Source organism: Rhineura floridana, chromosome 3, assembly GCF_030035675.1.
Source record: "Rhineura floridana isolate rRhiFlo1 chromosome 3, rRhiFlo1.hap2, whole genome shotgun sequence".
NCBI lineage: Eukaryota > Metazoa > Chordata > Lepidosauria > Squamata > Rhineuridae > Rhineura > Rhineura floridana.
Window position 1 is genome coordinate 223,281,641 of NC_084482.1, and position 144,179 is coordinate 223,425,819.

General features: G+C 45.5%; 4 protein-coding genes and 1 pseudogene across 4 annotated transcripts in view; 2 read left to right on the plus strand and 3 right to left on the minus strand.

Annotated features, from left to right (window-relative positions):
• Nucleotides 1-16,802: 16,802 nt before the first annotated feature.
• On the minus strand, nt 16,803-20,065 carry LOC133379051 (vomeronasal type-2 receptor 26-like). The gene is made up of 3 exons (XM_061613660.1): nt 19,880-20,065; nt 19,261-19,387; nt 16,803-17,746 (listed from the first exon to the last, which is right to left on the minus strand). The coding sequence occupies exons 1-3, from the start codon at nt 20,063-20,065 to the stop codon at nt 16,803-16,805; spliced, it is 1,257 nt and encodes a 418-aa protein (XP_061469644.1).
• A 2,710-nt stretch (nt 20,066-22,775) lies between these two features.
• On the minus strand, nt 22,776-52,367 carry LOC133379052 (vomeronasal type-2 receptor 26-like). The gene is made up of 8 exons (XM_061613661.1): nt 52,182-52,367; nt 49,556-49,682; nt 47,150-48,042; nt 30,127-30,209; nt 28,665-28,716; nt 28,164-28,360; nt 23,693-24,068; nt 22,776-22,811 (listed from the first exon to the last, which is right to left on the minus strand). The coding sequence occupies exons 1-8, from the start codon at nt 52,365-52,367 to the stop codon at nt 22,776-22,778; spliced, it is 1,950 nt and encodes a 649-aa protein (XP_061469645.1).
• A 2,710-nt stretch (nt 52,368-55,077) lies between these two features.
• On the minus strand, nt 55,078-82,621 carry LOC133379053 (vomeronasal type-2 receptor 26-like). Its single transcript, XM_061613662.1, has 5 exons — nt 82,436-82,621; nt 81,817-81,943; nt 79,384-80,302; nt 55,945-56,320; nt 55,078-55,113 (listed from the first exon to the last, which is right to left on the minus strand). The coding sequence occupies exons 1-5, from the start codon at nt 82,619-82,621 to the stop codon at nt 55,078-55,080; spliced, it is 1,644 nt and encodes a 547-aa protein (XP_061469646.1).
• A 27,312-nt stretch (nt 82,622-109,933) lies between these two features.
• Nucleotides 109,934-123,087, plus strand: LOC133381747 (zinc finger protein 883-like; annotated as a pseudogene).
• A 10,416-nt stretch (nt 123,088-133,503) lies between these two features.
• Nucleotides 133,504-144,179, plus strand: part of LOC133379054 (zinc finger protein 664-like) — a 12,529-nt gene continuing 1,853 nt past the window's right edge. The window contains exons 1-5 of the mRNA XM_061613663.1: nt 133,504-133,598; nt 134,401-134,461; nt 135,909-136,053; nt 140,429-140,506; nt 143,408-144,179. The exon at nt 143,408-144,179 is cut by the window's right edge and continues 1,853 nt beyond it. Of these exons, the coding sequence (XP_061469647.1) occupies nt 133,504-133,598; nt 134,401-134,461; nt 135,909-136,053; nt 140,429-140,506; nt 143,408-144,179 (1,151 nt within the window). The remainder of the gene's footprint in view (nt 133,599-134,400; nt 134,462-135,908; nt 136,054-140,428; nt 140,507-143,407) is intronic.

Consider the following 144,179-nt stretch of genomic DNA (forward strand, 5'->3'; position numbering starts at 1 on the left):
CATGCATCATTGGATAGATTAGATTCAACGCTGACTCTTTTGACAAGCTTTAAGAGACAATATAAAGCTCTGGATTTAATTTCTAGAACTTTCCTTATGCTAACACTGATCCAGAGGCAAAGCTACAACCTCAACAGCCAATCCTCACTGCATGATATCTGGATGGGGGAGGGATAGCTTTGTTCGTGAATCAATAGCCATTATCCTTTTGAAAACAAAACCAAGGCAGATGATCCTTCTAGTGATGGAAATAGGCATTCACAGCCCTACAAAAAATAATCACAGATACAAGCTTCAAACGGTTTGTTAAATGATGGGGAACATTTTCTGTTATCTATGTGATTTAGGTAGAAGGTGGGGTGAATGGGATGTGCTTCAAAATGGAAAACTCAGCCTCTAAATTAGGGAGTTAAGCGAAGTAATCAGCCTCTCTCTCTTTCTGTTATGTGAATGAGACAGAGGGGAGAGTTGGACTGCCTTCATTTCAGTTGCAGTGTCTTGCGCTCTTGACATGCTCTGGATATCTTTTGAGACAGGTTCTCTTCGCTTGATTTGAAATCGGTGGTGACATCAGTGTCAAGGCTAGATATGCCAAGACAGGTTGCTGGAGTTTTGTGGCCTTTTTTTATATTTACATTTTTGGGGGGTTTATTTACACATATATGCAGGCTGAGCCTTCGTGGAAGGTTCACAGCACAAAGAGATCCTACATTTTCAGAAGGGGGACAACCAGGTCCTTTGGCACTCCCCAGAAATACTACAGCTCTCTTTCCCCAAATTATCTCCAAAATTAAAGCTTCCTCTTCAAAACCCTGATAGCCCTGGGGGGTGGAGAAGGGAAGAGGAAGGTTCTTGCTCTCCCTCCACAAGAGTTCATCTGTGGAGAGACCTTACTTTAGCAAACGCAGGGTAGCTGAGCCAGTCTGCTGTCAGAGTCGTCAAAGTGGTATTTCTCTAGGTGTCTCATTGTAATGGTTTTATCATTCTATTTTGTAGTGGGTCATAGGATTGGGGGGTTGGTTGGTTTGGCAACATCTTTGGGTCTCCTCTGAGTCTATGGTTTTATATCTGTAAGGTGTGGAGTCTGTGGCAGAAAAAACTGCTGAAGTGCTTAAAGTAGTCTCTTTAAGTTCATGGCCCTAGCCTGGTCTGGCCCGTTAAGCATCCTTGTGACATGCCTAAAGAGCTGTTCAGGTTCAGATGTGATGCTGCAGAGACAGCTAAAGGGGTAGGTCTTTTCGCCCTTGCATGGCTTGAGGCCACATCATCCTATTGTAGGAGGGAAAAGGGCCAAGGACCAGTCTGTGCTAGTCTCATCTGATTGATTGGATTTATTTATGTGCCACCTTTCCACAGTGACCTGTGCCCACTGGAGGTGGCAAGACACATAGGCTCCCTGGAATCCCAGTTGCGCAGCAAAATCTCTTGGGGTATCAATCGTGTGAGGCCCTCCATGATAGGCTCAGCCTGTGTATATCACAAAGACACCACAGTCTCCAGTGACCTTCATTCCAAGGAAATTGAACCAAATGTGAGCACTGGCACCCCGAATTCTATCACCACTCAGAAATTAGGGTGCGCATAATAGTATTGCAATTGTTTTTTACTTATTTATTGTAAGCTGCTGGGAGAACTTCATATTAATGGCATAACATGCAAATGTTATAATTAAAACAATATCTGGATGTTTCATTAACCCTCTCCTGACCAAATCCTAGTCTTACAACAACCAAGGCTCAGGACTGTAAGAGAGCCCTCAGGTGACATCCAGACTCACCCCAACCTTACAACAATAAATAGCCACTGCTGTTATTATGCTCCTGTTATTCCCATTTAATTGTGTCATCAAGGGTAAAATAAATGTGTGACTGATGAAGTCACAGTTGAGTTTAAAAGGGAATCTAAGATGGGATTAAAAGAGCCCGATAAGATCACAACAAGGCCGACCGCCTACATATTTTTGGCAATGTTCAAAAAGACAAAAACATTGGGACAATATACTAAAACACCCTATGTAATAACTGGATATAGATTACCACATGTTGTTCTGCTAAATTATCTTGAAAGATGTAGTTATAGATACAGACTTGGAAATGGTAGCAACTTTATTAATATTAGCAAAAAAATGAAATTGCAAAACATTTGGAAGCAATCTAGAGCACCATCAGTTCTTGACTGTTTCAACAGTATCTGGTGTCAAGAATGCTGGGGTCACCTCCCTGGGCAATTGAACCTGGCCTGGCACAACCTGTACCTCCCTTACCAGGGCTGAGTTAAACCAAACACCATCCTGTAAGGTAGGCAGAGTGCCACCATCCCTTAACTTGATCTCCCACTCTGAGTCAAGGGGAAAGCAGAGCACCAATGGACTGGCCAAGATTCCCAAGAGCAAAAGCCAAACTATCCACTCCCTACTCTGGAACCTCAACCCAGCCCAGTTCAGTCGTCAGTTTTGTACAGTCAACATCTGTACAAAAATACAGTAAGAAAGTTCCACACAGACAACAGCAAAGCTTACATTGTTATTGTTGTTGTGTGCCTTCAAGTCAATTATGACTTATAATGAATCAGTGACCTCCAAGAGCATCTGTCATGAACCATTCTGTTCAGATCTTGTAAGTTCAGATTTGTGGCTTCCTATATGGAATCAATCCATCTCTTGTTTGGCCTTCCTCTTTTTCTACTCCCTGCTGTTTTTCCCAGCATGATTGTCTTTTCTAGTGAATCATATCTTCTCATTATGTGTCCAAAATATAATAACCTCAGTGTCATCATTTTAGTTTCTAGTGACGGTTCTGGTTTAATTTGTTCTAACACCCAATTATTTGTCTTTTTCTCAGTCCATGGTATGCGCAAAACTCTCCTCCAACACCACATTTCAAATGAGTTGATTTTTCTCTTATCTGCTTTTTTCACTGTCCAACTTTCACATCCATACATAGAGATCGGGAATACCATGGTCTGGATGATCCTGACTTTAGTGTTCAGTGATACATCTTGACATTTAAGGACCTTTTCTAGTTCTCTCATAGCTGCCTCCCCAGTCCTAGCCTTCTTCTGATTTCTTGTCTATTGTCTCCATTTTGGTTAATGACTGTGCCGAGGTATTGATAATCCTTGACAAGTTCAATGCCTAAGCTAAATGCTTACAGACAGGAAAGCATAAGAGCCGGTCCCCTTGGCCCCTTATACCAATACACATCACACAAGTAAAACAAGGTGGAACCAGGCCACTATCTAAAAGTTAGCCCTTCTTTTATGGGAATTTGCCCGGCAACAGCAAGAGGGCCAGAGAGTTAATCATGAGACCTCTTGATGAAGGAATAGTCCAGAAGTTCATTGCAAGCGCAGGCCTCCTAATTTGTGGCTGCTCAGGCCTCCTGACCTTGAGTGCCAGGCAGTACAGATAAGATACAGCTGCCTCCCTTCTAGCCTAACAAGCCACAGCTGTATGTGATGCCCTAATTTTTCTCAGCTTGGAACATCCTAGAAACCCATGCAAGATCTTCCCCACAATCTCTCAGGGCTAAGCCATTTTACCTTGGCCAACTTGCTGTTCTTGTCATTTGGGACGCCACCAATTTGATTAAAGTAACATTTTTTAAGAGGGGGGAAATGCACAAATAAATAAATATACAGAAAACTGGGCAATTTCTGTGTTGTTGTTTTTTGAGCCAAATGTGTCAAGAGAATATGTACCTATACAAATAATTCTCTCTGCTTGGACTTGTGGAAGAAAAATGAATTCACCAATGAAATTTGGGAGAAGCAGTCGACTGGACAAGTTTATTGCAATAAAGAAATCGCTGATGTACATCAGGAGAGAGAGTCAGAGAGTTTCCCTCACGAACCATGGACACAAAGGGTTATTATATATTTGTACATGTGCCACACAGAACATTCCAGATCTTATTCCACATATTGCAAGTGACCCAATACATCAGGTGGAGTTTCCTATCCACATAATGTATGCTTTTCAGCTGACATGTATCATCCCTGACCAGTCATACCTGACACTGGTCTTATCCCTCAAAAGTACCAAGAAAGATTTGAAATCTTGCTTCAGCCCGCAACTTCTCTGTTGCAAGAGTTGGCTGCCACAGCTTGCCACTTCCTCATTTCCTCTGTAGCTTAACAAATGTACCTTCAATATGTGAGCTTAAGAAAACCTCTTAGCTGTATATTTATTTAAAATATTTCTATCCTGCCCTTCTACCTAGGGCACTCAGGGCAGCTTACAAAAATAAAATCAAACACGTACATAATAAAATCATAAACAGTAAAATCACAAAAACATTAAAATAAATTAAAATAAATACAATATATATATATATATATATATATATATATATATATATATAGGGATTGGTACTAAAGGGACTACAAAGGTAAAATTTAACGTAGAAGGTATAAAATCAGTGTCAGGCTGATGTAAGCATATTGATTATTGAAAAAACACTTTATTGGCAAATGTGAGAGTCTCCCTCAGACTCATCCAATATATGTCACTATGTGCTTTTGGCAATATGCTTCTTTTTATCATTAGTATTATTTCTTCTATATATACAAGATGAACAAGTTGTACCTGTAAAAGATTTTTGTTCTTTTTTTATTCTTTCTCTCTGCTTTTTTTCTTGGGTAATTTTCCTTTTCCTTAATAAAGATTTTTTTAAAAAAATCCAGTCAAGCAGTAGAACAACTCGACAGCGTTTTCTCTGCTGCAAATCCAAGGTCCACAAATTCTCCTCCAGCCTGCCTTTCACAGTTCCATCATCCCTATTCACCTCTCTTCTGAGTCCTCAGCTTTCCTGTCAGTCTTCCATGCTGGGTTCTCCTGCCCCTCAGAGCCCTTCTACCCCACGATGATCAGGGTGTGTGTGTGGGGTCATCCAGTCTCTTGGCTGGGAAGCTGTTTGGGACCCACAATTCCCCCAAATCTCTTTAAAGGCAAGTAGAATCGAATGTCTCCCTCACCCCTAGTTATCCCAGACTGCAAATCGAGCGATGCCATAGCAGCGAGACTCACCTGCAGCCGCACTTCACCTGCAAACACACGCAGAGGCTACATTCGCACACACTCCCAACCCTGCTCCATGAAAATGCATGTAAGCCCGGGCCCTCCTCAAGGTCTCCCACTAAGGGCTCATCCAGACAACTGCAAAATGTGTGACACGCACGCAATGTGTGTTTATTATTTTTTGGTTGTCCAAATGACGTTGCGCGCTGTTACGCATTTTTGCGGGTTAAATCTGCTCCTTCCAATACAGGCAAAAATGCGATTTGCTATTTGAAATCAGGAATCTTCGCTGTGCCACAAAAATACCTGTGGATTATCCCGCTCCGTTTGGATAAGCTCTAAGGCTCATTGCTTCTGGTGTTGCTACGCCGCTGCCCCCCGCTGCTGATCACGGCTCTTTTCATTCATTTCCCTCCAGCTGCACAGTTAAAGTGGACTTGGAGCTCTTGCACAACAAACCCACTTTTTAAAAAAGAACTAAAAAGTGATGCACTGGAAAGTGATGCCTGACGCAAACAAATCAGGATGAATGCTCAATAGACAGCAAGTGGCATATAACCAGAGCTTGGGAAAGTTACTTTTTTGAACTACAACTCCCATCAGCCCAAGCCAGTTATGCTGGCTGGGGCTGATGGGAGTTGTAGTTCCAAAAAGTAACTTTCCCAAGCTCTGCATATAACGTCCCTGCAAAGTTTGTGCAAACAAGTCAGGATGAATGGAAGGTCATCTGGGAATGGCTTATAACCGTTTCATCTTTGAAAACTTACAAACAGTGGAGAGGATGCTGAATTTCAACAGACAGCAAGTGCAGACAGCAAGTGCAGTAACTTCCCTGCAAACTTCATGCAAACTAATCAGGATGAATGCTCAATAAAGAGGTCATCTGGAAATGACTTCTGTTTCCTTCTTTGCAAACTTGCAAACAGCTGAGAGGATGCTGAATTTCAGAGTGGATTTGGCCCCAATTTACTACTTGCCTTTTGAACTTGAAAACCAAAGAAGAACCACTTTAGCTGCCGACCTGCTGCCTATTCACAGGGCTTAATAGAAAAGCGGATGTTTTTTATGTAGATTAAAGTTATGTAAAAAAAAACAGAAGGGAGTAGAAAAAGAGGAAGGCCAAACAAGAGATGGATTGATTCCCTAAAGGAAGCCACAGACCTGAACTTACAAGATCTGCACAGGGTGGTTCATGACAGATGCTCTTGGAGGTCGCTGATTCATAGGGTTGCCATAAGTCATAACACACACACACATATAAACAATAGTCCTATGCTAGTATCTTTTGCAGTTGAAAAGGGAGCTCAGCAGAAGCAGGGGGAACATTCAGTAGTGCCTTAGCACTGATACACCCCCCACACACAAAAAGGAAAAACAGGGTTTTAGTAGGAGCAGGAACAGCCCTGATAACTAAGGATGATTGGAGGTCTTGAAATCAATCGTGAGTAGGACAGCAATCACTCCATCCCCAGAAAATGACTTACACGGAAAAGCTGGGAAAGGGGGACTCGTTGAAGTCATATGGATGAAATAAGGCTTGTGTGGGAGAGATGACCCCGCCAATGAGGTGATCTCCTGGCCTGTAATAATTGAGTGCATCCATCCCATCCCTCTGCAAAGTCAAGGGGCATTTTGCCTTCAGCATCCCACAGTCAGCACAAGGCAGAAGCAGGAGCAGAAGCAGAAGAAGGATCATCCTGCGCCTGCCTGCCTGGAACAGCCTCCTCCCTTGTGACTCTTCCCCTGAACAAATTAGGAGAACCATTAGATGAAGGCAAATCCTTCTGGTAAGGCTCTCCTAATGCTGATGGGACCCAGTCAAGGCTTCACATCTGAAAGGGGAAGGAAGTCAACCTCACACCCACACAGGCCTCCTCACTTCCCCTAAATCTCACCACCCATTTATTCGACTGTCTTTTCTGGTTCGGATGCAAGATGCCACCTCATGTTGCTCTTGATTCTGGTGTTTATTTTAGTGGACTCAAAGGCGATCATTGGGACAAATCCCTAGAGCTTTGGGCAGAAGAAGATGGAATATATCACTATGATTTTGATAATAATAAGGGGAAGAAGGATTGTCTCTTCATAATCCTGACCTCTTTATGCAGCTCCAGGCGCAGTTGCAGAGCTGGTGATAAACATGTTTGTGAAACCTCCCAGATGTGGCTCCAAACTCTCTGATGGATGGCAGAGGGGGCAGCTGAACATGTCTAAACTTAGTGAATGAACACACTCTACAAGAGTCAGGATCAAGACTTCCTTTTAGAACAGTGGTGGGGAACCTCTGGCCAAATTAGGCCTGCCAGACCTCCCCGTTTGACCCCTGAGGTTGTTTTGGCCAAACCATGTCCACCTGGAGGGGGATGAAGCTCCCTTGAAGCAGGGCAGAAAACAAAGGTTCTTCCTATTCAGCATGTCTTCTTAGTGGAGCTATCTAGGCTGACATAACTTTGTTCTTAAACTCTCACTGAGACACAGCAGCTCTCCTCCATGGAGACCCCTGTCAAGAAGCAGCTCCTCAGGCTTGCGTATTTTCAGCTTGGGCCCAACAGTGCCAATGTCTCCTCTCTACCTGACAGGCACAAAAATTGGCAAGACTACCTGTTTCCAAAGTGTGCAACAAAGATGGCAGATTAGTGTTGGCAGCTCCATTTTGCTGGGAGGGAGAGAGAGGGAGAGGTTAGGAAGACTTATACTGCATTCAGAGGGCTCTGTAGAGCCCTTTGGACTTCTGCCCCACAGTCCAGCCCTGAAGGCATCACTGCCTTAGGTCCTGGGTTCAAGCCATATAGGGCCTTAAAGGTCAGAACCAGAAAGTTGAATTGGTCTGGGAAACCAGCTGGTGGCAAACAGGGAAGTTCTCTCAGTTTTGGTGAGTGATGTTCCCATTGAGTTGCCCCAGTTAGAAGTCTTGCAACTGCATTCTGTACTAGCCTAGCTGTAGCTTCCATCCCTTCATCAAGGGTGGCTCCATGTACAACACGCATACTCCCCCAGCCTTGTCCCCTCCAGATATTTGGGAGAGAGAGAGCCAATGGGATGGGACAGTGTGAGGAGAGAGCCAGTCAGGAAGGAGGATGGTTAACACCCATCCTGTGCAGAGCTTGGAAAAGTTAATTTTTTGAACTACAATTCCCATCAGCCCAATACAGTGGCCATGCTGGCTGGGGCTGATGGGAGTTGTAGTTTAAAAAAGTAACTTTTCAAAGCTCTGATCCTGTGGTACTAGTCGTTCCTCTCCCCCCACCCAAAATGTCATGGGGAAGTAGTCCCTGTGAGAGCCTTCCTGCTGTGAACCTCTCCTTTATGCTCAACTTCTATGTCTGTAAATCAATGCAAATATTGTGAAATGGGAAAAGTCTCCTGTGACCTCAATAAAAGGAAACTGAACCCTGGATGAGTGAGCGGAGCACCTTTGAAACTTCTCACCTCTAAGAACTGGAGTGCACATGCATAACCATAGTTTTGACATTCCCCACAAGCCGTTTGCACACTGGCCACTTCTCCAATGGCCTAGCTGCATGTAGGGATGGGATCCGCTTGTTGGTGCCTGTTCGATTGCATTTCGTTGAACTGGCGGATGGTTCCATTTCAGGTTAGCTATTTTTCCGCTATCCTTTGCTTTTACCAGTCCAATTTTCCCCTCCCAGAAAATAACAGTTTTGTTAACAGTGTCTTCCTTTCAAAAAGGAAAGCAAAGCGGCTTTCCCTTTGCCCAGTTCTCTGTCCATCCCTCGCTACATATCAGTGTCTGTCCATATAATCGTGGTGCTGACTCTGCTCTTCTTCATGTTGTTCCTGGCTACTTGGAAGAGCAACATTCCCTCCGATGATGCTGGCATTAAGATATTTTGTATTGTGGGTCCCACCTCTTTTGCTCATTATAAACTGTCCTGTTCCATTCTCAGTGGTTTTATTTTACGTACATAATATATTTATCACACATCTCAGGTAACTTTGAAGTTAGCTGCACTGGAGAGAGGTTCTTAGAAGATAATCGCTTTCTCATATTCCAATTTTTACTGTATGTGTGATTTCTTCTTATGCCTTAAGTGAATGCAAATGGTACGAATTTTGTAATTCTGTCCTCCATGAATTTGTCTAATCTTCTTTTAAAGCCATCCAAGCTGGTGGCCATTACTGCATCTTGTGGAAGCAAATTCCATAGTTTAACTATGCGCTGAGTAAAGAAGTACTTCCTTTTGTCTGTCCTGAATCTTCCAACATTCAGCTTCTTTGAATGTCCACGAGTTCTTGTATTATGAGAGAGGGAGAAGAACTTTTCTCTATCCACTTTCTCAATGCCATGCATAATTTTATACACTTCTATCATGTCTCCTCTGACCCACCTTTTCTCTAAACTAAAAAAGCCCAAATGCTGTAACCTTTCCTCGTAAAGGAGTCGCTCCATCCCCTTGATCATTCTGGTTGCCCTCTTCTGAACCTTTTCCAACTCTATAATATCCTTTTTCAGATGAGGCGACCAGAACTGTACACAGTATTCCAAATGCGGCCGCACCATAGATTTATACAATGGCATTATGATATCGGCTGTTTTATTTTCAATACCTTTCCTAATTATCGCTAGCATGGAATTTGCCTTTTTCACAGCTGCCGCACACTGGGTCGACATTTTCATCGTGCTGTCCACTACAACCCGAGGTCTCTCTCCTGGTCGGTCACTGCCAGTTCAGACCCCATGAGCGTATATGTGAAATTCAGATTTTTTGCTCCAATATGCATAATTTTACACTTGTTTATATTGAATTGCATTTGCCATTTTCCCACCCATTCACTCAGTTTGGAGAGGTCTTTTTGGAGCTCTTCGCAATCCCTTTTTGTTTTAACAACCCTGAACAATTTAGTGTCGTCAGCAAACTTGGCCACTTCACTGCTCACTCCTAATTCTAGGTCATTAATGAACAAGTTGAAAAGTACAGGTCCCAATACCGATCCTTGAGGGACTCCACTTTCTACAGCCCTCCACTGGGAGAACTGTCCGTTTATTCCTACTCTCTGCTTTCTGCTTCTTAACCAATTTCTTATCCACAAGAGGACCTCTCCTCTTATTCCATGACTGCTAAGCTTCCTCAGAAGCCTTTGGTGAGGTACCTTGTCAAACGCTTTTTGAAAGTCTAAGTACACTATGTCCACTGGATCACCTCTATCTATATGCTTGTTGACACTCTCAAAGAATTCTAATAGGTTACTGAGACAGGACTTTCCCTTGCAGAAGCCATGCTGGCTCTGCTTCAGCAAGGCTTGTTCTTCTATGTGCTTAGTTAATCTAGCTTTAATTATACTTTCTACCAGTTTTCCAGGGACAGAAGTTAAGCTAACTGGCCTGTAATTTCCGGGATCCCCTCTGGATCCCTTTTTGAAGATTGGCATTACATTTGCCACTTTCCAGTCCTCAGGCACAGAGGAGGACCCAAGGGACAAGTTACATATTTTAGTTAGCAGATCAGCAATTTCACCTTTGAGTTCTTTGAGAACTCTCGGGTGGATGCCATCCGGGCCAGGTGATTTGTCAGTTTTTATATTGTCCATTAAGCCTAGAACTTCCTCTCTCGTTACCACTATTTGTCTCAGTTCCTCAGAATCCCTTCCTGCAAATGTTAGTTCAGGTTCAGGGATCTGCCCTATACCTTCCACTGTGAAGACAGATGCAAAGAATTCATTTAGCTTCTCTGCAATCTCCTTATCGTTCTTTAGTACACCTTTGACTCCCTTATCATCCAAGGGTCCAATCGTCTCCCTAGATGGTCTCCTGCTTTGAATGTATTTATAGAATTTTTTGTTGTTGGTTTTTATGTTCTTAGCAACGTGCTCCTCAAATTCTTTTTTAGCATCCCTTATTGTCTTCTTGCATTTCTTTTGCCAGAGTTTATGTTCTTTTTTATTTTCTTCATTCGGACAAGACTTCCATTTTCTGAAGGAAGACTTTTTGCCTCTAAGAGCTTCCTTGACTTTGCTCGTTAACCATGCTGGCATCTTCTTGGCCCTGGCGGTACCTTTTCTGATCTGCGGTATGCACTCCAGTTGAGCTTCTAATACAGTGTTTTTAAACAACTTCCAAGCATTTTCGAGTGATGTGACCCTCTGGACTTTGTTTTTCAGCTTTCTTTTTCTTTTTACCAATCCCCTCATTTTTGTGAAGTTTCCTCTTTTGAAGTCAAATGTGACCGTGTTGGATTTTCTTGGCAATTGGCCAGTTACATGTATGTTTAATTTAATAGCACTGTGGTCACTGCTCCCAATCAGTTCAACAACACTTACATCTCGCACCAGGTCCCGGTCCCCACTGAGGATTAAGTCCAGGGTTGCCGTCCCTCAGCTGAAGCACCTGCACCCAGACGCTCTGAACACACCAACAAAGGTGTACCACCAGAGAGACTCACTTACCTCATGAGAGATGAACTTCCAGAGCCAGAGACCTGGAAAGAGATTGAAGCCTTACCCAAAGCTGAAGCTGAGAGGTGGAGGCAGACACCCAAGGAAGAGCTGGAAGCTCTACACAAGAATAAAACTTGGACACTGACCAAGCTTTCTTAAGGAAGAAAAGCTGTAGGCTGCAAGTGGCATTCAAGGAAAAGCTAGATGCTGAAGGAAATGTTGAGAGATACAAGGCAAGACTAGTACCCATAGGATGCTCTCAAAAGTATGGACAAGACTCCTTTGGTCCAAGACTCCTTTGGTCCACATTTGCTCCTGTGGTCAAACACACAACCATCAGAACTCTGCTAAGTGTTTCTGCTAACAAGAAAATGCAGATGGAGCATATGGATATAAAAACAGCGTTCTTGCATGGAGAAATAGAAGAGGAGATCTACAAGCAACCACCACCATGGTTTGAAGTTCCAGGAAAAGAAAGCCTAGCATGTAAACTTCAAAAATCCATCCATGGGCTTAAACAGGCTGCCAGAGCCTGGTATGTGAAACTGAGCAAAATGCTCTTTAAAGAAGGCTTTGTACAAGGCAGAGTAGAGCCATGCCTGTACAGCAGATTCAGGAGCAACAAATGGACTTTCTTACTGATGTACGTGGATGATCTACTGTTGGCTTATCAAGACCCACTGGACGAGCAACAGCTACTGAATCATCTCAAGAAGGAGGTTGAAATGAAGTGCCCAGGTGATGTCACTCAGTACCTTGGAATACAAATTGAAAGAGAAGATGATGGATCCTTCTTGCTGAGTCCAAGACAAAAGGTCCAAGACTTTCTCGAGACTGAAGGATGCACATCCAGCACCTACTCCAATGGAAGTAGGATGCCTGAAACCAGACCGCAACAAACAACCATGGGAAGACCATGAGAGTTACAAACAAGCCATCAGGAAACTTCTGTATATCAGCACTGTTACCAGGCCAGATGTGGCAGCAGCTGTGGGATACCTGTGTACAAAAAACAGCTCACCAACCATGGACCCGGAAGCAATCAAGAGAATGGCGAAGTATCTGAAGGGCACTGCAACCATGAAACTGAAGTTAGTGGCTACCTGAGAGATCCTAAACTAGTGGGATATACAGAAGCTGATTGGGCTGAAGACACTACAGATCCAAAATCCACCCGTGAAAACATCTTCTACTATGGAGATTCAGTCATCAGCTGGGCAAGTAAGAAACCAGAGACTAGCACTCTCTTCCACAGAAGCAGAGTATGTGTCAGTTTCTGAAGCTAGAAGACTGTTGACATGGCTACTTGAACTGTTCAAAGAATTAGGCATCTCTATACCTGGGCCTGATGTGATGCATGACACAACCAAGGATGCATCATGGAGTCAGAAGGGGTGAGTTCACGAACCAAGCACATAGATGTGAAGCACCATTTTGTTAGAGGTACATGAACCTCATGGGTTGAACTAAACACTCGTTGAGAAGCGGTGTTGGAAGTGGGGCAAGAACAACTCCTGTTTGGATTTTGTTGGTATTCCAGAAGGAAGATAGAGTGAGGGTCCTCCAGCTGGCTAGGCTTTACCTGTGCTGTTCTCTGGCTAACTTCCTTCCATTGTAGACTGATATATTCAGGGAAGCTCATCTGAACTAGGTAGGCCTTTCTATCTACTATGTATTTCTATAAATAAAGTAGCTTTTTCTTATTTTACTAAGTCTTAAGTCTCAGTGATCTAAATGCAGAGTAAAAGCCTGCTACTTGGCTAAATACACACACTGGCACACACAGCTCAGACCGCTGAGTTACTGTGCATATTTTCATAACAATTTTCATACCATATTTTGTACCATGCTTTTTAAATACACATTTACAATTTCCCGCCATTTGCCAGTTGTTATTAAATTCTTGAATCCACTTTCTTTCTTTTTGGTGTAGTTCTTGCTCATTGATCATGGGAGGAACACTTTAAAAAAGGAGAAGAAATGCATTGTGGGCAGTACATGCTCAGCCCTCTCCCTCCTCCCCACTTCGTAACCCAGAGATTGCTTCCTCAATACCATTAATTTCAACTCACTTCCTGGAATTAATAAAGGCAATGAAAGGTGCAGAAGCCATGAAAGGATTCACATCTTTAGAATCTTCACAGAAAGTGTCTCTGAGTGAATATTTGCCCTATTTCTAGTCTCCCAGGATTTCCTATTCCCTTGGAGTCACCCACCTTCCTGAGTGGAGATGGTCCCTTCCGCACACGGATCACAAGCGTAGCAGCAAACTGGCTCTCCTTCTTGAACCATCTTGGCATATCCAGGGTGACAGCTTTTGGTACACCTGGAGTGAGGCACGGTCTAACCATAAAGTGAAGGAGCATCAAAGGAAAAGGGTTAGAAGTGTTTGTGTCTATGAAGGTCATTCAGAGAGTATGGAAAGGACTCAACAGGACCTGTAGTTCCACCGACCCATGCCCTGATTTTCAGCGAAGCCCTTTTGATGGAGAATGGCATGGCTGGGAAACCTCTTTGGTGTAATTGCTTGTTTCTTTCAATCTGTATATCCTACGACCTTTTTATCCATAAGTACGCTGAAGGCAGAGGAGAAAGGATACAAAAACAAACCCAAAAACATCCCAGAAGAAGAGTGAAACACATTGATGAAGAGCAACAATGAAACATCCTGCCACCTGAAGGCTCTAATGTTTGAAATATGGATTCTTCTCTTTGCTGTCTGTTCTTCTATACAGTCCCATTCCATTAGGTGTGACGGTCCTGAGTATAATTCTCTTTCTTTCAGATGGTCCCTTCAGCACATGGCGCACAAGCAGAGCAACAAATGAGCTTATCGGAAGCATCAGAATGGTGAAAAATCCATGCTGGCTGTACTACACAGCCGCTGTTGTGGCTGTATAATAAATAAATCAACCTTTTGGCTGCTGCAGGTGGCCCCTATGGGTAGAAAGCAGGAGCATCCCTCACCTAGAGCATTGGCTGACCTGCTCTTTTGGAAAACATAAATATCCAACCAGTCGAAGAAAGCTGGCAGTGATTCAGACAGTTTTAAGAACTAGCTTTAAACGATCTTTCTCTATTTTGAAATAAAACAGTTCAGTTTATTTTCTTGTTAATCTTTTTATTTATTTATTTATTATTTGATTTATATCCTGCCCTTCCTCCCAGCAAGAGCCCAAGGCAGCAAACAAAAGCACTAAAAACACTTTAAAACATCATAAAAACAGACTTTAAAATACATTAAAACAAAACAACTAAAAATTTTTTTTAAAGTTTTGAAGACAAAAAAATGTTTAAAAATATTTGTTTTTTTAAAAAGTTTAAAAACATATTAAAAAGCAATTCCAACTCAGAAGCAGACCTGGGACAAAGTCTCAACTTAAAAGGCATACAATTAAGATAAAATTAAATTATAAAAACATACAATTAAGATAAAATTAAATTATACACAAACTTAAAACCATGAAACAGGCACTTAAAATACTGAAACACAATTTAAAATGATACAAATAACAGCCTAAAACAATGAAACAAACCTTGTAGAGCCCAATCCTAAACACCTTCTATCCCAAAAGCCTGTTGGAATAAAAAGGTCGGAATAAATGGCGGGTGGATACAGACATAGATATCTCCAATTCTTCTAAGCTACAGTGATGCTCTACCCCCTGTACCAGCCACCTTCCTCTATGCATTCCTGCAATATCAGTATCCTTGGCACATGTTCAGTCTGCTACAGCAGTTCAATTCACTATTGTCTATGTGACTCCCCTGCCTAGAAGGAATGGCAGCCAGAATCCTCCTCATGCCAAAAAGAGAACAGAGATGGTGCCTGTCTAATGGTTCAAGGGAGGGGATGCCACAGGATAGGTGCCACCACACTAAAGGCCCGCTTCCTATGTTGTGCAGAATGGACCTCCTGATAAGATGGTATCTGCAGGAGACCCTCACCGGCAGGGCACAGTGAAGGACTGAGAATATAAGGGGTAAGACGGTCTTTCAGGTATCCTGGTCACAACCTGTATAGGGCTTTGTACACCAAAACTAGAACCTTGAACTTGGCCCAGTAGCAAATGGGCAGCCAGTGCAATTCTTTCAGCAGCGGGGTGACATGTTGGCCAGACCGTGCCCAGTGAGCAGTCTTACCACCGCAGTTTGCACCAGCTGCAGCTTCTGGACCAACCTCAAGGGCAGCCCCACATAGACTGCATTACAGTAATCTAGCCCAGAGGTTACCAGTGCATGGACAACAGTGGTTAGGCTATTCCTGTCCAGAAACGGCCACAGCTCTCTTACCAGGAGTGGTTAGTGGCACTCCTAACCACTGAGGTCACCTAGGCCTCTAGTGACAAAGATGGATCCAGGAGCACCCCAGACTACAGACCTGCTCTTTCAGAGGGAGTACGACCCCATCCAAAGCAGGCAACTGACCAATTATCTGAACTCCTGAACCACCAACCCATAGCACCTCCATCTTGCTAGGATTCAGACTCAGTTTATTGGCCCTCATCCAGCCCACCACCAAGTCCAGGCAGCGGTCCAGGGCTTGCACTACCTCTCCCGATTCAGATGTTACAGAGAAATAGAGCTGGGCATCCTCCGTTTTTAGGAACTGTACCCATTTCTGTTAAACCTTCCCAGATGGCTCCTCTAAATCGCATAATTTGGAATCCAGTAATCCTATAATCTTGCAACTATTTTGTTCCCAAGAGGCTTCTATCTGCTGTACGTTCTGCTTTTTCGGACACTCTAGAATGGTCACTTTGATTCCCAAAATAGCTGGTTTTGGCTGACGCAAATCAGATTCAACACCTCCAGGAAACTAAATGTGTCTCCAGATTTGGTGGGAGGGGGCTTGCAAACTACAAGTAGAACTGCAGTTCACCTCCCTACTTTGAGGGGCGACATGCAACTTTTTCTATGCCTCCAGCTATGTTCCATCTATACACATTTGAGCAGAGAAGGGTAAGGTACAGTTGAAAGGAGCAGCAATCATTAAAAGTTGATTCTCCCCCCCCACACACACACTTAGGCTTTCTAATTGATCAGCTTGATTTCTTACCCACACATCACTAGCAGATCCCAGGGTGGATGACAACAGTGTAACAATCAGTTGTTCAAAACTATTAAAACAGATTGCAGTCACAGGAATAGGGCAAATTTATGCCACAAACCACTTAGAGGTTTTCTACAATCAAGAGATATATAAATATTGTTAATTAGATTAACAAATAAATACAATTGAGAGATTGCCCAATTTATGTGATGATTAAAATAAAGGTTCTGTGCAGATTTTAACCACTCAGTGCAAGGAATCAGGAAAGTAGCCAGATATACAGTTTCTCATGTGGAATCATCCCACAAAACTGGAAATGCTGAGAAAGATAATGTGTCACATTGCTCTTGATAAATGACACCTCTGAAAAGCTGTTTCATGAGAAACTTTTGTTGTTAAATGTGTCTTTGTATTCAGATCAGGCCTCAGGAAAATAATGTAGCACTTGGAAATGAAGATGCAGCCCAGAAGCCCAGCACTGGAGGCCAAGATGGAGAAGACCTGCACGGCTACCATGTATTTCCCCTTCGTGCTCAGGTAGGTGGGCACAAAGGAGACCCAAACACTGCAGAAGACCAGCATGCTGAAAGTGATCAGCTTGCCTTCATTGAAGGCCCCAGGCAGCTTCCTGGCCAGGAAAGCCACCATGAAGCAGATGGCAGCCAGGAAGCCCATGTAGCCAAGAGCAACATAAAACATGGTGACAGACCCTTCATTGCATTGCAGGATGATCTCTCCAGGCTGGGAGTGCATGTCAGACTCTGGAAATGGGGGAGAGATACTCAACCAGATGGTGCATATGATAACTTGGGCACTGGAACAGGAAATAACAATGGAGTTGGCCAGACACTTCCCCAGCCATCTCCTCGCTCTGTTCCCTGGCTTTGTGGCTAGGAAGGCCAGTACTACAGTGATGGTTTTTGCCAACACAGAAGAGACAGCAACTGAGAAGATGATGCTGAAGGCTGTTTGTCGGAGAAAACAGGTCACTTTTCTTGGCTGGCCGATGAAGAGGAAGGAGGACAGAAAGGAAAGCAGGAGGGAGACGAGGAGGATGTAGGAGAGGTCCCGGTTGTTGGCTTTGACTATCGGAGTTTCTTGGAATGCAATGAAAGTACCTAAAACAAAGCCTGTGGTCAAGGACAAAAACAGGATGAGACAAGCCAGGAGGATCCCCAAAGAATCTTCATAGGCCAGGAAGGTGATAGTCTTGGGGATACACTGATCTTTGTCCTTGTTTGGATGCTGATCTACTGGACATTTGGTGCACCACTCTGCATCTGCAAAAAGAGGAGTAATATCTGATGTGTATCTATCTGACCAGCTTCCCATTTACAGAAAGAAATGTCAAACCAGTGCTCAGAGGCACATCTTACCCAATTCTTCCAAGCTACACAGGAAGTGGATTGGACTGTGAAAGACCAATCCAAATTGTGTTTGCATTTCGACAAATTTGTAAGGCAGTACAATATCTCATAGAGGAGGTCAGGCCTCCTGCTCCTCTGGTGCATTCGCTATAACTGCCCAATTTCCCTGCTTTTTAAAGTTTGATAGAAATAGCTGTGGGCTATAGGTACGTTCTTAAACCTCAAGGTTTTTAGCCTATTAGTGAATATATATATATCTGTACATAATATTTTTGTAAGCACACTACAAAAGGGAGGGAGACCCATGAAGATAAGGAGTGCTGGTGATTCATGAGGGGAGGATGGAGGGGAGCACTGGTGACCCATGGGAGGAGGGAAGGGGAGTTCTGGTGACCCATAGGGGTAAAGGAGGGGGAGTGCTGGCAACAGAAGGGGAGGAGGGAGGGGGAGCACTGGTGATCTGTGGGGAGGTGCACTGGCACATGTAGGTGGGGTTGGTGAGTGAAGCGAGCAGGGGCAGAGCCCCTAGTATATCAAATAAAAATCAATAAAATCAATAAAATTTTCACATATGACCAAGGTGATCAGGAATTGGTATTAATAATATTATAAGATAGAAAAATCCTGGGGGAACAGGTATGTCTTCAGCTGGTGGTAAAAGCACCCCGTAGTTGGTGTTCACATGATCTTAACAGGAAAAGTATTCCTTATGGTTGGCACCAAAGTGTAGGTTCCCCTACTTTGCACAACTTCATGCAACTGGAAGCAAGGCTTCCTCACCTTTTAAAAATGTATGTGTGTTTTAGTTTTTTAGCAAGAGATGTGTAGATGTAACCAATATATGAGGTATGGCTTAATTTCTAAATAAATGGTATGGAGCCAATTTTGTCTAAAAATCATACTTGGGCCCTTTCACATGGAAGCTCTTCCCCTGCCCATAGATGTGCAGATAGTTGTTGATTATTATTTTTAGTGAGGAGACAATGCCATTCTGCACATGTGTAATCACACACCTTACTAAATAAATGTTGCACAAGTCTAATTGGGATGAAAACAGAAAGTTTTAAAATTGCAAAACTACAATCAATTTGTGCTTGAAAACATAATCACATGTTGGAGATCATGAAGCCTCTTGCATGAAGTTCAGCTAACCCTTTTATGCATTGGTGCTATCAGATGCCCAGTTTGGAGGTTTTTCTCCCACTCTGAGAAGGCTTCCAACTGTCATGGAGAGTGACCAAGCAAGATAGTGTATATGCACACAGAAGGAAAATGCAAAGGGGTGTTGAAGTGAGATGCACTTTGCATGTGAGTTAAAATCACACACCACTGGGCAGTTCTAAATTTTCATTTTAAAAAGCCCTGGATATCTGTGAGAATCTTTGCCCTCTTCCCCAAGGGTGCCCCTTTCCGCTGGAGTCACCCACCTTCCTGAGTGGAGATGGTCCCTTCCCCACAGGGAACGCAGTCATAGCAGCAAAGTGGATTTCCTTCCTGAACCACCTTGACAAATCCAGGGCGGCAGCTTTCCACACACCTGGAAGAAGGCAGGGTCTAAGTATAAAGACAAGGAGCATCAAGGAGAATGTGTTAGTGGTAAATTATCCAGGGAAATGAGACACAGCGCTGGGAAGGACCCAAGGGAACCTCTAGGTTCTGGTTCATCTTGAAGCTTGGAACTAAGTTTAAGCCTCTCATGCTGAAATAACTGTGTTGTCTCTTGAGGTGCATGAAGGATAGCACATTATATGGTAATGGGGGACTGGGCCTTCTCTGTTCTGGCACCCCAGGTATAGGATTTCATTTGTCTGTCTTCCTCAAAGCCCACCATGGAATTCTAAGGAATACAGACACTGTGGCAGGAGTCCACTGCTATGTAATGCCTTTGATGCACAACTGGGTAGCAGAGCTAAGACCTCTGTCTGAGGTCTGGAAGAATTGCTGAGTTGGCAGGCATTCAAACACAGCCACACAGAAAGCGTGGTATCTTTATCAGAGCTTAAGGGATGGGAAATAGAATGAAATGAGAGTGATTATTTCTCCCACCTGGTTGAGCCATTTAGGCCACACAATGGCATCCTGGTTGATGGTGCAGTGTAGGTCTGGGGATCCCTCTCTGTACAGATTCCCAAACTTCACCTTAAGGACAGAGTTATTGGGAAACACCACCCAGTTCACAATGTCCAAGTCGGCTGCCAGTTCTCCACTGTCATCCAAATACACTCTGTCCATGGAGGAATTGTAAAACTGGGGGCTTCTCAAGAAAGGGTGGAGCTAGGATGGCAGAGAAAAGAGCAGCATTTAGAACACGTGAAACCACATTGGATAACCACTTCTGCCCATTTTATGTTTGGACCTCCTCTGACTCAGGGCTGGTTGCAGACTCAAGTACTCTGTGTCTTTTTAAAATGATTGGAAGGGACCCGGTTCCATTCCTGAATGCCCTCTGTTTGTTTAAGTGGTTTGGAAAGATGTATAAATACCTTCAGAAGAATTTGCAAGCTGGGCTTGGTGTTTCAGGCAGAAAACCAGGACAACAGAGCTTGGAAAAGTTACTTTTTTGAACTACAACTCCCATCAGCCCCAGCCAGCATGGCCACTGGATTGGGCTGATGGGCGTTGTAGTTCAAAAAAGTAACTTTTCCAAGCTCTGGGACATTCTCTTCACATAGTGTGTTTTGGGCACCTTTAAAGAGTAGCAAATTTGAAGCCATGAGCAGTGTAATCCTAAACATGCCTACTCAGAAGTAAGCTCCATTAAGTCTGGAAGAGGAAGGGACATCCATAGTGCAGACAGGGAGGTGCCAAAGTCACACCTCGATCAGGAGTACGGTTTGGCTCCACTTTCTGCTTCCAGTCCACAAGCATTTCATCACATTGGAATGCATTTCCAAACCATCTTTGGGATTTTCCCCTGAACTTCCAGTTTCACCTGCGTTGGATAGCAAGTGGAGCCCAACCCAAGTAGTAACAAGGTGGAAAAGGCACGTAGAGACTAACAGGGAAGCCTAGAGAGGTTTGCATTAATGTGGGCACAACAAGCTTCTCTATAATAATAATAATAATAATTTTAATGTATAAGTCGCCTATCTTTCCAATGGCCACTCTAGGCGACGTACAACTCAGTTAAAAATACATCATAATAAATACAGTACAAGAATAAAACAGTAAAACAGTGACAGTTCAGAGTAGCAGGCAATTGGTCAAAAAGATTAACCCTCCCCGGAAGTCCCGAAGGCCTGTCAGAAAAGCCAGGTCTTCAAGGCCTGGCGGAATACATTCAGGGAAGGGGCATGCCGAAGATCATATGGGAGGGAGTTCCAGAGAGTGGGGGCCGCCACTGAAAAGGCCCTCTCTCTAGTCCCCACCGGCCTAGCTGTTTTAGTTGGTGGGACTGAGAGAAGGCCCTGTGTGGCTGATCTTGTCGGGCGGCATAATTGGTGGCGTTGGAGGCGCTCCATCAGATAAACTGGGCCGAGACCGTGTAGGGCTTTAAAGGTTAATACCAACACCTTGAATTGGGCCCGGAAAACAACTGGGAGCCAGTGCAGATCGAACAGCACTGGGGTGATGTGCTCCCGGCGACGACAATTTGTAAGTAGTCGAGCCGCCGCATTTTGTATAAGTTGTAGTTTCCGGACCGTTTTCAAGGGTAGCCCCACGTAGAGCGCATTACAGTAGTCTAAACGAGAGGTGACCAGGGCATGTACCACCTCTAGGCTTCCCTTTCACTTTCTAGTATTAACCCCCAAATACTGTGCACCCCCTTTGCCATTAAAAGCAGGAAAGGCAGGAGGAACTGGCAGGGTGGGATGTCCCACCCCCCACTGAAGGAAAGAGAGTCAGCCCTGGCTCCTCTGAGCTGGGCTAGATCCCAGGCACCCCTCAGTGAAGTAGGAGTGGGCCCAAGGAAGGGAAGGAAGGGCAAGCGTGCCTGACCGTGCAGGCAGGGGCAGCAAATCCGGTGTAGAGTTCATGGCAATCATGTTTGCTCCACACCCAGTGCAAGCATGCAAAGTTGTTGAAATTCCAATTTTAAAACCAACGTGGGTGGAATTCATGCCCATCCCTAGTCAGGAGCCACAAAAGCTTAGAGAAAGTCTGTGCCACAGAATCACCCCTGCTCAAAGGAATTCTGATAAAGAGGGCTTACTTCAAATGGGCCACTGCAGGCAAAGGGAGGGGTTGAGCCACTGATGGGGGTTGTTACTAGACAGGCCGTGGCCTCCAAGACCAGTATAAAAGGGCACAAAGAAGGAACAGCAAACAGATTCACAACTGGGTTTGCAAAATTACACCTCCCCACTACATTCTAGATTCTAAAGCCAAGACAATGATTCTGGAATTGTACGATCAATGGTCATGTTCAGCAGAGATGCCTTTGATGGGAAAGGAAATACCTCCCATGGCTTTAGCCTTTGAACTTCCAGTCTGTCCTTCACCTTCCATTTAGATCTAGATGAATAAATGACATCTAAGGCCCGTGCCACAGCTTGGACAGTGTTGTAAATCCAGTAGCTGTCTAGAGAGAGGACTCTTTCCAGATCATCTTGGGACAACATCTCCAGGTCCTCTCTCTCTCTGCATCTTGTCCAACCTTTCACCGACAATGCATGCTTTGAATAGGAACAATTAAAAGCTCTCTCCTGAAGCCCCATGATCATGAAGAAAAAGGGTACAAAATCATCATAGTTTATCTTTTTATTTGTCTCAATAAAGAAGGAAAAAATACCATGGATGTGTTGGAAAGATAAGCCACTGTACATTAAGTTCAAAGAGATGTCCCACATAGCTGTTGTGATCCAGACTTGCCCTTCAATGGGCTTTATAAATGTGTTGAATAAATTTTGTACAGTGAATATTCCTGTTGAGATATAAATAGGGTCAGCATAGTAAACAAATACATGGACTTGTCTCCATTTGAGAAATGGAAATGGATTGATCAGAACGTCATCTGTATTCGGTCGTGGGAAGGTTTCTGAGATGGCAACACAAATGCCATTCCCGTTGAGCAGAGGCCTCAAGGTCTTCATGAACCTCTCTCCATTGTCAGTGTCTGGAGCGATGAGACCAGTGAATGTCCATCTGAAGTGCAGGAGCAGCTTGACAATCCCTGGGTACTGGAATTCTTCTTTGGGGACCATCCGGTAGAAAAAAGGGAACTGGGTCTTATCACTCAGAGCAGGAGAGACAGAAGCATAACTGACCTGGAAAGGAGAGAGCTTTTGGTTTGTGGTGATTTCTTTAGGATCAAGGCCCAAATATTTTTACCCCAATATGGTCGATAAGGGCTGGATGGAGGAGGGAGGTCCCACGAGGGATGGGGGGAGAAATTTACATTTTAATGAACCACCACCAAATCCACACTTTTCAAACCAAGTAGCCTTCAAAATCTTCAGTTCACCACAGTTTTGAGATGCAGTTCTCCAACAACGTGTATGAAAAAGGATATATTAGCAGGAAGTGCACATAAAATGCATACATTAGTGAAAGTGCAATAATGCTTTTTATTGTGGGAAATTGCTTGCAAACATGCGTATAAGTAGATATTTGCATTAAAATGCTGATGAATAACTATGAGCATTTTTTAAAAAACAACCTACAAATTGCTGTAGGAATGTGGACAACTGAACATAGGATTGGAAAACTGAGAAAGTGAGAGAAACCAGTGTTGACAGAGTCCTCCATCCTTTGCATCCATCCCGCGTTCCGCGCCCGGGACTTACCGGGAGAAGAGACGTGTTTTGCGGCCGTAGCCGAGCCGCCATCTTGGTGAGGGGTCATGCACTCAGCACGCTGGTGCACTGACGTAGCACGCAGCTAGGGGGCAGGGCGGCAGACGGCCATTTAAGGCCGTACCGCCAGCCGCCCACCCTCACTGCAAATTTTTGGCGGCAATTTTAAACGGTCGGGAGGCCCTCCTGCATCGGCAGCGCGACGCGGCTCAGATCGCCCGCCGACGCACGCGGCTTCTCCAGGCCTACAGGCCAGGCCTTGGTGCGGGGCCGGTGGCGAGGAGCGGTCGGCGCGGCTCGATCGCAGAGCGGTGCGGCTGGGGAGCGGCGAAGAGCCCCTGGCTCCGGGCTGGGGCAGTAGTGAGCCTAGGCCTCCAGAGGCCCTCCAGCTACGGAGGATCGGTCTGCAGGAGCAGACCCAGAGGGGCAGCGGGGACAGCTCTAGGCCACCCAGCGGCTGAGGTGTGGCGGCAGCGGCCATCCAGCTGCGGAGGCGCGGCCTGCAGGAGACATCGGCAGGCCCGGTGGGGCAGCGGAGGGAGCCCTAGGCCATCCAGCGGCGGAGGTGTGGTGGCAGCGGCCATCCAGAGGCGGAGAGAGCCCTAGGCCTCGGGAGGCCCTCCAGCACAGCGAAGCTGCACGGCGACGGCAGCACGGCCTAGCGGCAGCGGCGAAATTCAGGCGAGGCGGCCTTGTGGCCGCGTTCTTTTCTCTTTAAATTACTCTTTAAATTACTCTTTAAATTACTATCCAGGGGACCCCTGTGGGAAGGATCTCAGCCCATAGCAAGGGAGTGGTTCCCAGACCCATCTTGCACACCACCCCATTGGTCGCTTAGCAGCCCAGGGGCCAGGATTGTGGGGGTGAGATAAAGGGGCCCAGGAGCAGGGGACTGGTTTGAGTAGGGGACACGGTCCAGCTGGATGGTGAGGGTGCGGGGTCCCCCCTTAGGTATCCCCAGGCTGACCACCTCTCATTACTGCAGAAGACATCATCCCCCTACATGCTAGCTCAGGATGCCACCCAAAAAAGGTCAAGGTGGGCCAAAAGAGAAGGGAAGGGCCCCCAGGGCAGAGGGTAGACGCCCACCCCCTGCTGCGGAGGATGGGGGACAGGTGGCAGGCATACCATGGACCACTATACTGGCTAGGTTAGAAGCCCTGGAGAGGGGCCCTGCCCAGCCGGCAACGGGTAGAACAAGGGAACCACCCCCCAAGCAGCCCCGGGAGAAAGTGCAGCATCCAGTTGGCAGGGCTAACGCTGCGGCTATTACTTCTATCTTAGCGCGACTGGACGCGCTGCAGGCAGGGCCTAGTGGGGCCGCAGCAAGAGCGCCCGGAGCAGAAGCTGGAACAGCGTTGTCTTCACATGCAGTGGACAACATAGGGGGTGAGTCTCCCTGGGCAGCACAACAACAGGGGCAGTCCCAGTGGGGCTGGCCCCCGTGGGGGTTCCCATACTGGCCCTTTTCCCCACCAGCTAAAACCGAGCGGTATGGGCAAGCGGGGATCACCATGGGGGTGGGGCATGGCACACCACAACAGCTGCCTCCCCTAGGGGTGGCCTGTGAGCAGGTCTGGCAGGCCGCTGCCGGAACAGGGATGGGAGTGGGGGCTCAGCGCTCCTGGTCGGTACCCCCCCAGCAGAGGACACTGACCCTCTGGGCTCAGTGAGGGAAGGGGCTATACCTTTCAGGGAGACATCAGCCCCACGGGGCTTTCACCTGCTGCCCGCTACAAAACAAAAAATTTGGAAAGGGGAGTACGTCGACTTATTCTCACTTCTGTACAGGGAACCAGTGAGGAGGGAGAAGGATAAGGGTGAAGAGGCAGAACCTGACAAGCCCAAGAGGCGGCGCATTGAACTCACTTGGGCTAATTGGTTGCCTGCATTTCTGACATACATGGGGGTGGTGATGCAGAAACAGCCACAGAGGGGCCCTATTCTGATTAAATACCTCGATATCGTATATCGGGGCTACTCCGAGTTCCAGGGGGCAGCATGGCTCGCCTATGACGAAGCGTTCCGTATGAGGGCGGCCTTTGATACCTCCCTCCCCTGGGACAAAAAGGAAGCGGACCTGTGGCTACAGTTTATGTCACACTCCAAGCCCATAGCCGGGGATAGAACGGACAGCGGCCACCTCCTGGCCCGCCAGGCAGCAGCAGCTCCTTCCCACGGGCCTGCGGGGCAGGGGGTTCAACCCCGCCTGCTCTGCTGGGAGTTCAGCTCCCGAGGCCGCTGTGGTCGTAACCCCTGCAGGTTCCGACACGAGTGCGCAATATGCGGGGTCCACATTCCTGAGCTGCCTGCCCCAGGGGCCGCCCCTTCAGAGGTGGGACCAGGGACTCACCTGGCGCAAGGAGACCGGGAGCTGCTAGCGCAGCTCAAGGAAAGGGGCCCCAGTCCAGTTAAACTCTCCGAACTCCAGCGCTTGGTCTGCTGTTACCCCCGAGTCCAAGACGCCCACTTTTTGCTACAGGGCTTTACAGAGGGTTTCCGGATTCCCTATTTGGGTCCCAGGCACCTCTTCATGTTCCGCAACCTAAAATCAGTGGCGGGCATGGAATTGGTCGTGGGGGGGAAATTAGGAAGGAGGTCATGGCAGGCCGCGTGCTGAGCCCCTTTGCGGCACCACCCATCCCTTCACTCAGAGTTTCCCCACTGGGCCTTGTTCCGAAGAAGGCACCAGGCAAATTTTGCCTTATACACCACCTGTCCTTTCCCCAGGGTGGGTCAGTAAATGACTTCATCCCATCAGACCTCTGCTCTGTCCGCTACACGTCATTCGACTGTGCGGTTCGTATGGTTAGGGACTGCGGGATGGTCGCCCTCATGGGAAAGTGTGACATCAAATCTGCCTTCCGTCTCCTCCCTGTGCACCCACGGGACTTTGAGCTGTTAGGCTTTGCCTTCATGGGCAAATATTATGTGGATAGGGCATTGCCTATGGGCTGCTCCATCTCATGCTCGGTTTTTGAGCGCTTCAGTTCTCTCTTGGAGTGGGCAGTCAGGAGACGGGCTGGCCGGCAATCAGTGGTGCATTATTTGGACGACTTCTTGTTTGCGGGCCCTGCAGACTCGGGCACCTGTCAGGCATTTATGGAGCAGTTCGCGGGGATGGCAGGGGAACTGGGTGTTCCCCTCGCAGCTGAGAAAACTGAGGGCCCGTCCACTACCCTCACTTTCCTGGGCATAGAGATCGATACAGTGGCCCAATGCTGCAGGCTCCCACAGGATAAGCTGGTGGCCCTTAAGGGGAAGATCTCGGAGGTGGTTGGGGCGAAGAAGGTGACATTGGCCACACTTCAACAGCTGGCAGGACATATGACCTTTGCATGCAGGGTGGTAGCACCTGGGCACGCATTCTTGCGGCGCGTGTATGAGGCCATGGCGGGCCTATCACGCCCCCACCACCACACACGTGTTACAGCCGCTCTCCGGGAGGACCTGGCAGTTTGGTCCACCTTCCTACGGGAATTCAATGGGGTCTCCTTATGGAGAAAGGATCGCCTGTTGGAAGCGGAGCTACAGGTGAGCTCCGACGCCTCAGGTTCCTGCGGTTTTGGGGTCATTTTCCATGACTCATGGTGTCATGGCAGCTGGCCACAGAACTGGGCGCAGGCTGGCCTAACCAGAGACCTGACCCTTCTGGAGTTCTTCCCCATTGTCGTGGCCGTACACCTTTGGCCTGACAAACTGGGCAATTCCTCAGTCCACTTTTGGTGCGACAACCTCCCCACGGTGCATGTCATCAACACCCTGTCCTCTAGAAACCCCAATGTTATGAGTCTGGTTCGAGTGTTTGTGCTCCAATGTCTTCGCTATAATATACAGTTCCTTGCACGCCATGTCCCGGGTATTGATAATAGCATTGCTGATGCTCTATCACGGAACCAGATGGAGAGATTTCACCAGCTGGCGCCGTAGGCAAGGGCTCAGCCGGACGTGGTACCCCCAGCGCTATGGGAGATTGGAGGACCGAATCAGAATGGGCCATAAGCCTTTCTGTGGCACCCAGCATGTTGGCCAGCTACCAGGGGGCAGGTAGGGACCTGGCAACCTTCAGGGAGTCCACAGGCTACACCCAGGAGTGGCCCATCCCCGTGGAGCATCTTATGGAGTTCTGTGTGGAAGGGAAGCGGAGGGGGCTTTCAGTCAGGACCATCAGAGGTAAGCTCTCAGGTCTATCCTTCCTAGGGAAAGCACGGGGCTTTCAGGACTACTCCGGTGACTTTAGGGTCCGCCGGATGCTGGAAGGGTGGTCCCGTGAGCGCCCGCACACACCTGATGCACGCTCCCCCTTTTCCCCAGAGCTACTGTTGGGTCTGCGGGGACAGTGGAGGGTGCTGTGTTCTTCCCATTTTGAGGCACTGCTATACCACGCTGCGGCCCTCACCTTGTTCTTCGGGGCCTTCCGAATAGGGGAGGTGGTGGCAGGTTCTAAGACAGATAGCTCCCTTCGGGCCCTCCTGGTTTCTGATCTCAGCTGGGAGGCAGAGGGTGTTCGCCTGCGACTCAGGCAGTCAAAGACGGACCAACACCAGAAGGGTTGTCTGATTGGGTTATCCCCATGCCAACAGGAGGAGCTCTACCCGGTCAGGGCCCTCTGCGTTTTTCTGGCAGCCCGCAGGCTGCAGCCAGGGTACCTGTTCAGGCACAGGGACCTCCAGCCCCTTAACAAGTACCAATTTTGGTGGGTGGCAAAGACAGCACTCCAGCGGCTAGGTGTGGACGCCGCAAGTTCGGGACACACTCCTTCCGAATAGGGGCAGCCTCCACCGCTGCTCACCTGGGTTTTTCCAAAGGGCAGCTGCAGGCAGTGGGCAGGTGGTCCTCGGATGCATATAAGACGTATGTTAGTCCATTAACGGAGATGCATGAGGCCAGCGGCTAATGGCAATGTTGTCGTTTTTGGCAGGCCGCTGGGAAAGATCGGAACAAGTGAGCATCCTCCTCTGCGGCCACGGCATGATTTTCTGGGCAGGCCACAGGGTGGCGAAGTCCCGCATTGGAACGCAGCTGGGGCTCAGTCAGTGGGCCTCAGTGCGGTGGCTGGGACGACGGGGGATGCATTGGGACGGCCTCCTGCCCACCTTGTTCCGGTCGGTTGTGGACTGGGCAGTGCCCCGGGTGCTGGTCATCCACCTGGGAGGTAACGATTTGGGTCTGTTGAGGGGCAAGGCCCTAATCGAACAGGCATGCAGTGACCTCCAGGCCATTGCGCTGCTCTGGCTGGGGGTGCACTTGGTATGGTCTGACATCCTGCCGCGCAGGACGTGGAATTGGGCTGATGACCCACGGGGAATGGACAGGATGCGGAAGAAGGTTAATAGACAGATTCAGAGGGCCATCAAGGGCCTAGGGGGTTCTGTCATACACCACCCAGAGATCAAGCAAGATAGGCTGGAGTTGTTTAGGCCAGATGGCGTGCACTTGACGGACGTGGGCAATGACATCTTCCTAATGGAACTGCACGGGGGTGTGCACCGGATTCTTATCGGTTGTGGGGCAAGGGGAGACTAAGCAGAGGCTTGTCCCCCTTTTGTGGCAAGGAAGCGCGGGGGAAAGGTTAAAAGGGAAAGGGCAGCTAGGTGACACCTTTAGGCACCTTTGGGGGTGATTGGCGGTCCGGGGGCCTGCAGCTCTGGGCTATACGTCCCGGGGGAGCAGAACACGGGCCGCTTTTGGGGCCAACGTGACTCATCCGCTCGGAGTTTCACGGCTCCGGGGGGGTGGTAATGCGGGTTGGACCCCCTACACATCTTCAGGGTGTGGCCGGAGCTGGGGCCTGGCACAGGGCAGCTCCAGGCTCTGGCAGGGTTTGGTTGCCCTATAGCTGCAAGCAGGCTTTGCCTGGATCAGCCGAATTCCCCCGCACTGGATTGTCCCTCTGCAGGTTCATTGGTTATAATTGACTCTGTTTTTTTTAATAAAGTGGCCCATGATTTAACCCAAAGAATGGTGTCTGTGTTTATTTCGGCAATAGGCCGCAACCATCTATTGCAGGTGTGGGAACCTCTTGGATTCCAGGTGTTGCTGGACCACAGTTCCCATCAACCCTGCCCATCTTTACTAGGGCTGATTGGAGTTGTAGTTCAGCAATGTCTGGAGAGCCAAAGGTTCCCCAGCCCCGATCAATTGCAAGGTCCTTTGGTGGGGACACTGCTTCCCTTTGTAGGATTCTGGGCAATCTTTTTTTTTTTAAGGGACCCCTAGCAAGATGCTCTGGAAGGAAGAAGCATGCAGGGACTTCCTAATGCCTTGCCCTCATATACTTGTGTGATTCCTCAGGCCTACTGAATATTCCCAGTCTTGCTTTTGACATCCATCCCACCCACTTTTCAAGTTCTCTGGAATTGGGCTCAGCCAGCACATGCCCCACCCCTCTCCATTCCTACCTGTGGGACTTTATAGATGCCCAACAAGCTTGACATCTGGATGGAGTTTTGAGAGTCAGCCCCTTCAAGAACAGCCAGTAAATTATTCCATCTTCCACAGTTGTAGTTTGGAACATTCGCCTCCCCAGTAGACAACAGGTCTAACAAAACCTCATACGTCAACCTTTCTTGAAAAAAGTTCTCATGGATGCTGTAGCCCAGGGTGATGTTGGGTAAGAGCCTGGGATTCTGGTTGATATCCTGAATGGCAAACAAGAAGGAGAGGATTTGCCAGTACTTTGTGGTTCCTCTCCTACATAATATTAATATCACATCATTATCATGCATCATTGGATAGATTAGATTCAACGCTGACTCTTTTGACAAGCTTTAAGAGACAATATAAAGCTCTGGATTTAATTTCTAGAACTTTCCTTATGCTAACACTGATCCAGAGGCAAAGCTACAACCTCAACAGCCAATCCTCACTGCATGATATCTGGATGGGGGAGGGATAGCTTTGTTCGTGAATCAATAGCCATTATCCTTTTGAAAACAAAACCAAGGCAGATGATCCTTCTAGTGATGGAAATAGGCATTCACAGCCCTACAAAAAATAATCACAGATACAAGCTTCAAACGGTTTGTTAAATGATGGGGAACATTTTCTGTTTTCTATGTGATTTAGGTAGAAGGTGGGGTGAATGGAATGTGCTTCAAAATGGAAAACTCAGCCTCTAAATTAGGGAGTTAAGCGAAGTAATCAGCCTCTCTCTCTTTCTGTTATGTGAATGAGACAGAGGGGAGAGTTGGACTGCCTTCATTTCAGTTGCAGTGTCTTGCGCTCTTGACATGCTCTGGATATCTTTTGAGACAGGTTCTCTTCGCTTGATTTGAAATCGGTGGTGACATCAGTGTCAAGGCTAGATATGCCAAGACAGGTTGCTGGAGTTTTGTGGCCTTTTTTATATTTACATTTTTGGGGGGTTTATTTACACATATATGCAGGCTGAGCCTTCGTGGAAGGTTCACAGCACAAAGAGATCCTACATTTTCAGAAGGGGGACAACCAGGTCCTTTGGCACTCCCCAGAAATACTACAGCTCTCTTTCCCCAAATTATCTCCAAAATTAAAGCTTCCTCTTCAAAACCCTGATAGCCCTGGGGGGTGGAGAGGGGAAGAGGTAGGTCCTTGCTCTCCCTCCACAAGAGTTCATCTGTGGAGAGACCTTACTTTAGCAAACGCAGGGTAGCTGAGCCAGTCTGCTGTCAGAGTCGTCAAAGTGGTATTTCTCTAGGTGTCTCATTGTAATGGTTTTATCATTCTATTTTGTAGTGGGTCATAGGATTGGGGGGTTGGTTGGTTTGGCAACATCTTTGGGTCTCCTCTGAGTCTATGGTTTTATATCTGTAAGGTGTGGAGTCTGTGGCAGAAAAAACTGCTGAAGTGCTCAAAGTAGTCTCTTTAAGTTCATGGCCCTAGCCTGGTCTGGCCTGTTAAGCATCCTCGTGACATGCCTAAAGAGCTGTTCAGGTTCAGATGTGATGCTGCAGAAACAGCTAAAGGGGTAGGTCTTTTCGCCCTTGCATGGCTTGAGGCCACATCATCCTATTGTAGGAGGGAAAAGGGCCAAAGACCAGTCTGTGCTAGTCTCATCTGATTGATTGGGTTTATTTATATGCCACCTTTCCACAGTGACCTGTGCCCACTGGAGGTGGCAAGACACATAGGCTCCCTGGAATCCCAGTTGCGCAGCAAAATCTCTTGGGGTATCAATCGTGTGAGGCCCTCCATGATAGGCTCAGCCTGTGTATATCACAAAGACACCACAGTCTCCAGTGACCTTCATTCCAAGGAAATTGAACCAAATGTAAGCACTGGCACCCCGAATTCTATCACCACTCAGAAATTAGGGTGCTCATTGCAGTATTGCAATTGTTTTTTACTTATTTATTGTAAGCTGCTGGGAGAACTTCATATTAATGGCATAACATGCAAATGTTATAATTAAAACAATATCTGGATGTTTCATTAACCCTCTCCTGACCAAATCCTAGTCTTACAACAACCAAGGCTCAGGACTGTAAGAGAGCCCTCAGGTGACATCCAGACTCACCCCAACCTTACAACAATAAATAGCCACTGCTGTTATTATGCTCCTGTTATTCCCATTTAATTGTGTCATCAAGGGTAAAATAAATGTGTGACTGATGAAGTCACAGTTGAGTTTAAAAGGGAATCTAAGATGGGATTAAAAGAGCCCGATAAGATCACAACAAGGCCGACCGCCTACATATTTTTGGCAATGTTCAAAAAGACAAAAACATTGGGACAATATACTAAAACATCCTATGTAATAACTGGATATAGATTACCACATGTTGTTCTGCTAAATTATCTTGAAAGATGTAGTTATAGATACAGACTTGGAAATGGTAGCAACTTTATTAATATTAGCAAAAAAATGAAATTGCAAAACATTTGGAAGCAATCTAGAGCACCATCAGTTCTTGACTGTTTCAACAGTATCTGGTGTCAAAAATGCTGGTGTCGCCTCCCTGGGCAATTGAACCTGGCCTGGCACAACCTGTACCTCCCTTACCAGGGCTGAGTTAAACCAAACACCATCCTGTAAGGTAGGCAGAGTGCCACCATCCCTTAACTTGATCTCCCACTCTGAGTCAAGGGGAAAGCAGAGCACCAATGGACTGGCCAAGATTCCCAAGAGCAAAAGCCAAACTATCCACTCCCTACTCTGGAACCTCAACCCAGCCCAGTTCAGTCGTCAGTTTTGTACATTCAACATCTGTACAAAAATACAGTAAGAAAGTTCCACACAGACAACAGCAAAGCTTACATTGTTATTGTTGTTGTGTGCCTTCAAGTCAATTATGACTTATAATGAATCAGTGACCTCCAAGAGCATCTGTCATGAACCATTCTGTTCAGATCTTGTAAGTTCAGATTTGTGGCTTCCTATATGGAATCAATCCATCTCTTGTTTGGCCTTCCTCTTTCTCTACTCCCTGCTGTTTTTCCCAGCATGATTGTCTTTTCTAGTGAATCATATCTTCTCATTATGTGTCCAAAATATAATAACCTCAGTGTCATCATTTTAGTTTCTAGTGACGGTTCTGGTTTAATTTGTTCTAACACCCAATTATTTGTCTTTTTCTCAGTCCATGGTATGCGCAAAACTCTCCTCCAACACCACATTTCAAATGAGTTGATTTTTCTCTTATCTGCTTTTTTCACTGTCCAACTTTCACATCCATACATAGAGATCGGGAATACCATGTTCTGGATGATCCTGACTTTAGTGTTCAGTGATACATCTTGACATTTAAGGACCTTTTCTAGTTCTCTCATAGCTGCCTCCCCAGTCCTAGCCTTCTTCTGATTTCTTGTCTATTGTCTCCATTTTGGTTAATGACTGTGCCGAGGTATTGATAATCCTTGACAAGTTCAATGCCTAAGCTAAATGCTTACAGACAGGAAAGCATAAGAGCCGGTCCCCTTGGCCCCTTATACCAATACACATCACACAAGTAAAACAAGGTGGAACCAGGCCACTATCTAAAAGTTAGCCCTTCTTTTATGGGAATTTGCCCGGCAACAGCGAGAGGGCCAGAGAGTTAATCATGAGACCTCTTGATGAAGGAATAGTCCAGAAGTTCATTGCAAGCGCAGGCCTCCTAATTTGTGGCTTCTCAGGCCTCCTGACCTTGAGTGCCAGGCAGTACAGATAAGATACAGCTGCCTCCCTTCTAGCCTAACAAGCCACAGCTGTATGTGATGCCCTAATTTTTCTCAGCTTGGAACATCCTAGAAACCCATGCAAGATCTTCCCCACAATCTCTCAGGGCTAAGCCATTTTACCTTGGCCAACTTGCTGTTCTTGTCATTTGGGACGCCACCAATTTGATTAAAGTAACATTTTTTAAGAGGGGGGAAATGCACAAATAAATAAATATACAGAAAACTGGGCAATTTCTGTGTTGTTGTTTTTTGAGCCAAATGTGTCAAGAGAATATGTACCTATACAAATAATTTTCTCTGCTTGCACTTGTGGAAGAAAAATGAATTCACCAATGAAATTTGGGAGAAGCAGTCGACTGGACAAGTTTATTGCAATAAAGAAATCGCTGATGTACATCAGGAGAGAGAGTCAGAGAGTTTCCCTCACGAACCATGGACACAAAGGGTTATTATATATTTGTACATGTGCCACACAGAACATTCCAGATCTTATTCCACATATTGCAAGTGACCCAATACATCAGGTGGAGTTTCCTATCCACATAATGTATGCTTTTCAGCTGACATGTATCATCCCTGACCAGTCATACCTGACACTGGTCTTATCCCTCAAAAGTACCAAGAAAGATTTGAAATCTTGCTTCAGCCCGCAACTTCTCTGTTGCAAGAGTTGGCTGCCACAGCTTGCCACTTCCTCATTTCCTCTGTAGCTTAACAAATGTACCTTCAATATGTGAGCTTAAGAAAACCTCTTAGCTGTATATTTATTTAAAATATTTCTATCCTGCCCTTCTACCTAGGGCACTCAGGGCAGCTTACAAAAATAAAATCAAACACGTACATAATAAAATCATAAACAGTAAAATCACAAAAACATTAAAATAAATTAAAATAAATACAATATATATATATACATACATATATATATATATATATATATATATATATATATATAGGGATTGGTACTAAAGGGACTACAAAGGTAAAATTTAATGTAGAAGGCATAAAATCAGTGTCAGGCTGATATAAGCATATCGATTATTGAAAAAACCCTTTATTGGCAAATGTGAGAGTCTCCCTCAGACTCATCCAATATATGTCGCTATGTGCTTTTGGCAATATGCTTCTTTTTATCATTAGTATTATTTCTTCTATATATACAAGATGAACAAGTTGTACCTGTAAAAGATTTTTGTTCTTTTTTTATTCTTTCTCTCTGCTTTTTTTCTTGGGTAATTTTCCTTTTCCTTAATAAAGATTTTTTTTAAAAAATCCAGTCAAGCAGTAGAACAACTCGACAGCGTTTTCTCTGCTGCAAATCCAAGGTCCACAAATTCTCCTCCAGCCTGCCTTTCACAGTTCCATCATCCCTATTCACCTCTCTTCTGAGTCCTCAGCTTTCCTGTCAGTCTTCCATGCTGGGTTCTCCTGCCCCTCAGAGCCCTTCTACCCCACGATGATCAGGGTGTGTGTGTGGGGTCATCCAGTAACTTGGCTGGGAAGCTGTTTGGGACCCACAATTCCCCCAAATCTCTTTAAAGGCAAGTAGAATCGAATGTCTCCCTCACCCCTAGTTATCCCAGACTGCAAATCGAGCGATGCCATAGCAGCGAGACTCACCTGCAGCCGCACTTCACCTGCAAACACACGCAGAGGCTACATTCGCACACACTCCCAACCCTACTCCATGAAAATGCATGTAAGCCCGGGCCCTCCTCAAGGTCTCCCACTAAGGGCTCATCCAGACAACTGCAAAATGTGTGACACGCACGCAATGTGTGTTTATTATTTTTTGGTTGTCCAAATGACGTTGCGCGCTGTTACGCATTTTTGTGGGTTAAATCTGCTCCTTCCAATACAGGCAAAAATGCGATTTGCTATTTGAAATCAGGAATCTTCGCTGTGCCACAAAAATACCTGTGGATTATCCCGCTCCGTTTGGATAAGCTCTAAGGCTCATTGCTTCTGGTGTTGCTACGCCCCCCCCCCCGCTGCTGATCACGGCTCTTTTCATTCATTTCCCTCCAGCTGCACAGTTAAAGTGGACTTGGAGCTCTTGCACAACAAACCCACTTTTTAAAAAAGAACTAAAAAGTGATGCACTGGAAAGTGATGCCTGACGCAAACAAATCAGGATGAATGCTCAATAGACAGCAAGTGGCATATAACCAGAGCTTGGGAAAGTTACTTTTTTGAACTACAACTCCCATCAGCCCAAGCCAGTTATGCTGGCTGGGGCTGATGGGAGTTGTAGTTCCAAAAAGTAACTTTCCCAAGCTCTGCATATAACGTCCCTGCAAAGTTTGTGCAAACAAGTCAGGATGAATGGAAGGTCATCTGGGAATGGCTTATAACCGTTTCATCTTTGAAAACTTACAAACAGTGGAGAGGATGCTGAATTTCAACAGACAGCAAGTGCAGACAGCAAGTGCAGTAACTTCCCTGCAAACTTCATGCAAACTAATCAGGATGAATGCTCAATAAAGAGGTCATCTGGAAATGACTTCTGTTTCCTTCTTTGCAAACTTGCAAACAGCTGAGAGGATGCTGAATTTCAGAGTGGATTTGGCCCCAATTTACTACTTGCTTTTTGAACTTGAAAACCAAAGAAGAACCACTTTAGCTGCCGACCTGCTGCCTATTCACAGGGCTTAATAGAAAAGCGGATGTTTTTTATGTAGATTAAAGTTATGTAAAAAAAAACAGAAGGGAGTAGAAAAAGAGGAAGGCCAAACAAGAGATGGATTGATTCCCTAAAGGAAGCCACAGACCTGAACTTACAAGATCTGCACAGGGTGGTTCATGACAGATGCTCTTGGAGGTCGCTGATTCATAGGGTTGCCATAAGTCATAACACACACACACATATAAACAATTGTCCTATGCTAGTATCTTTTGCAGTTGAAAAGGGAGCTCAGCAGAAGCAGGGGGAACATTCAGTAGTGCCTTAGCACTGATACACCCCCCACACACAAAAAGGAAAAACAGGGTTTTAGTAGGAGCAGGAACAGCCCTGATAACTAAGGATGATTGGAGGTCTTGAAATCAATCGTGAGTAGGACAGCAATCACTCCATCCCCAGAAAATGACTTACACGGAAAAGCTGGGAAAGGGGGACTCGTTGAAGTCATATGGATGAAATAAGGCTTGTGTGGGAGAGATGACCCCACCAATGAGGTGATCTCCTGGCCTGTAATAATTGAGTGCATCCATCCCATCCCTCTGCAAAGTCAAGGGGCATTTTGCCTTCAGCATCCCACAGTCAGCACAAGGCAGAAGCAGGAGCAGAAGCAGAAGAAGGATCATCCTGCGCCTGCCTGCCTGGAACAGCCTCCTCCCTTGTGACTCTTCCCCTGAACAAATTAGGAGAACCATTAGATGAAGGCAAATCCTTCTGGTAAGGCTCTCCTAATGCTGATGGGACCCAGTCAAGGCTTCACATCTGAAAGGGGAAGGAAGTCAACCTCACACCCACACAGGCCTCCTCACTTCCCCTAAATCTCACCACCCATTTATTCGACTGTCTTTTCTGGTTCGGATGCAAGATGCCACCTCATGTTGCTCTTGATTCTGGTGTTTATTTTAGTGGACTCAAAGGCGATCATTGGGACAAATCCCTAGAGCTTTGGGCAGAAGAAGATGGAATATATCACTATGATTTTGATAATAATAAGGGGAAGAAGGATTGTCTCTTCATAATCCTGACCTCTTTATGCAGCTCCAGGCGCAGTTGCAGAGCTGGTGATAAACATGTTTGTGAAACCTCCCAGATGTGGCTCCAAACTCTCTGATGGATGGCAGAGGGGGCAGCTGAACATGTCTAAACTTAGTGAATGAACACACTCTACAAGAGTCAGGATCAAGACTTCCTTTTAGAACAGTGGTGGGGAACCTCTGGCCAAATTAGGCCTGCCAGACCTCCCCGTTTGACCCCTGAGGTTGTTTTGGCCAAACCATGTCCACCTGGAGGGGGATGAAGCTCCCTTGAAGCAGGGCAGAAAACAAAGGTTCTTCCTATTCAGCATGTCTTCTTAGTGGAGCTATCTAGGCTGACATAACTTTGTTCTTAAACTCTCACTGAGACACAGCAGCTCTCCTCCATGGAGACCCCTGTCAAGAAGCAGCTCCTCAGGCTTGCGTATTTTCAGCTTGGGCCCAACAGTGCCAATGTCTCCTCTCTACCTGACAGGCACAAAAATTGGCAAGACTATCTGTTTCCAAAGTGTGCAACAAAGATGGCAGATTAGTGTTGGCAGCTCCATTTTGCTGGGAGGGAGAGAGAGGGAGAGGTTAGGAAGACTTATACTGCATTCAGAGGGCTCTGTAGAGCCCTTTGGACTTCTGCCCCACAGTCCAGCCCTGAAGGCATCACTGCCTTAGGTCCTGGGTTCAAGCCATATAGGGCCTTAAAGGTCAGAACCAGAAAGTTGAATTGGTCTGGGAAACCAGCTGGTGGCAAACAGGGAAGTTCTCTCAGTTTTGGTGAGTGATGTTCCCATTGAGTTGCCCCAGTTAGAAGTCTTGCAACTGCATTCTGTACTAGCCTAGCTGTAGCTTCCATCCCTTCATCAAGGGTGGCTCCATGTACAACACGCATACTCCCCCAGCCTTGTCCCCTCCAGATATTTGGGAGAGAGAGAGCCAATGGGATGGGACAGTGTGAGGAGAGAGCCAGTCAGGAAGGAGGATGGTTAACACCCATCCTGTGCAGAGCTTGGAAAAGTTAATTTTTTGAACTACAATTCCCATCAGCCCAATACAGTGGCCATGCTGGCTGGGGCTGATGGGAGTTGTAGTTTAAAAAAGTAACTTTTCAAAGCTCTGATCCTGTGGTACTAGTCGTTCCTCTCCCCCCACCCAAAATGTCATGGGGAAGTAGTCCCTGTGAGAGCCTTCCTGCTGTGAACCTCTCCTTTATGCTCAACTTCTATGTCTGTAAATCAATGCAAATATTGTGAAATGGGAAAAGTCTCCTGTGACCTCAATAAAAGGAAACTGAACCCTGGATGAGTGAGCGGAGCACCTTTGAAACTTCTCACCTCTAAGAACTGGAGTGCACATGCATAACCATAGTTTTGACATTCCCCACAAGCCGTTTGCACACTGGCCACTTCTCCAATGGCCTAGCTGCATGTAGGGATGGGATCCGCTTGTTGGTGCCTGTTCGATTGCATTTCGTTGAACTGGCGGATGGTTCCATTTCAGGTTAGCTATTTTTCCGCTATCCTTTGCTTTTACCAGTCCAATTTTCCCCTCCCAGAAAATAACAGTTTTGTTAACAGTGTCTTCCTTTCAAAAAGGAAAGCAAAGCGGCTTTCCCTTTGCCCAGTTCTCTGTCCATCCCTCGCTACATATCAGTGTCTGTCCATATAATCGTGGTGCTGACTCTGCTCTTCTTCATGTTGTTCCTGGCTACTTGGAAGAGCAACATTCCCTCCGATGATGCTGGCATTAAGATATTTTGTATTGTGGGTCCCACCTCATTTGCTCATTATAAACTGTCCTGTTCCATTCTCAGTGGTTTTATTTTACGTACATAATATATTTATCACACATCTCAGGTAACTTTGAAGTTAGCTGCACTGGAGAGAGGTTCTTAGAAGATAATCGCTTTCTCATATTCCACTTTTTACTGTATGTGTGATTTCTTCTTATGCCTTAAGTGAATGCAAATGGTACGAATTTTGTAATTCTGTCCTCCATGAATTTGTCTAATCTTCTTTTAAAGCCATCCAAGCTGGTGGCCATTACTGCATCTTGTGGGAGCAAATTCCATAGTTTAACTATGCGCTGAGTAAAGAAGTACTTCCTTTTGTCTGTCCTGAATCTTCCAACATTCAGCTTCTTTGAATGTCCACGAGTTCTTGTATTATGAGAGAGGGAGAAGAACTTTTCTCTATCCACTTTCTCAATGCCATGCATAATTTTATACACTTCTATCATGTCTCCTCTGACCCACCTTTTCTCTAAACTAAAAAAGCCCAAATGCTGCAACCTTTCCTCGTAAGGGAGTCGCTCCATCCCCTTGATCATTCTGGTTGCCCTCTTCTGAACCTTTTCCAACTCTATAATATCCTTTTTCAGATGAGGCGACCAGAACTGTACACAGTATTCCAAATGCGGCCGCACCATAGATTTATACAATGGCATTATGATATCGGCTGTTTTGTTTTCAATACCTTTCCTAATTATCGCTAGCATGGAATTTGCCTTTTTCACAGCTGCCGCACACTGGGTCGACATTTTCATCGTGCTGTCCACTACAACCCGAGGTCTCTCTCCTGGTCGGTCACTGCCAGTTCAGACCCCATGAGCGTATATGTGAAATTCAGATTTTTTGCTCCAATATGCATAATTTTACACTTGTTTATATTGAATTGCATTTGCCATTTTCCCACCCATTCACTCAGTTTGGAGAGGTCTTTTTGGAGCTCTTCGCAATCCCTTTTTGTTTTAACAACCCTGAACAATTTAGTGTCGTCAGCAAACTTGGCCACTTCACTGCTCACTCCTAATTCTAGGTCATTAATGAACAAGTTGAAAAGTACAGGTCCCAATACCGATCCTTGAGGGACTCCACTTTCTACAGCCCTCCACTGGGAGAACTGTCCGTTTATTCCTACTCTCTGCTTTCTGTTTCTTAACCAATTTCTTATCCACAAGAGGACCTCTCCTCTTATTCCATGACTGCTAAGCTTCCTCAGAAGCCTTTGGTGAGGTACCTTGTCAAATGCTTTTTGAAAGTCTAAGTACACTATGTCCACTGTATCACCTCTATCTATATGCTTGTTGACACTCTCAAAGAATTCTAATAGGTTACTGAGACAGGACTTTCCCTTGCAGAAGCCATGCTGGCTCTGCTTCAGCAAGGCTTGTTCTTCTATGTGCTTAGTTAATCTAGCTTTAATTATACTTTCTACCAGTTTTCCAGGGACAGAAGTTAAGCTAACTGGCCTGTAATTTCCGGGATCCCCTCTGGATCCCTTTTTGAAGATTGGCATTACATTTGCCACTTTCCAGTCCTCAGGCACAGAGGAGGACCCAAGGGACAAGTTACATATTTTAGTTAGCAGATCAGCAATTTCACCTTTGAGTTCTTTGAGAACTCTCGGGTGGATGCCATCCGGGCCCGGTGATTTGTCAGTTTTTATATTGTCCATTAAGCCTAGAACTTCCTCTCTCGTTACCACTGTTTGTCTCAGTTCCTCAGAATCCCTTCCTGCAAATGTTAGTTCAGGTTCAGGGATCTGCCCTATACCTTCCACTGTGAAGACAGATGCAAAGAATTCATTTAGCTTCTCTGCAATCTCCTTATCGTTCTTTAGTACACCTTTGACTCCCTTATCATCCAAGGGTCCAATCGTCTCCCTAGATGTTCTCCTGCTTTGAATGTATTTATAGAATTTTTTGTTGTTGGTTTTTATGTTCTTAGCAATGTGCTCCTCAAATTCTTTTTTAGCATCCCTTATTGTCTTCTTGCATTTCTTTTGCCAGAGTTTATGTTCTTTTTTATTTTCTTCATTCGGACAAGACTTCCATTTTCTGAAGGAAGACTTTTTGCCTCTAAGAGCTTCCTTGACTTTGCTCGTTAACCATGCTGGCATCTTCTTGGCCCTGGCGGTACCTTTTCTGATCTGCGGTATGCACTCCAGTTGAGCTTCTAATACAGTGTTTTTAAACAACTTCCAAGCATTTTCGAGTGATGTGACCCTCTGGACTTTGTTTTTCAGCTTTCTTTTTCTTTTTACCAATCCCCTCATTTTTGTGAAGTTTCCTCTTTTGAAGTCAAATGTGACCGTGTTGGATTTTCTTGGCAATTGGCCAGTTACATGTATGTTTAATTTAATAGCACTGTGGTCACTGCTCCCAATCAGTTCAACAACACTTACATCTCGCACCAGGTCCCGGTCCCCACTGAGGATTAAGTCCAGGGTTGCCGTCCCTCAGCTGAAGCACCTGCACCCAGACGCTCTGAACACACCAACAAAGGTGTACCACCAGAGAGACTCACTTACCTCATGAGAGATGAACTTCCAGAGCCAGAGACCTGGAAAGAGATTGAAGCCTTACCCAAAGCTGAAGCTGAGAGGTGGAGGCAGACACCCAAGGAAGAGCTGGAAGCTCTACACAAGAATAAAACTTGGACACTGACCAAGCTTTCTTAAGGAAGAAAAGCTGTAGGCTGCAAGTGGCATTCAAGGAAAAGCTAGATGCTGAAGGAAATGTTGAGAGATACAAGGCAAGACTAGTACCCATAGGATGCTCTCAAAAGTATGGACAAGACTCCTTTGGTCCAAGACTCCTTTGGGCCACATTTGCTCCTGTGGTCAAACACACAACCATCAGAACTCTGCTAAGTGTTTCTGCTAACAAGAAAATGCAGATGGAGCATATGGATATAAAAACAGCGTTCTTGCATGGAGAAATAGAAGAGGAGATCTACAAGCAACCACCACCATGGTTTGAAGTTCCAGGAAAAGAAAGCCTAGCGTGTAAACTTCAAAAATCCATCCATGGGCTTAAACAGGCTGCCAGAGCCTGGTATGTGAAACTGAGCAAAATGCTCTTTAAAGAAGGCTTTGTACAAGGCAGAGTAGAGCCATGCCTGTACAGCAGATTCAGGAGCAACAAATGGACTTTCTTACTGATGTACGTGGATGATCTACTGTTGGTTTATCAAGACCCACTGGACGAGCAACAGCTACTGAATCATCTCAAGAAGGAGGTTGAAATGAAGTGCCCAGGTGATGTCACTCAGTACCTTGGAATACAAATTGAAAGAGAAGATGATGGATCCTTCTTGCTGAGTCCAAGACAAAAGGTCCAAGACTTTCTCGAGACTGAAGGATGCACATCCAGCACCTACTCCAATGGAAGTAGGATGCCTGAAACCAGACCGCAACAAACAACCATGGGAAGACCATGAGAGTTACAAACAAGCCATCAGGAAACTTCTGTATATCAGCACTGTTACCAGGCCAGATGTGGCAGCAGCTGTGGGATACCTGTGTACAAAAAACAGCTCACCAACCATGGACCCGGAAGCAATCAAGAGAATGGCGAAGTATCTGAAGGGCACTGCAACCATGAAACTGAAGTTAGTGGCTACCTGAGAGATCCTAAACTAGTGGGATATACAGAAGCTGATTGGGCTGAAGACACTACAGATCCAAAATCCACCCGTGAAAACATCTTCTACTATGGAGATTCAGTCATCAGCTGGGCAAGTAAGAAACCAGAGACTAGCACTCTCTTCCACAGAAGCAGAGTATGTGTCCGTTTCTGAAGCTAGAAGACTGTTGACATGGCTACTTGAACTGTTCAAAGAATTAGGCATCTCTATACCTGGGCCTGATGTGATGCATGACACAACCAAGGATGAATCATGGAGTCAGAAGGAGTGAGTTCACGAACCAAGCACATAGATGTGAAGCACCATTTCGTTAGAGGTACATGAACCTCATGGGTTGAACTAAACACTCGTTGAGAAGCGGTGTTGGAAGTGGGGCAAGAACAACTCCTGTTTGGATTTTGTTGGTATTCCAGAAGGAAGATAGAGTGAGGGTCCTCCAGCTGGCTAGGCTTTACCTGTGCTGTTCTCTGGCTAACTTCCTTCCATTGTAGACTGATATATTCAGGGAAGCTCATCTGAACTAGGTAGGCCTTTCTATCTACTATGTATTTCTATAAATAAAGTAGCTTTTTCTTATTTTACTAAGTCTTAAGTCTCAGTGATCTAAATGCAGAGTAAAAGCCTGCTACTTAGCTAAATACACACACTGGCACACACAGCTCAGACCGCTGAGTTACTGTGCATATTTCCATAACAATTTTCATACCATATTTTGTACCATGCTTTTTAAATACACATTTACAATTTCCCGCCATTTGCCAGTTGTTATTAAATTCTTGAATCCACTTTCTTTCTTTTTGGTGTAGTTCTTGCTCATTGATCATGGGAGGAACAGTTTAAAAAAGGAGAAGAAATGCATTGTGGGCAGTACATGCTCAGCCCTCTCCCTCCTCCCCACTTCGTAACCCAGAGATTGCTTCCTCAATACCATTAATTTCAACTCACTTCCTGGAATTAATAAAGGCAATGAAAGGTGCAGAAGCCATGAAAGGATTCACATCTTTAGAATCTTCACAGAAAGTGTCTCTGAGTGAATATTTGCCCTATTTCTAGTCTCCCAGGATTTCCTATTCCCTTGGAGTCACCCACCTTCCTGAGTGGAGATGGTCCCTTCCGCACACGGATCACAAGCGTAGCAGCAAACTGGCTCTCCTTCTTGAACCATCTTGGCATATCCAGGGTGACAGCTTTTGGTACACCTGGAGTGAGGCACAGTCTAACCATAAAGTGAAGGAGCATCAAAGGAAAAGGGTTAGAAGTGTTTGTGTCTATGAAGGTCATTCAGAGAGTATGGAAAGGACTCAACAGGACCTGTAGTTCCACCGACCCATGCCCTGATTTTCAGCGAAGCCCTTTTGATGGAGAATGGCATGGCTGGGAAACCTCTTTGGTGTAATTGCTTGTTTCTTTCAATCTGTATATCCTACGACCTTTTTATCCATAAGTACGCTGAAGGCAGAGGAGAAAGGATACAAAAACAAACCCAAAAACATCCCAGAAGAAGAGTGAAACACATTGATGAAGAGCAACAATGAAACATCCTGCCACCTGAAGGCTCTAATGTTTGAAATATGGATTCTTCTCTTTGCTGTCTGTTCTTCTATACAGTCCCATTCCATTAGGTGTGACGGTCCTGAGTATAATTCTCTTTCTTTCAGATGGTCCCTTCAGCACATGGCGCACAAGCAGAGCAACAAATGAGCTTATCGGAAGCATCAGAATGGTGAAAAATCCATGCTGGCTGTACTACACAGCCGCTGTTGTGGCTGTATAATAAATAAATCAACCTTTTGGCTGCTGCAGGTGGCCCCTATGGGTAGAAAGCAGGAGCATCCCTCACCTAGAGCATTGGCTGACCTGCTCTTTTGGAAAACATAAATATCCAACCAGTCGAAGAAAGCTGGCAGTGATTCAGACAGTTTTAAGAACTAGCTTTAAACGATCTTTCTCTATTTTGAAATAAAACAGTTCAGTTTATTTTCTTGTTAATCTTTTTATTTATTTATTATTTGATTTATATCCTGCCCTTCCTCCCAGCAAGAGCCCAAGGCAGCAAACAAAAGCACTAAAAACACTTTAAAACATCATAAAAACAGACTTTAAAATACATTAAAACAAAACAACTAAAATTTTTTTTAAAGTTTTGAAGACAAAAAAATGTTTAAAAATATTTGTTTTTTTAAAAAGTTTAAAAACATATTAAAAAGCAATTCCAACTCAGAAGCAGACCTGGGACAAAGTCTCAACTTAAAAGGCATACAATTAAGATAAAATTAAATTATAAAAACATACAATTAAGATAAAATTAAATTATACACAAACTTAAAACCATGAAACAGGCACTTAAAATACTGAAACACAATTTAAAATGATACAAATAACAGCCTAAAACAATGAAACAAACCTTGTAGAGCCCAATCCTAAACACCTTCTATCCCAAAAGCCTGTTGGAATAAAAAGGTCGGAATAAATGGCGGGTGGATACAGACATAGATATCTCCAATTCTTCTAAGCTACAGTGATGCTCTACCCCCTGTACCAGCCACCTTCCTCTATGCATTCCTGCAATATCAGTATCCTTGGCACATGTTCAGTCTGCTACAGCAGTTCAATTCACTATTGTCTACGTGACTCCCCTGCCTAGAAGGAATGGCAGCCAGAATCCTCTTCATGCCAAAAAGAGAACAGAGATGGTGCCTGTCTAATGGTTCAAGGGAGGGGATGCCACAGGATAGGTGCCACCACACTAAAGGCCCGCTTCCTATGTTGTGCAGAATGGACCTCCTGATAAGATGGTATCTGCAGGAGACCCTCACCGGCAGGGCACAGTGAAGGACTGAGAATATAAGGGGTAAGACGGTCTTTCAGGTATCCTGGTCACAACCTGTATAGGGCTTTGTACACCAAAACTAGAACCTTGAACTTGGCCCAGTAGCAAATGGGCAGCCAGTGCAATTCTTTCAGCAGCGGGGTGACATGTTGGCCAGACCGTGCCCAGTGAGCAGTCTTACCACCGCAGTTTGCACCAGCTGCAGCTTCTGGACCAACCTCAAGGGCAGCCCCACATAGACTGCATTACAGTAATCTAGCCCAGAGGTTACCAGTGCATGGACAACAGTGGTTAGGCTATTCCTGTCCAGAAACGGCCACAGCTCTCTTACCAGGAGTGGTTAGTGGCACTCCTAACCACTGAGGTCACCTAGGCCTCTAGTGACAAAGATGGATCCAGGAGCACCCCAGACTACAGACCTGCTCTTTCAGAGGGAGTACGACCCCATCCAAAGCAGGCAACTGACCAATTATCTGAACTCCTGAACCACCAACCCATAGCACCTCCATCTTGCTAGGATTCAGACTCAGTTTATTGGCCCTCATCCAGCCCACCACCAAGTCCAGGCAGCGGTCCAGGGCTTGCACTACCTCTCCCGATTCAGATGTTACAGAGAAATAGAGCTGGGCATCCTCCGTTTTTAGGAACTGTACCCATTTCTGTTAAACCTTCCCAGATGGCTCCTCTAAATCGCATAATTTGGAATCCAGTAATCCTATAATCTTGCAACTATTTTGTTCCCAAGAGGCTTCTATCTGCTGTACGTTCTGCTTTTTCGGACACTCTAGAATGGTCACTTTGATTCCCAAAATAGCTGGTTTTGGCTGACGCAAATCAGATTCAACACCTCCAGGAAACTAAATGTGTCTCCAGATTTGGTGGGAGGGGGCTTGCAAACTACAAGTAGAACTGCAGTTCACCTCCCTACTTTGAGGGGTGACATGCAACTTTTTCTATGCCTCCAGCTATGTTCCATCTATACACATTTGAGCAGAGAAGGGTAAGGTACAGTTGAAAGGAGCAGCAATCATTAAAAGTTGATTCTCCCCCCCCACACACACACTTAGGCTTTCTAATTGATCAGCTTGATTTCTTACCCACACATCACTAGCAGATCCCAGGGTGGATGACAACAGTGTAACAATCAGTTGTTCAAAACTATTAAAACAGATTGCAGTCACAGGAATAGGGCAAATTTATGCCACAAACCACTTAGAGGTTTTCTACAATCAAGAGATATATAAATATTGTTAATTAGATTAACAAATAAATACAATTGAGAGATTGCCCAATTTATGTGATGATTAAAATAAAGGTTCTGTGCAGATTTTAACCACTCAGTGCAAGGAATCAGGAAAGTAGCCAGATATACAGTTTCTCATGTGGAATCATCCCACAAAACTGGAAATGCTGAGAAAGATAATGTGTCACATTGCTCTTGATAAATGACACCTCTGAAAAGCTGTTTCATGAGAAACTTTTGTTGTTAAATGTGTCTTTGTATTCAGATCAGGCCTCAGGAAAATAATGTAGCACTTGGAAATGAAGATGCAGCCCAGAAGCCCAGCACTGGAGGCCAAGATGGAGAAGACCTGCACGGCTACCATGTATTTCCCCTTCGTGCTCAGGTAGGTGGGCACAAAGGAGACCCAAACACTGCAGAAGACCAGCATGCTGAAAGTGATCAGCTTGCCTTCATTGAAGGCCCCAGGCAGCTTCCTGGCCAGGAAAGCCACCATGAAGCAGATGGCAGCCAGGAAGCCCATGTAGCCAAGAGCAACATAAAACATGGTGACAGACCCTTCATTGCATTGCAGGATGATCTCTCCAGGCTGGGAGTGCATGTCAGACTCTGGAAATGGGGGAGAGATACTCAACCAGATGGTGCATATGATAACTTGGGCACTGGAACAGGAAATAACAATGGAGTTGGCCAGACACTTCCCCAGCCATCTCCTCGCTCTGTTCCCTGGCTTTGTGGCTAGGAAGGCCAGTACTACAGTGATGGTTTTTGCCAACACAGAAGAGACAGCAACTGAGAAGATGATGCTGAAGGCTGTTTGTCGGAGAAAACAGGTCACTTTTCTTGGCTGGCCGATGAAGAGGAAGGAGGACAGAAAGGAAAGCAGGAGGGAGACGAGGAGGATGTAGGAGAGGTCCCGGTTGTTGGCTTTGACTATCGGAGTTTCTTGGAATGCAATGAAAGTACCTAAAACAAAGCCTGTGGTCAAGGACAAAAACAGGATGAGACAAGCCAGGAGGATCCCCAAAGAATCTTCATAGGCCAGGAAGGTGATAGTCTTGGGGATACACTGATCTTTGTCCTTGTTTGGATGCTGATCTACTGGACATTTGGTGCACCACTCTGCATCTGCAAAAAGAGGAGTAATATCTGATGTGTATCTATCTGACCAGCTTCCCATTTACAGAAAGAAATGTGAAACCAGTGCTCAGAGGCACATCTTACCAAATTCTTCCAAGCTACACAGGAAGTGGATTGGACTGTGAAAGACCAATCCAAATTGTGTTTGCATTTTGACAAATTTGTAAGGCAGTACAATATCTCATAGAGGAGGTCAGGCCTCCTGCTCCTCTGGTGCATTCGCTATAACTGCCCAATTTCCCTGCTTTTTAAAGTTTGATAGAAATAGCTGTGGGCTATAGGTACGTTCTTAAACCTCAAGGTTTTTAGCCTATTAGTGAATATATATATATCTGTACATAATATTTTTGTAAGCACACTACAAAAGGGAGGGAGACCCATGAAGATAAGGAGTGCTGGTGATTCATGAGGGGAGGATGGAGGGGAGCACTGGTGACCCATGGGAGGAGGGAAGGGGAGTTCTGGTGACCCATGGGGTAAAGGAGGGGGAGTGCTGGCAACAGAAGGGGAGGAGGGAGGGGGAGCACTGGTGATCTGTGGGGAGGTGCACTGGCACATGTAGGTGGGGTTGGTGAGTGAAGCGAGCAGGGGCAGAGCCCCTAGTATATCAAATAAAAATCAATAAAATCAATAAAATTTTCACATATGACCAAGGTGATCAGGAATTGGTATTAATAATATTATAAGATAGAAAAATCCTGGGGGAACAGGTATGTCTTCAGCTGGTGGTAAAAGCACCCCGTAGTTGGTGTTCACATGATCTTAACAGGAAAAGTATTCCTTATGGTTGGCACCAAAGTGTAGGTTCCCCTACTTTGCACAACTTCATGCAACTGGAAGCAAGGCTTCCTCACCTTTTAAAAATGTATGTGTGTTTTAGTTTTTTAGCAAGAGATGTGTAGACGTAACCAATATATGTGGTATGGCTTAATTTCTAAATAAATGGTATGGAGCCAATTTTGTCTAAAAATCATACTTGGGCCCTTTCACATGGAAGCTCTTCCCCTGCCCATAGATGTGCAGATAGTTGTTGATTATTATTTTTAGTGAGGAGACAATGCCATTCTGCACATGTGTAATCACACACCTTCCTAAATAAATGTTGCACAAGTCTAATTGGGATGAAAACAGAAAGTTTTAAAATGGCAAAACTACAGTAAATTTGTGCTTGAAAACATAATCACATGTTGGAGATCATGAAGCCTCTTGCATGAAGTTCAGCTAACACTTTTATGCATTGGTGCTGTCAGATGCCCAGTTTAGAGGTTTTTCTCCCACTCTGAGTAGGCTTCCAACTGTCATGGAGAGTGACCAAGCAAGATAGTGTATATGCACACAGAAGGAAAATGCAAAGGGGTGTTGAAGTGAGATGCACTTTGCATGTGAGTTAAAATCACACACCACTGGGCAGTTCTAAATTTTCATTTTAAAAAGCCCTGGATATCTGTGAGAATCTTTGCCCTCTTCCCCAAGGGTGCCCCTTTCCGCTGGAGTCACCCACCTTCCTGAGTGGAGATGGTCCCTTCCCCGCAGGGAACGCAGTCATAGCAGCAAAGTGGATTTCCTTCCTGAACCACCTTGACAAATCCAGGGCGGCAGCTTTCCACACACCTGGAAGAAGGCAGGGTCTAAATATAAAGACAAGGAGCATCAAGGAGAATGTGTTAGTGGGACTTCCGGGAAGGGTGACTTAGCCTGTGCCTGCTTTTGAGACGGGCTCCTGCCTCAAAAGAAGCTTATTCAGATATATCAGTCAGTTTTTTCTTTTTTTTTTGACTGATTAAACTTCTCCCGGGTAGGGAGAAACGAAGAGATTAACCTCAAAGCCTATTTTTGTTGGGACGACCAGATCTCATTAATTTATGGGACGAGGTCCAGCCGACGAAGGTGGGACGGATTTTCAACAGCAAGCTCTATCTGTTAAAGCGAACGTTCATCTTATCTTCTAAGAGAGAACGCACTAACAGGCAAGCACCCTTCTTTCTATATTTTTCTTTTACTTGACTTAAATTGTTGCTGTTTAAAAGAGATTTGCCAGATTGATCGGTTTTTGACATCTCACTGGGGAGCCGTAACTTCTCTCTGCTACGCACTAATTAATAGCTTATCTCTGTTTTTGTTGCAAAAAGCTGTCCTGGATTTGCATTCTAAAGATATACACAGAAGAGGGATTTCTATTCCAGATTTTTATTTTGAAAAATATTATACTGTTTTGAGACTACTCTCTTTTTGGTCTATTTTATTTTGACGAATCTGTTTCTTGACGATTGCCATTAATTGTTTCGATCCTGGGAACTGCATTTTGTTTACTTAACTATTGGAGAGATAAGGCTGTCTGCTCTGTTTATACTGTGATGTCACCAAGTTTGGAGTATTAACCCAATTGTTGCTGAAATAAGAAGTGGTTTTCCTATATTTTTCTTTTAAAATGGCAATTAAGAAAGTGGCTGAAAATCTGGAAATAACTATGTTTCAGAAAATAATGGATGAGATTGAGATAATGAAAATTGAATTGAGTAAAATGAAGCAGGAGATTAAAGATATAAGGGTCCCTGTGAGAGAGGTGACCCTGGAAGGGGTCCCTGTGAGAGAGGAGACCCCGGAGATTGGAACAGGGGTCCCTGTGAGAGAGGTGACCCTGGAGACTGGAATAGGGGTCCCTGTGAGAGAGGAGATCCCGGAGATTGGAACCAACGTGGAACAGGAACAAGATTTGGAGTCTATGGACTTTAGAAATAAAATCTATTGTTTGGAACTCAATGTTATCTCTGAAGAAATGAATGAAGATTCTAGAGATAAAGTTATCAATGGCATGGATAATCTTCTGGACTGGAATGATGTGATGGAGCCCAATATAGAGAAAATCTATGGAATTAATTGCAGCCATGTGACAATGGAAAAACTTTTAAGAGATGACCCAGTGTATTTTGAAAAAAAGAACAGAGATATGATTTTACAGCAGTATTTCAGCAACCTATTCAGAATGGATGGCAAGAAAATATTTGGGATAGAGGTAATCCCCATCAGACTCTTACTATATGACTATGGCTTTGACAGCAAGATTATTATGGAATACTGATAATGGAAGATTGGATATTGAAATTACTGGACTTAACAAGACTACTGAAGATGGAAGATGGAAAATGGAACTAATAGAGATAATAGAACAATGGCTACTGAAATTATTGAACCTAACAGATTCTGATGTGATGGATTAATTGAAATGTTTATTTTGACTATGGTTATGACAATAAGATTATCATAATTAGTAATGAGATGGATTAATCGATATGCTTATCTGGAAAAAAAAATTGATAGATATATTTCTTAAAGAATTGAAACCTCTCTTTGACTTTTTGTGGAAAGAATAAAGTAATGTTTATGAGATTTGATGATTAAGTAAGATAACTACTGGAGGAAAGTGATTTTATAATATGACTTAAGAGACAGGATTGTTATATATTATAGACTTATAACTGATTTGATCTTTGACAAATGGGAAGTCAATATTTTACTCTTTATTTTTTATTTTTGTTTTTTTTTTTTCTTTTTTTCTTTTTGTTTAACTATTTTTGATTTTGTTTTTTGTCTTTGAATGTTTTATGATTTTGTCTTGTATGTTTTATGAAAATCTGAATAAAAATTATTGAAAAAAAAAAAAGGAGAATGTGTTAGTGGTAAATTATCCAGGGAAATGAGACACAGCGCTGGGAAGGACCCAAGGGAACCTCTAGGTTCTGGTTCATCTTGAAGCTTGGAACTAAGTTTAAGCCTCTCATGCTGAAATAACTGTGTTGTCTCTTGAGGTGCATGAAGGATAGCACATTATATGGTAATGGGGGACTGGGCCTTCTCTGTTCTGGCACCCCAGGTATAGGATTTCATTTGTCTGTCTTCCTCAAAGCCCACCATGGAATTCTAAGGAATACAGACACTGTGGCAGGAGTCCACTGCTATGTAATGCCTTTGATGCACAACTGGGTAGCAGAGCTAAGACCTCTGTCTGAGGTCTGGAAGAATTGCTGAGTTGGCAGGCATTCAAACACAGCCACACAGAAAGCGTGGTATCTTTATCAGAGCTTAAGGGATGGGAAATAGAATGAAATGAGAGTGATTATTTCTCCCACCTGGTTGAGCCATTTAGGCCACACAATGGCATCCTGGTTGATGGTGAAGTGTAGGTCTGGGGATCCCTCTCTGTACAGATTCCCAAACTTCACCTTAAGGACAGAGTTATTGGGAAACACCACCCAGTTCACAATGTCCAAGTCGGCTGCCAGTTCTCCACTGTCATCCAAATACACTCTGTCCATGGAGGAATTGTAAAACTGGGGGCTTCTCAAGAAAGGGTGGAGCTAGGATGGCAGAGAAAAGAGCAGCATTTAGAACACGTGAAACCACATTGGATAACCACTTCTGCCCGTTTTATGTTTGGATCTCCTCTGACTCAGAGCTGGTTGCAGACTCAAGTACTGTGTGTCTTTTTAAAATGATTGGAAGGGAACTGGTTCCATTCCTGAATGCCCTCTGTTTGTTTAAGTGGTTTGGAAAGATGTATAAATACCTTCAGAAGAATTTGCAAGCTGGGCTTGGTGTTTCAGGCAGAAAACCAGGACAACAGAGCTTGGAAAAGTTACTTTTTTGAACTACAACTCCCATCAGCCCCAGCCAGCATGGCCACTGGATTGGGCTGATGGGCGTTGTAGTTCAAAAAAGTAACTTTTCCAAGCTCTGGGACATTCTCTTCACATAGTGTGTTTTGGGCACCTTTAAAGAGTAGCAAATTTGAAGCCATGAGCAGTGTAATCCTAAACATGCCTACTCAGAAGTAAGCTCCATTAAGTCTGGAAGAGGAAGGGACATCCATAGTGCAGACAGGGAGGTGCCAAAGTCACACCTCGATCAGGAGTACGGTTTGGCTCCACTTTCTGCTTCCAGTCCACAAGCATTTCATCACATTGGAATGCATTTCCAAACCATCTTTGGGATTTTCCCCTGAACTTCCAGTTTCACCTGCGTTGGATAGCAAGTGGAGCCCAACCCAAGTAGTAACAAGGTGGAAAAGGCACGTAGAGACTAACAGGGAAGCCTAGAGAGGTTTGCATTAATGTGGGCACAACAAGCTTCTCTATAATAATAATAATAATAATTTTAATGTATAAGTCGCCTATCTTTCCAATGGCCACTCTAGGCGACGTACAACTCAGTTAAAAATACATCATAATAAATACAGTACAAGAATAAAACAGTAAAACAGTGACAGTTCAGAGTAGCAGGCAATTGGTCAAAAAGATTAACCCTCCCCGGAAGTCCCGAAGGCCTGTCTGAAAAGCCAGGTCTTCAAGGCCTGGCGGAATACATTCAGGGAAGGGGCATGCCGAAGATCATATGGGAGGGAGTTCCAGAGAGTGGGGGCCACCACTGAAAAGGCCCTCTCTCTAGTCCCCACCGGCCTAGCTGTTTTAGTTGGTGGGACTGAGAGAAGGCCCTGTGTGGCTGATCTTGTCGGGCGGCATAATTGGTGGCGTTGGAGGCGCTCCATCAGATAAACTGGGCCGAGACCGTGTAGGGCTTTAAAGGTTAATACCAACACCTTGAATTGGGCCCGGAAAACAACTGGGAGCCAGTGCAGATCGAACAGCACTGGGGTGATGTGCTCCCGGCGACGACAATTTGTAAGTAGTTGAGCCGCCGCATTTTGTATAAGTTGTAGTTTCCGGACCGTTTTCAAGGGTAGCCCCACGTAGAGCGCATTACAGTAGTCTAAACGAGAGGTGACCAGGGCATGTACCACCTCTAGGCTTCCCTTTCACTTTCTAGTATTAACCCCCAAATACTGTGCACCCCCTTTGCCATTAAAAGCAGGAAAGGCAGGAGGAACTGGCAGGGTGGGATGTCCCACTCCCCACTGAAGGAAAGAGAGTCAGCCTTGGCTCCTCTGAGCTGGGCTAGATCCCAGGCACCCCTCAGTGAAGTAGGAGTGGGCCCAAGGAAGGGAAGGAAAGGCAAGTGTGCCTGACCGTGCAGGGGGGGGCAGCAAATCCGGTGTAGAGTTCATGGCAATCATGTTTCCTCCACACCCAGTGCAAGCATGCAAAGTTGTTGAAATTCCAATTTTAAAACCAACGTGGGTGAAATTCATGCCCATCCCTAGTCAGGAGCCACAAAAGCTTAGAGAAAGTCTGTGCCACAGAATCACCCCTGCTCAAAGGAATTCTGATAAAGAGGGCTTACTTCAAATGGGCCACTGCAGGCAAAGGGAGGGGTTGAGCCACTGATGGGGGTTGTTACTAGACAGGCCATGGGCTCCAAGACCAGTATAAAAGGGCACAAAGAAGGAACAGCAAACAGATTCACAACTGGGTTTGCAAAATTACACCTCCCCACTACATTCTAGATTCTAAAGCCAAGACAATGATTCTGGAATTGTACGATCAATGGTCGTGTTCAGCAGAGATGCCTTTGATGGGAAAGGAAATACCTCCCATGGTTTTAGCCTTTGAACTTCCAGTCTGTCCTTCACCTTCCATTTAGATCTAGATGAATAAATGACATCTAAGGCCCGTGCCACAGCTTGGACAGTGTTGTAAATCCAGTAGCTGTCTAGAGAGAGGACTCTTTCCAGATCGTCTTGGGACAACATCTCCAGGTCCTCTCTCTCTCTGCATCTTGTCCAACTTTTCACCGACAATGCATGCTTTGAATAGGAACAATTAAAAGCTCTCTCCTCAAGCCCCATGATCATGAAGAAAAAGGGTACAAAATCATCATAGTGTATCTTTTTATTTGTCTCAATAAAGAAGGAAAAAATACCATGGATGTGTTGGAAAGATAAGCCACTGTACATTAAGTTCAAAGAGATGTCGCACATAGCTGTTGTGATCCAGACTTGCCCTTCAATGGGCTTTATAAATGTGTTGAATAAATTTTGTACAGTGAATATTCCTGTTGAGATATAAATAGGGTCAGCATAGTAAACAAATACATGGACTTGTCTCCATTTGAGAAATGGAAATGGATTGATCAGAACGTCATCTGTATTCGGTCGTGGGAAGGTTTCTGAGATGGCAACACAAATGCCACTCCTGAGCAGCAGAGGCGTCAAGGTCTTCATGAACCTCTCTCCATTGTCAGTGTCTGGAGCGATGAGACCAGTGAATGTCCATCTGAAGTGCAGGAGCAGCTTGACAACCCCTGGGTACTGGAATTCTTCTTTGGGGACCATCCGGTAGAAAAAAGGGAACTGGGTCTTATCACTCAGAGCAGGAGAGACAGAAGCATAACTGACCTGGAAAGGAGAGAGCTTTTGGTTTGTGGTGATTTCTTTAGGATCAAGGCCCAAATATTTTTACCCCAATATGGTCGATAAGGGCTGGATGGAGGAGGGAGGTCCCACGAGGGATGGGGGGAGAAATTTACATTTTAATGAACCACCACCAAATCCACACTTTTCAAACCAAGTAGCCTTCACAATCTTCACTTCACCACATTTTTGTGATGCAGATCTCCAAACAACGTGTATGAAAAAGGATGTATTAGCAGGAAGTGCACATAAAATGCATACATTAATGAAAGTGCAATAATGCTTTTTATTGTGGGAAATTGCTATGAGCATTTTTTTAAAAACAACCTACAAATTGCTGTAGGAATGTGGACAACTGAACATAGGATTGGAAAACTGAGAAAGTGAGAGAAACCAGTGTTGACAGAGTCCTCCATCCTTTGCATCCATCCCGCGTTCCGCGCCCGGGACTTACCGGGAGAAGGGACGTGTTTTGCGGCCGTAGCCGAGCCGCCATCTTGGTGAGGGGTCATGCACTCAGCACGCTGGTGCGCTGACGTAGCACACAGCTAGGTGGCGGGGTGGCAGACGGCCATTTAAGGCCGTACCGCCAGCCGCCCACCCTCACTGCAAATTTTTGGCGGCAATTTTAAATGGTCGGGAGGCCCTCCTGCATCGGCGGCGCGACGCGGCTCAGATCGCCCGCCGACGCACACGGCTTCTCCAGGCCTACAGGCCAGGCCTTGGTGCGGGGCCGGCGGCGAGGAGCGGTCAGCGCGGCTCGATCGCGGAGCGGTGCGGCTGGGGAGCGGCGAAGAGCCCCTGGCTCCGGGCTGGGGCAGTGGTGAGCCTAGGCCTCCAGAGGCCCTCCAGCTACGGAGGATCGGTCTGTAGGAGCAGACCCAGTGGGGCAGCGGGGACAGCTCTAGGCCACCCAGCGGCTGAGGTGTGGCGGCAGCAGCCATCCAGCTGCGGAGGCACGGCCTGCAGGAGACATCGGCAGGCCCGGTGGGGCAGCGGAGGGAGCCCTAGGCCATCCAGCGGCGGAGGTGTGGTGGCAGCGGCCATCCAGAGGCGGAGAGAGCCCTAGGCCTCGGGAGGCCCTCCAGCACAGCGAAGCTGCACGGCGATGGCAGCACGGCCTAGCGGCAGCGGCGAAATTCAGGCGAGGCGGCCTTGTGGCCGCGTTCTTTTCTCTTTAAATTACTCTTTAAATTACTCTTTAAATTACTATCCAGGGGACCCCTGTGGGAAGGATCTCAGCCCATAGCAAGGGAGTGGTTCCCAGACCCATCTTGCACACCACCCCATTGGTCGCTTAGCAGCCCAGGGGCCAGGATTGTGGGGGTGAGATAAAGGGGCCCAGGAGCAGGGGACTGGTTTGAGTAGGGGACACGGTCCAGCTGGATGGTGAGGGTGCGGGGTCCCCCCTTAGGTATCCCCAGGCTGACAACCTCTCATTACTGCAGAAGACATCATCCCCCTACACGCTAGCTCAGGATGCCACCCAAAAAAGGTCAAGTTGGGCCAAAAGAGAAGGGAAGGGCCCCCAGGGCAGAGGGTAGACGCCCACCCCCTGCTGCGGAGGATGGGGGACAGGTGGCAGGCATACCATGGACCACTATACTGGCTAGGTTAGAAGCCCTGGAGAGGGGCCCTGCCCAGCCGGCAACGGGTAGAACAAGGGAACCACCCCCCAAGCAGCCCCGGGAGAAAGTGCAGCGTCCAGTTGGCAGGGCTAACGCTGCGGCTATTACTTCTATCTTAGCGCGACTGGACGCGCTGCAGGCAGGGCCTAGTGGGGCCGCAGCAAGAGCACCCGGAGCAGAAGCTGGAACAGCGTTGTCTTCACATGCAGTGGACAACATAGGGGGTGAGTCTCCCTGGGCAGCACAACAACAGGGGCAGCCCCAGTGGGGCTGGCCCCCGTGGGGGTTCCCATACTGGCCCTTTTCCCCACCAGCTAAAACCGAGCGGTATGGGCAAGCGGGGATCACCATGGGGGTGGGGCATGGCACACCACAACAGCTGCCTCCCCTAGGGGTGGCCTGTGAGCAGGTCTGGCAGGCCGCTGCCGGAACAGGGATGGGAGTGGGGGCTCAGCGCTCCTGGTCGGTACCCCCCCAGCAGAGGACACTGACCCTCTGGGCTCAGTGAGGGAAGGGGCTATACCTTTCAGGGAGACATCAGCCCCACGGGGCTTTCACCTGCTGCCCGCTACAAAACAAAAAATTTGGAAAGGGGAGTACGTCGACTTATTCTCACTTCTGTACAGGGAACCAGTGAGGAGGGAGAAGGATAAGGGTGAAGAGGCAGAACCTGACAAGCCCAAGAGGCGGCGCATTGAACGCACTTGGGCTAATTGGTTGCCTGCATTTCTGACATACATGGGGGTGGTGATGCAGAAACAGCCACGGAGGGGCCCTATTCTGATTAAATACCTCGATATCGTATATCGGGGCTACTCCGAGTTCCAGGGGGCAGCATGGCTCGCCTATGACGAAGCGTTTCGTATGAGGGCGGCCTTTGATACCTCCCTCCCCTGGGACAAAAAGGAAGCGGACCTGTGGCTACAGTTTATGTCACACTCCAAGCCCATAGCCGGGGATAGAACGGACAGCGGCCACCTCCTGGCCCGCCAGGCAGCAGCAGCTCCTTCCCACAGGCCTGCAGGGCAGGGGGTTCAACCCCGCCTGCTCTGCTGGGAGTTCAGCTCCCGAGGCCGCTGTGGTCGTAACCCCTGCAGGTTTCAACACGAGTGCGCAATATGCGGGGTCTGCATTCCTGCGCTGCCTGCCCCAGGGGCTGCCCCTTCAGAGGTGGGACCAGGGACTCACCTGGTGCAAGGAGACCGGGAGCTGCTAGTGCAGCTCAAGGAAAGGGGCCCCAGTCCAGTTAAACTCTCCGAACTCCAGCGCTTGGTCTGCTGTTACCCCCGAGTCCAAGACGCCCACTTTTTGCTACAGGGCTTTACAGAGGGTTTCCGGATTCCCTATTTGGGTCCCAGGCACCTCTTCATGTCCCGCAACCTAAAATCAGTGGCGGGCATGGAATTGATCGTGGGGGGAAAAATTAGGAAGGAGGTCATGGCAGGCTACGTGCTGGGCCCCTTTGCGGCACCACCCATCCCTTCACTCAGAGTTTCCCCGTTGGGCCTTGTTCCGAAGAAGGGACCAGGCAAATTTCGCCTTATACACCACCTGTCCTTTCCCCAGGTGGGTCAGTAAATGACTTCATCCCATCAGACCTCTGCTCTGTCCGCTACACGTCATTCGACTGTGCGGTTCGTATGGTTAGGGACTGTGGGATGGTCGCCCTCATGGGAAAGTGTGACATCAAATCTGCCTTCCGTCTCCTCCCTGTGCACCCACGGGACTTTGAGCTGTTAGGCTTTGCCTTCATGGGCAAATATTATGTGGATAGGGCATTGCCTATGGGCTGCTCCATCTCATGCTCGGTTTTTGAGTGCTTCAGTTCTCTCTTGGAGTGGGCAGTCAGGAGACGGGCTGGCCAGCAATCAGTGGTGCACTATTTGGACGACTTCTTGTTTGCGGGCCCTGCAGACTCGGGCACCTGTCAGGCATTTATGGAGCAGTTCGCGGGGATGGCGGGGGAACTTGGTGTTCCCCTCGCGGCTGAGAAAACTGAGGGCCCGTCCACTACCCTCACTTTCCTGGGCATAGAGATTGATACAGTGGCCCAATGCTGCAGGCTCCCGCAGGATAAGCTGGTGGCCCTTAAGGGGAAAATCTCGGAGGTGGTTGGGGCGAAGAAGGTGACATTGGCCACACTTCAACAGCTGGCAGGACATATGACCTTTGCATGCAGGGTGGTAGCACCTGGGCACGCATTCTTGCGGCACGTGTATGAGTCCATGGCGGGCCTATCATGCCCCCACCACCACACACGTGTTACAGCCGCTCTCCGGGAGGACCTGGCAGTTTGGTCCACCTTCCTATGGGAATTCAATGGGGTCTCCTTATGGAGAAAGGATCGCCTGTTGGAAGCGGAGCTACAGGTGAGCTCCGACGCCTCAGGTTCCTGCGGTTTTGGGGTCATTTTCCATGACTCATGGTGTCATGGCAGCTGGCCACAGAACTGGGTGCAGGCTGGCCTAACCAGAGACCTGACCCTTCTGGAGTTCTTCCCCATTGTCGTGGCCGTACACCTTTGGCCTGACAAACTGGGCAATTCCTCAGTCCACTTTTGGTGCGACAACCTCCCCACGGTGCATGTCATCAACACCCTGTCCTCTAGAAACCCCAATGTTATGTGTCTGGTTCGAGTGTTTGTATTCCCATGTCTTCGCTATAATATACAGTTCCTTGCACGCCATGTCCCGGGTATTGATAATAGCATTGCTGATGCTCTATCACGGAACCAGATGGAGAGATTTCACCAGCTGGCGCCGTAGGCAAGGGCTCAACCGGACGTGGTACCCCCAGCGCTATGGGAGATTGGAGGACCGAATCAGAATGGGCCATAAGCCTTTCTGTGGCACCCAGCATGTTGGCCAGCTACCAGGGGGCAGGTAGGGACCTGGCAACCTTCAGGGAGTCCAGAGGCTACACCCAGGAGTGGCCCATCCCCGTGGAGCATCTTATGGAGTTCTGCGTGGAAGGGAAGCGGAGGGGGCTTTCAGTCAGGACCATCAGAGGTAAGCTCTCAGGTCTATCCTTCCTAGGGAAAGCACGGGGCTTTCAGGACTACTCCGGTGACTTTAGGGTCCGCCGGATGCTGGAAGGGTGGTCCCGTGAGCGCCCGCACACACCTGATGCACGCTCCCCCTTTTCCCCAGAGCTACTGTTGGGTCTGCGGGGACAGTGGAGGGTGCTATGTTCTTCCCATTTTGAGGCACTGCTATACCATGCTGCGGCCCTCACCTTGTTCTTCGGGGCCTTCCGAATAGGGGAGGTGGTGGCAGGTTCTAAGACAGATAGCTCCCTTCGGGCCCTCCTGGTTTCTGATCTCAGCTGGGAGGCAGAGGGGGTCCGCCTGCGACTCAGGCAGTCAAAGACGGACCAACACCAGAAGGGTTGCCTGATTGGGTTATCCCCATGTCAACAGGAGGAGCTCTGCCCGGTCAGGGCCCTCCGCATTTTTCTGGCAGCCCACGGGCTGCAGCCAGGGTACCTGTTCAGGCACAGGGACCTCCAGCCCCTTACCAAGTACCAATTTTGGTCAGTGGCAAAGACAGCACTCCAGCGGCTAGGTGTGGACGCCCGCAAGTTCGGGACACACTCCTTCCGAATAGGGGCAGCCTCCACCGCTGCTCACCTGGGTTTTTCCAAAGGACAGCTGCAGGCAGTGGGCAGGTGGTCCTCGGATGCATATAAGACGTATGTTAGACCACTAACGGAGATGCATGAGGCCAGCGGCTAATGGCAATGTTGTCGTTTTTGGCAGGCCGCTGGGAAAGATCGGAACAAGTGAGCATCCTCCTCTGCGGCCACGGCATGATTTTCTGGGCAGGCTGCAGGGCGGCGAAGTCCCGCATTGGAACGCAGCTGGGGCTCAGTCAGTGGGCCTCAGTGCGGTGGCTGGGACGACGGGGGATGCGTTGGGACGGCCTCCTGCCCACCTTGTTCCGGTCGGTTGTGGACTGGGCAGTGCCCCGGGTGCTGGTCATCCACCTGGGAGGTAACGATTTGGGTCTGTTGAGGGGCGAGGCCCTAATCGAACAGGCATGCAGTGACCTCCAGGCCATTGCGCTGCGCTGGCCGGGGGTGCACTTGGTATGGTCTGACATCCTGCTGCGCAGGACGTGGAATTGGGCTGATGACCCACGGGGAATGGACAGGATGCGGAAGAAGGTTAATAGACAGATTCAGAGGGCCATCAAGGGCCTAGGGGGTTCTGTCATACACCACCCAGAGATCAAGCAAGATAGGCTGGAGTTGTTTAGGCCAGATGGCGTGCACTTGACGGACGTGGGCAATGACATCTTCCTAATGGACCTGCACGGGGGTGTGCACCGGATTCTTATCGGTTGTGGGGCAAGGGGAGACTAAGCAGAGGCTTGTCCCCCTTTTGTGGCAAGGAAGCGCGGGGGAAAGGTTAAAAGGGAAAGGGCAGCTAGGTGACACCTTTAGGCACCTTTAGGGGTGATTGGCGGTCCGGGGGCCTGCAGCTCTGGGCTATACGTCCCGGGGGAGCAGAACACGGGCCGCTTTTGCGGCCAACGTGACTCATCCGCTCAGGGTTTCATGGCTCCGGGGGGCGGTGATGCGGGTTGGACCCCCTACACATCTTCAGGGTGTGGCCGGAGCTGGGGCCTGGCACAGGGCAGCCCCAGGCTCTGGCAGGGTTTGGTTGCCCTATAGCTGCAAGCAGGCTTTGCCTGGATCAGCCGAATTCCCCCGCACTGGATTGTCCCTCTGCAGGTTCATTGGTTATAATTGACTCTGTTTTTTTTAATAAAGTGGCCCATGATTTAACCCAAAGAATGGTGTCTGTGTTTATTTCGGCAATAGGCCGCAACCATCTATTGCAGGTGTGGGAACCTCTTGGATTCCAGGTGTTGCTGGACCACAGTTCCCATCAACCCTGCCCATCTTTACTAGGGCTGATTGGAGTTGTAGTTCAGCAATGTCTGGAGAGCCAAAGGTTCCCCAGCCCCGATCAATTGCAAGGTCCTTTGGTGGGGACACTGCTTCCCTTTGTAGGATTCTGGGCAATCTTTTTTTTTTAAGGGACCCCTAGCAAGATGCTCTGGAAGGAAGAACGCATGCAGGGACTTCCTAATGCCTTGCCCTCATATACTTGTGTGATTCCTCAGGCCTACTGAATATTCCCAGTCTTGCTTTTGACATCCATCCCACCCACTTTTCAAGTTCTCTGGAATTGGGCTCAGCCAGCACATGCCCCACCCCTCTCCATTCCTACCTGTGGGACTTTATAGATGCCCAACAAGCTTGACATCTGGATGGAGTTTTGAGAGTCAGCCCCTTCAAGAACAGCCAGTAAATTATTCCATCTTCCACAGTTGTAGTTTGGAACATTCGCCTCCCCAGTAGACAACAGGTCTAACAAAACCTCATACGTCAACCTTTCTTGAAAAAAGTTCTCATGGATGCTGTAGCCCAGGGTGATGTTGGGTAAGAGCCTGGGATTCTGGTTGATATCCTGAATGGCAAACAAGAAGGAGAGGATTTGCCAGTACTTTGTGGTTCCTCTCCTACATAATATTAATATCACATCATTATCATGCATCATTGGATAGATTAGATTCAACGCTGACTCTTTTGACAAGCTTTAAGAGACAATATAAAGCTCTGGATTTAATTTCTAGAACTTTCCTTATGCTAACACTGATCCAGAGGCAAAGCTACAACCTCAACAGCCAATCCTCACTGCATGATATCTGGATGGGGGAGGGATAGCTTTGTTTGTGAATCAATAGCCATTATCCTTTTGAAAACAAAACCAAGGCAGATGATCCTTCTAGTGATGGAATTAGGCATTCACAGCCCTACAAAAAATAATCACAGATACAAGCTTCAAACGGTTTGTTAAATGATGGGGAACATTTTCTGTTATCTATGTGATTTAGGTAGAAGGTGGGGTGAATGGGATGTGCTTCAAAATGGAAAACTCAGCCTCTAAATTAGGGAGTTAAGCGAAGTAATCAGCCTCTCTCTCTTTCTGTTATGTGAATGAGACAGAGGGGAGAGTTGGACTGCCTTCATTTCAGTTGCAGTGTCTTGCGCTCTTGACATGCTCTGGATATCTTTTGAGACAGGTTCTCTTTGCTTGATTTGAAATCGGTGGTGACATCAGTGTCAAGGCTAGATATGCCAAGACAGGTTGCTGGAGTTTTGTGGCCTTTTTTTATATTTACATTTTTGGGGTTTATTTACACATATATGCAGGCTGAGCCTTCGTGGAAGGTTCACAGCACAAAGAGATCCTACATTTTCAGAAGGGGGACAACCAGGTCCTTTGGCACTCCCCAGAAATACTACAGCTCTCTTTCCCCAAATTATCTCCAAAATTAAAGCTTCCTCTTCAAAACCCTGATAGCCCTGGGGGCTGGAGAGGGGAAGAGGTAGGTCCTTGCTCTCCCTCCACAAGAGTTCATCTGTGGAGAGACCTTACTTTAGCAAACGCAGGGTAGCTGAGCCAGTCTGCTGCCAGAGTCGTCAAGGTGGTATTTCTCTAGGTGTCTCATTGTAATGGTTTTATCATTCTATTTTGTAGTGGGTCATAGGATTGGGGGGTTGGTTGGTTTGGCAACATCTTTGGGTCTCCTCTGAGTCTATGGTTTTATATCTGTAAGGTGTGGAGTCTGTGGCAGAAAAAACTGCTGAAGTGCTCAAAGTAGTCTCTTTAAGTTCATGGCCCTAGCCTGGTCTGGCCTGTTAAGCATCCTCGTGACATGCCTAAAGAGCTGTTCAGGTTCAGATGTGATGCTGCAGAAACAGCTAAAGGGGTAGGTCTTTTCGCCCTTGCATGGCTTGAGGCCACATCATCCTATTGTAGGAGGGAAAAGGGCCAAAGACCAGTCTGTGCTAGTCTCATCTGTTTGATTGATTGGATTTATTTATGTGCCACCTTTCCACAGTGACCTGTGCCCACTGGAGGTGGCAAGACACATAGGCTCCCTGGAATCCCAGTTGCGCAGCAAAATCTCTTGGGGTATCAATCGTGTGAGGCCCTCCATGATAGGCTCAGCCTGTGTATATCACAAAGACAGCACAGTCTCCAGTGACCTTCATTCCAAGGAAATTGAACCAAATGTAAGCACTGGCACCCCGAATTCTATCACCACTCAGAAATTAGGGTGCTCATTGCAGTATTGCAATTGTTTTTTACTTATTTATTGTAAGCTGCTGGGAGAACTTCATATTAATGGCATAACATGCAAATGTTATAATTAAAACAATATCTGGATGTTTCATTAACCCTCTCCTGACCAAATCCTAGTCTTACAACAACCAAGGCTCAGGACTGTAAGAGAGCCCTCAGGTGACATCCAGACTCACCCCAACCTTACAACAATAAATAGCCACTGCTGTTATTATGCTCCTGTTATTCCCATTTAATTGTGTCATCAAGGGTAAAATAAATGTGTGACTGATGAAGTCACAGTTGAGTTTAAAAGGGAATCTAAGATGGGATTAAAAGAGCCCGATAAGATCACAACAAGGCCGACCGCCTACATATTTTTGGCAATGTTCAAAAAGACAAAAACATTGGGACAATATACTAAAACACCCTATGTAATAACTGGATATAGATTACCACATGTTGTTCTGCTAAATTATCTCGAAAGATGTAGTTATAGATACAGACTTGGAAATGGTAGCAACTTTATTAATATTAGCAAAAAAATGAAATTGCAAAACATTTGGAAGCAATCTAGAGCACCATCAGTTCTTGACTGTTTCAAGAGTATCTGGTGTCAAAAATGCTGGTGTCGCCTCCCTGGGCAATTGAACCTGGCCTGGCACAACCTGTACCTCCCTGACCAGGGCTGAGTTAAACCAAACACCATCCTGTAAGGTAGGCAGAGTGCCACCATCCCTTAACTTGATCTCCCACTCTGAGTCAAGGGGAAAGCAGAGCACCAATGGACTGGCCGAGATTCCCAAGAGCAAAAGCCAAACTATCCACTCCCTGCTCTGGAACCTCAACCCAGCCCAGTTCAGTCGTCAGTTTTGTACAGTCAACATCTGTACAAAAATACAGTAAGAAAGTTCCACACAGACAACAGCAAAGCTTACATTGTTATTGTTGTTGTGTGCCTTCAAGTCAATTATGACTTATAATGAATCAGTGACCTCCAAGAGCATCTGTCATGAACCATTCTGTTCAGATCTTGTAAGTTCAGATTTGTGGCTTCCTATATGGAATCAATCCATCTCTTGTTTGGCCTTCCTCTTTTTCTACTCCCTGCTGTTTTTCCCAGCATGATTGTCTTTTCTAGTGAATCATATCTTCTCATTATGTGTCCAAAATATAATAACCTCAGTTTCATCATTTTAGTTTCTAGTGACGGTTCTGATTTAATTTGTTCTAACACCCAATTATTTGTCTTTTTCTCAGTCCATGGTATGCGCAAAACTCTCCTCCAACACCACATTTCAAATGAGTTGATTTTTCTCTTATCCACTTTTTTCACTGTCCAACTTTCACATCCATACATAGAGATCGGGAATACCATGGTCTGGATGATCCTGACTTTAGTGTTCAGTGATACATCTTGACATTTAAGGACCTTTTCTAGTTCTCTCATAGCTGCCTCCCCAGTCTTAGCCTTCTTCTGATTTCTTGTCTATTGTCTCCATTTTGGTTAATGACTGTGCCGAGGTATTGATAATCCTTGACAAGTTCAATGCCTAAGCTAAATGCTTACAGACAGGAAAGCATAAGAGCCGGTCCCCTTGGATCGTTATACCAATAGACATCACACAAGTAAAACAAGGTGGAACCAGGCCACTATGTAAAAGTTAGCCCTTCTTTTATGGGAATTTGCCCGGCAACAGCAAGAGGGCCAGAGAGTTAATCATGAGACCTCTTGATGAAGGAATAGTCCAGAAGTTCACTGCAAGGGCAGGCCTCCTAATTTGTGGCTGCTCAGGCCTCCTGACCTTGAATGCCAGGCAGTACAGATAAGATACAGCTGCCTCCCTTCTAGCCTAACAAGCCACAGCTGTATGTGATGCCCTAATTTTTCTCATCTTGGAACATCTTAGAAACCCATGCAAGATCTTCCCCACAATCTCTCAGGGCTAAGCCATTTTACCTTGGCCAACAGGCTGTTCTTGTCATTTGGGACGCCACCAATTTGATTAAAGTAACATTTTTTAAGAGGGGGGAAATGCACAAATAAATAAATATACAGAAAACTGGGCAATTTCTGTGTTGGTTTTTTTTGAGCCAAATGTGTCAAGAGAATATGTACCTATACAAATAATTCTCTCTGCTTGGACTTGTGGAAGAAAAATGAATTCACCAATGAAATTTGGGAGAAGCAGTCGACTGGATGAGATTATTGCAATAAAGAAATTGTACATCAGGAGAGAGAGTCAGAGAGTCTCCCTCATGAACCATGGACACACAGGGTTATTATATATTTGTACATGTGCCACACAGAACATTCCAGATCTTATTCCACATATGGCAAGTGACCCAATACATCAGGTGGAGTTTCCTATCCACATAATGTATGCTTTTCAACTGACATGTATCATCCCTGACCAGTCATACCTGACACTGGTCTTATCCCTCAAAAGTACCAAGAAAGATTTGAAATCTTGCTTCAGCCTGCAACTTCTCTGTTGCAAGAGTTGGCTGCCACAGCTTGCCACTTCCTAGTTTCCTCTGTAGCTTAACAAATGTACCTTCAATATGTGAGCTTAAAAAAACCTCTTAGCTGTATATTTATTTAAAATATTTCTATCCTGCCCTTCTACCCTATGATAGGGCACTCAGGGCAGCTTACAAAAATAAAATCAAACACGTACATAATAAAATCATAAACAGTAAAATCACAAAAACATTAAAATAAATTAAAATACATACTATATATATATATATATATATATATATATATATATATATATATATAGGGATTGGCACTAAAGGGACTACAAAGGTAAAATTTAATGTAGAAGGCATAAAATCAGTGTCAGGCTGATGTAAGCATATTGATTATTGAAAAAACACTTTATTGGCAAATGTGAGAGTCTCCCTCAGACTCATCCAATATATGTCGCTATGTGCTTTTGGCAATATGCTTCATTTTTATCATTAATATTATTTCTTCTATATATACAAGATGAACAAGTTGTACCTGTAAAAGATTTTTGTTCTTTTTTTATTCTTTCTCTCTGCTTTTTTTCTTGGGTAATTTTCCTTTTCCTTAATAAAGATTTTTTTAAAAAAATCCAGTCAAGCAGTAGAACAACTCGACAGCGTTTTCTCTGCTGCAAATCCAAGGTCCACAAATTCTCCTCCAGCCTGCCTTTCACAGTTCCATCATCCCTATTCACCTCTCTTCTGAGTCCTCAGCTTTCCTGTCAGTCTTCCATGCTGGGTTCTCCTGCCCCTCAGAGCCCTTCTACCCCACGATGATCAGGGTGTGTGTGTGGGGTCATCCAGTCTCTTGGCTGGGAAGCTGTTTGGGACCCACAATTCCCCCAAATCTCTTTAAAGGCAAGTAGAATCGAATGTCTCCCTCACCCCTAGTTATCCCAGACTGCAAATCGAGCAATGCCATAGCAGCGAGACTCACCTGCAGCCGCACTTCACCTGCAAACACACGCAGAGGCTACATTCGCACACACTCCCGACCCTACTCCATGAAAATGCATGTAACCCCGGGCCCTCCTCAAGGTCTCCCACTAAGGGCTCATCCAGACGACTGCAAAATGTGTGACACGCACGCAATGTGTGTTTATTATTTTTTGGTTGTCCAAATGACGTTGCGCGCTGTTACGCATTTTTGCGGGTTAAATCTGCTCCTTCCAATACAGGCAAAAATGCGATTTGCTATTTGAAATCAGGAATCTTCGCTGTGCCACAAAAATACCTGTGGATTATCCCGCTCCGTTTGGATAAGCTCTAAGGCTCATTGCTTCTGGTGTTGCTACGCCCCCCCCCCGCTGCTGATCACGGCTCTTTTCATTCATTTCCCTCCAGCTGCACAGTTAAAGTGGACTTGGAGCTCTTGCACAACAAACCCACTTTTTAAAAAAGAACTAAAAAGTGATGCACTGGAAAGTGATGCCTGACGCAAACAAATCAGGATGAATGCTCAATAGACAGCAAGTGGCATATAACCAGAGCTTGGGAAAGTTACTTTTTTGAACTACAACTCCCATCAGCCCAAGCCAGTTATGCTGGCTGGGGCTGATGGGAGTTGTAGTTCCAAAAAGTAACTTTCCCAAGCTCTGCATATAACGTCCCTGCAAAGTTTGTGCAAACAAGTCAGGATGAATGGAAGGTCATCTGGGAATGGCTTATAACCGTTTCATCTTTGAAAACTTACAAACAGTGGAGAGGATGCTGAATTTCAACAGACAGCAAGTGCAGACAGCAAGTGCAGTAACTTCCCTGCAACCTTCATGCAAACTAATCAGGATGAATGCTCAATAAAGAGGTCATCTGGAAATGACTTCTGTTTCCTTCTTTACAAACTTGCAACCAGCTGAGAGGATGCTGAATCTCAGAGTGGATTTGGCCCCAATTTACTACTTGCCTTTTGAACTTGAAAACCAAAGAAGAACCACTTTAGCTGCCGACCTGCTGCCTATTCACAGGGCTTAATAGAAAAGCGGATGTTTTTTATGTAGATTAAAGTTATGTAAAAAAAAACAGAAGGGAGTAGAAAAAGAGGAAGGCCAAACAAGAGATGGATTGATTCCCTAAAGGAAGCCACAGACCTGAACTTACAAGATCTGCACAGGGTGGTTCATGACAGATGCTCTTGGAGGTCGCTGATTCATGGAGTTGCCATAAGTCATAACACACACACACATATAAACAATAGTCCTATGCTAGTATCTTTTGCAGTTGAAAAGGGAGCTCAGCAGAAGCAGGAGAAACATTCAGTAGTGCCTTAGCACTGATGCACCCCACCCCCAAAAAAGGAAAAACAGGAGAGAGTTTTAGTAGGAGCAGGAACAGCCCTGATAACTAAGGATGATTGGAGGTCTTGAAATCAATCGTGAGTAGGACAGCAATCACTCCATCCCCAGAAAATGACTTACTCGGAAAAGCTGGGAAAGGGGGACTCGTTGAAGTCATATGGATGAAATAAAGCTTGTGTGGCAGAGATGACCCCGCCAATGAGGTGATCTCCTGGCCTGTAATAATTGAGTGCGTCTATCCCATCCCTCTGCAAAGTCAAGGGGCATTTCGCCTTCAGCATCCCACAGTCAGCACAAGGCAGAAGCAGGAGCAGAAGCAGAAGAAGGATCATCCTGCGCCTGCCTGCCTGGAACAGCCTCCTCCCTTGTGACTCTTCCCCTGAACAAATTAGGAGAAACATTAGATGAAGGCAAATCCTTCTGGCAAGGCTCTCCTAATGCTGATGGGACCCAGTCAAGGCTTCACATCTGAAAGGGGAAGGAAGTCAACCTCACACCCACACAGTCCTCCTCACTTCCCCTAAATCTCAGCCCAATCTCACCCCCCATTTATTCGACTGTTTTTTCTGGTTCGGATGCAAAACGTCACCTCACGTTGCTCTTGATTCTGATGTTTATTTTAGTGGACTCAAAGGCGATCATTGGGACAAATCCCTAGAGCTTTGGGCAGATGAATTTGAAATATATCACTATGATTTTGATAATAATAAGGGGAAGAAGGATTGTCTCTTCATAATCCTGGCCTCTTTATGCAGCTCCAGGCGCAGTTGCAGAGCTGGTGATAAACATGTTTGTGAAACCTCCCAGATGTGGCTCCAAACTCTCTGATGGATGGCAGAGGGGCAGCTGAACATGTCTAAACTTAGTGAATGAACACACTCTACCAAAGTCAGGATCAAGACTTCCTTTTAGAACAGTGGTGGGGAACCTCTGGCCAAATTAGGCCTGCCAGACCTCCCCGTTTGACCCCTGAGGTTGTTTTGGCCAAACCATGTCCACCTGGAGGGGGATGAAGCTCCCTTGAAGCAGGGCAGAAAACAAAGGTTCTTCCTATTCAGCATGTCTTCTTAGTGGAGCTATCTAGGCTGACATAACTTTGTTCTTAAACTCTCACTGAGACACAGCAGCTCTCCTCCATGGAGACCCCTGTCAAGAAGCAGCTCCTCAGGCTTGCGTATTTTCAGCTTGGGCCCAACAGTGCCAATGTCTCCTCTCTACCTGACAGGCACAAAAATCGGCAAGACTATCTGTTTCCAAAGTGTGCAACAAAGATGGCAGATTAGTGTTGGCAGCTCCATTTTGCTGGGAGGGAGAGAGAGGGAGAGGTTAGGAAGACTTATACTGCATTCAGAGGGCTCTGTAGAGCCCTTTGGACTTCTGCCCCACAGTCCAGCCCTGAAGGCATCACTGCCTTAGGTCCTGGGTTCAAGCCATATAGGGCCTTCAAGGTCAGAACCAGAAAGTTGAATTGGTCTGGGAAACCAGCTGATGGCAAACAGGGAAGTTCTCTCAGTTTTGGTGAGTGATGTTCCCATTGAGTTGCCCCAGTTAGAAGTCTTGCAACTGCATTCTGTACTAGCCTAACTGTAGCTTCCATCCCTTCATCAAGGGTGGCTCCATGTACAACACGCATACTCCCCCAGTCTTGTCCCCTCCAGATATTTGGGAGAGAGAGAGCCAATGGGAGGGGACAGTGTGAGGAGAGAGCCAGTCAGGAAGGAGGATGGTTAACACCCATCCTGTGCAGAGCTTGGAAAAGTTAATTTTTTGAACTACAATTCCCATCAGCCCAATACAGTGGCCATGCTGGCTGGGGCTGATGGGAGTTGTAGTTTAAAAAAGTAACTTTTCAAAGCTCTGATCCTGTGGTACTAGTCGTTCCTCTCCCCCCACCCAAAATGTCATGGGGAAGTAGTCCCTGTGAGAGCCTTCCTGCTGTGAACCTCTCCTTTATGCTCAACTTCTATGTCTGTAAATCAATGCAAATATTGTGAAATGGGAAAAGTCTCCTGTGACCTCAATAAAAGGAAACTGAACCCTGGATGAGTGAGCGGAGCACCTTTGAAACTTCTCACCTCTAAGAACTGGAGAGCACATGCATAACCATAGTTTTGACATTCCCCACAAGCCGTTTGCACACTGGCCACTTCTCCAATGGCCTAGCTGCATGTAGGGATGGGATCCGCTTGTTGGTGCCTGTTCGATTGCATTTCGTTGAACTGGCGGATGGTTCCATTTCAGGTTAGCTATTTTTCCGCTATCCTTTGCTTTTACCAGTCCAATTTTCCCCTCCCAGAAAATAACAGTTTTGTTAACAGTGTCTTCCTTTCAAAAAGGAAAGCAAAGCGGCTTTCCCTTTGCCCAGTTCTCTGTCCATCCCTCGCTACATATCAGTGTCTGTCCATATAATCGTGGTGCTGACTCTGCTCTTCTTCATGTTGTTCCTGGCTACTTGGAAGAGCAACATTCCCTCCGATGATGCTGGCATTAAGATATTTTGTTTTGTGGGTCCCACCTCTTTTGCTCATTATAAACTGTCCTGTTCCATTCTCAGTGGTTTTATTTTACGTACATAATATATTTATCACACATCTCAGGTAACTTTGAAGTTAGCTGCACTGGAGAGAGGTTCTTAGAAGATAATCGCTTTCTCATATTCCACTTTTTACTGTATGTGTGATTTCTTCTTATGCCTTAAGTGAATGCAAATGGTACGAATTTTGTAATTCTGTCCTCCATGAATTTGTCTAATCTTCTTTTAAAGCCATCCAAGCTGGTGGCCATTACTGCATCTTGTGGGAGCAAATTCCATAGTTTAACTATGCGCTGAGTAAAGAAGTACTTCCTTTTGTCTGTCCTGAATCTTCCAACATTCAGCTTCTTTGAATGTCCACGAGTTCTTGTATTATGAGAGAGGGAGAAGAACTTTTCTCTATCCACTTTCTCAATGCCATGCATAATTTTATACACTTCTATCATGTCTCCTCTGACCCACCTTTTCTCTAAACTAAAAAAGCCCAAATGCTGCAACCTTTCCTCGTAAGGGAGTCGCTCCATCCCCTTGATCATTCTGGTTGCCCTCTTCTGAACCTTTTCCAACTCTATAATATCCTTTTTCAGATGAGGCGACCAGAACTGTACACAGTATTCCAAATGCGGCCGCACCATAGATTTATACAATGGCATTATGATATCGGCTGTTTTATTTTCAATACCTTTCCTAATTATCGCTAGCATGGAATTTGCCTTTTTCACAGCTGCCGCACACTGGGTCGACATTTTCATCGTGCTGTCCACTACAACCCGAGGTCTCTCTCCTGGTCGGTCACTGCCAGTTCAGACCCCATGAGCGTATATGTGAAATTCAGATTTTTTGCTCCAATATGCATAATTTTACACTTGTTTATATTGAATTGCATTTGCCATTTTCCCACCCATTCACTCAGTTTGGAGAGGTCTTTTTGGAGCTCTTCGCAATCCCTTTTTGTTTTAACAACCCTGAACAATTTAGTGTCGTCAGCAAACTTGGCCACTTCACTGCTCACTCCTAATTCTAGGTCATTAATGAACAAGTTGAAAAGTACAGGTCCCAATACCGATCCTTGAGGGACTCCACTTTCTACAGCCCTCCACTGGGAGAACTGTCCATTTATTCCTACTCTCTGCTTTCTGCTTCTTAACCAATTTCTTATCCACAAGAGGACCTCTCCTCTTATTCCATGACTGCTAAGCTTCCTCAGAAGCCTTTGGTGAGGTACCTTGTCAAACGCTTTTTGAAAGTCTAAGTACACTATGTCCACTGGATCACCTCTATCTATATGCTTGTTGACACTCTCAAAGAATTCTAATAGGTTACTGAGACAGGACTTTCCCTTGCAGAAGCCATGCTGGCTCTGCTTCAGCAAGGCTTCTTCTTCTATGTGCTTAGTTAATCTAGCTTTAATTATACTTTCTACCAGTTTTCCAGGGACAGAAGTTAAGCTAACTGGCCTGTAATTTCCGGGATCCCCTCTGGATCCCTTTTTGAAGACTGGCATTACATTTGCCACTTTCCAGTCCTCAGGCACAGAGGAGGACCCAAGGGACAAGTTACATATTTTAGTTAGCAGATCAGCAATTTCACCTTTGAGTTCTTTGAGAACTCTCGGGTGGATGCCATCCGGGCCCGGTGATTTGTCAGTTTTTATATTGTCCATTAAGCTTAGAACTTCCTCTCTCGTTACCACTATTCGTCTCAGTTCCTCAGAATCCCTTCCTGCAAATGTTAGTTCAGGTTCAGGGAACTGCCCTATATCTTCCATTGTGAAGACAGATGCAAAGAATTCATTTAGCTTCTCTGCAATCTCCTTATCGTTCTTTAGTACACCTTTGACTCCCTTATCATCCAAGGGTCCAATCGTCTCCCTAGATGGTCTCCTGCTTTGAATGTATTTATAGAATTTTTTGTTGTTGGTTTTTATGTTCTTAGCAACGTGCTCCTCAAATTCTTTTTTAGCATCCCTTATTGTCTTCTTGCATTTCTTTTGCCAGAGTTTGTGTTCTTTTTTATTTTCTTCATTCGGACAAGACTTCCATTTTCTGAAGGAAGACTTTTTGCCTCTAAGAGCTTCCTTGACTTTGCTCGTTAACCATGCTGGCATCTTCTTGGCCCTGGCGGTACCTTTTCTGATCTGCGGTATGCACTCCAGTTGAGCTTCTAATACAGTGTTTTTAAACAACTTCCAAGCATTTTCGAGTGATGTGACCCTCTGGACTTTGTTTTTCAGCTTTCTTTTTCTTTTTACCAATCCCCTCATTTTTGTGAAGTTTCCTCTTTTGAAGTCAAATGTGACCGTGTTGGATTTTCTTGGCAATTGGCCAGTTACATGTATGTTTAATTTAATAGCACTGTGGTCACTGCTCCCAATCAGTTCAACAACACTTACATCTCGCACCAGGTCCCGGTCCCCACTGAGGATTAAGTCCAGGGTTGCTGTCCCTCAGCTGAAGCACCTGCACCCAGACGCTCTGAACACACCAACAAAGGTGTACCACCAGAGAGACTCACTTACCTCATGAGAGATGAACTTCCAGAGCCAGAGACCTGGAAAGAGATTGAAGCCTTACCCAAAGCTGAAGCTGAGAGGTGGAGGCAGACACCCAAGGAAGAGCTGGAAGCTCTACACAAGAATAAAACTTGGACACTGACCAAGCTTTCTTAAGGAAGAAAAGCTGTAGGCTGCAAGTGGCATTCAAGGAAAAGCTAGATGCTGAAGGAAATGTTGAGAGATACAAGGCAAGACTAGTACCCATAGGATGCTCTCAAAAGTATGGACAAGACTCCTTTGGTCCAAGACTCCTTTGGTCCACATTTGCTCCTGTGGTCAAACACACAACCATCAGAACTCTGCTAAGTGTTTCTGCTAACAAGAAAATGCAGATGGAGCATATGGATATAAAAACAGCATTCTTGCATGGAGAAATAGAAGAGGAGATCTACAAGCAACCACCACCATGGTTTGAAGTTCCAGGAAAAGAAAGCCTAGCGTGTAAACTTCAAAAATCCATCCATGGGCTTAAACAGGCTGCCAGAGCCTGGTATGTGAAACTGAGCAAAATGCTCTTTAAAGAAGGCTTTGTACAAGGCAGAGTAGAGCCATGCCTGTACAGCAGATTCAGGAGCAACAAATGGACTTTCTTACTGATGTATGTGGATGATCTACTGTTGGCTTATCAAGACCCACTGGACGAGCAACAGCTACTGAATCATCTCAAGAAGGAGGTTGAAATGAAGTGCCCAGGTGATGTCACTCAGTACCTTGGAATACAAATTGAAAGAGAAGATGATGGATCCTTCTTGCTGAGTCCAAGACAAAAGGTCCAAGACTTTCTCGAGACTGAAGGATGCACATCCAGCACCTACTCCAATGGAAGTAGGATGCCTGAAACCAGACCGCAACAAACAACCATGGGAAGACCATGAGAGTTACAAACAAGCCATCAGGAAACTTCTGTATATCAGCACTGTTACCAGGCCAGATGTGGCAGCAGCTGTGGGATACCTGTGTACAAAAAACAGCTCACCAACCATGGACCCGGAAGCAATCAAGAGAATGGCGAAGTATCTGAAGGGCACTGCAACCATGAAACTGAAGTTAGTGGCTACCTGAGAGATCCTAAACTAGTGGGATATACAGAAGCTGATTGGGCTGAAGACACTACAGATCCAAAATCCACCCGTGAAAACATCTTCTACTATGGAGATTCAGTCATCAGCTGGGCAAGTAAGAAACCAGAGACTAGCACTCTCTTCCACAGAAGCAGAGTATGTGTCAGTTTCTGAAGCTAGAAGACTGTTGACATGGCTACTTGAACTGTTCAAAGAATTAGGCATCTCTATACCTGGGCCTGATGTGATGCATGACACAACCAAGGATGCATCATGGAGTCAGAAGGGGTGAGTTCACGAACCAAGCACATAGATGTGAAGCACCATTTCGTTAGAGGTACATGAACCTCATGGGTTGAACCAAACACTTGTTGAGAAGCGGTGTTGGAAGTGGGGCAAGAACAACTCCTGTTTGGATTTTGTTGGTATTCCAGAAGGAAGATAGAGTGAGGGTCCTCCAGCTGGCTAGGCTTTACCTGTGCTGTTCTCTGGCTAACTTCCTTCCATTGTAGACTGATATATTCAGGGAAGCTCATCTGAACTAGGTAGGCCTTTCTATCTACTATGTATTTCTATAAATAAAGTAGCTTTTTCTTATTTTACTAAGTCTTAAGTCTCAGTGATCTAAATGCAGAGTAAAAGCCTGCTACTTAGCTAAATACACACACTGGCACACACAGCTCAGACCGCTGAGTTACTGTGCATATTTCCATAACAATTTTCATACCATATTTTGTACCATGCTTTTTAAATACACATTTACAATTTCCCGCCATTTGCCAGTTGTTATTAAATTCTTGAATCCACTTTCTTTCTTTTTGGTGTAGTTCTTGCTCATTGATCATGGGAGGAACAGTTTAAAAAAGGAGAAGAAATGCATTGTGGGCAGTACATGCTCAGCCCTCTCCCTCCTCCCCACTTCGTAACCCAGAGATTGCTTCCTCAATACCATTAATTTCAACTCACTTCCTGGAATTAATAAAGGCAATGAAAGGTGCAGAAGCCATGAAAGGATTCACATCTTTAGAATCTTCACAGAAAGTGTCTCTGAGTGAATATTTGCCCTATTTCTAGTCTCCCAGGATTTCCTATTCCCTTGGAGTCACCCACCTTCCTGAGTGGAGATGGTCCCTTCCGCACACGGATCACAAGCGTAGCAGCAAACTGGCTCTCCTTCTTGAACCATCTTGGCATATCCAGGGTGACAGCTTTTGGTACACCTGGAGTGAGGCACGGTCTAACCATAAAGTGAAGGAGCATCAAAGGAAAAGGGTTAGAAGTGTTTGTGTCTATGAAGGTCATTCAGAGAGTATGGAAAGGACTCAACAGGACCTGTAGTTCCACCGACCCATGCCCTGATTTTCAGCGAAGCCCTTTTGATGGAGAACGGCATGGCTGGGAAACCTCTTTAGTGTAATTGCTTGTTTCTTTCAATCTGTATATCCTACGACCTTTTTATCCATAAGTACGCTGAAGGCAGAGGAGAAAGGATACAAAAACAAACCCAAAAACATCCCAGAAGAAGAGTGAAACACATTGATGAAGAGCAACAATGAAACATCCTGCCACCTGAAGGCTCTAATGTTTGAAATATGGATTCTTCTCTTTGCTGTCTGTTCTTCTATACAGTCCCATTCCATTAGGTGTGACGGTCCTGAGTATAATTCTCTTTCTTTCAGATGGTCCCTTCAGCACATGGCGCACAAGCAGAGCAACAAATGAGCTTATCGGAAGCATCAGAATGGTGAAAAATCCATGCTGGCTGTACTACACAGCCGCTGTTGTGGCTGTATAATAAATAAATCAACCTTTTGGCTGCTGCAGGTGGCCCCTATGGGTAGAAAGCAGGAGCATCCCTCACCTAGAGCATTGGCTGACCTGCTCTTTTGGAAAACATAAATATCCAACCAGTCGAAGAAAGCTGGCAGTGATTCAGACAGTTTTAAGAACTAGCTTTAAACGATCTTTCTCTATTTTGAAATAAAACAGTTCAGTTTATTTTCTTGTTAATCTTTTTATTTATTTATTATTTGATTTATATCCTGCCCTTCCTCCCAGCAAGAGCCCAAGGCAGCAAACAAAAGCACTAAAAACACTTTAAAACATCATAAAAACAGACTTTAAAATACATTAAAACAAAACAACTAAAAATTTTTTTTAAAGTTTTGAAGACAAAAAAATGTTTAAAAATATTTGTTTTTTTAAAAAGTTTAAAAACATATTAAAAAGCAATTCCAACTCAGAAGCAGACCTGGGACAAAGTCTCAACTTAAAAGGCATACAATTAAGATAAAATTAAATTATAAAAACATACAATTAAGATAAAATTAAATTATACACAAACTTAAAACCATGAAACAGGCACTTAAAATACTGAAACACAATTTAAAATGATACAAATAACAGCCTAAAACAATGAAACAAACCTTGTAGAGCCCAATCCTAAACACCTTCTATCCCAAAAGCCTGTTGGAATAAAAAGGTCGGAATAAATGGCGGGTGGATACAGACATAGATATCTCCAATTCTTCTAAGCTACAGTGATGCTCTACCCCCTGTACCAGCCACCTTCCTCTATGCATTCCTGCAATATCAGTATCCTTGGCACATGTTCAGTCTGCTACAGCAGTTCAATTCACTATTGTCTACGTGACTCCCCTGCCTAGAAGGAATGGCAGCCAGAATCCTCTTCATGCCAAAAAGAGAACAGAGATGGTGCCTGTCTAATGGTTCAAGGGAGGGGATGCCACAGGATAGGTGCCACCACACTAAAGGCCCGCTTCCTATGTTGTGCAGAATGGACCTCCTGATAAGATGGTATCTGCAGGAGACCCTCACCGGCAGGGCACAGTGAAGGACTGAGAATATAAGGGGTAAGACGGTCTTTCAGGTATCCTGGTCACAACCTGTATAGGGCTTTGTACACCAAAACTAGAACCTTGAACTTGGCCCAGTAGCAAATGGGCAGCCAGTGCAATTCTTTCAGCAGCGGGGTGACATGTTGGCCAGACCGTGCCCAGTGAGCAGTCTTACCACCGCAGTTTGCACCAGCTGCAGCTTCTGGACCAACCTCAAGGGCAGCCCCACATAGACTGCATTACAGTAATCTAGCCCAGAGGTTACCAGTGCATGGACAACAGTGGTTAGGCTATTCCTGTCCAGAAACGGCCACAGCTCTCTTACCAGGAGTGGTTAGTGGCACTCCTAACCACTGAGGTCACCTAGGCCTCTAGTGACAAAGATGGATCCAGGAGCACCCCAGACTACAGACCTGCTCTTTCAGAGGGAGTACGACCCCATCCAAAGCAGGCAACTGACCAATTATCTGAACTCCTGAACCACCAACCCATAGCACCTCCATCTTGCTAGGATTCAGACTCAGTTTATTGGCCCTCATCCAGCCCACCACCAAGTCCAGGCAGCGGTCCAGGGCTTGCACTACCTCTCCCGATTCAGATGTTACAGAGAAATAGAGCTGGGCATCCTCCGTTTTTAGGAACTGTACCCATTTCTGTTAAACCTTCCCAGATGGCTCCTCTAAATCGCATAATTTGGAATCCAGTAATCCTATAATCTTGCAACTATTTTGTTCCCAAGAGGCTTCTATCTGCTGTACGTTCTGCTTTTTCGGACACTCTAGAATGGTCACTTTGATTCCCAAAATAGCTGGTTTTGGCTGACGCAAATCAGATTCAACACCTCCAGGAAACTAAATGTGTCTCCAGATTTGGTGGGAGGGGGCTTGCAAACTACAAGTAGAACTGCAGTTCACCTCCCTACTTTGAGGGGTGACATGCAACTTTTTCTATGCCTCCAGCTATGTTCCATCTATACACATTTGAGCAGAGAAGGGTAAGGTACAGTTGAAAGGAGCAGCAATCATTAAAAGTTGATTCTCCCCCCCCACACACACACTTAGGCTTTCTAATTGATCAGCTTGATTTCTTACCCACACATCACTAGCAGATCCCAGGGTGGATGACAACAGTGTAACAATCAGTTGTTCAAAACTATTAAAACAGATTGCAGTCACAGGAATAGGGCAAATTTATGCCACAAACCACTTAGAGGTTTTCTACAATCAAGAGATATATAAATATTGTTAATTAGATTAACAAATAAATACAATTGAGAGATTGCCCAATTTATGTGATGATTAAAATAAAGGTTCTGTGCAGATTTTAACCACTCAGTGCAAGGAATCAGGAAAGTAGCCAGATATACAGTTTCTCATGTGGAATCATCCCACAAAACTGGAAATGCTGAGAAAGATAATGTGTCACATTGCTCTTGATAAATGACACCTCTGAAAAGCTGTTTCATGAGAAACTTTTGTTGTTAAATGTGTCTTTGTATTCAGATCAGGCCTCAGGAAAATAATGTAGCACTTGGAAATGAAGATGCAGCCCAGAAGCCCAGCACTGGAGGCCAAGATGGAGAAGACCTGCACGGCTACCATGTATTTCCCCTTCGTGCTCAGGTAGGTGGGCACAAAGGAGACCCAAACACTGCAGAAGACCAGCATGCTGAAAGTGATCAGCTTGCCTTCATTGAAGGCCCCAGGCAGCTTCCTGGCCAGGAAAGCCACCATGAAGCAGATGGCAGCCAGGAAGCCCATGTAGCCAAGAGCAACATAAAACATGGTGACAGACCCTTCATTGCATTGCAGGATGATCTCTCCAGGCTGGGAGTGCATGTCAGACTCTGGAAATGGGGGAGAGATACTCAACCAGATGGTGCATATGATAACTTGGGCACTGGAACAGGAAATAACAATGGAGTTGGCCAGACACTTCCCCAGCCATCTCCTCGCTCTGTTCCCTGGCTTTGTGGCTAGGAAGGCCAGTACTACAGTGATGGTTTTTGCCAACACAGAAGAGACAGCAACTGAGAAGATGATGCTGAAGGCTGTTTGTCGGAGAAAACAGGTCACTTTTCTTGGCTGGCCGATGAAGAGGAAGGAGGACAGAAAGGAAAGCAGGAGGGAGACGAGGAGGATGTAGGAGAGGTCCCGGTTGTTGGCTTTGACTATCGGAGTTTCTTGGAATGCAATGAAAGTACCTAAAACAAAGCCTGTGGTCAAGGACAAAAACAGGATGAGACAAGCCAGGAGGATCCCCAAAGAATCTTCATAGGCCAGGAAGGTGATAGTCTTGGGGATACACTGATCTTTGTCCTTGTTTGGATGCTGATCTACTGGACATTTGGTGCACCACTCTGCATCTGCAAAAAGAGGAGTAATATCTGATGTGTATCTATCTGACCAGCTTCCCATTTACAGAAAGAAATGTCAAACCAGTGCTCAGAGGCACATCTTACCCAATTCTTCCAAGCTACACAGGAAGTGGATTGGACTGTGAAAGACCAATCCAAATTGTGTTTGCATTTTGACAAATTTGTAAGGCAGTACAATATCTCATAGAGGAGGTCAGGCCTCCTGCTCCTCTGGTGCATTCGCTATAACTGCCCAATTTCCCTGCTTTTTAAAGTTTGATAGAAATAGCTGTGGGCTATAGGTACGTTCTTAAACCTCAAGGTTTTTAGCCTATTAGTGAATATATATATATCTGTACATAATATTTTTGTAAGCACACTACAAAAGGGAGGGAGACCCATGAAGATAAGGAGTGCTGGTGATTCATGAGGGGAGGATGGAGGGGAGCACTGGTGACCCATGGGAGGAGGGAAGGGGAGTTCTGGTGACCCATAGGGGTAAAGGAGGGGGAGTGCTGGCAACAGAAGGGGAGGAGGGAGGGGGAGCACTGGTGATCTGTGGGGAGGTGCACTGGCACATGTAGGTGGGGTTGGTGAGTGAAGCGAGCAGGGGCAGAGCCCCTAGTATATCAAATAAAAATCAATAAAATCAATAAAATTTTCACATATGACCAAGGTGATCAGGAATTGGTATTAATAATATTATAAGATAGAAAAATCCTGGGGGAACAGGTATGTCTTCAGCTGGTGGTAAAAGCACCCCGTAGTTGGTGTTCACATGATCTTAACAGGAAAAGTATTCCTTATGGTTGGCACCAAAGTGTAGGTTCCCCTACTTTGCACAACTTCATGCAACTGGAAGCAAGGCTTCCTCACCTTTTAAAAATGTATGTGTGTTTTAGTTTTTTAGCAAGAGATGTGTAGATGTAACCAATATATGTGGTATGGCTTAATTTCTAAATAAATGGTATGGAGCCAATTTTGTCTAAAAATCATACTTGGGCCCTTTCACATGGAAGCTCTTCCCCTGCCCATAGATGTGCAGATAGTTGTTGATTATTATTTTTAGTGAGGAGACAATGCCATTCTGCACATGTGTAATCACACACTTTCCTAAATAAATGTTGCACAAGTCTAATTGGGATGAAAACAGAAAGTTTTAAAATGGCAAAACTACAGTAAATTTGTGCTTGAAAACATAATCACATGTTGGAGATCATGAAGCCTCTTGCATGAAGTTCAGCTAACCCTTTTATGCATTGGTGCTATCAGATGCCCAGTTTGGAGGTTTTTCTCCCACTCTGTGTAGGCTTCCAACTGTCATGGAGAGTGACCAAGCAAGATAGTGTATATGCACACAGAAGGAAAATGCAAAGGGGTGTTGAAGTGAGATGCACTTTGCATGTGAGTTAAAATCACACACCACTGGGCAGTTCTAAATTTTCATTTTAAAAAGCCCTGGATATCTGTGAGAATCTTTGCCCTCTTCCCCAAGGGTGCCCCTTTCCGCAGGAGTCACCCACCTTCCTGAGTGGAGATGGTCCCTTCCCCGCAGGGAACGCAGTCGTAGCAGCAAAGTGGATTTCCTTCCTGAACCACCTTGACAAATCCAGGGCGGCAGCTTTCCACACACCTGGAAGAAGGCAGGGTCTAAGTATAAAGACAAGGAGCATCAAGGAGAATGTGTTAGTGGTAAATTATCCAGGGAAATGAGACACAGCGCTGGGAAGGACCCAAGGGAACCTCTAGGTTCTGGTTCATCTTGAAGCTTGGAACTAAGTTTAAGCCTCTCATGCTGAAATAACTGTGTTGTCTCTTGAGGTGCATGAAGGATAGCACATTATATGGTAATGGGGGACTGGGCCTTCTCTGTTCTGGCACCCCAGGTATAGGATTTCATTTGTCTGTCTTCCTCAAAGCCCACCATGGAATTCTAAGGAATACAGACACTGTGGCAGGAGTCCACTGCTATGTAATGCCTTTGATGCACAACTGGGTAGCAGAGCTAAGACCTCTGTCTGAGGTCTGGAAGAATTGCTGAGTTGGCAGGCATTCAAACACAGCCACACAGAAAGCGTGGTATCTTTATCAGAGCTTAAGGGATGGGAAATAGAATGAAATGAGAGTGATTATTTCTCCCACCTGGTTGAGCCATTTAGGCCACACAATGGCATCCTGGTTGATGGTGAAGTGTAGGTCTGGGGATCCCTCTCTGTACAGATTCCCAAACTTCACCTTAAGGACAGAGTTATTGGGAAACACCACCCAGTTCACAATGTCCAAGTCGGCTGCCAGTTCTCCACTGTCATCCAAATACACTCTGTCCATGGAGGAATTGTAAAACTGGGGGCTTCTCAAGAAAGGGTGGAGCTAGGATGGCAGAGAAAAGAGCAGCATTTAGAACACGTGAAACCACATTGGATAACCACTTCTGCCCATTTTATGTTTGGACCTCCTCTGACTCAGGGCTGGTTGCAGACTCAAGTACTCTGTGTCTTTTTAAAATGATTGGAAGGGACCCGGTTCCATTCCTGAATGCCCTCTGTTTGTTTAAGTGGTTTGGAAAGATGTATAAATACCTTCAGAAGAATTTGCAAGCTGGGCTTGGTGTTTCAGGCAGAAAACCAGGACAACAGAGCTTGGAAAAGTTACTTTTTTGAACTACAACTCCCATCAGCCCCAGCCAGCATGGCCACTGGATTGGGCTGATGGGCGTTGTAGTTCAAAAAAGTAACTTTTCCAAGCTCTGGGACATTCTCTTCACATAGTGTGTTTTGGGCACCTTTAAAGAGTAGCAAATTTGAAGCCATGAGCAGTGTAATCCTAAACATGCCTACTCAGAAGTAAGCTCCATTAAGTCTGGAAGAGGAAGGGACATCCATAGTGCAGACAGGGAGGTGCCAAAGTCACACCTCGATCAGGAGTACGGTTTGGCTCCACTTTCTGCTTCCAGTCCACAAGCATTTCATCACATTGGAATGCATTTCCAAACCATCTTTGGGATTTTCCCCTGAACTTCCAGTTTCACCTGCGTTGGATAGCAAGTGGAGCCCAACCCAAGTAGTAACAAGGTGGAAAAGGCACGTAGAGACTAACAGGGAAGCCTAGAGAGGTTTGCATTAATGTGGGCACAACAAGCTTCTCTATAATAATAATAATAATAATTTTAATGTATAAGTCGCCTATCTTTCCAATGGCCACTCTAGGCGACGTACAACTCAGTTAAAAATACATCATAATAAATACAGTACAAGAATAAAACAGTAAAACAGTGACAGTTCAGAGTAGCAGGCAATTGGTCAAAAAGATTAACCCTCCCCGGAAGTCCCGAAGGCCTGTCAGAAAAGCCAGGTCTTCAAGGCCTGGCGGAATACATTCAGGGAAGGGGCATGCCGAAGATCATATGGGAGGGAGTTCCAGAGAGTGGGGGCCGCCACTGAAAAGGCCCTCTCTCTAGTCCCCACCGGCCTAGCTGTTTTAGTTGGTGGGACTGAGAGAAGGCCCTGTGTGGCTGATCTTGTCGGGCGGCATAATTGGTGGCGTTGGAGGCGCTCCATCAGATAAACTGGGCCGAGACCGTGTAGGGCTTTAAAGGTTAATACCAACACCTTGAATTGGGCCCGGAAAACAACTGGGAGCCAGTGCAGATCGAACAGCACTGGGGTGATGTGCTCCCGGCGACGACAATTTGTAAGTAGTCGAGCCGCCGCATTTTGTATAAGTTGTAGTTTCCGGACCGTTTTCAAGGGTAGCCCCACGTAGAGCGCATTACAGTAGTCTAAACGAGAGGTGACCAGGGCATGTACCACCTCTAGGCTTCCCTTTCACTTTCTAGTATTAACCCCCAAATACTGTGCACCCCCTTTGCCATTAAAAGCAGGAAAGGCAGGAGGAACTGGCAGGGTGGGATGTCCCACCCCCCACTGAAGGAAAGAGAGTCAGCCCTGGCTCCTCTGAGCTGGGCTAGATCCCAGGCACCCCTCAGTGAAGTAGGAGTGGGCCCAAGGAAGGGAAGGAAGGGCAAGCGTGCCTGACCGTGCAGGCAGGGGCAGCAAATCCGGTGTAGAGTTCATGGCAATCATGTTTGCTCCACACCCAGTGCAAGCATGCAAAGTTGTTGAAATTCCAATTTTAAAACCAACGTGGGTGGAATTCATGCCCATCCCTAGTCAGGAGCCACAAAAGCTTAGAGAAAGTCTGTGCCACAGAATCACCCCTGCTCAAAGGAATTCTGATAAAGAGGGCTTACTTCAAATGGGCCACTGCAGGCAAAGGGAGGGGTTGAGCCACTGATGGGGGTTGTTACTAGACAGGCCGTGGCCTCCAAGACCAGTATAAAAGGGCACAAAGAAGGAACAGCAAACAGATTCACAACTGGGTTTGCAAAATTACACCTCCCCACTACATTCTAGATTCTAAAGCCAAGACAATGATTCTGGAATTGTACGATCAATGGTCATGTTCAGCAGAGATGCCTTTGATGGGAAAGGAAATACCTCCCATGGCTTTAGCCTTTGAACTTCCAGTCTGTCCTTCACCTTCCATTTAGATCTAGATGAATAAATGACATCTAAGGCCCGTGCCACAGCTTGGACAGTGTTGTAAATCCAGTAGCTGTCTAGAGAGAGGACTCTTTCCAGATCATCTTGGGACAACATCTCCAGGTCCTCTCTCTCTCTGCATCTTGTCCAACCTTTCACCGACAATGCATGCTTTGAATAGGAACAATTAAAAGCTCTCTCCTGAAGCCCCATGATCATGAAGAAAAAGGGTACAAAATCATCATAGTTTATCTTTTTATTTGTCTCAATAAAGAAGGAAAAAATACCATGGATGTGTTGGAAAGATAAGCCACTGTACATTAAGTTCAAAGAGATGTCCCACATAGCTGTTGTGATCCAGACTTGCCCTTCAATGGGCTTTATAAATGTGTTGAATAAATTTTGTACAGTGAATATTCCTGTTGAGATATAAATAGGGTCAGCATAGTAAACAAATACATGGACTTGTCTCCATTTGAGAAATGGAAATGGATTGATCAGAACGTCATCTGTATTCGGTCGTGGGAAGGTTTCTGAGATGGCAACACAAATGCCATTCCCGTTGAGCAGAGGCCTCAAGGTCTTCATGAACCTCTCTCCATTGTCAGTGTCTGGAGCGATGAGACCAGTGAATGTCCATCTGAAGTGCAGGAGCAGCTTGACAATCCCTGGGTACTGGAATTCTTCTTTGGGGACCATCCGGTAGAAAAAAGGGAACTGGGTCTTATCACTCAGAGCAGGAGAGACAGAAGCATAACTGACCTGGAAAGGAGAGAGCTTTTGGTTTGTGGTGATTTCTTTAGGATCAAGGCCCAAATATTTTTACCCCAATATGGTCGATAAGGGCTGGATGGAGGAGGGAGGTCCCACGAGGGATGGGGGGAGAAATTTACATTTTAATGAACCACCACCAAATCCACACTTTTCAAACCAAGTAGCCTTCAAAATCTTCAGTTCACCACAGTTTTGAGATGCAGTTCTCCAACAACGTGTATGAAAAAGGATATATTAGCAGGAAGTGCACATAAAATGCATACATTAGTGAAAGTGCAATAATGCTTTTTATTGTGGGAAATTGCTTGCAAACATGCGTATAAGTAGATATTTGCATTAAAATGCTGATGAATAACTATGAGCATTTTTTAAAAAACAACCTACAAATTGCTGTAGGAATGTGGACAACTGAACATAGGATTGGAAAACTGAGAAAGTGAGAGAAACCAGTGTTGACAGAGTCCTCCATCCTTTGCATCCATCCCGCGTTCCGCGCCCGGGACTTACCGGGAGAAGAGACGTGTTTTGCGGCCGTAGCCAAGCCGCCATCTTGGTGAGGGGTCATGCACTCAGCACGCTGGTGCACTGACGTAGCACGCAGCTAGGGGGCAGGGCAGCAGACGGCCAATTTAAGGCCGTACCGCCAGCCGCCCACCCTCACTGCAAATTTTTGGCGGCAATTTTAAACGGTCGGGAGGCCCTCCTGCATCGGCAGCGCGACGCGGCTCAGATCGCCCGCCGACGCACGCGGCTTCTCCAGGCCTACAGGCCAGGCCTTGGTGCGGGGCCGGCGGCGAGGAGCGGTCGGCGCTGCTCGATCGCAGAGCGGTGCGGCTGGGGAGCGGCGAAGAGCCCCTGGCTCCGGGCTGGGGCAGTGGTGAGCCTAGGCCTCCAGAGGCCCTCCAGCTACGGAGGATCGGTCTGCAGGAGCAGACCCAGAGGGGCAGCGGGGACAGCTCTAGGCCACCCAGCGGCTGAGGTGTGGCGGCAGTGGCCATCCAGCTGCGGAGGCGCGGCCTGCAGGAGACATCGGCAGGCCCGGTGGGGCAGCGGAGGGAGCCCTAGGCCATCCAGCGGCGGAGGTATGGTGGCAGCGGCCATCCAGAGGCGGAGAGAGCCCTAGGCCTCGGGAGGCCCTCCAGCACAGCGAAGCTGCACGGCGACGGCAGCACGGCCTAGCGGCAGCGGCGAAATTCAGGCGAGGCGGCCTTGTGGCCGCGTTCTTTTCTCTTTAAATTACTCTTTAAATTACTCTTTAAATTACTATCCAGGGGACCCCTGTGGGAAGGATCTCAGCCCATAGCAAGGGAGTGGTTCCCAGACCCATCTTGCACACCACCCCATTGGTCGCTTAGCAGCCCAGGGGCCAGGATTGTGGGGGTGAGATAAAGGGGCCCAGGAGCAGGGGACTGGTTTGAGTAGGGGACACGGTCCAGCTGGATGGTGAGGGTGCGGGGTCCCCCCTTAGGTATCCCCAGGCTGACCACCTCTCATTACTGCAGAAGACATCATCCCCCTACACGCTAGCTCAGGATGCCACCCAAAAAAGGTCAAGGTGGGCCAAAAGAGAAGGGAAGGGCCCCCAGGGCAGAGGGTAGACACCCACCCCCTGCTGCGGAGGATGGGGGACAGGTGGCAGGCATACCATGGACCACTATACTGGCTAGGTTAGAAGCCCTGGAGAGGGGCCCTGCCCAGCTGGCAACGGGTAGAACAAGGGAACCACCCCCCAAGCAGCCCCGGGAGAAAGTGCAGCGTCCAGTTGGCAGGGCTAACGCTGCGGCTATTACTTCTATCTTAGCACGACTGGACGCGCTGCAGGCAGGGCCTAGTGGGGCCGCAGCAAGAGCGCCCAGAGCAGAAGCTGGAACAGCGTTGTCTTCACATGCAGTGGACAACATAGGGGGTGAGTCTCCCTGGGCAGCACAACAACAGGGGCAGCCCCAGTGGGGCTGGCCCCCGTGGGGGTTCCCATACTGGCCCTTTTCCCCACCAGCTAAAACCGAGCGGTATGGGCAAGCGGGGATCACCATGGGGGTGGGGCATGGCACACCACAACAGCTGCCTCCCCTAGGGGTGGCCTGTGAGCAGGTCTGGCAGGCCGCTGCCGGAACAGGGATGGGAGTGGGGGCTCAGCGCTCCTGGTCGGTACCCCCCCCAGCAGAGGACACTGACCCTCTGGGCTCAGTGAGGGAAGGGGCTATACCTTTCAGGGAGACATCAGCCCCACTGGGCTTTCACCTGCTGCCCGCTACAAAACAAAAAATTTGGAAAGGGGAGTACGTCGACTTATTCTCACTTCTGTACAGGGAACCAGTGAAGAGGGAGAAGGATAAGGGTGAAGAGGCAGAACCTGACAAGCCCAAGAGGCGGCGCATTGAACGCACTTGGGCTAATTGGTTGCCTGCATTTCTGACATACATGGGGGTGGTGATGCAGAAACAGCCACAGAGGGGCCCTATTCTGATTAAATACCTCGATATCGTATATCGGGGCTACTCCGAGTTCCAGGGGGCAGCATGGCTCGCCTATGATGAAGCGTTTCGTATGAGGGCGGCCTTTGATACCTCCCTCCCCTGGGACAAAAAGGAAGCGGACCTGTGGCTACAGTTTATGTCACACTCCAAGCCCATAGCCGGGGATAGAACGGACAGCGGCCACCTCCTGGCCTGCCAGGCAGCAGCAGCTCCTTCCCACGGGCCTGCGGGGCAGGGGGTTCAACCCCGCCTGCTCTGCTGGGAGTTCAGCTCCCGAGGCCGCTGTGGTCGTAACCCCTGCAGGTTCCGACACGAGTGCGCAATATGCGGGGTCCGCATTCCTGAGCTGCCTGCCCCAAGGGCCGCCCCTTCAGAGGTGGGACCAGGGACTCACCTGGCGCAAGGAGACCGGGAGCTGCTAGCGCAGCTCAAGGAAAGGGGCCCCAGTCCAGTTAAACTCTCCGAACTCCAGCGCTTGGTCTGCTGTTACCCCCGAGTCCAAGATGCCCACTTTTTGCTACAGGGCTTTACAGAGGGTTTCCGGATTCCCTATTTGGGTCCCAGGCACCTCTTCATGTTCCGCAACCTAAAATCAGTGGCGGGCATGGAATTGGTCGTGGGGGGAAATTAGGAAGGAGGTCATGGCAGGCCGCGTGCTGAGCCCCTTTGCGGCACCACCCATCCCTTCACTCAGAGTTTCCCCACTGGGCCTTGTTCCGAAGAAGGCACCAGGCAAATTTTGCCTTATACACCACCTGCCCTTTCCCCAGGGTGGGTCAGTAAATGACTTCATCCCATCAGACCTCTGCTCTGTCCGCTACACGTCATTCGACTGTGCGGTTCGTATGGTTAGGGACTGCGGGATGGTCGCCCTCATGGGAAAGTGTGACATCAAATCTGCCTTCCGTCTCCTCCCTGTGCACCCACGGGACTTTGAGCTGTTAGGCTTTGCCTTCATGGGCAAATATTATGTGGATAGGGCATTGCCTATGGGCTGCTGCATCTCATGCTCGGTTTTTGAGCGCTTCAGTTCTCTCTTGGAGTGGGCAGTCAGGAGACGGGCTGGCCGGCAATCAGTGGTGCACTATTTGGACGACTTCTTGTTTGCGGGCCCTGCAGACTCGGGCACCTGTCAGGCATTTATGGAGCAGTTCGCGGGGATGGCAGGGGAACTGGGTGTTCCCCTCGCAGCTGAGAAAACTGAGGGCCCGTCCACTACCCTCACTTTCCTGGGCATAGAGATCGATACAGTGGCCCAATGCTGCAGGCTCCCACAGGATAAGCTGGTGGCCCTTAAGGGGAAAATCTCGGAGGTGGTTGGGGCGAAGAAGGTGACATTGGCCACACTTCAACAGCTGGCAGGACATATGAACTTTGCATGCAGGGTGGTAGCACCTTTGCACGCATTCTTGCGGCGCGTGTATGAGGCCATGGCGGGCCTATCACGCCCCCACCACCACACACGTGTTACAGCCGCTCTCCGGGAGGACCTGGCAGTTTGGTCCACCTTCCTACGGGAATTCAATGGGGTCTCCTTATGGAGAAAGGATCGCCTGTTGGAAGCGGAGCTACAGGTGAGCTCCGACGCCTCAGGTTCCTGCGGTTTTGGGGTCATTTTCCATGACTCATGGTGTCATGGCAGCTGGCCACAGAACTGGGCGCAGGCTGGCCTAACCAGAGACCTGACCCTTCTGGAGTTCTTCCCCATTGTCGTGGCCGTACACCTTTGGCCTGACAAACTGGGCAATTCCTCAGTCCACTTTTGGTGCGACAACCTCCCCACGGTGCATGTCATCAACACCCTGTCCTCTAGAAACCCCAATGTTATGAGTCTGGTTCGAGTGTTTGTGCTCCAATGTCTTCGCTATAATATACAGTTCCTTGCACGCCATGTCCCGGGTATTGATAATAGCATTGCTGATGCTCTATCACGGAACCAGATGGAGAGATTTCACCAGCTGGCGCCGTAGGCAAGGGCTCAGCCGGACGTGGTACCCCCAGCGCTATGGGAGATTGGAGGACCGAATCAGAATGGGCCATAAGCCTTTCTGTGGCACCCAGCATGTTGGCCAGCTACCAGGGGGCAGGTAGGGACCTGGCAACCTTCAGGGAGTCCAGAGGCTACACCCAGGAGTGGCCCATCCCCGTGGAGCATCTTATGGAGTTCTGTGTGGAAGGGAAGCGGAGGGGGCTTTCAGTCAGGACCATCAGAGGTAAGCTCTCAGGTCTATCCTTCCTAGGGAAAGCACGGGGCTTTCAGGACTACTCCGGTGACTTTAGGGTCCGCCGGATGCTGGAAGGGTGGTCCCGTGAGCGCCCGCACACACCTGATGCACGCTCGCCCTTTTCCCCAGAGCTACTGTTGGGTCTGCGGGGACAGTGGAGGGTGCTGTGTTCTTCCCATTTTGAGGCACTGCTATACCACGCTGCGGCCCTCACCTTGTTCTTCGGGGCCTTCCGAATAGGGGAGGTGGTGGCAGGTTCTAAGACAGATAGCTCCCTTCGGGCCCTCCTGGTTTCTGATCTCAGCTGGGAGGCAGAGGGTGTTCGCCTGCGACTCAGGCAGTCAAAGACGGACCAACACCAGAAGGGTCGTCTGATTGGGTTATCCCCATGCCAACAGGAGGAGCTGTACCCGGTCAGGGCCCTCCGCATTTTTCTGGCAGCCCGCAGGCTGCAGCCAGGGTACCTGTTCAGGCACAGGGACCTCCAGCCCCTTAACAAGTACCAATTTTGGTGGGTGGCAAAGACAGCACTCCAGCGGCTAGGTGTGGACGCCCGCAAGTTCGGGACACACTCCTTCCGAATAGGGGCAGCCTCCACCGCTGCTCACCTGGGTTTTTCCAAAGGGCAGCTGCAAGCAGTGGGCAGGTGGTCCTCGGATGCATATAAGACGTATGTTAGACCATTAACGGAGATGCATGAGGCCAGCGGCTAATGGCAATGTTGTCATTTTTGGCAGGCCGCTGGGAAAGATCGGAACAAGTGAGCATCCTCCTCTGCGGCCACGGCATGATTTTCTGGGCAGGCCGCAGGACGGCGAAGTCCCGCATTGGAACGCAGCTGGGGCTCAGTCAGTGGGCCTCAGTGCGGTGGCTGGGACGACGGGGGATGCGTTGGGACGGCCTCCTGCCCACCTTGTTCCAGTCGGTTGTGGACTGGGCAGTGCCCCGGGTGCTGGTCATCCACCTGGGAGGTAACGATTTGGGTCTGTTGAGGGGCAAGGCCCTAATCGAACAGGCATGCAGTGACCTCCAGGCCATTGCGCTGCTCTGGCTGGGGGTGCACTTGGTATGGTCTGACATCCTGCCGCGCAGGACGTGGAATTGGGCTGATGACCCACGGGGAATGGACAGGATGCGGAAGAAGGTTAATAGACAGATTCAGAGGGCCATCAAGGGCCTAGGGGGTTCTGTCATACACCACCCAGAGATCAAGCAAGATAGGCTGGAGTTGTTTAGGCCAGATGGCGTGCACTTGACGGACGTGGGCAATGACATCTTCCTAATGGAACTGCACGGGGGTGTGCACCGGATTCTTATCGGTTGTGGGGCAAGGGGAGACTAAGCAGAGGCTTGTCCCCCTTTTGTGGCAAGGAAGCGCGGGGGAAAGGTTAAAAGGGAAAGGGCAGCTAGGTGACACCTTTAGGCACCTTTGGGGGTGATTGGCGGTCTGGGGGCCTGCAGCTCTGGGCTATACGTCCCGGGGGAGCAGAACACGGGCCGCTTTGGGGGCCAACGTGACTCATCCGCTCGGAGTTTCACGGCTCCGGGGGGCGGTGATGCGGGTTGGACCCCCTACACATCTTCAGGGTGTGGCCGGAGCTGGGGCCTGGCACAGGGCAGCCCCAGGCTCTGGCAGGGTTTGGTTGCCCTATAGCTGCAAGCAGGCTTTGCCTGGATCAGCCGAATTCCCCCGCACTGGATTGTCCCTCTGCAGGTTCATTGGTTATAATTGACTCTGTTTTTTTTAATAAAGTGGCCCATGATTTAACCCAAAGAATGGTGTCTGTGTTTATTTCGGCAATAGGCCGCAACCATCTATTGCAGGTGTGGGAACCTCTTGGATTCCAGGTGTTGCTGGACCACAGTTCCCATCAACCCTGCCCATCTTTACTAGGGCTGATTGGAGTTGTAGTTCAGCAATGTCTGGAGAGCCAAAGGTTCCCCAGCCCCGATCAATTGCAAGGTCCTTTGGTGGGGACACTGCTTCCCTTTGTAGGATTCTGGGCAATCTTTTTTTTTTTAAGGGACCCCTAGCAAGATGCTCTGGAAGGAAGAAGCATGCAGGGACTTCCTAATGCCTTGCCCTCAAATACTTGTGTGATTCCTCAGGCCTACTGAATATTCCCAGTCTTGCTTTTGACATCCACCCACTTTTCAAGTTCTCTGGAATTGGGCTCAGCCAGCACATGCCCCACCCCTCTCCATTCCTACCTGTGGGACTTTATAGATGCCCAACAAGCTTGACATCTGGATGGAGTTTTGAGAGTCAGCCCCTTCAAGAACAGCCAGTAAATTATTCCATCTTCCACAGTTGTAGTTTGGAACATTCGCCTCCCTAGTAGACAACAGGTCTAACAAAACCTCATACGTCAACCTTTCTTGAAAAAAGTTCTCATGGATGCTGTAGCCCAGGGTGATGTTGGGTAAGAGCCTGGGATTCTGGTTGATATCCTGAATGGCAAACAAGAAGGAGAGGATTTGCCAGTACTTTGTGGTTCCTCTCCTACATAATATTAATATCACATCATTATCATGCATCATTGGATAGATTAGATTCAACGCTGACTCTTTTGACAAGCTTTAAGAGACAATATAAAGCTCTGGATTTAATTTCTAGAACTTTCCTTATGCTAACACTGATCCAGAGGCAAAGCTACAACCTCAACAGCCAATCCTCACTGCATGATATCTGGATGGGGGAGGGATAGCTTTGTTCGTGAATCAATAGCCATTATCCTTTTGAAAACAAAACCAAGGCAGATGATCCTTCTAGTGATGGAAATAGGCATTCACAGCCCTACAAAAAATAATCACAGATACAAGCTTCAAACGGTTTGTTAAATGATGGGGAACATTTTCTGTTATCTATGTGATTTAGGTAGAAGGTGGGGTGAATGGGATGTGCTTCAAAATGGAAAACTCAGCCTCTAAATTAGGGAGTTAAGCGAAGTAATCAGCCTCTCTCTCTTTCTGTTATGTGAATGAGACAGAGGGGAGAGTTGGACTGCCTTCATTTCAGTTGCAGTGTCTTGCGCTCTTGACATGCTCTGGATATCTTTTGAGACAGGTTCTCTTCGCTTGATTTGAAATCGGTGGTGACATCAGTGTCAAGGCTAGATATGCCAAGACAGGTTGCTGGAGTTTTGTGGCCTTTTTTTATATTTACATTTTTGGGGGGTTTATTTACACATATATGCAGGCTGAGCCTTCGTGGAAGGTTCACAGCACAAAGAGATCCTACATTTTCAGAAGGGGGACAACCAGGTCCTTTGGCACTCCCCAGAAATACTACAGCTCTCTTTCCCCAAATTATCTCCAAAATTAAAGCTTCCTCTTCAAAACCCTGATAGCCCTGGGGGCTGGAGAGGGGAAGAGGTAGGTCCTTGCTCTCCCTCCACAAGAGTTCATCTGTGGAGAGACCTTACTTTAGCAAACGCAGGGTAGCTGAGCCAGTCTGCTGTCAGAGTCGTCAAAGTGGTATTTCTCTAGGTGTCTCATTGTAATGGTTTTATCATTCTATTTTGTAGTGGGTCATAGGATTGGGGGGTTGGTTGGTTTGGCAACATCTTTGGGTCTCCTCTGAGTCTATGGTTTTATATCTGTAAGGTGTGGAGTCTGTGGCAGAAAAAACTGCTGAAGTGCTTAAAGTAGTCTCTTTAAGTTCATGGCCCTAGCCTGGTCTGGCCTGTTAAGCATCCTCGTGACATGCCTAAAGAGCTGTTCAGGTTCAGATGTGATGCTGCAGAAACAGCTAAAGGGGTAGGTCTTTTCGCCCTTGCATGGCTTGAGGCCACATCATCCTATTGTAGGAGGGAAAAGGGCCAAAGACCAGTCTGTGCTAGTCTCATCTGATTGATTGGGTTTATTTATGTGCCACCTTTCCACAGTGACCTGTGCCCACTGGAGGTGGCAAGATACATAGGCTCCCTGGAATCCCAGTTGTGCAGCAAAATCTCTTGGGGTATCAATCGTGTGAGGCCCTCCATGATAGGCTCAGCCTGTGTATATCACAAAGACAGCACAGTCTCCAGTGACCTTCATTCCAAGGAAATTGAACCAAATGTGAGCACTGGCACCCCGAATTCTATCACCACTCAGAAATTAGGGTGCGCATAATAGTATTGCAATTGTTTTTTACTTATTTATTGTAAGCTGCTGGGAGAACTTCATATTAATGGCATAACATGCAAATGTTATAATTAAAACAATATCTGGATGTTTCATTAACCCTCTCCTGACCAAATCCTAGTCTTACAACAACCAAGGCTCAGGACTGTAAGAGAGCCCTCAGGTGACATCCAGACTCACCCCAACCTTACAACAATAAATAGCCACTGCTGTTATTATGCTCCTGTTATTCCCATTTAATTGTGTCATCAAGGGTAAAATAAATGTGTGACTGATGAAGTCACAGTTGAGTTTAAAAGGGAATCTAAGATGGGATTAAAAGAGCCCGATAAGATCACAACAAGGCCGACCGCCTACATATTTTTGGCAATGTTCAAAAAGACAAAAACATTGGGACAATATACTAAAACACCCTATGTAATAACTGGATATAGATTACCACATGTTGTTCTGCTAAATTATCTCGAAAGATGTAGTTATAGATACAGACTTGGAAATGGTAGCAACTTTATTAATATTAGCAAAAAAATGAAATTGCAAAACATTTGGAAGCAATCTAGAGCACCATCAGTTCTTGACTGTTTCAAGAGTATCTGGTGTCAAAAATGCTGGTGTCGCCTCCCTGGGCAATTGAACCTGGCCTGGCACAACCTGTACCTCCCTGACCAGGGCTGAGTTAAACCAAACACCATCCTGTAAGGTAGGCAGAGTGCCACCATCCCTTAACTTGATCTCCCACTCTGAGTCAAGGGGAAAGCAGAGCACCAATGGACTGGCCGAGATTCCCAAGAGCAAAAGCCAAACTATCCACTCCCTGCTCTGGAACCTCAACCCAGCCCAGTTCAGTCGTCAGTTTTGTACATTCAACATCTGTACAAAAATACAGTAAGAAAGTTCCACACAGACAACAGCAAAGCTTACATTGTTATTGTTGTTGTGTGCCTTCAAGTCAATTATGACTTATAATGAATCAGTGACCTCCAAGAGCATCTGTCATGAACCATTCTGTTCAGATCTTGTAAGTTCAGATTTGTGGCTTCCTATATGGAATCAATCCATCTCTTGTTTGGCCTTCCTCTTTTTCTACTCCCTGCTGTTTTTCCCAGCATGATTGTCTTTTCTAGTGAATCATATCTTCTCATTATGTGTCCAAAATATAATAACCTCAGTTTCATCATTTTAGTTTCTAGTGACGGTTCTGATTTAATTTGTTCTAACACCCAATTATTTGTCTTTTTCTCAGTCCATGGTATGCGCAAAACTCTCCTCCAACACCACATTTCAAATGAGTTGATTTTTCTCTTATCCACTTTTTTCACTGTCCAACTTTCACATCCATACATAGAGATCGGGAATACCATGGTCTGGATGATCCTGACTTTAGTGTTCAGTGATACATCTTGACATTTAAGGACCTTTTCTAGTTCTCTCATAGCTGCCTCCCCAGTCTTAGCCTTCTTCTGATTTCTTGTCTATTGTCTCCATTTTGGTTAATGACTGTGCCGAGGTATTGATAATCCTTGACAAGTTCAATGCCTAAGCTAAATGCTTACAGACAGGAAAGCATAAGAGCCGGTCCCCTTGGATCGTTATACCAATAGACATCACACAAGTAAAACAAGGTGGAACCAGGCCACTATGTAAAAGTTAGCCCTTCTTTTATGGGAATTTGCCCGGCAACAGCAAGAGGGCCAGAGAGTTAATCATGAGACCTCTTGATGAAGGAATAGTCCAGAAGTTCACTGCAAGGGCAGGCCTCCTAATTTGTGGCTGCTCAGGCCTCCTGACCTTGAGTGCCAGGCAGTACAGATAAGATACAGCTGCCTCCCTTCTAGCCTAACAAGCCACAGCTGTATGTGATGCCCTAATTTTTCTCAGCTTGGAACATCCTAGAAACCCATGCAAGATCTTCCCCACAATCTCTCAGGGCTAAGCCATTTTACCTTGGCCAACAGGCTGTTCTTGTCATTTGGGACGCCACCAATTTGATTAAAGTAACATTTTTTAAGAGGGGGGAAATGCACAAATAAATAAATATACAGAAAACTGGGCAATTTCTGTGTTGGTTTTTTTTGAGCCAAATGTGTCAAGAGAATATGTACCTATACAAATAATTCTCTCTGCTTGGACTTGTGGAAGAAAAATGAATTCACCAATGAAATTTGGGAGAAGCAGTCGACTGGATGAGATTATTGCAATAAAGAAATTGTACATCAGGAGAGAGAGTCAGAGAGTCTCCCTCATGAACCATGGACACACAGGGTTATTATATATTTGTACATGTGCCACACAGAACATTCCAGATCTTATTCCACATATGGCAAGTGACCCAATACATCAGGTGGAGTTTCCTATCCACATAATGTATGCTTTTCAACTGACATGTATCATCCCTGACCAGTCATACCTGACACTGGTCTTATCCCTCAAAAGTACCAAGAAAGATTTGAAATCTTGCTTCAGCCTGCAACTTCTCTGTTGCAAGAGTTGGCTGCCACAGCTTGCCACTTCCTAGTTTCCTCTGTAGCTTAACAAATGTACCTTCAATATGTGAGCTTAAAAAAACCTCTTAGCTGTATATTTATTTAAAATATTTCTATCCTGCCCTTCTACCCTATGATAGGGCACTCAGGGCAGCTTACAAAAATAAAATCAAACACGTACATAATAAAATCATAAACAGTAAAATCACAAAAACATTAAAATAAATTAAAATAAATACAATATATATATATACATATATATATATATATATATATAGGGATTGGTACTAAAGGGACTACAAAGGTAAAATTTAATGTAGAAGGCATAAAATCAGTGTCAGGCTGATATAAGCATATCGATTATTGAAAAAACCCTTTATTGGCAAATGTGAGAGTCTCCCTCAGACTCATCCAATATATGTCGCTATGTGCTTTTGGCAATATGCTTCATTTTTATCATTAATATTATTTCTTCTATATATACAAGATGAACAAGTTGTACCTGTAAAAGATTTTTGTTCTTTTTTTATTCTTTCTCTCTGCTTTTTTTCTTGGGTAATTTTCCTTTTCCTTAATAAAGATTTTTTTAAAAAAATCCAGTCAAGCAGTAGAACAACTCGACAGCGTTTTCTCTGCTGCAAATCCAAGGTCCACAAATTCTCCTCCACCCTGCCTTTCACAGTTCCATCATCCCTATTCACCTCTCTTCTGAGTCCTCAGCTTTCCTGTCAGTCTTCCATGCTGGGTTCTCCTGCCCCTCAGAGCCCTTCTACCCCACGATGATCAGGGTGTGTGTGTGGGGTCATCCAGTCTCTTGGCTGGGAAGCTGTTTGGGACCCACAATTCCCCCAAATCTCTTTAAAGGCAAGTAGAATCGAATGTCTCCCTCACCCCTAGTTATCCCAGACTGCAAATTGAGCAATGCCATAGCAGCGAGACTCAGCTGCAGCCGCACTTCACCTGCAAACACACGCAGAGGCTACATTCGCACACACTCCCGACCCTACTCCATGAAAATGCATGTAACCCCGGGCCCTCCTCAAGGTCTCCCACTAAGGGCTCATCCAGACGACTGCAAAATGTGTGACACGCACACTATGTGTGTTTATTATTTTTTGGTCGTCCAAATGACGCATTTTTGCGGGTTAAATCTGCTCCTTCCAATACAGGCAAAAATGCAATTTGCTATTTGAAATCAGGAATCTTCGCTGTGCCACAAAAATACCTGTGGATTATCCCGCTCCGTTTGGATAAGCTCTAAGGCTCATTGCTTCTGGTGTTGCTACGCCCCCCCCCCTGCTGCTGATCACGGCTCTTTTCATTCATTTCCCTCCAGCTGCACAGTTAAAGTGGACTTGGGGCTCTTGCACAACAAACCCACTTTTTAAAAAAGAACTAAAAAGTGATGCACTGGAAAGTGATGCCTGACGCAAACAAATCAGGATGAATGCTCAATAGACAGCAAGTGGCATATAACCAGAGCTTGGGAAAGTTACTTTTTTGAACTACAACTCCCATCAGCCCAAGCCAGTTATGCTGGCTGGGGCTGATGGGAGTTGTAGTTCCAAAAAGTAACTTTCCCAAGCTCTGCATATAACGTCCCTGCAACGTTTGTGCAAACAAGTCAGGATGAATGGAAGGTCATCTGGGAATGGCTTATAACCGTTTCATCTTTGAAAACTTACAAACAGTGGAGAGGATGCTGAATTTCAACAGACAGCAAGTGCAGACAGCAAGTGCAGTAACTTCCCTGCAAACTTCATGCAAACTAATCAGGATGAATGCTCAATAAAGAGGTCATCTGGAAATGATTTCTGTTTCCTTCTTTGCAAACTTGCAAACAGCTGAGAGGATGCTGAATTTCAGAGTGGATTTGGCCCCACTTTACTGCTGGCCTTTTGAACTTGAAAACCAAGGAAGAACCACTTGAGCTGCCCACCTGCTGCCTATTCACAGGGCTTAATAGAAAAGCGGATGTTTTTTATGTAGTTTAAAGTTATGTAAAAAAACAGAAGGGAGTAGAAAAAGAGGAAGGCCAAACAACAGATGGATTGATTCCCTAAAGGAAGCCACAGACCTGAACTTACAAGATCTGCACAGGGTGGTTCATGACAGATGCTCTTGGAGGTCGCTGATTCATAGGGTTGCCATAAGTCATAACACACACACACATATAAACAATTGTCCTATGCTAGTATCTTTTGCAGTTGAAAAGGGAGCTCAGCAGAAGCAGGGGGAACATTCAGTAGTGCCTTAGCACTGATACACCCCCCACACACAAAAAGGAAAAACAGGGTTTTAGTAGGAGCAGGAACAGCCCTGATAACTAAGGATGATTGGAGGTCTTGAAATCAATCGTGAGTAGGAGAGCAATCACTCCATCCCCAGAAAATGACTTACACGGAAAAGCTGGGAAAGGGGGACTCGTTGAAGTTATATGGATGAAATAAGGCTTGTGTGGGAGAGATGACCCCGCCAATGAGGTGATCTCCTGGCCTGTAATAATTGAGTGCATCCATCCCATCCCTCTGCAAAGTCAAGGGGCATTTCGCCTTCAGCATCCCACAGTCAGCACAAGGCAGAAGCAGGAGCAGAAGCAGAAGAAGGATCATCCTGCGCCTGCCTGCCTGGAACAGCCTCCTCCCTTGTGACTCTTCCCCTGAACTAATTAGGAGAAACATTAGATGAAGGCAAATCTTTCTGGCAAGGCTCTCCTAATGCTGATGGGACCCAGTCAAGGCTTCACATCTGAAAGGGGAAGGAAGTCAACCTCACACCCACACAGTCCTCCTCACGTGCCCTAAATCTCACCACCCATTTATTCGACTGTCTTTTCTGGTTCGGATGCAAGATGCCATCTCATGTTGCTCTTGATTCTGGTGTTTATTTTAGTGGACTCAAAGGCGATCATTGGGACAAATCCCTAGAGCTTTGGGCAGAAGAAGATGGAATATATCACTATGATTTTGATAATAATAAGGGGAAGAAGGATTGTCTCTTCATAATCCTGACCTCTTTATGCAGCTCCAAGCGCAGTTGCAGAGCTGGTGATAAACATGTTTGCGAAACCTCCCAGATGTGGCTCCAAACTCTCTGATGGATGGCAGAGGGGGCAGCTGAACATGTCTAAACTTATTGAATAAACACACTCTACAAGAGTCAGGATCAAGACTTCCTTTTAGAACAGTGGTGGGGAACCTCTGGCCAAATTAGACCTGCCAGACCTCCCCATTGGACCCACGAGGCTGTTTTGGCCAAACCATGTCCACCTGGGGGGGGGGTGATGCTCCCTGGAAGCAGGGCAGAAAACAAAGGTTCTTTCTATTATTATTATGATTATTTACTGCATTTATATACCGTCCCATAGCCTAAGCTCTTTAGGTGGTTTACAACAATTAAAAACATTAAAAACAAATATACAAATTTAAAAGCACATTTTTAAAAAGCAATTTAAAAACACATGCTAAAATGCCTGGGAGAAGAGGAAAGACTTGACCTGGTGATGAAAAGATAACAGTGTTGGTGCCAGGCGCACCTTGTTAGGGAGATCATTCCATAATTTGGGGGCCACCACTGAGAAGGCCCTCTCCCTTGTTGCCAGACTCCCAGCTTCCCTCGCAGTAGGCACCCGCAGGAGGGCCTTGGATGTTGAGTGTAGTGCACGGGTGAGTTTGTATTGGAAGAGGTGTTCCATCAGGTATTGTGCTCCCAAGCCATGTAAGGCTTTATAGATTAAAACCAGCACCTTGAAGCGAGCTCGGAAACATACAGGCAGCCAATGCAAGCGTGCCAGAACCAGTTTTATATGTTCAAACCATCTGGTCCCTGTTACTTATCTGGCCACTGCATTTTGCACAAGCTGCAGTTTCTGAACCATCTTCAAAGGCAGCCCCACATAGAGCACATTACTGTAATCTAACTTGGAGGTTACCAGAGCATGGACAACTGAAGCCAGGTTATCTCTGTCCAGATAAGGCGTAGCTGGGCCACCAACCGAAGTTGGTAGAAGGCACTCCGTGCCGACGAGGCTACCTGAGCCTCAAGTGACAGAGATGGTTCTAGGAGAACCCCCAAGCTAAGAACCTGCTCCTTCAGGGGGAGTTCAACCCCATCCAGGACAGGTTGGACATCCACCATCTGGTCAGAAGAACCACCCTCTAGCAGCATCTCAGTCTTGTCTGGATTGAGCCTCAGTTTATTAGTCCTCATCCAATCCATTGTTGCAGCCAGGCACCGGTTCAGCACATTGACAGCCTCACCTGAAGAAGATGAAAAGCAGAAACAGAGCTACGTGTCATCAGCATACTGATGGCAACGCACTCCAAAGCTACGGATGACCGCACCCAATGGTTTCATGTAGATGTTGAACAGCATGGGGGACAGAACTGACCCCTGTGGAACCCCATACACTAGAGCCCAGGGTGCCAAGCAATGTTCCACAAGCACCACCTTCTGGAGCTGACCCACTAAATAGGAGCGGAACCACCACCATGCAGTCCCTCCCACTCCCAACTCAGCCAGTCTTCCCAGAAGGATACCATGGTCGATGGTATCGAAAGCCACTGAGAGATCAAGAAGAATCAACAGAGTCACACTCCCCCTGTCTCTCTCCCGACAGAGGTCATCATACAGGGCGACCAAGGCCGTCTCCGTGCCAAAACCAGGCTGGAAACCCGACTGAAATGGATCCAAATAATCGGTCTCATCCACAAATGTCTGAAGCTGGCCTGCAACCACTCGTTCCAGGACCTTGCCCAGGAATGGAACATTTGCCATGCTGAATGCCATTCAGCCATTCAGCATGCTGTCTTAGTGGACCTACCTAGGCTTACACAACTTTGTTTTTTTACTCTCACTGAGACACAGCAGCTCTCCTCCATGGAGACCCCTGTCAAGAAGCAGCTCCTCAGGCTTGTGTATTTTCAGCTTGGGCTCAACAGTGCCCAATGTCTCCTCTCTACCTGACTGGCACCAAAATTGGCAAGACCATCTGTTCCCAAAGTATGCAACAAAGATGGCAGATTAATGTTGGCAGCTCCATTTTGCTGGGAGGGAGAGAGAGGGAGAGGTTAGGAAGTCTTATACTGCATTCAGAGGGCTCTGTAGAGCCCCTTGGACGTCTGCCCCACAGTCCAGCCCTGAAGGCATCACTGCTTTAGGTGCTGGGTTCAAGCGATATAGAGCCAACTCCCATCAGCCCCAGCCAGCATGACCGTATAATGTTCTGCTGTTCATCTCTCTCCCCCCTGCAAATAATCCCAATGTGGTTACAAGTTAGCCTTATCATAACCGCCTTGCCTACTGTCTCCTGTACTAGGGATGAAAAATAGCTTATCTAATTAGATGAGCACAGAAGTTAGCCAATGGGATGGAGCACTCAGAGGAGAAAGCCAATCAGGAACCAGGACCATTAAAGCCCATCCTCCGTACTCTGAGCATAATTTTTGGAGGGAAAATCCTGAAGGAAAGTGGGAAGGGTCTGGTTCATGTTACTCCCCATGACGGGTGACCCCTTTATTGGAGATGAAAAGAGAGGGAAAGTGCATCTTAGATGGACAGAAGAGAGAGCCAATGGGATGGGATAGTGTGAGGAGAGAGCCAGTCAGGAAGCAGGATGGTTAACACCCATCCTGTGGTACTAGTCATTCCCCTCCCCCCAAAAAACATCATGGGGAAGTAGTCCCTGTGGGAGCCTTCCTGCTGTGAACCTCTCCTTTATGCTCAACTTCTTTGTCTGTAAATCAATGCAAATATTGTGAAATGGGAAAAGTCTCCTGTGACCTCAATAAAAGGAAACTGAATCCTGGATGAGTGAGCGGAGCACCTTTGAAACTTCTCACCTCTAAGAACTGGAGTGCACATGCATAACCATAGTTTTGACATTCCCCACAAGCCGTTTGCACACTGGCCACTTCTCAAATGGCCTAGCTGCATGTAGGGATGGGATCCGCTTGTTGGTGCCTGTTCGATTGCATTTCGTTGAACTGGCGGGTGGTTCCATTTCAGGTTAGCTATTTTTCCACTATCCTTTGCTTTTATGATTCTAATTTTTCCCCTCCCAAAAAATAACAATATTGTTAACAATGTGTTGCTTTTGAAAAGGAAAGCAAAGTGGCTTTCCCTTTGCCCAGTTCTCTCTCCATCCTTTGCTATACGTCAGTGTCTATCCATATCATCATGGTGCTGACTATGGTCTTCTTCATGTTGTTCCTGGCTACTTTGAAGAGCAACATTGCCTTTGATGATGCTGACTGGCTTTATGAAAGTTTGTAGGAACTCACTGGTGGCTGTGCATTTTGTGAGTATGGGTATAAGAATCCCATTTTCAAGACAGCTGCTTGCTAAAATAAGCAATAACTAAGTTCAAGGTTCTAGTTTTGGTGTACAAAGCCCTATGCAGCTTGGGACCAAGATACCTGAAAGATCGTCTTACCCCTTATATGCCCAGCTGATCACTGCGCTCTGCAAGTGAGGGCCTCCTGCAGAGACCATCTTATCAGGAAGTCCCTTCCACACAACATAGGAAGCGGGCCTTTAGTGTGGTGGCACCAACACTTAAATATTATACAGGCATCATCTCTGTTTTCTTTTTGGTGCCTAGTGGAAACCTTCCTCTTTCAACAAGCCTTTTAAAGAGAGACCTTATCCTAGTCTATGTCTGTGTTGGACTTGCTTTTTAAGATTTTTATATATATATTATATTTTATTTTATATATAGGTATGGGGACTCGCATGGCTCCATCATATGTGAATCTCTTCACGGGTAAACTGGAACAGGAGATCCTCAAAAAGGCCATCAACAACCACTTATATGGTGGCAATACATTAACAACATCTTTATGGTCTGGACAAATGGTAAAGAGAGTTTGGAACAATTTAAAAATTACATCAACTCTATCCATCCCTCTATTTAAGTTTACATTTAATAGTACAAATGACATTCCACGCATCCCTTTTCCGGATGTCCTTCTCACCATTGAAAACAACAAAATAGTCACTGATCTCTACAGCAAACCCACTGATGCCCACACCTATTTATACTGGAAATCCTGCCATCCTAGGCATATAAAGAAGAACATTGTGTATAGCTTAGCTCTGTGAATCAAACTTATTTGCAACACTGATAAATACCAGAGAAGGATCAGTGAACTTAAAGAACACCTTCTTCTAAGAGGATATTCTCCACATATTATCAATTGCAACATCCACCGAGCCTCCATTCTGTCCAGAGAAAACCTCCTCCATCATACTGAGGAGTCAAAGAGCAGAGAGCAACGGATTCCATTTGTGGTAGATTTCCATCCAGCATCTCCTAACTATCACCGAGCAATCAGGGAGAGCAACCCATTGCTGGCAAACTCTGAACATCTTACTAGAGCCATCAGCAGGCCTCCTGTTATAGCATTTCACCAACCTCCTAATTTGCGCAGGCTGTTGGTGAGAGCTGTGCTTAAGTCACCTATCACCAATCCAGGGTCTCATTCTTGTCACACCAAACGCTGTATCACCTGTGTGTACCTCAGGGAGACAGCCACTTTTACAAGCACTAGGACAGGCAGGACATATTACATCAAACAGAACATCACCTGCAGGTCCTGCAATATAGTTTACATCATCGAGCCCATTATTCCGTGTCCTGCACTCTGGGACGATATAGAAGAGATCCCGGTCCTCCTCTATGTGACAACCTTTCATGTACTTGAAGAGTGCTATCATATCTCCCCCTCAGTCTTCTCTTCTCCAGGCTAAACATGCCCAGTTCTTTCAGTATCTCCTCATAAGGCTTTGTTTCCAGTCCCTGATCATCCTTGTTACCCTCCTCTGAACCTGTTCCAGTTTGTCTGCATCCTTCTTGAAGTGCAGAGACCAGAACTGGACACAGTATTCAAGATGAGGCCTAACCAATGCTGAATAGAGGGGAACTAGTACTTCACACGATTTGGAAACTATACTTCTGTTAATGCAGCCTAATATAGCATTTGCCTTTTTTGCAGCCACATCACACTGTTGGCTCATATTCAGCTTGTGATCAACAACAATTCCAAGATCCTTCTCACATGCCATACTGCTGAGCCAAGTATCCCCCATCTTATAACTGTGCATTTGGTTTCTTTTCCTAAGTGTAGAACTTTGCATTTATCCCTGTTGAATTTCATTCGGTTGTTTTCAGCTCAATGCTCCAGCCTATCAAGGTCCCTTTGAAGTTTCTTTCTGACTTCCAGGGTATTATCTATGCCCCCAACTTTGTATGATCTGCAAATTTGATCAGCATGCTTTGTACCTCCTCATCCAAGTCGTTAATAAAAATGTTAAAGAGCACTGGGCCCAGAACTGAGCCCTGTGGTACCCCACTTGTTACTTCTGCCCAGTTTGAGAAGGAACCATTGATAAGCACTCTTTGAGTATGATTCTGGAGCCAACTGTGGATCCATCTAATAGTTGTTTCATCCAGTCCACATTTAGCTAGCTAGCTTGCTAGTCAGAATATCATGGGGCACTTTGTTAAAAGCTTCGCTGAAGTCGAGATATATTATGTCCACAGCATTCCCACAGTCTACAAGGGAGGTTACCCGATCAAAAAATGAGATGAGATTAGTTTGGCAGGATTTGTTCTTCATAAATCCATGTTGGCTCCTAGTAATCACTGCATTGCTTTCAAGGTGCTTACAGATTGACTGCTTTATAATCTGCTCCAGAGTTTTTCCAGGGATTGATGTTAGGCTGACTGGTCTGTAGTTCCCCAGTTCCTCCTTTTTGCCCTTTTTGAAGATAGGGGCAACATTAGCTCTCCTCAAGTCATCCGGCACTTCACCAGTCCTCCATGATTTTGCAAAAATAATAGACAGCGATTCTGAGAGTTCTTCAGCCAGTTCCTTCAATACAGTAGGATGCAGTTTATCAGGCCCTGGAGATTTGAACTCGTTCAAAGTGATTAGGTATTCCTTGACCATTTGTCTATCAATCTCAAGTTCCAATCCTGACCTTTCTACTTCATGTTTCGCAGGAGGGTCATAGACTTGGGAGAAGACTGAGCCGAAGTAGGAATTGAGCACTTCTGCCTTTTCTTTGTCATCTGTTATCATTTTGCCATCCTCATTGAGTAGCTGTGCCACCATTTCTTTTCTCTGTCTTTTACTATGGACATACCTGAAGAAAGCTTTTTTGTTGCTTTTAGCATCCCTCGCTAGCCTCAGCTCATTCTCAGCTTTAGCCTTCCTGACACCATCCCTGCAATTCCATGATACCTGCCTGTACTCTTCCTTTGTGGCCTGGCCTTCCTTCCACTTCCTGTATGTGTCCTTTTTTGTTTTCAGGTCAGCTCTAAGCTTTTTGTGAAACCACATTGGCTTCTTCTGCTGTTTCCCCCCTTTTTTCCTTGTTGGAATTGCTTGCCATTGTGCTTTTAGAATTTCCTTTTTTAGCAACTCCCACCCATCTTAGACTCCTTTTCTCATTAGGGTGGCTTGCCATGGAACCGTACTTACGGTAACCACCAGAATAAAGCAGACCATAGGTATGCTGAATCTGGCCTTTGGTCCATCTAGCTCAGTATTCTCTACACTGACTGGCAGCCCCTCATCAGAATTTTGGACCAGGAGTCATTCCCAGCCCTATTTGGACATGACAGGGATTGAACCTGAGACCTTTTGATTGCAAAACAGGTGTTGCACCATTGAGGTATCGAAGAACCACAGATGTGAACAGCCTGTTTGTCTGTGCAGGCATCATATGAGCTTGAGGATTAGTCCCCATTGGTATGCAAAGGGGATCACAGGGGATGCAGTAATATCCCATGCAAGTAAAGTAATGCTCAAGATTCTACAACAAAGGCTCTTACCATATACGGAGCGAGAAATGCCAGACATCCAAGCTGGATTCAGAAAGGGAAGAGGTACCAGAGCTCATATTGCAAACATACGTTGGATAATGGAACGGACCAAGGAATTTCAGAAGAAAATCACCCTGTGCTTTATAGATTACAGCAAAGCCTTTGATTGTGTAGATCATGAAAAACTATGGAATGCTTTAAAAGAAATGGGGGTGCCACAGCATCTGATTGTCCTGATGCCCAACCTATACTCTGCACAAGAGGCTACTGTCAGGACATAATATGGAGAAACCGATTGGTTCCCCACCGGAAAGGGTGTGAGACAGGGGTGTATTTTCTCACTCTATTTATTTAATCTATACACAGAACATTTCGTACGGAAAGCAGGAATGGACCAAGATGAAGGAGGTGTGAAAACTGGAGGGAGAAATAGCAATAATTTAAGATATGCAGATGATACCATACTACTAGCAGAAACCAGTGATGATTTGAAACGAATGCTGATGAAAGTTAAAGAGGAAAGCACAAAAACAGGACTACAGCTGAATATCAAAAAGACTAAAGTAATGACAACAGAAGATTTATGTAAATTTAAGGTTGACAATGAAAACATTGAACTTGTCAAAGATTATCAATACCTTGGCACAGTCATTAACCAAAATGGAGACAATAGTCAAGAAATCAGAAGAAGGCTAGGATTGGGGAGGATAGCTATGAGAGAACTAGAAAAGGACCTCAAATTTAAAGATGTATCACTGAACAACAAAAGCGGGATCATTCAGACCATGGTATTCCCAATCTCTATGTATGGATGTGAGAGTTGGACAGTGAAAAAAGCGGGTAAGAGAAACATCAACTCCTTTGAAATGTGGAGGAGAGCTTTGCGCATTCCATAGACTGCAAAAAAGACAAATAATTGGGTGTTAAAATATAAACGTACTGCCTTCAAGTGGATTCCAACTTATGGTGACCCTATGAATAGGGTTTTCATGAGGCTGAGAGGCAGTGAATGGCCCAAGGTCACCCAGTGCTCTTCATGGCTGTATACCTTCAGGTTGTTTTGGGTTACCAAAAATGAGATGCAGACATGAGGTTTGCTTACAAAGAGTTAAAATTTATTGAGTTTCCTTACAAAGCATACAGCCAAGTATCCCCAATAAAAGTGGATCAGCCACACAGCCCTGCAGTAGCTAGTGTCAGACTGAACACTCATACTGGGCACAAGAGACATTTTTATAGGATAAAAACTGGCATACAACTAGAATATTACATAAATGATTAATGAGTATACAGACATCAAAAATAATATATTATGGCACCTGCACATACCTAACCTTTAACAGGACATCTTAAAATACAATATAAGGTGCCAACTAGCTGTCTATTGCTAAGATCTATTTTCATCTTCCTTTCATCCTTCAACTAGCCACAGCTATCTCACCTGCCCCATCCCATCATTGACCGTCCCTTGACTCATCCACCTGTCGTAGGGACATAACTTATACTTTCAGAACAAGTGATAATCTTAGCCTTGACTAGCTGCCTAACGGGGCTCCTTTCATGTCTTGATTAATGAGATACCTTCCCAGTATCATACTGGGCAAGCCATCATGAACTCATTAAAACACCTAGATTAGAGTCCAGGTGGGCCTGAGGTGATCTGGCATTCCCAAGGATGCTGGGGCTCTAAAGGGGGAATATAATCCTTTAGGCTAAAGTAAATATGCTAAAGCTATCTTTTAGCTGACATAGATATTTTGCTACTATAGGGCATACAATGGCTGTGTGGGGATTTGAGCTCTGCTCTCTCAGGTCATAGTCCAACACCTTAACCACTACACCACACTGGCTCTCATTTGGGTGTTAGAACAAATTAAACAGAACTGTCACTAGAGGCCAAAATGATGAAACTGAGGTTATCATACTTTGGACACAACATGAGAAGACCTGATTCACTAGAAAAGACAATAATGCTGGGAAAAACAGAAGGGAGTAGAAAAAGAGGAAGGCCAAACAAGAGATGGATTGATTCCGTAAAGGAAGCCACAGACCTGAACTTACAAGGTCTGCACAGGGTGGTTCATGATAGATGCTTTTGGAGGTCACTGATTCATAGGGTCGCCATAAGTCATAATCGACTTGAAGGCACATAACAACAGCAATGACATCATTATGCATTTATGAACTTTCAGAAGCTTGATAATTTTGATTCAATAAATTTATTGTCATTCTTGATGGGGAGAGTCCCCATATACAGAGGTATATGGTTTGGGGTACCCCAACATATATTTTGGGTTCAGAGACATGTTAACTTTGCTTTGGAGTTGCTGTAGCTGAGAATTTCTTCTTTTTTAGTATGCTGAACTCTCTGCTGGAACTTTCTCACAGAAGCAAGCCCACCCTGCATGGTACGTATGTACATGGTGCTCCAGCAGCTGGTTCCAGAACCAGATGGGGAGGGGACCAACCCCACCCAATGACACAGGCAGGCCCGATTTACTGCTCTTTTTAACCATGCTGGCAGCAACAAGTAAGCTAAGTTGAAGGTGAATTTGTGTTACTTCTTTTCTGCCTTTGCCACATTGACTAGTTGTGTAATAGGATCGTTATAATATGTTAAGTTATATTGATAGTGTTGGTATGGCTTTTGACGCTGCTGTTATATCTGCCATTTGTTATTTTCCCGTTTGTTGTATTATTTCACTTGAAATTGTTTTTGCTCGTGTTTGATTTGCTGTAAGCTATTTCATATGCAGCGCGTTTTTGTTTTCCTTTTTGTACGTCGCTTTGAGTCCTATTTTTGGAAAAAAAGCAACTAATAAACGCTATTAATAAATAAACAAACAAACAAACAAACAAACAAACAATTGGAGCCTGGGTTGCGCTGGCTGTGGCCGGAGCTCGCTTGCGTTGAGAAGCTCCATGTGGGATGGGGGGAGAGCATCCTCCCAGCCCCCCCCCCCCGGACTTTTGCAAAGTTTAATTCTAAACCGCATTCTGCTCCTCGCCCATCAGGAGTCTGGCGGGGGGGCTATTCCACGACGGAGCAGAGACATAGACCAGGGCAGGGGTTAAACTAGTCGTCACGCCCAGTTCCCACTGGAACACGAGGGTCCCTCAAGCGGAGAGGCGGCGGTTGGGAAGTGGTCTACAGGCATAGCTCTAGGGGGGGCCGTGTTCGGAAAGGAACCTGAAGTGTCGCAAGTGAGCGGGAGAGGAGAGGAAAGCTCCTAGAGAGGCAGGAGATTTTTTTTAAAAAAAAAAGCGTGGGGGAGGGACTTCAGGGGCCACCACCCCTCCCCCCCCTTTTGTATTGCACGGCGGGAAATCGGCCCGGTGAGATTCCCTGGGAGAGCGGGGAAGGTCGATAGCCGGAGAGGGCAAAGAGGTAAAGATGCAAAAGTGGGGGTGATGAGACGGGGGGGGGCAGGAGGACAAAGACCCTCCGAAAAAGCTCCCCCCTCTCAGAACCCATAGATGGGGCCCAGGTCCATGCACCCTATCTGCAAAAACTGCTGCATGAGGGCAAAAGCCTCCTTGAAGTTCCCCCAGCAGAGCTCACCCCCCCCTCCAAAAAGGGAATGTGCGGCGGGGGAGGCTGCAGGACGCCTTTCTGCGGAGGAAACAGCATTGCATGGCGGGGGGGGGGGAGGAAGAGGGGGAGGAGAACGAGGTCTCCAAAAAAGGGAGGAGGAAGGGAACCCCTCCCGAGGAATCCAAGTTGGTCTGCCTGCAGAGCCCGCCCCCCACCGCGCCTATTTGCAGGGCTAGAATTGGAGCGTCCGACTTCCCTCTAGGGGAGGAGTGGGATGGGATTGCGGGTCCAGAGGAAAAAGCCTTTGACGGGGGTGGGGGATGGGGGAGAGAGAGCTGTGCTGTTTCCCTGCTGGAGGGGGGGGGTTGGATTTTCTATACCTGAAAAAAAGAAGAGGAAAATGGGGGAGGGGTGATGACGTTGCCTTGAAACTGAGCAGGCGCCCCCCCCCAAGCCTCAAGGCAGAGGTTGAAGGGAATAAAGTCAGTGCCCCCCCTTCTCCTCTGCTGGGCTTGCTGCCGCTGCTCCTTGAGGAGAGGGAGGGGCTCTCCAATCACAGAAAATAAAAAGCCTACCTTGAATTTCCAAAGTCCCTTTGAAGTGGTGTTTTGTTTTTGTAACTTAATTCATTATATGCTTTATTTTTAAATTGCTTCTATTATCCATATTTATTATGCAGGCAATAAATCACACATTAGGACTCTTATGCTGAAAGGCCTGTGTTTGGTTGGCTAGAAATGGGTTTACAGCTCTGCATTTAGCAGCTTACAAGGTAAATTGATTTCAAATTAAATGATTGTATTGATGGACCCTTCTTTCCCCCTCTGCCTTCCTGTCTCTTTGGCATTGCTATGGCAGCAAGCCAGGGGTCAGGAGCACTGGAAATTAAAGTTGTCCCAGTGCTGTGGGCGTTTGGCTTACTGCTACAGCAGTTGTGGGGCAGCGGAAGGGAAGCCTCCCTCTCTTCCTCCCTCTTGCTATTTTTGAAGCAGAAATGGGACCGTAGAGTGGTTGTAGGGGGTGGAGTTGAGACAAGCATGTTCTACCGCTGCTGCTGGACACTATATGCTTCTGCAAACCAGTTGCTGGAAAGTGCAGGAGGGGAGAATATTATTGCACTGAGGTCCTCATTCTGGACTTCCCACTAGCATCTGGTTGGCAACTGTGAGAATAGGATGCTAGGCTAGATGGACCATTGGTCTGATCCAGGTGGGTCTTCTTATGGTCTTAAGGAGAGAGGAGTTTATTTCATCTGTGTCTCAGGCTACAATCTGAACTAGAGAACATGTGGGAGGGTTGTAATGCTTGTTTCATATTTGAAGCAAGCCTGATCAGCTGCCAAAATTTATAATGCAAGCCTGGAACGTAGCAAACATTTTAATTTTGATTGTGTCAGTTATGAATAGAGACACAATCAAAACATGTATTTTGAACCTAGGTATCTGTATTTGAGTCCAAAAAGTGTTGTAAAAAGTGGCCTTAATGAGCTGTGCATGACAAACTCCTGGCCTTTAATTTTTTGGAAATAGTCTGATGTATCAGATAAATGAAAGATGTACAACATTTTTTCCAATTATTTTCAATATTGCAGCTATTTTGTTCATTTATTTGGTTTTTGATCTCATGATATGAAAGCTCATGGAGAATTATATGGTGACATGTTTCATTTGAAGAACTCATCATTCAGCAGGGAGATATTTGACAAAGATTTGTTCTTCCTTGAGGTATTTTTAAGACTCTTATTCATACAGTTAGAAGGATTTTGTTCATAAAGTACAGTTGGGAAAAATTAGAACTGAATCAGGAGATATATATTCCGGATCTCTTTATCCAGAATAAAAGTGCTTGATCTTCTTGAGTTTCCTTCCCAGAGCTTGGCAGCTACAGCTCAGGGGCCTAATAGCCAATCAGGAGACCCCTGGAAGGTGGAATATTCCAGGGCCTTTTTCCGCCTTCTCATAGGTGCGCTCTCACAGCTAGCTAAGGGTGGTGACTGAGTGCGTGCAGGTGTCTAAATCCTCATCTAGTGAGGAAAAACTGCTTCCCAGCAGAAAGATGTTACCCATAAGGCTGCATTCCAGGAGCAAGACGTTACCCACAGTTCTTCATGACAGAGCCATGTTTTCAGGCCAAAGGAATAGGTTGTTTTGACAAAGTCCATCGTGGCCGCCGCTCTGGTTGGTTCCTTGACCACCTGTTCTACGGCATAGTTATTTAGGGTATGTAGAGATTTCACCTCTTGATTGTGACAGGAATGCACATGTAGCCAGTCAATGTGAGGGTAATTGAAGTCAAACATTACTACATTTTTTTTTTATTTCATTTTCATCTCAAGTTCACGCTTGAGTATTTTGACTAGGAGGACAATGACACATCCCCAGTAACAAGGCATTACAGATGCACAGTGCCTTGAACAAGTATTTGCCCTCTGACTAATTTTCTGCGTGTTTGCATATTTTTTGCACAGAATGTTGTAAGATCTTGAATCAAGCCTAATATTAAGGAAAAGGGAACCTGAGTGAACCAACAACACAACATTTTGATACTTATCTTATTTATCTATTAAAGAAAGTTAAGCAAGACCCAATGCCTGTGTGAAAAAGTAATTTCCCCCTTAGACTCAAAACCTCATTACACCTTTATCAGCAATGACTGCAACCAAATGCTTCCTGTAGTTCTTCACCAATCTCTCACAGTGCTGTGGTGGCATTTTGGCCCACTCTTCCATGCAGAACGGCTTTAACTCAGTGACATTTGTGGGTTTTTGAGCATAACAACTCCTGTCAGATCCTGCCACAATATCTCAATGGTGTTCAGGTCTGGACTTTGACTAGGCCATTCCAAAACTTTCAATTTCTTGTTCTTCAGTCATTCTGATGTAGATTTGCTTGTGTGTTTCAGATGATTGTGCATCAGCTTCAGCTGACGGACGGATGGCCTGACATTGTCCTATAGAATTTGCTGATACAAAGCAGAATTCATGGTTCCTTCAATGATGGCAAGTTGTCCTGATCCAGCAAAGCATCCCCAATCGATGACATTGCCACTACCATGCTTGACTGTTGGTATGAGGTTCCTCATGTAGAATGCAGTGTTTGGTTTTCGCCAGACATAATGGGGCCCATGTTGCCCAGATAGTTCCATCTTTGATTCATCTGTCCATAGAAAATTGAACTCTTGAGGATCATGCAGGTGCTTTCTGGCAAACAATGTTCTATGGACAGATGAGTCAAAGATGGAACTTTTTGGGCAATGCGGGCCCCGTTATGTCCACATGTTGAATTGATGGAGAGCTCCCCCAAAGTCCTGAACTTGACTGTCTAGACCAGCCTTTCCCAACCTTTGGGCCCCCAGATGTTGCTGGACTACGTTCCCATCATTCCTGAGCATTGGCCGTGCTGGCTGGGGCTGATGGGAGTTGTAGTCCCACAACATCTGCGGGCCCAAAGGTTGGGAACGGCTGGTCTAGAACATGATCCTTGGTGAGGCGTATTATAAATACATCTGAAAAATAATTGTATTTGTCTGCAATGCAACCCTGGCAGACAGAGCACTAGGCTGCAAAGGCACCAGCCTACCACAGCACTCATTCAGCTTATCCCAAGCGCCAGTTCTTATTAAATCTCTGGCCTCACAGCATTATGACATTTGCCTCTGGTCTCCTCATCTCTCCTTCCTGCTCTGGAACTTCTCCCTGCCTGCAACTGTTGGACCTCACTTTTGCATCTGGCCCCGTTGGGTCGATGGACAGCTTCTCCCACATCCTGATTGTGGCCTTCGTTGAATCCTAAATGGGAGAGAATTTGTTCACTGAGGAACAGGTTATAAAGGAACAGGAATTCCATTGGTATAAGATGGCACAATACCTGTCCTCCTTGGACCAGATTCAGAGGTTGCAGGCAAAATACAGACATGAATGGGTATGAAGTGGTGAGGAATGCCCCTCCCAGTACAGCACCCCAGCACAAATTTGTGTAGCATTGGTCTTGGGCCTCCACTGACTTTGTATCTGACCACCTATTCTTTTGACTCTTACCAGATCTGTGGCTCTTTGGACGTAGAGAAGCAGGTTGTTGGGTTTGATCCCTGACCCAATCATTTGTCTCCGCCTTGAACTCCTAACAGGTTTTTCTTTTTCTTTCTTATTTGCCCAAACAGGTGAAGGGCAGGAGAAAAAGCATTACGTAGAGCCATTTGTGGTGTCTGTGCAAGCAAGAATGAAGTAGGAAAAGAGACATCTGGGAATCAAAGGGGAAATCTTGTACTTTGCAGAGTGCTGTTGTCAATGAACTCTTGATCCAGTAGGAAGATCACAAAGGGATAAGAAAGGGAAAGTGTCCGTGAGGGGGCGGAATATTAAAAAATAAACCAAAGTTTATTTAAAAAATCCAAAACCCACAGAGGGGAGAAACCACATGAATGCATGGAGTGTGGAAAGTTTTTAAGACACCATCACCACCTTACTTCACATCAAAGAACCAGTACAGGACAGAAAGCATATGAGTGCATGCAACGTGGAAAGAGGTTCAACAGGAGCTCTCATCTTACTTGGCATCAAAGAACCCACACAGGGGAGAAACGATATAAAAGCATGGAATGTGGAAAGGTTTTCAGTCAAAGTGGAAACCTTACTTCACATCAAAGAACCCACAGAGGCACGAAATCCACACAGTGTGGAAAAAGCTTCACTCAGAAGGACTGTCTTACTGAACATAAAGGTATGCACACAGAGGAGAAATTGCATGAATGCATGGAGTGTGGAAAGAACTTCACTGTGAGAAGTAAGCTGACTTTACACCTAAGAACCCACACAGGAGAGAAACCATATAAATGCTTGGAGTGTGGAAAAAGATTCAGTCAGCACCACCACCTTAATTCACACCACAGAACCCACACAGGGGAGAAGCCATATAAGTGTCTGGAGTGTGGAAAGAGTTTCAGTCATAGTGGAATCCTTACTTTACATCAAAGAACCCACACAGGAGAAAAACCATATAAATGTATGGAATGTAGAAAGACCTTTAGTGTGAGCTGCCAACTTACATTGCATCAAAGAACCCACACAGGAGAGAAACCATATAAATGCATAGAGTGTGGAAAGAGTTTCAGTCGTAGTGGAAGCCTTTCCTCCCATCACAGAACCCACACAAGAGAGAAACCATATAAATGTATGGAGTGTGGAAAGAGTTTTAGTGTAAGGAGTATACTTACCAAGCATCAAAAAACACACACAGGAGAGAAACCATATGAATGCATAGAGTGTGGGAAAAGTTTCAGTGTTAGAGGAAATCTTTCCTCCCATCAAAGAACCCACACAGGAGAGAAACCATATCAATGCACAGAGTGTGGAAAAAGTTTTAGTCGGAGCCAACACCTTACCTCACATCACAGAACCCACACAGGGGAGAAACCATATAAGTGTCTGGAGTGTGGAAAGAGTTTCAGTCATAGTGGAAGCCTTACTTTACATCAAAGAACCCACACAGGAGAAAAACCATATAAATGTATGGAGTGTGGAAAGACCTTTAGTGAGAACAGCAAACTTACATTGCATCAAAGAACCCACACAGGAGAGAAACCATATAAATGCATGGAGTGTGGAAAGAGTTTCAGTCGTAGTGGAAGCCTTTCCTCCCATCACAGAACCCACAAGGGAGAGAAACCATATAAATGTACAGAGTGTGGAAAAAGTTTCAGTCAGAGCCAACACCTTACTTCACATCACAGAACCCACACAGGAGAAAAACCATATAAATGTACAGAGTGTGGAAAAAGTTTCAGTCAGAGCCAACACCTTACTTCACATCACAGAACCCACACATGAGAGAAATCGTATAAATGTATGGAGTGGGGAAAGAGCTTTAGTGCAAGGTGTAAACATACTTTGTATAAAGGTACACACATAGGAGAGAAACCATATGAATGCATGAAGTGTAGGAAAGGTTTCAGTTGCAGTGGAAGCCTTACTTTACATCAAAGAACCCACACAGGGAAGAAACCTTTTAAATGTATGGAGTGTGGAAAGTGCTTCAGTCAGAATGAGCAACTTATTCAACATCAAAGAACTGACAAGGAGAACTATAAAAATTTATTAACTATGGAAAGGTTCAGCGTGAGCTCTTTATTTGCATCATCGGTGACATCTTACTGCACCCCAAAGAACCCACACAGGAAAGAAAAGAACCATTTTAAAAAAATGGAAGTCTTGTCCAAATGAAGAAAATAAAAAGAAACACAAACTCTGGCAAAAAAAATGCAAGAAGACAATAAAGGATGCTAAAAAAGAATTTGAGGAGCACATTGCTAAGCACATAAGAACCAAAAACAAAAAAATCTATAACTACATTCAAAGCAGGAGACCATCTAGGGAGGCGATTGGACCCTTGGATGATAAGGGAGCCAAAGGTATACTAAAGAACGATAAGGAGATTGCAGAGAAGCTCAATGAATTCTTTGCATCTGTCTTCACAGTGGAAGATATAGGGCAGATCCCTGAACCTGAACTAACATTTGCAGGAAGGGATTCTGAGGAACTGAGACAAATAGTGGTAACAAGAGAGGAAGTTCTAGGCTTAATAGACACAGACCTCAATAGGTTTAAGAGTCTTTACTGACTTGAAGGTTTCAGACATAAACGCACTTTCCAACTTCTCCTGACTACAAAACATTCCCCACACTTTAGCTTTCACTTTCAAGGATTATATACAGTTTCTCTGCCCTTGCCAGCCGGCATCTGTTGTCCACCGACCTTGGCAGTCACGAAGACAGATTAACCCCATAAGTGTCATTTCTGCACTGTCTTTCTGGAAACCTCTGCACTTAGTCTCCTGAGCAGCCTACAGCTCCCACCTTTCCATAAAGACAGTTATTTTCCAAATGCAATACATATGTGTTACAGACATTTTCTTTGCTTTTACATATTTTCAGTCATTACAGTCATTCAAGGTTTAATACAATCCAAATACAATGTGTCTTCATCATACTTTTCTGTGCATTCTTGGCTTCTAACTGTGCCAATGCAAAACCTATCCGGCGGTTTCCCCAGGTTAGCTCTTTCAGAGCATCTCAATAACACAGTTTCCTCTGTGTTACTCCCATTCACCCTAGACACAGGTTGTTCTTCTTCATCTTTCACCTCCTGCTCTAACTCATTTATTGTGGATGCATCCCGTGAACTACCTAACTCAACATATGTGCTTTGTTCCCACTCCTGCTCTTGAACCTGAACGCTTCTACTCAGCACTACTTGTTTCTGACTTGGTACCCATACACGGTAGTATGCATTCTGGAAACCTAGTATATTTCCTCTCTGCGCTCTATGGGCCAGTTTCCCTTGTCTCTTGCCTTTGGGTATGTGCACCCAGCACCTCGCCCCAAACCTCGCAATGTGCTGAAGCCTTGGCTTCTTTCCTGTGAGCTTTTCATATGGAGACATGTTCAGTGTTCTATGAAACAGTCTGTTTTGAATGTATGTTGCATACAGCATGCATTTCCCTCAAAACGCATTTGTCAATTCAGAATCAAGTAACATAGCTCTTGTTGCCTCCTGAAGTGACCTGTTTTTCCTCTCAGCAGTTCCGTTTTGAAACGGTGAAAATGGTGCAGTAAAATGCTGTTCTATACCTTTGGTTGCCAAGTACTGCTCTAGGGATTTGCCCGTGAACTCTCCCCCTTGATCTGAGCGTATTTTCTGTATTGTTACTCCATGTTGCGTTTCAACCTTCTTTATAAACAATTTCAGCTTCCCCTCTGCTTCATCTTTACTCTTAAGCAGATATATGTTGCTATATCTAGTGTAGTCATCCACAATCACCATAAAGTACTTTGCACCCCTTACGAAGTCTTAAATGGGCCTGATAAATCAACATGAATTAACTGGTATGGTGCACTCGTGTTACTTTCTGCCTCTTTGTTTATAGGAGCAACTGTGGCTTTGGTTTTGTTGCATATTTCACAATCAATATATTTATCACACTCTTTCAGCGTCACATCCTCACTATGACTTGGAGTTTTCGCTATTGTTCCAAAACTAGCGTGTCCTAGTTTTCTGTGCCATTGATGTACGCAGCTATCATGTGGCTTTCTGTTAGCACTCATTGTAGCACAACCTGCGTGTTTGAACTGAATGTAAAATAGAGAGTCTCTCAGAAACCCCTGCATACAGACTTTGTTTCCTTTCTGTATCTTACGCTGTCCTTGTGTAAATGTAACAGTGTAGCCCATGTCATTCAACTTCTTTACAGACATTGTTACATTCCAATCATGGCACATACAAAACATCTGTTATAATTGTATTTAACATACTTAGCTTCAATGTACCTCTTCCCAACACCTCCCTTTTTGTCCCATCCGCCAGTACGACTACTTCTTTCACGGGACGTGAGGTTTTAAACAAGTTTAAGTCTTGTACCATACAGTGTGTCGCTCCTGAATCGACCACCCATAAATCACAGTCTTTGCTTTCACAGCTTTTCAGTTTACAAGTCCCCGCACTCACCAGCTGCACGCTTGACTGCTTCCAGCCCCTTTCTCTCCGCTTTGCTGCACAGTTTCTCTGTAGATGTGTTTTAGAACCACAAAAATAACAGGCTTTAAGTCCAAATGATGTGTCTTTGAAATACGTCTTCCTGCTTTCTCTTTTCTCTGCCTTTTCTTTTTTCTCCGGTCTCTCTTCTTCTCTCCGACTCCTGGAGAAGTTTGCCCGCAACATAATTCTGTCAATCCTGCATCAGGCATTGCTTCTAATGAACTGATCAAAGGATCCCAAGATGCGTCTAACGAAGACAAGATGATGTAAACTCTCTGCAACTGTGTGTGCTCTATATTTCGCTCCTGCAGCTCTGCAAACAGTCTCTTGAATTCCATCAAATGCTCAGACATAGTCCCTTCCTCTGCCAGTTTCATTTGATACAGTTTGCGCGCTAAATAAATCTTGCTACTGGCCGTCTGTCTGACATGAACTGCGTGTAAAGCTGTCCACATAAGCTTCGCTGTTGGCAGTTCTTTTACATGTAACAACTGAGAATCGGATAAAGCCAATATAATGAATGCTCTTGCCTTTTCGTCCATGCGTATCCACGCTTGCTGCGGAGCTCCCAGTGGGTGTGCATCAATCACCTCCCATAGATCCTCTTTTGTCAGGAAAGCTTGCATTCTTATTCTCCAGCTTGAATAATTACTTTCTGTTAGCCATTCCAGAGGCATTCCAGCTGAAAGTGAAACTGCCATCCTCACAGACACTTTCCCTCCTCCTTTCTCGCTCAAGCACTCAGCCATGTTACCGCTTCTTCTCAAGCTTCTGGCTTGCTTGCTGCCGGTCTGGTCTGTTTGCCCCTGACCTGGGCTATTCTGCTATTCTGGCTAGGCTGAGCAGTCCTGGGCCCATAACCCTGTGGTGCGGTGAATTTCCAGCGTATGCCCTGTCCCGGTTGTACCCGGTAGCCCTGTCCCAGATAGCCAGCAAGATAGAGAGACACAGACCTCGATAGGTTTAAGAGTCTTTACTGCCTTGAAGGTTTCAGACATAAAAGCACTTTCCAGCTTCTCCCGACTACAAAACATCCCCCACACTTTAGCTTTCATTTTCAAGGATTATATACAGTTTCTCTGCCCTTGCCATTCGGCATCTGTTGTCCACCGACCTTGGCAGTCACGAAGACAGATTAACCCCATAAGTGTCATTTCTGCACTGTCTTTCTGGAAACCTCTGCACTTAGTCTCCTGAGCAGCCTACAAGTTCTAGGCTTAATAGACAATATAAAAACTGACAAATCACCAGGCCCGGATGGCATCCACCCGAGAGTTCTCAAATAAATCAAATGTGAAATTGCTGATCTGCTAACTAAAATATGTAACTTGTCCCTCAGGTGATCCTCCGTGCCTGAGGACTGGAAAGTGGCCAATGTAACACCAATCTTCAAAAAGGGATCCAGGGGGAATCCCGGAAATTACAGGCCAGTTAGCTTAACTTCTGTCCCTGGAAAATTGGTAGAAAGTATTATTAAAGCTAGATTAACTAAGCACATAGAAGAACAAGCCTTGCTGAAGCAGAGCCAGCATGGCTTCTGCAAGGGAAAGTCCTGTCTCAGTAATGTATTAGAATTCTTTGAGAGTGTCAACAAGCATATAGATAGAGGTGATCCAGTGGACATAGTGTATTTAGACTTTCAAAAAGCATTTGACAAGGTACCTCACCAAAGACTTCTGAGAAAGCTTAGCAGTCACGGAATAAGAGGAGAGGTCCTCTTGGGGATAAAGAATTGGTTAAGAAACAGAAAGCAGAGAGTAGGAATAAACGGACAGTTCTTCCAATGGAGGGCTGTAGAAAGTGGAGTCCCTCAAGGATCGGTATTGGGACCTGTACTTTTCAACTTGTTCATTAATGACCTAGAATTAGGAGTGAGCAGTCAAGTGGCCAAGTTTGCTGATGACACTAAATTGTTCAGGGTTGTTAAAACAAAAAGGGATTCCAAAGAGCTCCAAAAAGACCTCTCCAAACTGAGTGAATGGGCAGAAAAATGGCAAATGCAATTTAATATAAACAAGTGTAAAATTATGCATATTGGAGCAAAAAAACTTCATTTTACATATACGCCCATGGGGTCTGAACTGGCAGTGACCGACCAGGAGAGAGAACCCAGGGTTGTGGTGGACAGCATGATGAAAATATTGACCCAGCGTGCGGCAGCTGTGAAAAAGGCAAATTCCATGCTAGGGATAATTAGGAAAGGTATTGAAAATAAAACAGCCAATATCATCATGCCATTGTACAAATCTATGGTGTGGCTGCATTTGGAATACTGTGTACAGTTCTGGTCACCCCATCTCCAAAACGGATATTATAGAGTTGGAAAAGGTTCAGAAGAGGGCAACCAGAATGATCAAGGGGATGGAGCGACTCCCTTATGGGGAAAGGTTGCTGCATTTGGGGTGTTTTAGTTTAGAGAAAAGGCGGGTCAGAGGACACACGGTAGAAGTGTATAAAATTATGCATGGCATTGAGAAAGTGGATAGAGAAAAGTTTTTCTCCCTCTCAATACTAGAACTTGTGGACATTCAGAGAAGCTGAATGTTGGAAGATTCAGGACAGACAAAAAGAAGTACTTCTTTACTCAGCGCATACTCAAACTATGGAATTTGCTCCCACAAGACGTAGTAATGGCCACCAGCTTGGACGGCTTTAAAAGAAGATTAGACAAATTCATGGAGGACAGGGCTATCAATGGCTACTAGCCGTGATGGCTGTGCTGTGCCACCCTAGTCAGAGGCAGTATGCTTCTGAAAACCAGTTGCCGGAAGCCTCAGGAGGTGACAGTGTTCTTGCACTCTGGTCCTGCTTGCGGGCTTCCCCCAGGCACCTGGTTGGCCACTGTGAGAACAGGATGCTGGACTAGATGGGCCATGGCCTGATCCAGCAGGCTCTTCTTATGTTCTTAACCTCCCTTGTAGACTGTGAGGATGCTGTGGACATAATATATCTCGACTTCAGCAAAGCTTTTGGCAAAGTGCCCCATGATATTCTGATTAGCAAGCTAGCTAAATGTGGGCTGGATGGAACAACTATTAGATGGATCCACAGTTAGCTCCAAATTGTACTCAAAGAGTGCTCATCAATGGTTCCTTATCAAACTGGGCGGAAGTAACAAGTGGGGTACCACAGGGCTCAGTCCTGGGCCCAGTGCTCTTTAACATTTTTATTAACGACTTGGATGAGGAGGTACAAAGCATGCTTATCAAATTTGCAGATGATAAAAAATTGGGGGGCATAGCCAATACCATGGAAGACAGAAAGAAAATTCAAAGGGACCTTTATAGGCTGGAGCGTTGGGGCTGAAAACAACCGAATGAAATTCAACAGGGATAAATGCAAAGTTCTACACTTAGGAAAAAGAAACCAAATGCACAGTTATAAGATGGGGAATACTTGGCTCAGCAGCACGACATGTGAGAAGGATCTTGGAATTTTCGTTGATCACAAGCTAAATATGAGCCAACTGTGATGTGGCTGCAAAAAAGGCAAATGCTATATTAGGCTGCATTAACAGAAGTATAGTTTCCAAATCGTGTGAATTACTAGTTCCCCTCTATCCAGCACTGGTTAGGCCTCATCTTGAATACTGCATCCAGTTCTGGTCTCCGCACTTTAAAAAGGATGCAGATGTTAGGAATAAATTATTCCTAGGCCCCAAGAGTTGTCAAAGAGTTGTCAAGAAACACTACATTATTACCAGATCTAGTGCTGCTCTGAATCATGGGACTCAAAGAAGGTGGGAGGACATGACTCTCTAGCTTTCGTCTCTACCCTCATGAGAAAAGAACACGCAGAGGCGCCTGTAAGGCTAGAGAAAGAGATAAAATGTATCCCTATGATTTGTTTCTGTTTCTCTCTGTCCTGCTTTTTACTATACACATCCTGCATTTGTAGCTGTTCAGCACAAAGAAACAAGGGTTCCCAAAATATCTTGTTAGAATGTATCCATAGTTTTTGCGTCATACTGCTGTGTGGGTAACTTTCAAAGGTTACTAAACCCTATGTTTATCTTTCACCAAGTGTCAATCTAACCCTGATCCTCACTTTTCCTTATTCTTATCTCACATTAAGTTTTCTTAAGATTGACAAGTGTATGATGTCTTTATCAATTCCTTGCTTTTTAGAATTATGAGAAATGTAACAAAGGATAAGAAAAGGCGCTTGCTTTATCTCTGTAATACTGTATTCCCATCTTATGATTTTAATAATATTGTATCTTGTTTTGCTTATGAAAACTATATAATGGATGCCTTACTTAATAAACGTTGCTCTCTGCCCTGACAGACTCCTGTCTGCACAGTTCAGAGATCCCTTCTTGATCAAGCAGTTTGTGTGTTGCTTTATGTTTGGTATCTGGCTGGACCACTAACAGGTAAATTAACTTGCTAAAACTTGCACTCCTATTCAGGGTAAAGAGGTGCGTTAGCTCGCCCTCGGAGAGAGGGGAGGGAGCTTAAATTTGAACCTAACACAGACAAACCGGAACGGGTTCAGAAGAGGGCAACAAAGATGATCAGGGGACTGGAGACAAAGCCCTATGAGGAGAGACTGAAAGAACTGGGCATGTTTAGCCTGGAGAAGAGAAGACAGGGGAGATATGATAGCACTCTTCAAGTACATGAAAGGTTGTCACATAGAGGAGGGCTGGGATCTCTTCTCAATTGTCCCAGAGTGCAGGACATGGAATGATGGGCTCAAGATGCAGGAAATCAGATTTCGACTGGACATGGAAAAACGTCCTAACTGTTAGAGCCATACGACAATGGAACCAATTACCTAGAGAGGTAGTGGGCTCTCCGACACTGGAGGCATTCAAGAGGCAGCTGGACAGCCATCTGTCAGGAATGCTTTGATATGGATTTGTGCATTGAGCAGGGGGTGGACTCGATGGCCTTGTAGGCCCCTTCCAATTCTATGATTCTATGAAAAATGTGTGGAGTGTGTAAAGAGCTTCATTCATAGCAAAAGTGTTGCTTTACATGAAATGAAGTGGTTGCATCATGGCCCTACCTTCAGATTATGGCCTTGCAACATTATATCTGCTCCTACAAAATACTGACATGGATTATTTTGAACCCAACACCAAGTATTGGTTTGAGCAACAATGGACCCGAATTCACAGTCTGGGATAGGTGTGATAGCTTTCCTTGGTCCTCCATTAATCCCTTCTACTCACCACCCACTTCCAACTGTCACCAGATTAAATTCTCATGAGGATCCCTACTGTCATTCCATGTTCCCTTAATCTCCTCTTCCCACTCTCCGAGGGATCTTCCTCCTCGAACATAAGCATGGTTCATTACTGACTGGCCTGTTCGTCCTTCTTAACAAAATGAAGACGGGTGTTGCTGTCAGATACTAACTTACACTATTTAGGCAGATGCAATCACTAAACCTTGATGTGGCTAGCATTACTAGGTTGCAATCCGCCCTGCTGGCGAAGGACGGGTAATAAATTGAAGAAGTCATCCTGTAGTCTTGTTTCCTGAATAAATGCGGGGACAGAGTTGAAATCTGGGCTTGTTGCACGGTTTGATCATTTCTTTTGTTTCTCTCTTGAGTAGGTCGTCATTCCTGATGAGCTGTTTCAAATTAGGATGTTTTTTGTAGATAAGGAGAATCCTATTCCTGAAGCCCTGGGTGAGGGAAGTGGAATATTAAGATGATAGTTGCAAAAGGAACAGTACTGAGAGAAGTTGATGATTTCTAGATATATGCTAAAACATTTGGAGGATCAGTTTTGTCAGCATTTGAGAGACAGTATGGTATAGTGGTCAGACTGGGAACAGGGCAGCCAAGGCTCAAATCCCCATTCGACCATCTGGCTTAGTGTGCGACTGCGCTGGTCACTGTCTCTCAGCCTAACCTACCTCACAGGGTTGTGAGGATAAAATTGGGAGAGGGAAAGCCATGTTTGTATGCCACCTTGAGCTCCTTGGCAGGAAAGTGGGATATAAGTGGAATAAACAAATAAGTAAACAAACAAACATGCATTTCTTTTTTAAAAAGGACAACCATGTTATCTCTATGAGAAAATTGATGGCACAAAAGCTATATTCTTGTTAGTGCTGGCTGACAGGTTAGTGCTTCTTAACTAGAGCTCATGGGCAGGAGATAGTGGTGAACCTGAGATCCCACCAGAGGTGACATCTCAGAGCTTGGAAAAGTTACTTTTTTGAACTACAACTCCCATCAGTCCCAGCCAGCATGGCCACTGGATTGGGCTGATGGGAGTTGTAGTTCAAAAAAGTAACTTTTCCAACCTCTGCTCCTCTACATGTAAAAAAGGAGGTAAACAGGTAAGTGTGAGACAGAAGAGGTGGAAGAGAGAGAGAGATCAGTTTTGCAGCTAAAAGTACATGCAAAGCAAGTGCAAACTCTAAGTAGGCTTGAAGGCCTCTTGGTCCTGCAGGGGCTGTCTCTAAGGATCTGCTGTGGCATAGCAGATCTTCCACCCTGTCCAAGAATGGGAAACTGCACTAAAGTCCATGTAGTCCAGAATTCCTATTTCCATCTGGTGACAGACAGCTATGATGGAAAACCCCAAAAAGAACATAGGTAGAGTTAAGTTTCAAAGTCCAAATGTAATTAATCCCAAAATAACAGGCTGTAATCTTGTCAGAGAATCCCCATTCCATCTTTGTACATAAGGTGCATTATTTGCATTCTGTTTTGTTTTTCTGAGTAATCATTGCATTTTATCTTGCTGGCAAACATTGTTCTTTATTTTTTCCTCTTCTCCAAGATTCATTTCTGCATAACATGCTGTTAATTTTCTCTTTGCTTTCTTTATGCTCACATCTTTTCTAAGTTGAGATGCACAGCTGATGCTGATGTATGTTAAATAAAAAATTTTCCAATCAGCTTCCAGCTTCTGTCCATATCTGGTCACCAGCCCCTTACCTACTGGGGCAAAGTAAGGGCCTCTAGCAAGGCCCTTTAGCAAGAGGGGCTACTTGTGTCTGCCCTGTACAACCTTTTCGCCCTCCACATGCTGTTGGGGTCCATCTCTCATCGTCCCTCCTGATTGGTTGTGCTAGCTGGGGCTGATGGGAGGTGGGGTCCAATAACATCTCAGCAGCCAGAAGTTTCCCACCTTGCCAGAGGCTGTTCAAGGTGGCAGAAAAAGGCACAGACATAACTGGGGACTGAAGTGGCTGCCAAAAAACTGACTGGGTCCATCTGGTGAGTGAGGTGAGATGGAGCAATTCACTTGAGTGTTGGGAAGGTTCGAATCTCCACACAGCCATGAAGCTCACTGAGTGACCTTGGGCCAATCGCTGCCTCTCAGCCTCAGAGGAAAAAACGAAATGAACTGCCTTCAAGTCAATTCCGACTCATGACGACCCTACGAATAGGATTTTCATGGTAAGCGGTATTCAGAAGGGGTTTACCATTGCTGAGAGGCAGTGACTGGCCCAAGGTCACCCAGTGAGCTTCATGGCTGTGTGGGGATTCGAACCCTGGTCTCCCAGGGCGTAGTCCAACACCTTAACCACCACACCACACTGGCTCTCATATGGTGACCCTATGAATAGGGTTTTCATGATAAACTCTATTCAGAGGGTTTTACTATTGCCTTCCTCTGAGGCTGAGAGTCGGTGACTGACCTAAGGTCACCCACTGAGCTTCATGACTGCATGGGGATTTGAATCCTGGTCTCCCAGGTTGCACTGCAACACACAAACCACTACACCACACTGGTAATGGTAACTCCCCTCTGAATACTGCTAACCACGAAAAACCTATTCATAGGGTCGCCATAAGTCAGAAACGACTTGAAGGCAGTCCATGTCCATTTCAATTTTTAAAAGACCTGCAAAATCCCAGACCTAGACAGGACAAAACTCTGCTAAAAATGTAGATGTGATACAGCAAGAATATAATGGGATGAAATCGCTCACACATACCAGCCTCGAAAGTGAAGTGAGAAAGTTTTGAGGGACAATGAAGCTCTGCAAAAACTTTGCAAAAGTCCAACCCTAAAACAATTAATGGGGTGAAAAAGTGCTCTCAGCCACCCGTGGCCCTACAAGTAAGGAAGGGGGAGTGGTGGGAAGGGCGGTGACTTTGTGTAATGATAAAACATTGTAGAAACTCAAACAAACTGAATAGAATAAGCATAAATATGGAATAAAAATAGAGGGGGTAGACACTGTTGGTGAACAAAATAGAAAGTGATTGGCGGAAGGGATGTTGCCTCTCCCCTCCCCCCAACCTTTTGAGGCATCCTGCTCAGGAGGGATTGAATTTGCAAAGGAGTCCCCAAGAGGGTGAAAGCAAAGTGTGATTTGCATCAACATCTCGCCCTCAAAGCGCACTAGAAAGCCATGTGTAAAACCTTCCCTCATCATGATATGTGTCAGAGAGGAAAGAGCTCTCCTGTTCCCCCACCCCACAATTTCCTTTCAGCATTGAAAACAACTGGCTGTCCACGGAAGGAGTCATAATCCCCAGATTCTCGGCTTTCATTTTAATGAAAGAGTAGATTGCTAGCATTTGTGGAACACCAGATATGAGGCAAAAGGTACAAGAGCTGTTCCCCTGTCTTGCGTAAGGAGCTCACCGGCCCCGTCCTTTCCGAGTTTTTAGGCAACGGACAAAGCCATGGAGATGACTGACATTCTTCTCCAATCAGGGGGCCGCATGACGTTTGTTTCAGAGTTGTAAGGAATCCATTTTTCAGCACGGCAGCGCCTACACCCTGGAACTCCCTGCCCCTTGATGTCAGGCAGGCACCTTTGCGGGATTATTTTTGGTGCCTGCTAAAAATGTTTTAGCTCCGGCAAGCTTACCCAGACATGCAATGCTGATATGTATTTCCATATGCAATTTTATTTTATAACGTATTGTGTTAAATGGCTTATTTTATTTAAATCTTGACAGTTTTGACGTTACCGACTTTGACTTTTGTTGATAATTTTAATTTATATTTTGAACTTCCCAGGAGGATCCCTCCGCCTGTGCTGCCTCTGAGACGGGCTCCCGTCTTGGATGAAACTTATCCAGTTTTAAATTCAGTCAGAAGGGTTTTTTCTGACTGGGGATGATTTCTTCCGGATAAGGAAGAAGCGTGAGATCTGCCACATAGTTTTGTTTTGATTGTTGGAGCCTGGAATTCGTCAGAATTGTCTGTCTTCCAGCAGTTCAGACAGAGCGAGGATTTTATGCTAGCTCAGCTGGATAAGTGACCCGTTTTTTTTTTAACGGACTAGCAGGCAAACCTCCTGTCTACATTTATCATTTTCTTATCTATATAGCTAAAGAGATTTGTCAAAGTAACAGCAATTAAGATAACCTAGATGAGGTAAGACTTTCCTTCTTTATTTACGGAACTAAGGGGGAAGAAAATATAAATAGCTTATCTTTTTCTTTTATTATTGCAAAAAGCTGACATGGAAAATTACATTTTAAAAATTACAACGGATGAGAGCTTTCTGATTGGGAGAGATAAGAAATCTTTTTGATTTACAAGACTTTTGTGTAATATATATAAGGGACTATTTTTTCTGATCTACTTTTTTGTTGTTGTTGACGAATCTGCTCATTCTCTCTGCTACTAGTTATTTGAACGCTGTGAACTAAAAGCTGTTTTTGCACTTCTGGACATTTAAGAGATAAGGACTGTCTAGCGTGTGACGTTAGTTGGTTGGAAAGATTAACTCCTTTGTAACTGGATAAAGAAATAAACTGCTCTTTGCTTGGGACATTGAAAATTGAAGGAGTTTTGTTCTTTTGGTTTTAAGAATGGCAATTAAGAAGATCATGGATGTACAAGAAGGGACTTTATTTCTAGACATGCTTCAGAAAATAATGGATGGGATTAACTCAATAAAACAAGAACTGAGAAATAATAGACAAGCGTGGAGAACTGAATTTCATGAAATGAGACAGGAGCTGAAAGAAACTCAGGATTCTATGAGAAAGGAGAATAAAGATAGATCTGGAAAACAAAAAAAGGATGAAAGAGAAATTAAAGGCAAGGTTCAATCTATGGAGATTGGCTTAAATATGGACATGAAAAAAGATTTGGATTTCCTGGTTGTGACGGATCCTGGAGATAAATATTACAGTTTGGTATACAGCGCTGTCTCTGAAGGAATTGAAGAGATTGGAGATAAAGATATTATCGGTTCAAAAAAATTCCTGGACTGGAAGGATTTGATGGAACTTGAAATGGAGAAAGTTAATAGAATTAATCCCTGTTTTGTGTCAATGGAAAAACCTTCAAGAAATGTACTAGTGTATCATGTGGAAAAGAGGAGCAGAGATGCGGCTTTGAAACAATACTTCAGTGTTACGTTTGGATTTGATGGTAAGAAAATATCTGTGATGGAGGAAATTCCTATCAGACTTTTATTATATGACTATGACAGCAAGATTTTTGGGTGCGTAAAGATGGAAGATGGACCCAATATGGATAATGACAGAAGAGCGATTTGAAACTACTGGACTCAGTAGATTTGATGAGTTGGATTAATTAACATGTTTATTTAGAAAAAAAAATTGATTGACATATATCTCAAGGATTGGAAACTTCTCTTTGACTTTTTGTGGAAGATTAAAATGATATGATGTTAATGAGATTTGAAACCAACTAAGATAACTGCTGGAGGAAGGTGATTTTATAATCTATTAAGAGATAGGTCTGTTATATATTATAGATTTATAGTTGAATTATAGTGTTTTGAAATTACTGCATTTAGTAGATTTGATGAGCTGGATTAATTGGCATGTTTATTTAGAAAAAAAAATGATATATATCTCAAGGATTGGAAACTTCTCTTTGACTTTTTGTGGAATATTAAAATGATATGATGTTAATGAGATTTGAAACCAACTAAGATAACCGCTGGAGGAAGGTGATTTTATAATCTATTAAGAGATAGGTTTGTTATATATTATAGATTTATAGCTGAACTATGACAAACCGGAAGTCAATATTTTTATATATATGTATTTTTTTTGTATTGTATTAGTTATTGATTTGTGTTTTCTTTTTGTATTATTTTGGTTTTGAAAATTAGAATAAAAATTAATTGAAAAAAAAGATAATTTTAATTTATATTTCATGTTATTCACTTAGAGGTTTTGACAATTAAGCAGAATACAAACTCTGTCAAATAAAAAATAAATAAAAGCAGATCTGGGTTTTCTTCTGGTGGAGACGCAATTGCTGCTGCTTCTGCTCTCTTGTGGAAAACAATCCGGGTCTCCAGGAATTTAGAAACTGTTTTATGTGCTCTATATGTTTTTTATAGGGTTGTTTTATTGGGTTTTTTTAATGGGCCTTCACCACTCCGCCTTGGGTGATGCTGCTAAGAGTCTCAAAATGCCTGAGAGCCAGTAACACCAGCCCTGCAAAGTAGCACAGTGCCATTATACCCATTTTGCTGGAGGGAGGGGAGGGGTTTAGACCAGTAGTGTACAACAACCCTAAAGTGTAGTCTAGTGTCAATATCATGGTATATTGGTTTTTTTTAAGTGATGTGGGCTCGTGATTTTGGAAGTTGGGCTTTGCTATGGGGAAGGGTGACGTCTCAGTGGGAGAACATCTGCTTTGCATGCAGAATAACAGAAGGTCCATGTTTAATCCCAGCCAGCATCTCCACTTAGGGTGTGCAAAGATACCTCCCTGTAAATACCTGGTGGAGCGCCTCTCCCAATATGAAACTACCCGTACACTGCGCTCAACATCTAAGGCCCTCCTCCAAGTACCATCCCATCGAGAAGCTCGGAGGGTGGTGACTAGAAATAGGGCCTTTTTGGTTGTGGCCCCCGAACTGTGGAATGGTCTCCCCGATGAGGTGCGCCTGGCACCGACGCTGCTATCTTTTCGGCGCCAGGTGAAAACCTTTTTATATTCCCAGACATTTTAATGTGTACTATTAATATTTATTGATGTATTTTGCTGCTGCTTTGATTTTTGTTTATGTCTGTTTGGTTTGATTCCATTGTATTATTGTATTTATATATTTTCTGATTGTTTTATTGTTATGTACACCCCCCAGAGAGCCCTTGGGCTTAAGGCGGTATATAAATTAAATAAAATAAATAAATAAATAAATAAAGACTCCTCATGTGTATGAAGGCTGTACAGCTTACGCTCTATATCTTTGCAGCCAGAGTCACCCTTCCCTGCCCCTTCCACATACCCACTGGAGAGGAGATCCCGGCATGACTTGCAGGAGGAGTCATGCCCTTAGTGCTACCCGTTAGGTGCTAGGTGCATCCCCAGGACCCAATTCCCAACCCAGGGCAATTGATCCTGGCAAACTGTCCCTCCTTGTCAAGGTTGAGCAAACCAACAACCCTGCAAAGTAGCTGGTAGACTGCCACCACCCCTTATTCTGAATAACCACCCTGAGTCCGGGGAAACCCAGAGTCCAGAAGTAGTTCTCCCAGGGATTCCCAAAGACAAGAGCCAATCAGGCACTCCTTGTTCTGGCGCCCCCAGTAAACCCAAAGCACGTTAGTCTGGGGTCAGCAGCTAAGGAATCGGATTCAGAGCCAAGATTTCCCTCCAGCAATGAACACACATGGGTAAATAGAAGTAGCTTTATTAATAAAATATAAGTGCACAATTAATAGCAGCAAAACTTTCCTTAAAACCCACACCCAAAAAGAGGCCTAGGTAAAATACAAACAGAGTTCAGACACAAACCAAAATAACAAAACTAACTACCCTATTCTACTTACTTGAAAAGGTAGTTGCTGAAAGTCTCTCCTTCCCTCAGAGAGGCATAGCATGGGTAGTGAAAGGCAGCCTCAATCCCCACAAGATGAAATCCCCACAATTCTTTGCCTCGGGGCCATGTTATACTGAACCATTCTGACGAGTTCATGACAGGAGGCTTGTGCAGTGCAGAGGATATGAATGTAACCCACAAATATTTCTGCATTAAATAGAAGTGGGCCGGTTCAGTCTCTTCCGACTGTGGGATTCACGTCCATAGTTGCAGTGACAAGGAACTAACATGTCTCTGAACCCCAAAATATATGTTGGGATAGCCCAAATCATATATCTCTGTGATCTGGGGACTCTCCCTGTCAAGAACAACAATAAATTTATTGCATCAGAAATATCAGACTTCTGAAATGCTCATAAAAACATAATGTCATAAAATTAAAACAAGTAACTGAGGGTACCCACCCCCAAAATCTCCCCTTGGCCAGGCCAAATCATACACCCCAGGAAAGAGGAGGGTGTCCTCGACGAGATGCCAGTGCATCCCGCAACAACACATGCAATGCAGGTGCATATACAGAAGCATATTTCCACAAAACTTTGTTGTTGTTATGTGCCTTCAAGTCGATTACGACTTATGGCGACCCTATGAATCAGTGACCTCCAAGAGCATCTGTCATGAACCACCCTGTTCAGATCTTGTACGTTCAGGTCTGTGGCTTCCTTTATGCAATCAATCCATCTCTTGTTTGGCCTTCCTCTTTTTCTACTCCCTTCTGTTTTTCCCCGCATTATTGACTTTTCTAGTGAATCATGTCTTCTCATGATGTGTCCAAAGTATGATAACCTCAGTTTCATCCTTTTAACTTATAGTGACAGTTCTGGTTTAATTTGTTCTAACACCCAATTATTTGTCTTTTTTGCAGTCCTTGGTATGCGCAAAACTCCTCCAACAACACATTTCAAATGAGTTGATTTTTCTCTTATCTGCTTTTTTCACTGTCCAGCTTTCACATCCATAACTGGGAATACCATGGTCTGAGTGATCGTGACTTTAGTGTTCAGTGATACATCTTTGCATTTGAGGACCTTTTCTAGTTCTTTCACAGCTGCCCGGCCCAGTCCATTTTGGTTAATGACTGTGTGACTAGTAAATTTAAAACTGCAACACAGGGCAGCCTTCGAACACTTCTCAACAGACACGACTAGCCCCTTCTGTAAGGTCCTTAATTTTCCCCAATAGTCAAGAGGCTGGTGGCCAGATATGGCCAGAAAGTGGAAGCTGATTGGAAAATTGGCACCCCACAGTGTGAGAGGCAAACCTGGGAGCCCCTTCCCGTGAGCCTAGGGTCAGAGAACTTGGGGAGTCCCCCACACAGCCCCCACGACACCTCCCCACAAAGTTGGCCTGGCCATCAGCTGGGAGGAGGGCGTCCCTCACCCAAGACTCACGTCGGCACTCCTTGGCAAAGGGTAGCTGGGCCTGGAGGCGCCTTTCTCATAGAACTAGTACTTCACACGATTTGGAAACTATACTTCTGTTAATGCAGCCTAACATAGCATTTGCCTTTTTTGCAGCCACATCACACTGCTGGCTCATATTCAGCTTGAGATCAATGACAATCCCAAGATCCTTCTCACATGTCATACTGCTGAGCCAAGTATCCCCCATCTTATAACTGTGCATTTGGTTCTTTTTCCTAAGTGTAGAACTTTGCATTGATCCCTGTTGAATTTCATTCTGTTGTTTTCAGCCCAATGCTCCAGCCTATCAAGGTCCCTTTGAATTTTGTTTCTGTCTTCCACGGTATTAGCTATGCCCCCCAATTTTTCATCTGCAAATTTGATAAGCATGTTTTGTACCTCCTCATCCAAGTCATTAATAAAAATGTTAAAGAGCACTGGGCCCAGGACCGAGCCCTGTGGTACCCCACTTGTTACTTCCCCTAAGTTTGAGAAGGAACCATTGACAAGGAAGGAGGTCTGGCTGCCTGTCTGGGATGGTGGCAACCCACCCCAGGGACCGCATGGTGGGGAGTCATCAAGAAGTCCTGGAAAGGATTGGGCAACAACAGCAACCCCTTCACCCCCCCAAGTAAGACTGTTTCCTTTCCGCCAAGCCCCCACCACCACCGGAACAGCCCCTTCTCTATGGATTCCAAGAGGGGAACTGGGATGGAGGGGGAACACTCTTCTCTCCTCCCCCAAGCACACTCTTGGTTCCTCCCCAGAACCCCCCATTTGTGCCCTCCTCAGGTCGATCCCTCTCTACTGCTCTCCCCCTCCCCATTTCAAATCTCCTCCCTCTCTCGCCATCCAAAGGTGTCTTTCCTGGGGGGGGGGTGAGAGTTGCACATGGGGCAGGGTGGGGGCGTCTGAGATCATCTCCGCGGAGTGGACCTTGCAAGGGAATCCGCGCAGCAGCAGGACTGCACGGATCAGGGCCCCTCTGCGGGGATAGAGGAGAAGGGGGTCTCTTCCCTCCCTCCATGCAGATTATTGTTGCTGGCTGGGAGAGGGGAGAGACCAGGAGGGCTGGCTGGGATCTCCGGGGTCCCTCCCCCGGAGTCAGCTGCAAGGGGCCCCCGACCCCTCTCTCCCCCCTGCACCCCCTTTCTGCCTCGCGCCTTTGCGGATGGTTTCCAAAGCGCACTGAACCCCTCTGGAGTTTGCAACAGAGAATTGCGAGGGGGGGTGGCAGGTGAGTTTTTGCAGCAGCAAAGCAAATACCCCCCCGCCCCGCTCTGTCCTCCCCCTCTCAATCCGGCCGCCTCGCCTCCCTCGGATTGCTTTCTGCAAACAAATGGGCATCAACCTATCTACTAAACGGAGCTCCGGTTCCTAGAGAGGCAGGAAGTTGCAATCAAAATACTTTGGGGGGGGCGCCTTTCTCCCAGGAAGAGAAATAGGCGTGGGGAGGAGGAGGCGGCGGCGGCGGCGGCACAGGAGGACAAAGAGGTGCCACTCATGGGGTGCGTGGGTGGGTTGCTTTCTGTCAAGTGCTGAGCCAAAAAAGAGGGAATGGGGGGGAATATGCAGCTCTGGCAGAGGGAGAGGGTGCTTTGCAAGGGGGCACATGGGGAGGATTTGCTGGGTTGTTTTTGTGCCCCAGAACTGGAGGGGAGACACCTTTGGATTTCCTGGAGCTGAAAGGGTCTTGGTTAGCAGCCCCTCCAAAAAAAAGAGAGGGATCAGGCTCTTAAGGGCCTTCTAAAACGTCTGTAGGCAGAGGCTGAAGGAAATAAATAAATGCCCCCTCCTCAGCTGCACTCTGTGTGTGTGAGCCCCACGCCCAGGGTGGATCTCAGCTTGTCGTGCAAAATTGGCCCAGCGGAGGGGTGCTGAGGGTCTTTCTCTGCTGGTGCTGCCAGCCTCGCCCCTTGCCTTGGAAACATCCACATTGGCTGTAGTGCTTCAAGGTCTGAGGGTTCATAATGTCAGGAGTCCTTACGACGACCTTGTACGGTGGGTCAGGATGAGTACAACGATTGCGGCAGTTAATCTTTCTGGGTTTTCATGGTAATCGGTATTCTGTGGTGGCTTACCATTGCCTTCCTCTGAGCCCGAGAGGGAGTGACTGGCCCAAGGTCACCCAGGGAGCTTCATGGCTGTGTGGGGATTCGATCCCTCGTCTCCCAGGTCATAGTCCAACACAAACTGGCCCTCCTATAAAAACGAGGTAGGCCTCTACTCCTGTTGGTAGAGAATGGAGGGGGAGGACCATCACCTCCTACATAGCCACCCCAAAAACATCTCAGCACACTGGGGAATTAAAAACACAACCTGATGGCTTGGGGGGACTACCCCTGAAAGCAGGCTGCAGAAGGGCCAAATGCATGGAGGCTACGAGCACAGTTTAGGATCACGGGGTCTACAGGAGAGCTCTGGAGGAGCATGTTGTTGTTACATGCCTTCAAGTCAATTATGACTTATGGTGACCCTATGAATCTTCTTTGGATATATTCAGAGGATTTCATGGTAAGAGGTATTCAGAGGGGGTTTACCATTGCCTCAGGGGAATCATGGAGGGACTTAAATCCTATTCCTGTGGATTGTGCAACCAGAGAGGGGTTACACACCACATTTTTTCCATCATTGGTCCTTACACATCATAAAGAGAGTTTTTTCCGCTGTGGCCCCAAGCTTTGGAATGCCCTACCCCAAGAAGCCCGCTCTGCTCCCTCCCTGATGGTTTTCCGGAGACTTCTGAAAACGATCTTGTTCCGGAGAGCCTTTGGGAGGGACTGAAGGTAGAGCCTGACATTGATTTTATGCCTTCTACGTTAAATTTTACCTTTGTAGTCCCTTTAATACCAATCTCTCTCTGTGTATATGTGTGTGTGTGTTTTATTTTATGAATTTTAATTTATTTTAATGTTTGAGAAGTTACATTTCCTTTTTCTAGCATCGGGTGACTTTCCAGGGTCTGGTGACCTTTGAGGAGGTGGCCGTGTATTTCACGGAGGAGGAGTGGGCCCTTCTGGATCCCGGCCAAAGAGCTCTGCACAGGGAAGTCATGGAGGAGAATTATGAGATGGTGGCGTCTGTCGGTAAGGACACTTGTTTTCTAGACTGCTAAATTTTGAAAGCATGAATTGAGTATTTGTAGTGCAGGGATCCTGTTATGGCAATGGGTGTCTTTGGCTCTGGACATTTGGGGAGGAACCGCAGCTCAGGGGTCGGACGCCTGCTTTGCATGCAGAAGATTCTTGGTTCAGTCCCAGCCGTCTCCAGAAAGAAGGAAATGTTCAGGCAGAAGGTCTTTCTCAGTGTGAGATCCCAGAGATCGAGGGCTAGTTGGTTCAGTGCAAACACTTGCAAATTCAGGCAGGACCAAAAGACTTACCTTGCAGCAGGAGGAGGAGAGGGCAGGAGCTCCCAAACTCCAGCAGAGCATCTTCTCCTGCATCCTCAACAGATGATTGACACTCTGTGCCTTGTACTGTAAACCCCCAGTGGGAAGAGATGCTCCCGGGAGCACCCGCTGCCTCCTCTCTCTTCCTTCCTCTGCCGCAAAGTCAGAGCTTTTGTCTTCGGAGCAGGAAGAGGCAGCAATGGCACTTTGCAGAATCTAAGTGGGCACCTCTGTGCTTGCATGAGGCTGCGAGGAGGGCTGTGCCCACCTGGATCCTTTCCGCAAGCATGGGAGTTGGCGTCCTTGCCTGTGCTCGCAACATCCCCATTAGGGACCGGAACCCCAGCTAGAACATTGCTGTGTTCCACCCAGTGCTTTCCATTTGTACTGAGGAAGATTCTCTGGTTGTTTCTGATGTGTACTTTTTAGCAATTCATTATTTCCGGAGTCAGAGGAAAATTCTTACATCCCGCATTTTCTCCAATTTGAAGCTTGGTATTTGGAGAGGAGCGTCTCTATTCCATCAGCACCTGGAGAGGCAGGGCAAGTCCGCAGTCAGTGTCTGGAGTAATGGGCTGGTTGTATGCCAAAAAATTAAAGCTGAATCCAGATAAGATGGAAGTACTATGGGTGGGCAGTTCCCTTGACATCATGACTTGTTTGTAATGGGGCTGCCCTCCCCCTTAAGCAGCAGGTGTACAGTTTGGGGGGTACTCTGGAAACAACTTTGTCACTTAAGGCCCAGGTGGCCTCAGTGACTAGGAAGGCCCATGGCCACCTTTGGCTAGTGTGCCAGCTATGATCATTTGTAGATAGGGATAGCCTGGCCATATTTATCCACACTCTGGCAAGCTCCAGGTTGGACCACTGTAATGGACTGTGCATGGGGCTGCCCTTAAAGACAGTCTGGAAATTCCAGCTGCTGCAAAATTATTTATTAATTTATAAGCGTATATACCGCTCACATGCCAGAATTGCCTTCTAAGCAGTTTCCAAGCATAAGATCAATTATGAAATCCATACATAATTAAAATACACAATAAAGCTATTCGATCAATACATTATAAACACCCATATTTAAAATATATGCTAAAACAATCCCATTTAAAAACTTAACAATTAAAACACAATTAAAACCATTGGATCAGGAAGCTGAGTGGAACCTTGCGTGTACTGAAGTGCTTCTGGCCTCAACACCGTATAACACATGCACTTAGTTAAGACATCTTTTTCAGAAGCCATTTGGAGGATGTAGAGGAATTCATTCAGAGACAAATTTGAGCAGAGGCAGATTCCAAATTTATTCAAAGCATACAACCCTGGAGAGCCAAGCAGAAAACTGCAGCTGACTCTCTACAAAATGGCACAGGCCTTTATAGTTTTTCACAGAACAAAGACTTCAGCAGATGAAACTCTCACATCCGCCGTTGTTATTGCTGGAAGTAGAGAGATGTTGTAAAGATCCCTTCCTTGCTCCTCTTGCCGCCGTGGCTGCTGCTGCTGCTATTTCCAATACTGCTCCACTGTTTCAGATGGGAACATTCCTGTGAAATGTACCATTGTTTCTCTTTCAGAAAACTTACATGTTGGGCAAAGCTCCCCCTCAAGTTTACTTTTTATCTGTCTTCTTTTACATGACCCTATCTGTATTCTATTCATGGGGCGTAATCACCAAAGGTACTGGGGCTGTTCCTTCTAAACTTCATTTCAACCACAATTCTTATTTTTGGATCTGTAGATGGTTGTAGAAGGTTGTAGATGGTATCTCCTTACCTTCATTTCTTCCTGTCACAGACATCCACTTGAAAACATAAATTTGCCTGAAAATATTTGTCTTCTCCCAGGCATTTTAGCATGTGCTTTTAACTTGTTTTTAATTTTTTTTAAAAATTGTGTTTTAAATTGTCTGTTGTGTTTTACAATTTGTATATTTGTTTTTAATTGTTGTAAACCACCCAGAGAGCTTTGGCTATGGGGCAGTATATAAATGTAATAAATAAATAAAGACTTTTAGAAGCCTTACACTGAAAGGACAGAGGTCAACGTAAGGAAAAGGTCAAACCTTTAACTTACTATTAACTGTCAGGCATATTTATTTATTCATTGTATTTGAATACCGCCCCATAGCCGAAGCTCTCTGGGCGGTTTACAGTAACTAAAAACATTAAAAACAAATGTACAAGTTTAAAAACACATCTTTAAAACAATTTAAAACACACTTTAAAAAAAATTAAAACAATTTAAAAAGACACATGCTAAAATGCCTGGGAGAAGAGGAAAGTCTTGACCTGGCACCGAAAAGATAACAGTGTTGGTGCCAGGCACACCTCGTCAGGGAGATCATTCCATAATTATATACCTTTGCCAAAGCATAAAATCCTTAAACCCAAAATTCCCTAACTCTAAATATCCTAACAGGTGCAAGATTTATAAGGTTAAAATTATACTTATTAGCTTTGAAAGGCTCAATTTGGAATGTCTGGATACTTTGTGGACAAAAGTAACTAGTCTTGACTCTGTAATTCAAGCAGAAAATCACATATTAAAAAGACAATCAAAAGAAATGTTATAGTTTAAAGAAAATAATTGGGCTCAAATCTCTATGAAGATTCCATCAGCTTATGTCGTATTGTCAGTTTGGTATAAATTGAGAGATAAAATATGTTCAAGATTATTACCGCATACATCATTATTTCATAATGGATTTATAATTTATGTTAATGAAATGTTAAGAGATTTTTAAAAGTGTAATCAAGTAAACGTAATACATAATAATATTTTATTTATTTATTTATTATTTAATTTCTATCCCGCCCTTCCTCCCAGCAGGAGCCCAGGGCGGCAAACAAAGCACTAAAAACACTTTAAAACATCATAAAAACAGATCTTAAAATACATTAAAACAAAACAGCGTTAAAAACATTTTTAAAAAAACTTTTTTAAAAAGGGTTAAAAACATTATTAAAAACATATTAATAAAAGACATAGTCTGGGAGCACTGTATTAAATCATATACAGAAATTGTCAATTTAATGGGTGGTCAGAAACCATATCTATATCAATATTTTTAAGTAAGAGAGGATTTCATATGTTTATTTAGGAAATATGGGCCACTAAGGAAGAAGGCTGAGTTTGAAAATTTGCTAAGCTCAGGTAAAAACAAGGGCCTAATTGGAAAAAAATATTTTATAATTATGAAACTTAACAATAACAAAGAAAGATTTATGATGAAATGGAAAAGGATTTTCAACAAGAAATAAACCTGATGGAATGGGTATGGATTTGATCAAATACCATTTCAACTAATATCAACTGACCTAAAGGAAAATTTCTATAAAGTTCAATGGTACAATATCTTACTCCATATAGGCTTTCAAAAATGTATTTTGTAGTACGGAGTCAGTGATGGAGATGTGATAAAAATCAAGCAGATTGTCTACATCTATTTTGGAGCTGCCCTGTGATACAAGTAAATTGAACTTGGCTGTGTAAAACAATTCTAGATATGACAAGGTACTTTTTACCAAACAACCCTAAAGTATATTGTTAAATTTTGTGGGTGGTATAGTTCCAGAATTTGATTTAGAAAAAAATTTAAATGTGTTGACAGTAACAAAAATAAGAATCACTAATGGAAAAAGAAAGAAGTTCCATTAATCTTGGATTGGTTTAACAAAGTCTGGGAGACAATATTAAAATTGACAAACTTTTGAAGAGAGAAAAACCAGCAAGTAAACAGATTTTTACAACAGTGGTCTTTATTGATTACGTTTTGGAACAAGATTCAAGATAATATTTATCCATATTCTTCATAAACATTATTATAAAAGGGGAAAGAAATTAATATAAAAATAAGAGAAATAAGAGAAATAATATATCTTTATAACAAATTGTATGATTCCCTTCCCCGCCTCCTTCTTTCTTAGTTAAAACATATATAAATCTGTATAATCTTTTTTCTCTTCCTTCTACTTTCTGAATGTATTTTCAGTTATCAATATGTTATGGAAAATTAATGAAGTCTGACTACTGGGGGGGGAAGTAATTAGTCTTGTCTGCTTCCTTGAAAGAATTGGACCTCAAATCCTGTCGGGAAGAAAGAAAAGATCTCTTGATCCAGGATCCCAAAGAAGAAGAGTTGTTACCAGGTAGATGCTTAGCTCTGTTGTGGGTCCTTTTTGGTCGAGGAATTGAAGGATTCTTCCATTCCTGTGTAATCTCATTCCTGACAGATTAACCCATCAGTGTGTGAGTTGCTGGATAAGGCCAGGGGCCAGCATCCTCGCTCATAGAGGCCAACCTGAAGCCTCTGGAAAGCCCCCAAGCAGCACTCTCCCCTCCTGCATTTACCAGCAACTGCTATTCAGAAGCTTGCGCCTCTGACACTGGTTTTCTGATTTTCTTTTTGTTTTAATGTCCACGACGCTTAGAGTTTGTAAAAATATTTAAGCTTTTTATAAATGCTTTAAAATAAATAAATAAAGTAGTTCTGGTTAGTTGTAGTATGTAGGTTAGTAGCCATTGACAACCTTATCCTCCAAGGATTTGTCTACTCTTCTGCCATCCAAGTTGGTGGCGATCACGGCCTCCTGAGAGAGCGAATTCCGTAGTTTAAGTATGCGCTGAGTAAAGAAGTACTTTCTTTTGTCTGTCCTGAATCTTCCAACATTCAGCTTCATTGGATGTGCACAAGTTCTAGTGTTATGAAAGAGGGAGAAAAACTTTTACCTCCCCACATTCTCCACGCCATGCATAATTTTATACAGTAGGGCCCCACTCATATGGCAGGTTAGGTTCCAGACTACCACCAGAAAGCAAAAACCGCTGAAAAGCGGATCAGCTGTAGCACGGGGGTCTGGAACCTAACCTGCTGATTGCAGCAGAGGGGGAGAAGATCAGATCTTCCCCTCCTCTGGTGCGATCAGCTCAAGCGGGGGAGACTGATCGCGCCAGAAGAGGAGAAGGTCAGCTGTAGCATCCTACAGCTGATCTTCCCCTCCTCCAGCGCCATCAGCTGGAGTGCAAGGAGCTCCAGCCCCCCTCCAGCTGATCGCTCCACTGGTGCCGTATTAATGGAACGCTGAAAAGCGGGGCACCGAGACGTGGGGCTCTACTGTACTGACTCACCTTTTCTCTAAACTACTACTACTATGGACTACCTTCAAGTCGATTCTGACTTATGGGTGACCGTATGAATAGGGTTTTCATGGTAAGCGGTGTTCGGAGGGGATTTACCATTGCCTCCCTCTGAGGCTGAGAGGCAGTGACTGGCCCAAGGTCACCCAGTGAGCTTCATGGCTGTGTGAGGATTTGAACCCTGGTCTCCCAGGTTGTAGTCCAACACCTTAACCACTACACCACACTAAAATGTCCCAAATGCTGCCATCTTTTCACACAAGGGAATTGCTTCATCTCCTTGATCATTCTGGTTGCCCTTGTCTGAACCTTTTCTCTGCAGTGTCCTTTTTGAGGTGAGGGGACCAGAACTGTACGCAGTATTCCAAATGTGGCCACTACATAGATTTGTGGCATTATGATATTATTTGTTTGTTTGTTGTTTGATTTATATCCCACCCTTCCTCCCAGCAGAAGCCCAGTTTTTGCAGAGTTTTCTTTTGCGTTCCTTTCCTAATAATCCCTGACATGGAATTCACCTTTTTTTCCAGAGCTGCTACACACTGGGTCGACATGAGCAAATATATGAAATTAAGATTTTTTTTTGCCTGATTTTTTGCATCACTGTACACTTGTTTGCATTGAATTGCATTTGCCATTCTAAAGCCCATTCACACCATTTGGAGACATCATTTTGGAGCTCGTCACCATCCTTTTTTTGTTTTAATCACCCTGAACAATTTAGTATCATCTGCAAACTTAATTTCCTAATGGTCCCTAGTATAGAATCTGCCCTTTTCACAGCTGTCCTATGCTGAGTTGACATTTTCATCAAGCTAGTTATTGATAACAAGAGAATCTTTCCTCATAATCAAAGAATCTTTAGCTTACTCAGAAGTCTTTGGTGAGGTACTTTGGTGAAAGCTTTTTGAAAGTCTAAGTATACGTTGTCCACTGTACTTATTGACACTTATTGACACTCTCAAAGAATTCTAATAGGTTAGTGAGACAGGACTATTAGTGAGACAGGACTAGTGACAGGACTAGACAGGTTAGTGAGACAGGACTAGTGACAGGACTAGACAGATCAGTGAGGCAACAGAACTATACTGGTTATGCTTCAGCAAGGCTTGTTCTTCGATATCCTTGGTAATGTTATCTTTAACAATAGTTTCCACCAGTTTTCCTGGAACAGACATTAAGCTAACTGGTCTATAATTTCCAGGATCCTCCCAGATCCTTTTTTAAAAATTGGTGTTACATTGACCTCTTTCCAGTCTTCAGTTATGGAGGTTGATCTTAAGGACAAATTTTGTTAGAAGATGTTTTGATGAGCAATTTCAGCATTGTGAACATGGGCCATTCTTGTCAGAGCACAATACAGCATATTTAATTCTATAAAGAAGTTGCTAGATGTAAACCCTGACTTCAGATCGCTAGAAGAGTCTTCCACTGAAATCCTGCAGAGCAGCTGCCAGCCAGTGTAAACACCACTAAGCTAGAGGGACCAATGGCCTGATTCAGTATAAGGCAATTTCCTGTGTTCCTATATTTCTATCTGATCACCGAGCTGTGCCGTTTGGCCTCTTCCACAGCCTTGCTGCCCTCTTCCCTCTTGCCCTGTTCCTTATTGCATATTCTTTTAGACGTGTATAGAACAGTTGGATGGCAGTTAGAGGAAAAACCAGAGGCATCTGGATTTCATTCCGTCAAGTGGTATATGGATCAGAAAGAGAAATTCATGTGTTGTGTGAGACTGTAGAATATTCAGGTGATCTTGGTTTCAGCTGGGCATACAAAAAGAAAGGGGGGAGAGGAAACTATAGAAATGAAAACTCTGAGAAGCAGCAAATTGGGCTTTATCTATGATGAGATCCTTTGTTTATGCCTTGGAATTCCAATGTGATTTTTTTTTTCTCCCTCCTCTCCCTCAGCAGATGATGGGCAGAAAAATGAGAATTATAGAGAACCACAGATTGTGCCACTGGTAATAGCCACGCATGAAGCACAAAAAGAGATGTTTGGACATCACAAGGGAACAAAAATGTCTGAAAGAAACCAGTCAAACAATGGAAGGAGGAAATACTCTACTTCTCCAATTTTGCATAACAGAACACACAGAGGAGAGAAACAACTTAAATGCATGGAGTGTGGAAAGAGCTTCAGGCATAGGAGTAGCCTTACTTTACATCAAAGAACCCACACAGGAGAGAAACCATTTAAATGCATGGAGTGTGGAAAGAGGTTCAGTCAGAATAGTCACCTTACCTTACATCAACGAACTCACACAGGGGAGAAACCATTTAAATGCATGGAGTGCGGAAAGAGCTTCAGTCGGGGCAGTAACCTTACTTTACATCAAAGAATACACACAGGGGAGAAGCCATTTAAATGCATGGAGTGTAGAAAGAGTTTCAGTCATAGGAGTAGTCTTACTTTACATCAAAGAACCCACACAGGGGAGAAACCGTTTAAATGCATGGAGTGTGGACAGACCTTCAGCCGAAGCAGTAGCCTTACTTTACATGAAAGAACACACACAGGGGAGAAACCATTTAAATGCATGGAGTGTGGAAAGAGCTTCATTGTAAGCACGAGCCTTATGTTACATCATAGAAGAACACATACAGGAGACAAACCATTTAAATGCAGGGAGTGTGGAAAGAGCTTCAATGAGAGCCGTAATCTTACTAGACATCAGAGAAC

Bases quoted from the DNA above. Each gene is read 5' to 3' on its own strand.
- LOC133379051 (XM_061613660.1), bottom strand. From the start codon at position 20,065: ATGGACAGAGTGTATTTGGATGACAGTGGAGAACTGGCAGCCGACTTG. The intron at 19,388-19,879 runs GTGGGAGAAATA...CTTTATACTTAG, and splicing joins GGCCTAAATGGCTCAACCAG to ACCCTGCCTTCTTCCAGGTG. The intron at 17,747-19,260 runs GTGGGTGACTCC...CTCTTTTTGCAG, and splicing joins GACCATCTCCACTCAGGAAG to ATGCAGAGTGGTGCACCAAA.
- LOC133379052 (XM_061613661.1), bottom strand. From the start codon at position 52,367: ATGGACAGAGTGTATTTGGATGACAGTGGAGAACTGGCAGCCGACTTG. The intron at 48,043-49,555 runs GTGGGTGACTCC...CTCTTTTTGCAG, and splicing joins GACCATCTCCACTCAGGAAG to ATGCAGAGTGGTGCACCAAA. The intron at 22,812-23,692 runs GTACGGCCTTAA...TTGCCATCTCAG, and splicing joins GTGAGGGTGGGCGGCTGGCG to AAACCTTCCCACGACCGAAT.
- LOC133379053 (XM_061613662.1), bottom strand. From the start codon at position 82,621: ATGGACAGAGTGTATTTGGATGACAGTGGAGAACTGGCAGCCGACTTG. The intron at 81,944-82,435 runs GTGGGAGAAATA...CTTTATACTTAG, and splicing joins GGCCTAAATGGCTCAACCAG to ACCCTGCCTTCTTCCAGGTG. The intron at 80,303-81,816 runs GTGGGTGACTCC...CTCTTTTTGCAG, and splicing joins GACCATCTCCACTCAGGAAG to ATGCAGAGTGGTGCACCAAA.